At 39.9% G+C, this 144179-nt stretch overlaps 2 protein-coding genes across 4 annotated transcripts; one reads left to right on the top strand and one right to left on the bottom strand.

The window, feature by feature from the left end:
• Positions 1-30792: 30792 nt before the first annotated feature.
• Positions 30793-35254, top strand: LOC149287499 (E3 ubiquitin-protein ligase RNF12-A-like). Of its 3 annotated transcripts, none has more exons than XM_089492846.1 (4): positions 30793-30961; positions 32474-32557; positions 33654-34144; positions 34208-35254. In XM_089492846.1, exons 1-4 carry the CDS (start codon positions 30793-30795, stop codon positions 35252-35254), a joined length of 1791 nt encoding a protein of 596 aa, XP_089348972.1. The 3 variants fall into 3 exon arrangements, with proteins under 3 accessions (XP_089348972.1, XP_089348970.1, XP_089348971.1); XM_089492844.1 differs by having other exon boundaries at positions 33654-34150; XM_089492845.1 differs by having other exon boundaries at positions 33651-34144.
• A 33099-nt stretch (positions 35255-68353) lies between these two features.
• On the bottom strand, positions 68354-127831 carry LOC149287498 (monocarboxylate transporter 8-like). The gene is made up of 6 exons (XM_089492836.1): positions 127528-127831; positions 76269-76413; positions 74552-75011; positions 74244-74387; positions 69860-70088; positions 68354-68643 (listed from the first exon to the last, which is right to left on the bottom strand). The coding sequence occupies exons 1-6, from the start codon at positions 127829-127831 to the stop codon at positions 68354-68356; spliced, it is 1572 nt and encodes a 523-aa protein (XP_089348962.1).
• Between the last annotated feature and the right edge of the window lie 16348 nt (positions 127832-144179).

Here is a 144179-nt window from a genome sequence, read left to right as displayed (position 1 = left end):
TTACTCCACGTAGTTTAGGTATAGATCAAATAAACAACACATGGAAACAGCATGTGCGGGTATACATAAATAATGTATGGAAACATAGCAGATACAGATCAACAGAATAACAAACAAACCCAGCTTTGCAGGTATGAATCAACTGGGATTCACATAAAAACTCAGCATTAAAGGTATAGATAAAACCCCCTAAATTACAGGCATGGTTCACAGGTTGCACACCCCAAAACCAGCCCTGGCATCCACATTCCCCACATAAAACCTGACCAGCCCCCAGATTACACAAACAGATTGCAGCCCAGCGTGAGCCATCTTTGTCCCCAAACAGCCTGCCCTGTGCCATCTTTGTCCCATAAACACCCTGTGTGTGCAGTCTTGGTTCCCAAGGCTCAAACAACCTGCTTGAGCCATTTTTGCCTTTCCCTAAATCACATCCATAATACACATATCGATAAACGCATTCCCACAAATCATTAAAGCAATTCATCCACACATTAATTCATTCTCTCACTCATTCACACAATTCATCCACACGTGGATTCATTCTCTCACCCATTCACACAATTCATCCACACATTAATTCTCTCACTCATTCACACAATTCATCCATACATTACTTAATTCATTCTCTTACTCAATTACACAATTCATCCACATATTAATTCATTCTCTCTAATTCTCACTCTTTATTTCAATATTCTTACTACCCCCTTTCTTACTTTCTATCGGTAATATGCTCCCTAAGTTCTACCCCATAACTTTTTGAACTTCATTGAGCCCAATCTTTCTCACTATCTACCCCCTCTCACTCCTTCTCACTATGTACCCCATCTCACTATCTACCTTCTCTCCCCTTCTCACTATCTACCCCATCTCACTACCCCCTCTCCCTCCCTTCTCACACTATCTAGCCCCTCCTCACTATCTATCCTCTCCCTACCCCCCCTTTGTAGTTCACTTATCGTGCCGAAGTCCTGTGGTGGGAGTGCGAGGCCTTTGTCTCGCTGCTGTGCCACGGTGCTCTCAGCTTCACTGCTGAACGCCGGCATGACTTCATATTCCGGCACTCAGCATGAGGTTCCGCCACCAGGACAGATGCCTCGAGGCCTCCCACCACTGCAGTCAGGGCAGCGCTGAGGCGGGTGGCGGCAGGGAGCAAAGGGACACCGAGTGGTTGCTGAAAACTCTTTCATGAGCGACCAATCGGCGCCTCTCTCTCTCCTCTACCTGGGTGCCGTACGGTGTTTCGATTGGGGGAGTCTTATGGCGCTGGGGGGGATTTTGTCATTATTGGTCCCCCCTGCATGATTTACTGGGGGGGGGATCTGTCCCCCCTGCCCACCCGGTTCCTATGTCCATGGTTATAAGCCTAATGAATGTTGCTTCTACAGGGATAACCCGCCTTAAGGACTTTCAATTTAAGGACACTCACGAGTAAGGACATAGTTACATCACAATCATTACTCTGTTTATGTAAGCTCACTTTGCGAGAACTGACATATAGCAGCACGATGCCAGCACGTCTGTTTGCCTTTTGCGTGTCTTTTGAGCGTTGTGCATTTTGTAGTGGAAATGTCCTGATGAATGCAGTGCAGTACATGTATTGATAAGTGGAAAAAAGGTAGTGCTTCACTCTACATACATCCATGCTCTGGACCCATTATGTTAATGTGGGGTATTCCTGTATTGCTTTTAATGAATTAGACCCAAACGATTGGGAAAAACAACCATTTGGACTGAAATCAGTGCACGGAAAGTTAATACTTGGTGTGCATAAAATTTTAAAAAATGTATGCAAAATGGATATTTTCCTAAATATCTTTGTACCCAATATTTCAATACACTTTTGGGCTTGTCATAACTGTTGTACATGGTTCTGGCTCTAAATAGGCAACACAAAGTTACCTGCTTACTAATTAAACAAGTAGACCTTTTATTCACTCTGCTGCACTCATACTTAATAAGCCTTACTGTTCTGGAAGGAACATGAGCTTATGATGAAATGTGCATCAGCTGGATAGCTTGTTAGGTATTAAGCTGTCATCATAAACTACAATAAGATATAATGAAAAACTAAGCCCTGATTCTCAATATGTGCTGATTAAATGTCACGCAAATTAAAAATAAAATCTGCACATGATTGGCAAACCAGAGAAATGAAACTGATAGAAAAGCATTGTGGAACGGGGAGCTAGAACAGATGTGCCTTAACGACACAGCTTATCTAACTACTGTGCATTTGCTTTGGTAATGCCCTGTTTGACCACTCCGATTGCTGTGAATGATGTCAGTTCATTCAATTCTCAAGAGAAATGTGAAGTTAGTGAATGTCTGAATTATGTGTTGGAACTTTACATACTTGTATCAGGGATAAGCACAGAATTACAATTCTGTGCTTCTATATCAATAAAAATAATTTTGCTGATATACTTTGAATATTAAAGCAAATGTTTCCTTTAGAAGAAGTCCAAAATCATTAAGGTGTTGCAGGACCTGACCAGAAAATAAAAAACCCCTGGATACACATGGCTACACAAGCGGCACGTTAAGGAGTACATTGCTGTGTAAGCGTTTTGAAAGGTGGAGGTGTTGCTGGCCTGTGATCCAAAAGTCATTCTAGTTGCCTCTGCACAAAACTACACAGGTTTACATAAAAGGTGAACGCGTGTCTTGTCACTGCAAGTTCCAACAATTAGACCGTATACATTACATTATATTTATTACCTTACATTGAATTTATCTATAGAACACCAGTAGATTGCGTAGCACTATTACAATTGGGGGGGGGGATGACAGTGAAAATTAACAATAACATTGAAATTCACTACATACAATTTGACAGTAAGATTAACCTATGTGAACAAACACTGGCACAAAAGGAGAAGATACCCCTGCAATCTTTCAACCTATTATATACATCATACTTAGAACCAGTGTTCCTGACAGTATGTGTACCTGCTATTACACATACATTAAATAGACAAAAGTATTGGGACACAGCTGTTAATTATTGAATTCAGGTTTTATTCAGACCCATTGCCACAAGTGTATGAAATCAAACGCCTAGCCATGCATTCTGCATTTACAAACATTTGTGAAAAAAGGGTCTTTCTGAGGGGCTCAGTGAATACGCACACGGTACTGTGATAGGATGCTTCCTTTGCAATATGTCCATTTGTGAAATGTCACCCCTGCTAAGTATACCACGGTCAACTGGAAGTGGTATTATTGGAAAGTGTTTAGGAACAGCAGCAACTCAGCCACGAAGCAGAAGACCACGTAAAGTCACAGAACATGTATGGTGTGTAAAAGTCACCAACGCTCTGCTGATTTGATAGCTGAAGAGTTCCAAACTGGCATTAATATCAGCACAAAAAAGTGTGCAGCGGGAGCTTCATGGAATGGGTTTCCATGGCCGGGCAGCTGCATGCAAGCCTCACATTACCAAGTAAAATGCAAAGTGTCGGGTCGAGTGGTGTCAAGTATGCTGCCACTGGACTCTGGAGCAGTGGAAACGTGTTCTGTGGCGTGACGCTTCTCTGGCAGTCTGATGGGCAAGTCTGGGTTTGGCGGGTGCCAGGAGAATGTTACCTGCCTGACTGCATTGTGCCAACTGTAATGTTTGGTGGTGGAGGGATAATGGTATGAGGCTGTTTTTCAGTGTTTGGGCCTGCAACTTCCAGTGAAAGGAAATCTTAATGATTCAGCATACCAAGAGACTTTGGACAATGCAATGCTTCCAACTTTCTGGGATCCGTTTGGGGAAGACCCTTTTCTATTCCAGCATGATTGTGCCCCAGTTCACAAAGCAAAGATATGGTTGGATGAGTTTGGTGTGGAAGAACTTGACTGGTCGCACAGAGCCCTGACCTCAACCTCATCGAACACATTTGGGATGAACTTGAACAGAGATTGCTAGCCAGGCCTTCTTGTCCAACATCAGTGCCTGACCTCACAAATGCTCGATGAATACCCACAGAAACAAAAAACTAAATCTTGCGGAAAGCCTTCCCAGAAGAGTGGAAGCTGTTTTAGCTGCAAAGGGGGGACCGACTAAATATGAACATCTGTGTATTTAGAATGCAATGTTGTAAAATGCCGTGTGATGTAATTATCAGTTGTCCCAATACTTTTGTCCATATAGCATAAGAGATATATACAGTATATCAAATCCAGTCTTGCAATCCACATTAGAACTTCCTTGCTTTATTTATCAGCATTATTTCTCCCCTAATTCATACACTATTGTAGATACTATGTGATGCCATCATTATATGTAAATCTATACAGTAGGTATATTTTATGTTAATTCTAAGCTCTCACTCCGCTATGTAATTAATATAATGGGACTGTAGCACACTATAACAATTGAGAAGGATAAAAGACATATGCCTATCAAACTAAACAGTTTTGTTATTGCTAAACTTAGTAAACCATTCGTTTATCTAAAAAAAATTCCAGATACAGGGGAAATAAGGAGATAAAAGCACTGCACTGATCAGTATTCGCAGACCTCAATAAAAGGTCCCAGGCATGACACATTTTCACAGATTTTAACCAAACATAAGTATCCCCATGGGCTCTGTTTACATACTTTTCTAAAGAGGAGACAGGAGAATGGATTCTCTTGAGTTCGCCCTGGTATCCAGTGGATTGAGTGGACAGTGGTCATAGTGGATAGGTCACATTATGGACATGATCATAATTATACTCCTATCGCTGTGTCACATTATGGACCTGACCACAATTATACTCCTATCGATATGTCATTGGCATTGATCATTCTTAAACAAACTATATCTCCTCACAATTTTTTATTATATATATATATATATATGTTCTAAAACATGTTTTCTCTATTAAATATTGCGTATTACCTTAGTGTAAATGGAATTTATATAAAATAGCACACCATAAGTATTTTACATATGGTTTGTACAGGTAGAACAAAAAGAAAAAAAGGAATCAACGCTGAAAGCTTCTTGGTGTATTTGTCTAGTCAGAAGACAGCTAGAAATAAAATTGTGTTCATGGAGAACAAAAGATGCAGATGTGATTAAAGTAATAACAGCCTTGTTAGAGGAAGCCATGAAGCCAACAAAGGTTGGTTGTGTGTAAGTGTAAATACGTATGTTAGTATATGTATGTTAATGTGTGTATGAATATGTTACTATATTTGAGCATCTTTGTATATGTGTGTAAATATGTTATTGAGTGTGCGTTTGTTAGGATGTTACCCTGTGTGTGTTAGTGCATGTGTAAGGCACATGCCTCATAGCCTGGCCCCCGTATGTCAATCCAGAAGGGGGGGGGGACATGGGCATGCAGCAGGGTGCCACTTCTCCCGCGGAGGGTGCCCCATTGACAAGTGTCCAGCAGGAATTTCAGGAGGGTGGGGTCTGCAGGATCATCTGGAGGTCACTCCCAGCTGCACTATATAGCCTCCAAATTCCCTGCATATAGCGTTGTTATTCTGATGCTCAGAGTGTGCTACATTGTGTCTCTAGCTCTGTGTTTCTGTCCCTTTGTTTCCTGTGCTCTTGCGTACTACTACCAGACATGTTGTAAATCCTTGCATGTATTCCACATAGTTCATAAAGATTCACACTGTCGTGACTCTTCTAGCTGAGGAATCCCCAACAGTAGCCCCATTACCTACCGTGCATCAATAGTCCACTTCTGAACTTATGGGCCTCATTTTTTAACAAGCTATGAGCATCCTGTACGATAACCCACACAGGGCAACCACAGCTTTAAATCACCCCGTGCAATCTCAGGAAAGGAAAAAGAACAGTGAAGGAATATGTTATTAAATTCAGGAAGCCGTTGAGTCCTCCCGACTCCGTTTAGGTCTGTCAGACACCTTGAAAGACACCTTGAAAGATGAACTACCCGGTGTGGAAATATCCCCCAGCCTGGAGAATCTTGTTGACCTATCCATCCAAATTGGCAGGGTAGCCGCCAGATCAGTGGTGCATTGTCCACCAAGAAGACGCCCTGTCTCTAATATCACTCCATTGGGAGGTCCATTACCTCCTCATATAACACCAACTGAGGAACCCATGCAAATAGGGTTTCAGGAGGGCACTCACTGAAACCGTACAGGCTAGGAGGTCCTTCCATATACTTTGGCAAGGCAGGTCACATACTATGTAATTGCCCTAAACGTCCCTCTAGACCGAGAGGTAAGCGCTTGTCTACTCGCCCCGCATTACGATTGGGACCCACGAATACTGCACCTCACCTATATGTCTTTCTATCACTTCAGATGAATAACCAGTTGTACACCCCTACACCTATGATCAACTCCAGAGCCCATGGTTGCTTTATGGATATGGCTCTTGCATCAAAACTCACATTATGTTGTGTTAGAGTGTGTGTATTGATGTATACATGCCTGTGTATGAGTGCATGGTGTTAGGGGGTGTTAATTACATTAGCATGTGTGCACCTGTGTATTGGAGGAGTGTCAAAGGTGAGCCTAGGGTTTTTAGCACCGGAGAAAAAGAGAGTAGGAGAAAGAATGTGTGTGTAAGTGTACTCTGTTAGAGTGTGAGAGGTTTAGAGGGAGTTTGCATGTTATTATGCATGTGTGTTAGTTATAGGTTCCCTGAAGAAATACTGCACCCAGGTGCCAATAACCCTAGGCTTGTTTCTGCTTATGTAAGGTGATTTTTGGAGGATTGTAAGGTGGAGCAAAGGGATGGACGTGGAGTGAGCTGGGGCATGGGGATCCAGGTATTAAGCTGGTACTGGGCCTTAAGCTAAATACTGGCTTGTAAGCAAGAAAAATGACAGAATAGCAGATTGTTTACCATACGCCTTTGGGTCATTCATCCAGGATTTCAACAAAAAAGTGCTCTACCTGATAACCACTAGAGGGAGAAAATATCACTTCAGTGACAAAGTCACATAGACTACACTCTATATTTTATTCTGCACTTATGTAACACAGTGAGTACAACCCTCACATTTTGTAAATATTTTATTATATCTTTTCATGTGACAACACTGAAGAAATTACAGTCTGCTACAATGTAAAGTAGTGAGTATGCAGCCTGTATAACAGTGTAAATTTGCTGTCCCCTCAAAATAACTCAACACAGCCATTAGTGTCTAAACCTTGGCAGCAAAAGTGAATACACCCCAATTATCCATTTCCCTTCCCCAGTGTCATATGACTTGTTAGTGTTACAAGGTCTCAGGTGTGAATGGGGACAAGGTGTGTTAAATTTGGTGTTATCGCTCTCACACTCTCTCATACTGGTCACTGGAAGTTCAACATGGCACCTTATTACAAATAACTCTGAGGATCTGAAAAAAAGATCTACATAAAGATGGCCTAGGCTATAAAAAGATTGCCAAGACCCTGAAACTGAGCTGCAGTACGGTGGGCAAGACCATACAGCGGTTTCACAGGACAGGTCCCACTCTGAACAGGCCTCGCCATGGTCGACCAAAGAAGTTGAGTGTACGTGCTCTGCGCCATATCCAGAGGTTGTCTTTGGGAAACAGACGTATGAGTGCTGCCAGCATTGCTGCAGAGGTTGAAGGGGTGGGGGGGAGTAAGCCTCTCAGTGCTAAGACCATACATCGCACCCTGCATCAAATTGGTCTGCATGGCTGTTGTCCCAGAAGGAAGCCTCTTCTAAAGATGATGCACAAGAAAGCCCACAGTTTGCTGAAGACAAGCAGACTAAGGACATGGATTAATGGAACCATGTCCTGTGGTCCGAGGAGACCAAGATAAACGTATTGGTTCAGATGGTGTCAAGCGTGTGTGGCGGCAACCAGGCAAGGAGTACAAAGACAAGTGTGTCTTGCCTACAGTCAAGCATGGTGGTGGGAGTGTAATGGTCTGGGCCTGCATGAGTGCTGCCAGCACTGGGGAACTACGGTTCATTGAGGGAACCATGAATGCCAACATGAGACTGGGCCGCAGGGCAGTATTGCAACATGATAACGACCCCAAACCTCTAAGACGACCACTGCCTTGCTAAAGAAGCTGAGGGTACTGGTGATGGACTGGCCAAGCATGTCTCCAGACCTAAACCCTATTGAGCATCTGTGGGGCATCCTCAAATGGAAGGTAGAGCAAGGTCTCTAACATCCACCAGCTCTGTGATGTCGCCTTGGAGGAGTGGAAGAGGACTCCAGTGGCAACCTGTGAAGCTCTGGTGAACTCCATGCCCAAGAGGGTTAAGGCAGTGCTGGAAAATAATGGTGGTCACGCAAAATATTGACACTCTGGGCCCAATTTGGACATTTCCAAAGAGGACAGCAAATTTACACTGTTAGGCTAGGTTTCCACTTGGGTTTTTTCTGCTAAAAACGCCCATAAAAACGCCAATTCAGCCACACAGCGTTTTTTTTGTGAAAAAACCCTGCGGCCAGATGTTAGCTGTTCTTCAATAGGAAATAGCACAATGCCATATCCACTTGGCGTTTTTCTGTTTGGTGTTTTTTCAGTCCTCTTCGGCGGTTTTCAGGTTTTTTTGGGCTCTGTGGCAGTTTTCCAAAATCGCAGCATGTTGACAATGGCGTTTTTGCAAGGAAATCTTGGCGTTTTTCTCCAATAGAAGTCTATGGGAGAGAAAAAACGCCAAGTGGATATGGCATTGTGCGATTTCCTATTGAAGAACAGCTAACATCTGGCCACAGCGTTTTTTCACTAAAAAAACGCTGTGTGGCTGAATTGGCGTTTTTATGGGCGTTTTTAGCAAAAAAAAACAAAACAAGTGGAAACCTAGCCTCTGTGTGTCCTACGAGAAATAGGCTGGAAACAAACAGTTTCACACAAAACAAAGTTCATATTGAATTTTACATCATTTGGAACAAACATGCCATTACAAACAAACATACCCAACTGGACCCTGCGTGCCAAAAGCAACAGAAAACAATTTGCACCATCATTTGGGGCCAATCTTCCTAGAGGAGCAGACATTTGGAATAAAGCATGCCTTACAAACCACAGAAAAGAGACAAAAGGGTCCGCCGGGGCATGTTTAAGTAGAACTCTACCAAGGAAATGACATCAGGAGGGGGCAGATACTTGCTATTTATCCGAATCCCTTTTAGCTGGGTGACAATTCTAACGTGTAAAGGCTGGAAAAACTGCCTAAAGGTCAAAAAAGCAATTTCTACATAAAGGCTAAAAAGCCAGAAAAAACTCCAGAAAAAACGCCAAAACGCAGGAAAATGCAGTGGCAGTTTTTCCATCAAGAAAATAACGCAGGACAAAAACCAGAGTGGAAACCTAGTCTTATACAGGCTGTACACTCACTACTTTACATTGTAGCTGAGTATAATTTCTTCAGTGTCATCACATGAAAATATATAATAACATTTTTACAAAAATGTGAGGGGTGTACTCACTTTTGTGAGATACTATAGCAATCAAAGTTACAGAAGAACAAATGTTTTACACAGTATTTTGGCAATATATACTGCAGCACTGCACAAAGGGGAAAATAAACATATTTTTGAAACATTTAGTTGTTGAAAGTCCTCACAAGAGGACTCTGTCGAGGCAGACACATTACAAGAGAATAATAAAAAAAATGTTTATGTAATGTAGACATATTGTTGATGTTTTTTACAAATTGTCTATAGTGTTATGCTGCCACCAAGTGGCTGCAGTTTTAGTCCTGATTAACCTAGCATGGCTTGCTGTAAAGTTAATGCCGGCTGCCTACTTATTAACAAAAACCTCTAGAGTTTTCTCTTAACGTTCTTGAGAATTTGTCAGAACATTTAGCCTATCTTATCATATTGTAAAGGCTCACACATAACACAAATCGGAACATCACCAAAAACTGTTTTATTACAGCACTTAAAATATATATGAATATATATACAACTGGACAAGCTTGCATTGGCTTAGGCTCAATGGATGAATTGGCCATGTTCATTAAGGAGAGCCGGCTAAAGCCTATTCTCCCGTTACACAGTATTTTGGTCCAGCCCCATGTGAGGATTTTGCCTCAATGAGGCATTTACAGGTTCTGGGACTGACTGAAATGTGTATATTTATATACCTAAATTAGATATTATCCATCAGGCAGACATTGAAACCAACAATAAATCTAAATAAATTAAGTTGTACAAATCAAAAAGACAACCAACACAGACTCAACATTTTGGGTAAAAGAACCATTATTTTTATCTTTCATGAACACACCCCCTGTTCGTCGTCCTCCCACCTTCCAAGTGCCCTGCAGAGTGTTTCCACAGCGCAGGTAAGACCTTTTGCACGTGATGGCACCATAGGCTTCAATGCTGATGGAACAAGGGGAGGCTGCTGGGTTCAGTCCTAAAACTAGCTGCAAGTTGGAACATGTCTGAACATACAGTATGTGCAGCCACTGTTTTAGTTCGCGCCGGGCAACTCTGATTTTGTGGCTCTTTCGTATGGTGCAGTACCAATCCTCCTCTTTGTCTTATGTACTGTGCACCTAGTAGTAATGCAGCTTGTACCCCTGGGGGCTAACCCTCTCCTCAGCATTCATCTTATCCTACTCTTAGGTCTCTACAGGTGCATTTACATGGTAAAGTCCCAAATGGACATCCTGTGTTAAGCATAGGGGAATAACAGTGGATGTTAATTTTCAGTCCTTAATGAGTACCTCTTCAGGTACATGTAAGAAGAAAAGAAAAAAGAATAGTGCAGTATATTGAGTCTACAAAAGGATTAAACCAATAAGGAGTATATGACTAGACTTTTGCCTTAAGAGAGGAGCTAATCCTGAGGTGTTCATGTCAGAGCATTCAATTAAAGCACGGTGGACGCAAAGCAGGTTGGCTTTTATTTAGTGCCACTAAGATATGCAGATTGAAATAGAGTAAATAACACAAAACCTTTACTTTTCTTCTCACTGATTTCTGGGCCTAGAAAGTTTTGTCCTCTGAATTGACTACAAATTCAGGAGGGTGTTTTATCCCTGGGTAAGTAAAAATTAAAACGTTCAATTTATCCCTAAAGTAAGTAAAGTGCCAGGAAACAGATGACCAAATACACACACCAGGACAGGCTTGACCACATCGACACCCAATACACACACCAGGATAGTGTCAGGACACGGGTGATCAGGTCAGGTAGGAGCCCATGCGCAGGGGATACTTGGGGTTCAGTATGTAACCCACGGTGCATGATTATGCAAACAAAGACACCACAAGCAGAAATCCAGGTAATGCAATATATTTTATGTATATAACAGGACCAGCAAATAAGGGTAATACAGTCAAAGCAAGAAACCAGACATATGGCAAAATAAATACCGGTAATAAGTCTTTTGGCAGGGAGCCCGCTTGGAAGGGCACGAAAGGCACACAGCCCGCTTGGAAGGGTACGAAAGGCACACAGCCCGCTTGGAAGGACACAAAGCAGGGAGTCCACTTGGAAGGACACAAAGCAGGGAGTCCACTTGGAAGGACACAAAGCAGGGAACCAGGAACAGTACAGGTGCAGAGCCACAGCAGGAAGGTCCATAGACTTCAATACAAAGGCCCTGACTGAAGGGCAGGGCAGGGCAGGGCAGGTTCATAAAGGCAGAGTACTCCAGGTAACAAGGCCCAGCTAGATGTGTTGACTAGGGCTCAACCCAGGTAACAAGGCACACCTGATCCTAGTAATAGAGTTCTGAGTGCTTCAGAGGGCAGAGGGTGGCCACTAGTGGTAGCAGATTTAAATGCCACAGGTATGAAAAAGCCATGGCTCAGGCAGCGAAAAAGTGGTTCCTGACAGATAGGCTCTGCCACACAGACACCCAAACACACATCCACCAGGATAGGCTCTGCCACACCAGCACCCAAACACACACACCAGGACAGGCACTGCCACACCAGCACCCAAACACACACACACCAGGACAGGCTCTGCCATACCGACACCCACACACACACCAGGACAGGCTCTGCCACACCCAAACACACATGCCAGGACAAGCTCTGCCACACTGACACCCAAAGACACACACCAGGACAGGCTCTTCCACACCGACACCCAAAGACACACACACAAGGACAGGCTCTGCCACACGGACACCCAAACACACACATCAGGACAGGCTCTGCTACACCGACAACCACGCACCAGGACAGGCTCTGCCACACCGACACACACACACCAGGACAGGCTCTGCCACACCGACACCCAAACACACATGCCAGGACAGGCTCTGCCACACCAACACCCAAACACAGACACACCAAGGACCGGCTCTGCCACACTGACACTTGAAATGAAAATGAAATTCTGGACCGAAACCGGAAATTCAGGATTCACTTGGCCGAAAATGACCCACCCACCTTTAACCCTTTCGCTGCTAAGCCATTTCCCACCCTGGTGCTAAGGCAATTTTGAGCATTTTGCTGCAGCTCACGTTTAAATGCATTTAGAAGTAAATTTCTTGGGAATAAACTATACAAACCATATATTGGGTTTTTTTCAGCAAACTCAGCAGATTCCAAATATACCATTTTTGTATGTGTATATCTCATTAGGTTTGCAAAATAAAGCCAAAAATGGGAAAAAAGTGTATTTTTTTCACTTCCAACTCAATAAAAACTAGTTTGTAATTTTATTTTTCTAAACTCTAATATCAAAGCCTGTGTTGCTAAATATTTGTAATAGGTAACCGGTCTAAAATAAACAGAAATTGAGAACATTAGTCTGTGTTTTTCTAATATTTTATTGCTAAAAGTTCAATTTACTAGACTATCACAAAAGACATCTTTAATTTTAATGCATGGCTGCTGTCACAGCTCTAGCTGCCTGGGATGTTAAAATATGCCAACAAAACTATATATTTTTACACCCCCAGCTGCAGCAAATGAGGTCTTATTTGTATCAGAAATCTGATGTGCACAACAAATAAGTGAATATCACACTTAAAAAAAAAATAAATGTAAAAAAAATGAAAAGCGACAGGTTCATTTATGTCTTGCGCTTCTAATACATGAAGCCCCTAATTTGATGCGCTAAGGGGTGTCGTTTCTACAAATGTATTCTTTATGTACCATAATTTAACTTCCCCACTGTCTAGAGCTGTCTACTTGCAGGCATCACCCCTAAATGTTTAAGACAATTTTTTAACAAGATTTTCAAGTCTGCCATATCTGAAGTTAAAGTGGTCTAGACATCTGGGAAGTTAAATTATGGTACATAAAGTATACATTTGCAGAAACGACACCCCTTAGCGCATCAAATTAGGGGCTACATGTATTTCTAGGACAAAAGTTGACTGCACAAATAATGATGGAATATGTCGCTTTGGCTAGAAAAAGTTTTTTCTAACCATAGCGACATGTTCATTTGTGTCTTGCGAACTCCAGGTTTGTACTAGAAACACATGCAGCCCCTCATTTGATGCGCCAAGGGGTGCAGTTTTTGCAAATGTGTATTTAATGGTACCATGTGTTCACTCGCAGAAGCACACACCATACTTTCCATACATTCACTCACAGAAGCACACACCATTTTCCCCCTTACAATCCCAAAGTAATTATGGTAAAGAGAGAAAAAAAATCACTTTTACAGGAAAAATAAGTTTTGCAGTAAAAATGCAAGGAGCTCCAGGGATGAGATGGTTACTCACCTACCACACAGGCTAAATGGCTGATTTTAATAATATTTGCAGTTCATTGGCTACCACAGTGATCATTTAGCTAGAATACTAAAACTTTTTTTTTACCTAAAGTTTAACTAGTTTATTTTTAGATAACTTAATTTGGGGGTCTCTAGGCAGCATGCCCCAAAACCTGTTTAACTGACAATTGTCAAAAAAGTTGTCAGATGATGTAATCGCGTCATTGCACGATGACGTCATCGCTGGAGAAGGCCTCCACCGAAGTAAGTCACTGCTGAGGACTTAGTGGTTACGTCCTTAGCACTTGAAGCCCACTTGTGAGGACGTAACCTTAGCAGTGAAAGGGTTAAAAAAATAACCACACTTTTATTAAAAGTAAGTAACACACCAAAATTGGACAAAAAAGATCAATAATAATATATAAATCAGGGGTGTCCAAGTTTTTTCTGCAGTGGGCCACTTCATCAGAATTGTATACGTGCGCGGGCCGCGCTCATTTTTCACTGTGAGAAAATATGGCCTTTAATAAAATATGCAGATTAAAATAAAGTAAATGACACAAAACCTTTACTTTTCCTCTCACTGATTTCTGGGCCTAGAAAGTGTTGTGACTACAAATTCAGGATAATTAAAAATGAAATAGTTCTATTTATTCTAGGGATGCACCAAAATGAAAATTCTGGAAAAACATTCACGGTCCACTTAGCCAAAACCGAAAATGACCCCCCACCTTTAAAAATAATGATAAAAACTCACATTTTTAATAAAAGTAGGTAACACACCACAATTGGACAAAAAAAAATAGCAATATGACTTGGCATGATAGGAGTGTGATTGCTAACAGCAATCACACTCCTATCATACCCAGGCAACCAGTAAATGCTGGTACCTAGGCATGATGGGACTGTGCTTGCTGTTAGCAATCACACTCCTATCATGCCAAGTCAGCCAGTACATGCTGGTACAGGGTGGCTGTAAGTGATGTGCAGACCCCATACTGCTGGCAGCATCAATACACAAGGGGGGCAGCTAGCTAGGTTTCAGCATGTACTCGCTGACTTGGCATGATACAGTCCCATCATGCCTAGGTTCCAGCACTTACACATCCAACCAGTAAATGCTAGAACCTAGGCATGATGGGACTGTGATTGCTGTTAGCAATCACACTCCTATCATGCCAAGTCAGCCAGTACATGCTGAAACATAGCTAGCTGCCCCCCTTGTGTATTGATGCAGTATGAGGTCTGCACATCACTTACAGCCACCCTGTACCAGCATGTACTGGCTGACTTGGCATGATAGGAGTGTGATTGCTAACAGCAGCCAGTGCATGCTGGTACAGGGTGGCTGTAAGTGATGTGCAGACCCCATACTGCTGGCAGCATCAATACACAAGGGGGGCAGCTAGCTATGTTTCAGCATGTACTGGCTGACTTGGCATGATAGCAGTGTGATTGCTAACAGCAATCACAGTCCCATCATGCCTAGGTTCCAGCACTTACAGATCCATGCTATCACACACACACTCATTCATTCATATACTGATTCATTCAGATTCATTCCCTCAATCACACATACTCATTCAAACACCCTCACCACCCACTTACCTGCACTGCATCTCCTCGATGCCGCTCACAGACTTCAGCAGGGGGCGTGGCCTCCCTCTGCGTTCTCTGGTACTGAACAGACTGGAGCAGAGTAATGTGATGTCACGTGAACTCTGCTGGGTTCCGCTTCCTCTGTGCAGTACAAAAGACCCTCCCACTGATAAGTAGCAGGGCTCTTGTTGTAGCAGGGCTCGAGGTGCGGCCCGCATAAGATCGGTTGCCTTGGCTGCCAATCTTACGCATGTTGGACGCTCCTGATATAAATGATCGTTAACAGTAACCACACTCCTATCATGCCAGGTCAGCCAGTACATGCTGGAATCTGGCTACGCCTGAGCATGATAGGAGTGTGATTGCTGTTAACAATCATATATACCGTATTTCCCCATGTATAAGACGCACCTTTTTTCAAAAAATGTGTGGTCTAAAAACTGGGTGTATCTTATACAGTGGTTATAGATTGTAGATTGCAGTTACTACGGTACTTCCCAGTAGCTCCCTGCTGTCACACTGCCGATTGGGCCCGCTCCTTTCTTCATAGCATCCACACTGCTCAGACAGCAACTCGTCTAACAGTAAGTATAAAATTAATATTTGGGCTGCTGAAAGTTATGGGAGGTGGGGGTTAATTTAGGGGCAGTTATGGTTGATGGGGCCTTTAGGGTTAATTTAGGGGCAGATATAGGTGGATTGGGCCTTTAAGGTTAATTTAGGGGCAGTTATGGTTGATGGGGTATTTAGGTTTAATTTAGGGGCAGTTAATGGATGGGAGTGATGAGGATGAGTATGAATTTTATGCTAATAAATTTTTTTAAAATTTCAGGGGCCAAAAATGAAGGTGCGTCTCATACATGGGGAAATACGTATGTATACGTATGTATTTAATACAGCAATCACACTCCTTTCATGCACAAGCAGCCAGTACATGCACATCATTTACAGCCTCCCTGTGCCATGCCCCCTCCCCGCTTACACATCCAAGCTATAACACACTCATTCATTTATTCAGATACTAATCATTCAGATGCATTCATACATCATTCATTCCCTCAATCACGCATACTCGTTCATACGCCCTCCCCTACCCCATTACCAGAACTGCAGATCCTCCCAGGGAAAGCAGGACCACAGCGGAGTCATGTGACGTAAAGTCATGTGACTTTGCTGGGTTCCTGCTTCCCATGAGGTAAGGTACAGGGCCCCTGCGGAAGTGAACATTAATCCTGCCCTGCATCTGGGGACATGTCCGGGACATAATTTGTCCTGGGACAGTGTCATCAATCTGGTCACCCTATTATAGTGGGAAAGTAGGAAACAAGCGCTGAATATTTAATTTGAAAGATTCATATTTAATAGTGATTAAATGGAAACGCATAACTATGAGAAAATAAAAATAAGAAATAAAATAAGATGGGATAATACAATTAGCAGTCCGACTAGAATGGAGTGGGCCACCTTATTAGAAATGTATATGTGCGTGGGCCAAACTAATTTTTCACTGCAAAAATGCTACAGTAAGACACTTGTGAGAAGAGGTTTACCAACTCCACACAACACAGGAGAACCTTGACAATAGGTCCCAAAGGTGTACCCTCCAAATCTGCAGTGTACCAGAGACAGTGAGGGACCTCCAGGCCTTCATAACAGGCCTTTTCCATACCATGGTATTGAAGTTACTGCCAGACCAGTTACTATGTGACAAGATACACAAAGCACTCCGCACCAAATGACCTGCCTAGAGACACATTACTTTAGAGCTAAGGAGGCCATCCTAAGATCTACCAGAAACAGGCTCCCTGACTAGGACAAGATTTCCCCACTAACTTCCACAGACCTCTCTCCAGTCATGCTGCAAAGAAACGTTATCCAGATATTCTCATCTCTATGAAGAAAAAATATAGATGGGTCCTCCCCTTTAAGCTTCACTTCTTATACGATGGCATAACCCCGAAAATGCACCAAACATCTTAAAAGGGGCTCGGGGACCAGGCCTACTCCTCCACAAGGTGCATCAGCATCCCCCAAAAGAATCATGGACAACAGATCTGAAGACATGAACACTTGACAGACAATCCAAACTCACTGCTCATAAGTTACGTTTATTTGTTATTTAACAGAGATATGGGAGACTTGGTTGGGAGGTTGATAATAGTTCGAAATGGGTGTCCTCTTGTGAGCAGATGAAACACTACGACGAACCCTATTGTTATCTGATGGGTGGCCGGGCCCCACTCTGTAATGGGTTCTTTCCTGTGCCGTATCATTTAAGCCAGGTGCCTCTTTCAGTGGGGGTAGATGTGGCTAACCCGGTGATTTGCTGTTGAGAGTACAGGGATAAATATGTGACACGCTCCGAGACCCTATGCCTGCTTTGGGAGGGACCTTGTGGGGTTTCCCGAAGAGACGACCTCTGCGTAATATTCCGGTTTACTTGAATAGAAGTGCGCGATGTATAGGGGCTGGTGGACACTTCAAAGGGCCTTCCTGACTCCTGAGATCCCTGCCTTGGAAGGGAAAGTACCCTGGCACTGTCGCAAAGATTACACCTTATCCAAAGGTATAGCATGAAAGAAGTGATTCCTCCTGCATGCGACAGATGATTTCTTGATTATCTACTCTGCCTCTAAAACCCTAACTCTCGTGTGATTAATAGACAATGATGCTTTGGCGTATTTGAAGCCACTCTAAGGCACCCTTGCAAAATGGGAGCTTGGAGGGATGTAATTGGGAGACTCCAAAGACAGTGCTTTTGTTTCCCTTAGAGTGGTTTAAGCCAGACGATTTCTGTATTCCATAGCACAACTGTATAATTAACTCTACTTACGTCACTTTATAACCTACCTGGTGGTTGGACAGGGTAAACCTCTTCTTGGCTGACTTATCCTGCCCTCCAGGAGTAGCTCAGCGTTCTTTGAGAAGGGGCTTGGATCTGATTCCTTTACTTTTGCTGGATTTATAGCTCCCAGAACCTTAAACCACCCTGCTATACAGTTCCAATAAGTGGAGCATGGTTTCTTGCTTTTCTTTTGTTTCCTTGTTTTAAAATCCTGTTTATAGAAGCATACAGAGTAAAGGCAACAAGTACATACTATGCAAGATTGCTCGGACACACCATGCTGGTACTCTCTGTACATATCAAGGTCTTTTATTGCAGATATATGGTAGACATGGCTGGCGTATCCCCTGGCCGCTCCTCGTTGTTGTCCACTAAGGCTACCAAGGTAATTACCTATAATGTAAAAGGATTCAATAACCCCACTAAACATAGGAAAGTTATTCGGGATTATATTAGTGTGAGGACCAGCATAATGTTTCTACAAGAGACACGTTACAAACAATGGAGGGGATACCAGGGGTTCTGTCTGTACCTCTTGATGCATTATGACTGATAGGTAAGTACAGACAGGCACACAACAGACAGAAAAGCAGAACTGGGACTGGCAAGGCTGATGTTGAGAAAGAACCAGGCAGAGACCAAAGCCCCCAGGCAGGCCACACGGCTTGGAGGCCCCCAGGCAGGCAAATAGCTTATCAGCCAATCTGCAGCATAGCAGCAACTCAATGCATTTAGGCGTGTAGATGTAGTCAAGACAACTTGCTGAAGTTCAAACAGAGCTTCAGAATGGGGAAGAAAGGGGATTTAAGTGACTTTGAACATGGCATGTTTGTTGGTGCCAGACAGGCTGGTCTGAGTATTTCAGAAACTGCTGACCTACTGGTTTTTTCACGCATAACCATCTCTAGGGTTTACAGAAAATTGTCCGAAAAAGAGAAAATATCAAGTGAGTGGCAGTTGTGTGGACGAAAATGCCTTGTTGATGTCAGAGGTCAGAGGAGAATGGGCAGACTGGTTCAAGATAACAGAAAAGCAACAGTAACTCAAATAACCACTCGTTACCAGTATGCAGAATACCATCTCTGAACGCATAACATGTTGAACATTGAAGCAGATGGGCTACAGCAGCAGAAGACCACACTGGGTGCCACTCAGCTAAGAACAGGAAACTGAGGCTACAATTCCCACAGGTAATTGGACAATGAAAGACTGGAAGAACATTGCCTGTTCCAATGAGTCTCGATTCTAGCTGTGACATTCAGATGGCAGGGTCAGAATTTGGCGTAAGCAACACGAAAACATGGATCCATCCTGCCTTGTGTCAATGGTTCAGGCTGCTGGTGGTGATATAATCATGTGGGGGACATTTTCTTGGCACACTTTGGGCCCCTTAGTACCAATTGAATATCGTTTAAATGCGACAGCCTACCTGGGGGTTGTTGCTGTCCACGTCCATCCCTTTATGACCACAGTGTACCCATCTTCTGACAGCTACTTCGAGCAGGATAATGCACCATGTCACAAAGCTCAATTCATCTCAATCTGGTTTCTTGAAAATAACAATGAGTTCACTGTACTCCAATGGCTTCCGCAGTCACCAGATCTCAATTCAACAAAGCACCTTTGGGATGTGGTGGAACAGGAGATTCGCATCGTGGATGTGCAGCTGAAAACTCTGCTGCAACTACATGATGCCATCATGTCCATACAGACAACAATGTAATTTCTCATTTCTGAGGAATGTTTCCAGCACCTTGTTGAAAATATGCCACGAAGAAGGCAGTTCTGAAGGCAAAAGGGGTCCAACCCGGTACTAGCAAGGTGTACCTAATAAAGTGGCCAGTAATGTGCTTTACTGCTCTAAATCTATGGGGGGTCTGGTGGCACCACATGTATGGGCTAACTTAATTGCGTCAAGGTACGCACAACTCCTTCGTTGGCAGAGTGGGGTGGTTGTAGATGGATAGATCTGGAAAGAACTTTACTATCTCCCATTCCAACTGTGGGTCTCCCATGGTTAGACCTACCACCGCAGACCCCGTCTCATTGTCGTACCGATGTTTTCCCGGCCAGGCAGTCAGAGATCGGATGACACCAATATCTTTTAACCCCAGATTCCCGAGTGGGAATGCAGGGTCGGTGGGACTTTTTCAATGGTGGACTGACAGCAACTTAGTGAGAATAGAGGATTTTGTCCTAGGGGAGGGTCTTCAGGAGCCATTACCAATGCCTAAAGAAATTTAGATTTGTTGCAAAACAGTCACTTTGTGTCATGCTTACAACCCCAAGGTTCCTTCCCCCCTCACGACATTTGTGACCTTAAGTTTCAGAGGACTGCAGGGGTTCTATCTCAAGGTTATACACACAGCTCCTTGCAATATCACCCTAAGTGTCCATTTATGCTGAGATGTGAGACTGAGCTGGGGGAGGTGATCGCTATGAAACAGTGGTCAGAGATTCCCCAGAATATGCACCAATTGACGTCATGTACCTTGATCAAGGAGAACAAAACATTGTGCAGGTTGCTGTACAAGCTCTGACGCGTTTCGCTGAAAAGGTTTCTTCAGAAGGTTATGACACAATAATGAGAGTAATGAGAGTTAAAACTGGTCAAAAGATTCTATGCTATAATGAAGTCTTCTGCTATTTTGGAGTCCTTAGGGTCAGCAGTGATACACCAAGCAATCCCCTGATAGGCTGGGGTTATTTTGATAAGAGGATTCGGCAATATTAATAACTGATTAGGCAAAAAGGTAGGTCTGCAAGGGAAAGGAGATCTCTCTCATGATTCTGGGCTGCTAGTGAGGCAGTAAACACTGTCGCTAGTGGCAAATGGGCATTTTCCCAGGCTAATAGGGGTTGTGCATTAGAGGCTATATACATTCACGCTTGGTGGCAATGCCCCAGGTTGTACTTTTGCCTTTGGCCTGATTAACTCAGTTCTAGGCACACAGGTAGCTTTGGACCCCCGGACATTTACAACAAGTTGACGAGCAAACTTATATTCCACTTGTCCACCACTCAATTTTGCTTAGCTAAAACACTGTAAGCGCTGTAGTCCGCTTACAGTGGTATTATGATATTATTTCAAGGTCTGGGAACCATGGTCACCATCCTTTTCCCTTCTGCATCCTTGAGCCCTGGTTAGGGTGAACCTCCATTGGACTGCGCTTCCCAATTTACCCTCCAAAGAGTACGTTCATTAAGCCTTGTTTCTGACCATAGAGATGACTGAAAGGTATAAACTGAATTACCAGCGTCTGTAAGAAAGCCATTCTGCTACCTATTAACCAGCGCTGCTTGGGTTTGGCCAAATAACAGTGCCCCAAGTAACATGGCATCTACACATAGGGACGTCTAATGTTGCGGTGACGTCACCACGTATAGGCGGGCTGTCGCACTCCATCTCCCCGTTCCGTTTTCTTCCAACTAGTTAGAGACTCCGCCCCCTCTTCTTCTCACTTCCGGGCTGCCTTCGTAACAATGGAGAAGATGGCGGAGTGAGGAGAGGTCTGGGCGTAGAAGCCAGAATCCATCGGACACCGGAGGTAGTGGCCTCTCCCCTCGGTATGTATCCAGAGAGGAGGAAGCAGAGGTTCCCGCTAACCGTTTGCTGCTTTTCCCGTCGTAAACGATTCTTGGGCTAGAGCAGTGTGATTGCTGAAAGGTAGTTGCGGATGAAAATGTACGAGAGGTCGAGGCTGTGCGTAGAACAACAGGCCCGGTGTAATTCCTTATGGTATGAAAGCCGGATACACCTTGCCCGGGTTAGGATGGTTTATTTGGTTAGCGTTTTATGATTAATAGTAAACGCCTGTGGCACTTAAGTATATGTTCGTGTATCTCCCTATACCCCCGGGGGTCGGAATCCTTTCCGAGTGGGCATAAAACATGTTTAGTTAACATAGCACTGAATGTTCTTCCAGACCGGCAAACATCTCCAGTAACAGATGTTTATCTATATCGCTCTATTCTATTCCAGAGAACCTATACATATATATATATATATATATATATATATATATATATATATATATATATATATATATATGTGTGTGTGAATCGGGTTTATTGTGCTGTAGAATTGTGGGGAAAATCAGAACCATTGAATATTTGATCATTTGCGGTAGAGCGTCTGGTAGAGCTTTACCCGTTGTACAGAGCTGTAGAATATGATGTTGCTATATAGATCAATAAATAAGTTGACCTCTTATGGGGCAACTGCCAGGAACATCTCATTTGTTGCTATAGTTACTACACACTTAATATTTATTCCAGAATTGCTCTTGATAGATATTATGTGTGTGCTTCAAAGAATATCGGTGTTTTTTATGTAGTTATTTTATCCGCCTAAATAATTCCTCCTTTTTTTTTTCTTCTCTGATTTACCTCGAGCCCCTTACAAGGATCGTTTTATCTAAGAATCATATAGAGAAGCCTCTATTTATTGCCGTATAAGAAAAGAAAAATATCAGAAATACCACAAAAGCACAAACTGGCCCTGTTCTTTATGGACTGCCAACTGTGACCTTCCAGGAAGTGATGTCAGGATGATGCTTGCAACATTTTGCAATTCCATCTGATGCAGTATGGAACGGCTAGTGTTCATTGGCCGGTTTGTGTGTTATGTTCTTGTGGCTGAAGTATAAGGTAATGCTGACATCATCTTTGCTACCAAGCTTTGTGACTCCTTAAGTAGACCTAAGGAACGTTTCTTTAAAGCCGAGCAGCGCGGTTGTACTATAATGTACAGGAGTTCAGCTTGGTTTAAAGGTAATGTTACCCCAATTCCAGACAAAATAAGGCTGTGGGAGGGCTCTCTGGAGTAAGAGCCGGGGTGATTTCGCAGTTCACCACTAATGCTAAAATCTGCCTTCCAGCTGAATCCACAGAATTATTTTCTGACATTCAGAACAGGTAGATTGCCCGCTTGCTGGTGGGCTTTTGCCAAAAGCCCCTCTCTTCTGAAGATCGAAGGATATCAATTTGTATCTGTTTCTTGTAGAATAGCAGGAAGCAGAAATAATATATAATCCGCAAACATGCTTATATACTGCAATATTTCAATTGCGCTGCTATATATTTTTCGATTTTCTTTTTTTCTTTTTATTTTTTAGGTTATTGAAACCTTAAACAGAAGCTCCAGTAGCCATGTTTTCATGGTTCTGAACTCTGCTAGCACCAAATGTTTTATACATTTAACATTTTTAATTATGATCTTTTCTTTAAATAGCAGCCTCAGATTATGCCGTGTTTCATACAATGTATACATTCAAACGGGTACAGCAAACCGATACCTTAGGTAAAGAGGGCCCTCCGCTCAAGTTTACACCCTACACAAATCTTCAGGGTTTTTAAAAATTCAAGTCATTCAGTGTAAATTTGTTCAGGACTGCAGTGCAAAGGAATAAAAATGGCCGTTGGCCGTTTCCTAAGCAACAGTCTGTGTTGTCGAATCACGCAAGGCTATGACACTATAGACGATCTACTGGTGTCGGTTGTGATGGAATGCAGGAAACAGGCGCGAGTAAATGGTGTGCAGTGCTTTTATGGAAGGTTAGTTCAAATCGAGAAGATTTAAGATGGAGAAATTGTTACACGATTGATAGGTTTGCAGGATTGCATGCAGTTAGGGGCTTGGGCTGTATATATACGTACGTGGATGCATCACGATTCAGGTGTGATTCCTATATCCTGTTTGTTTCGGGATAGCGTGCGTAAGACCCGGATTCGAATCTATTTGGGCTTTTGGTGTATTCTACAAACATGCCCTTCGTTAATGCCGCGGAGTGTAATTACGTTTTTACAAGCAAGCGTCTGCTGAAATTCATCAGTTTTGCTGAGCAATCATTGAGGTGTATAGTAAGCTTTAAGCAGATAATTGATACTTCTAGGTTTGTAGCACTACCAGATTTGCAAGATTGAACTATTCTTATTTTATAGCATATTCGCATTCTCCTGCCTTAAACCATGTGTTATATAAGATCTGACAGCAACGTGTGCATGCATGAATGTCATATGATATGTTTACATGGCGTCATGTCCTAATGTTTCCCCTCCCACTCGGCTTATCATTCCTCTCCATCTTCTCCGAATGAATGCACGCTGCCCTCACGCAGCCTCTTAGAAAATGTCCAGCCGATTGCTCTCTGTTGCATCGGAAGCTGTGGTATAACACTCTGATCTGGCACATCCACCCCACTTGTTCTCATCAAAGATCCCCGTTCCTCGTGTGCAGTGTTTTTTTTGTTTTTTTTTTATTCGTGTTTTGCGTATTCAAATAGTATGTGAGCATCTAACCTACAAACAATCTCCAAGGCCGTTCCTTGTTTTTATATGCACATCATTTCACATTCTTAGTCTGAAAGCTGTTTTGTTTTTTTTTCTCTCTCCAGTGTTTTTTTTTTTTTTTTTTTTATATAGCGCCATCAGATTCCGTAGCACTGTACAATGGGTAGACAGGACATAAGTAGTATATGACATACAGGAACCGGTGAGGATGGTCCTGCTTACAATCTAGAGAGGTATAATTCACACACAATTGCGTTTTGTGCTTGCATTGGACAGCCCTATGCATTTTTGCACTCTGTGCTTTAGAAATATTGCATGCAGCGCAGGACTCCTGGCTGTGTGTACGGATCTGGAGGGTGTGTTGCATTTGCAAAAATAGAATCTTCCTTTCCCCCTTACTTTAAATGCATAATAAATCCTTTCCATAAACCGATCTTTACACAATGTCTGCTGTTCATACTGGGCAACTGTGGCCTCTTTCTACATAGTTTGGCACCTTTCAGCTTTGACGAAATATGAACTCTTACGTAGTATTTCAGGCAAATTAACCGTAGCGGGTCTGTTCTCTAAAGAGAGAGTTGTGGTTTCAGCTTTCGCATTTTGAAAGTCCGACCCTGGTGGGTTTTTTCCCTGTGAGATGGGGCCGGTGGCCACTTGGCTTTGGCTTTTGCCTGCTCCCTGGGGTGGAATGTGCCAATTCTTCCCGTATGCCAGCATTTTGCTCTTCTGGTGCACCTGCTTTTGTGGACTGCAGCGTCCATCACATTCACCGGCCTGGCTGGTGTTACAACTGTCATCAGCCCATTTTCTAAACTAAAAAAAAAAGTTTAGAAAATGTAAGTTCAGGGTATTTTTTATTTTTAGCTGTTTGTGATTCGTCTGTGACATAGTATGCGTGACGGCAGGGGTCAAACGGTTTTCCCGGCGTGACGGCCATCTGATTTAACTACAGCTACTTTTTGGCTAGAGGGGGTACAGATACTTCAATCAGGACTTTTGATTCTATCGTTTTCATAACAACATGGAACGTCTTGAATGTTTTAAGCCGTTAAAATGCCTTTTTATTCCATGATCAGACTATTCCTGCCACTGTTTGTCTGTTTCAAGCAAAGATCAGAAGGAGACCCTTTAACACATGGAGACCCTCGGTCTGGAGGTGAGTATATTGTGCAGGGACAGGCACTCGGCCGAACACATCCCCTGCTGGCCGTTTAGCTGGGCGGTGGGGAAAGGAGCTAATGCATATTCTGCAGAATTCCACCACGCGCTTGAAAAAAGGACAGCGCGATAATAGACATAGGTATCGTATGTGTTATAGTGAATATGATTGGGCTATAATGAAGCATGACTTTGTAATGGTGTACATTACAGCTAGTGTAGATGGGCGTAAGGAGTTAAAAGAATGTCTTATTTATTTTTTTTATACTTGCATCAGAAATCTCTATAAACTATTTGTATTGATGTTGTGCCTTTTCATTTCTAACTTCGGATTCAGATACTATATTTAGTGCTTCCCTTTTACAAGTTAGATGTGAGGTACAGGTTTGCTCATCCAGTGGCTAGTATGCTTTGGGTAACCACATGAGTCTGTCCGATGATAACCGTTCTACAGTATCATTGATGGCATCTGTTGTATATGTACTGTAAAATCTGGGGGTTTTCCCCCAGGAAGCTAAGGGAATGTTTGTACATTTTTGTATGTGCACAAAATAGCCTGACATGCAATTATTTTTCCTGGAAAAACTACTTTTTAGTGTCATTATATTCATAGGGCATGTAGTAGACGCATAGGCTTCCTAAATCGTCTTATTTATATAGCATGAAAAGTTATACAAAGCAATGTCATTATGTGGCACTAGCTGCTTGCTAGAGCTACAAATTCTTCAGAGGAAAGCTTGTGACATTACGTCTGGCGTCTGATTCTGTGAAAATGTTGGACCCCGGACTTCCAAGAAACATATATTTCTTGAAACGGAGTGGCGTTTTCATATAAAGACCGTTGACTGTTTTCCGGGTTGTACAAAGGGTTACGTGTTTTGCCTGCTCCTCCCCGCTGGCTCTCAGCATCTCTAGACAGAGGCAAGACTCTACAAGGAGATGCATTCCTAGTTTGTTTACATGCGACTTTGTCAAATATTGACAGAATTAAACAGTGTAAGTCACACTTTTGTGCCATGTTTGTAAGGAGAAGCTCTGGTGCAAAAAGTGAAACTGACAATTCTTTGGAAAATCCATTGATTTCCATGCTAATTGCGGCAGGAGTATGCACTTCTACGTATTCTGCCACAGAAATTAACGGTTTAAACATAGTATTAGAAACCTTGTTCCTAGTACTTAAAACGCTCAAACCTTGCCCAGAAATGTTTTTTCACGTGAAATTGTGCCTCATGTTTCAGGGAATAATAAATTGATACAGAAGCAGGTGGCGCTACCTGAATACATTCCTCAGGACATTGGCATTTTATGTAATTAACCCCTTAACGTCCAGTGATGGGCCAGGCACGTCACACAAGCGGTCAGGTAACGACCAATTTCATTAAACAAGCTACGATCACTTTCTTTGCATAAACGCTGTTGCTGTAATGCCTCAATGTCAAGGTATTCAGCAACACAGAGATTAGCATCAAGGGGGAATTTCTGGCCCCTCCCCCGGGGCTTCGCTGTTCGCGATACGCCCATTTTAAAAAAACGCTTAGGAGGCAATCAGTGATCGCCTCCTCAACTTCAATGGTGTCGCTGAAATGCTCTGGAGAGCGGTCAGTGCCGCTGTGAGTGATTTTGCCACTCGCAAGATGGCGGCGTGTCCTTTCAAAAAAAATAAAGGAGTTGCGAACTCTGGCAGGTTGAATACAGGTACTTTATTCAACCATGCAAGTCAATGGATTCCAGCATTCTAATCATAATGTGATTAGTAAAATATAAAAAAAAAATAAAAAGTAAAAAAAAATAAAAATGTGGAAACATTAAAAAATATGCAGTTATGTCACCATTAGGGGAACCATCCAGTTCCAGCATTTAAAAAAATATATATATATATTTCATTAAGAGCAAGTGCTAAAATTAGCACTGCATCTTCCCAAAAATCTTGACATGGAAAGAGCATTTCAAATACCCAAGGGGTGTTTTAAAAAAAAAAAAAAAAAGGGGGGGTTTGATGAGGTAAATTAGTGGCCGGGTTCAAAGATGGAGCATAGGCACAAACTGACCAAAATAGAGAAAAAGTTCCCTTCCCAGATGTGGCCTCTTTGCCCCCGAACACCAGGCAAACCCATGCATGGGGGGCATCACTGTAATCAAAAGATGTTGCCGAACACATATTGGGATGTTTGACAACGACGTAGACCAGGAGCTTTAACCCCTTAATGACAATTGCCGGTCCTGGCACGGCACGGAAAAGCATGTGCTTTACGACAATTGACGTGCCAGGACCGGCACGTCTTTAAACGGGTGCAGAAAGCGATCTACTATCGCTTTCTGCACCCAAAAAGCATTGCTGAATGCCTCGACCTCGAGGCATTCAGCAACGCCGCGATCGGCACGAAGGGGCCATCTCTGGCCCCTCCACGGGGCGTCAACATCCGCCATACTTTGTATGGCGGCAGACGCCCGTTTTAAAAGCGTTTAGGAGGCGATCGACGATCGCCTCCTAAACTTAAATGGTGTCGCTGGAATGCCTCGATCAGGAGGCATCCAGCGACACCAAACACTAACCTTTTGATGGGCTGTGACCGCTCCGGCAATCTTCGCCATCAAGGAAGATGTAACAGGAACCACAAATTTTAAAAGTTCGCTAGATAGTCCAGACCATCTAGAGAACTTTGGCTCCACTTGCAGGTTGAATACAGGTACTGCATTCACCATGCAAGTCAATGGAGCCCAGCTTTCTAATCACAGTGTGATTAGTAAAAATAAATTAAAAAATAAAATAAAATTAATAATAATTAGAAAAAAATAGTAAAAAAACAGTAAAATGTTAAAAAAAAATAAAAAAAAAATATATATATATATAAAAAATATATTTTTGTGAGCAAGTCCTAAAATTAGCATATTAGCTTAAAACAATTCTCGCATGGAAAGAGTTAAAATACTGGCATATTAAATGCCCGTGGGGTGTCTACTTTTAAAAAATGTATGATTTGATGGGGTAAATTGAATGGGCCAGGTTCAACAACGTCCCAATTAACACGGGGGGAAGGATGGCCACACATCTAATTTCCAATTAGAAAAATGCACACGTACCAAATGTGGCCTTTTAGTTCCCCCAAAAAATGACACACCCATGCATGTGGGGTATCACTGTACTCAGGAGATGTTGCTGAACACATTATGGGGTGTCGTGTGACAGCGGCATATACCAGGAGCTGTAAATTCATACATAAAGTAGGTGTGTGTGGGAAAAATACACACACAAAAATATTACTGCAAACTTTGAAAAAATGCTGGTGGTAAAATATGTGCATGCAAAGAGTTAAAATACCAGCATTTAAAATACCCTGTGGTGTCTAGTTTTGAAAAATATATGGTTTTGTTGGGCACACTGAAATGGCCTGGCTCAAAGATGTACCAAATAGGGCATGGGCAGTGGATCCCAAATGCCAAAGTTCAACATTGAAAAAAGCGCATGCCCCAAATGTGGCCCTTGTGCCCCAAAACAGCCAGGCAAAATCATTCATGTGAGGTATCGCTGTACTCAGGAGATGTTGCTGAACACATATTGGGGTGTTTTGTGATAGTGACATATATGAGAACATTTTAATTCATACCTGAATTAAAATGTGTGTGGAAAACCAAATGCAAAAAAATGACTACCACAAAGTTTGACAAAGACTGGTGGTAGATATGGTGCATGGAAAGAGTTAAAATACTAGCATTTGAAATACCCTGGGGTGTCTAGTTTTCAAAAATATATGGGTTTATTGGGCACACTGAAATGGCCCGGCTCAAAGATGTACCAAATAGGGCATGGGCAGTGGATCCCCAAATGCCAAAGTTCAACATTGAAAAATGCGCATGCCCCAAATGTGGCCCTTTTGCCCCCAAACAGCCAGGCAAAATCATTCATGTGGGGTATCGCTGCGCTCAGGAGATGTTGCTGAACACATATTGGGGTGTTTTGTGATAGTGACATAAACTAGAACATTTTAATTCATACCTGAAGTAAAATGTGTATGACAAAACAAATGCAAAAAAATGACTACCATAAAGTTTGACAAAGACTGGTGGTGGATATGGTGCATGGAAAGAGTTAAAATACTAGCATTTGGAATACCCTGGGCTGTCTAGTTTTCAAAAATATATGACTTGATGGGGTAAATTGCATTGGCCGGGTTCAAAGATACCCGAAATGGCACATGGGGGGAAGAATTACCAGATTTGGAAAAAATGGCTTTGAAATAGCAAAACGCTACCTGTACTTATTGCCCCATAATGGGTAGAAAAAAGCAAAAAAACATAAAAACATTGGGTATTTCTAAACTCAGGACAAATAGTAGAATCTATTTAGCAGGTTTTTTCATTACCTTTTTATAGATGAGTAAAAGATTTTTCAACTAAAAGTTAGAAACAGTCATTTTTTTTCTAAATTTTTCACCATATTTTATAATTTTTTTAATAGTAAATAATATGATACAATCAAAACAATGTCATCTAAAGAAAGCCCTTCTTGTCCTGAAAAAAACAATATCTAATGTGTGTGGGTTCAGTAAACGGGAAAGAAGAAAATTACAGCTAAACACAAGCAGCGCAGAAATGTTAAAAAGGCCATTGTCACAAAGGGTACAAAAAGTAAAATCAGCCTTTGTCTCGAAGGGGTTAAATTCATACCTGAAGTACAATTTGTGTGATAAAATGTCTACCACACATTTTGACAAAGGCTAGTGGTAAAATTATTGCATGGAAATGGTTAAAATACCCCCATTTAAAATACTCTGGCGTGTCTAGTTTGCAAAAAAACAAACAAAAAATAAACCACATAAACGTTGGGTATTTCTAAACTCAGGGCAAATAGTAGAATTTTTAGCAATTTTTTTAATTAGCATTTCCTGATAAGTAAAAGATTTTTGAAATAAGAGGTGTTTTTTTTTTTTTTTGTAAGAAATTAGATATGATCATTGTATCTGAAGAAACCCCTTTTTTTTCTCCTGGGGAAAAAAAACTTGTGGGTACACTAAAATGGGTGCCTTGGGTACAAACATTTAAAAAACAGCCTGGTCCTGGGCAATAATGAAATGGGTTATCTACAATGTTCTGTATAAATGGAACGGCACTCTAACAACTTTTTCTTTTTAGATATTGCCCCAGATAGCCCTTTTCGGTCCTACTTGGCATGCCCTCATTTCCAGTATGATCGCTGTTTCCCGGCACAGTCTTAGTAGTATGTTGCAGTGCCAGTAGCAATTAACCAGGCTTCTCAATATTAACTGAGCACGTTTCTACAACCCCCTAGAAACAGTCATCTTCCCATTCACTCAAGATGGAGAGTGCCGATTCATCAGGGAAAGGAAGCAGTGAGCAATCCGAATCTCAACGCCAGAGCCAAATGGACAGGTTGGACAGGGAGGAAGCATTCTACCAGTTTGTCAATGACCTGAATGAGGATGACTACAGGTTAATGAGAGATAATAACCTACTAGGAACACCAGGTAGGAGTAAAATCTTGCTGCTTGCCTGTGATGAATAATGTGATGTGAATTGTTTGTGTCGATATATTATTCTTAGTTGATAAGCCCAGGCACCCATGTTTCCTAACAATAGTACTGCTACCTAACATTGCTTTATAAGAAAGACCAACCATACGTACAATAAATAAAAAATCTTTTCACATGCCCTAAATACATTTACACAATAAAGCTAGTGGAGTCCTCTCACCAGAGAAAATAAATACCGTGTCCGTGGCTTAAAGCACACCTGGAGTTGAAAAAAAGCCATATGAGAACTTTATAGAGATTAAAATACCACCTATACATGGTGCTAGGCTATATTCTAGCAGATGCATAAATTAAGTTTTCGAATGCAAAGAATCTTGGTTTCTCAGTGTTTGTATGGGCATACAGATAGTTAAAACATGGCCATAACATGAACCATTGACACCCAAAAATGTGATAACTCAATGATTGCGTTGTCCTCTAATAAAACCAGCTTTTCAAAAATAAGTCAGAAACCCATCTGTAGTAGACCTGTGTATGTGCATGCTGCATTTTCAAGAAAATGTCGGATTTATCTTCACCAGCATAATGCGCATGAATGAATTTTTTTATATTTCTGCTTGGGAAATCATTTTATCTGCACAATATTAAAATGACAGTTTAATTCTAGATTTGTTTGTGGAACTGAGTAAATGTAGCCCAGTTCTGTGTACTTTATTTTAAGGTGAACTTCAATACTGATATACCAACGTTCTTTTGGTAACTTGTAAGAACTTTAATGTGTATGATAGCTGATTGTCACCTTAAGTTTAGCTGCGTTGTGACGGAATGTATCAGAATCCTCATACCAACTTCCAGCCAGCTCCATTGCTGGTTGATGTGAGATTTCTGAGGGGTCTTATTAGACTCCCAAGTGAATGCAGAGAAAGTACTCTTTACTTCAGTGAGGGTACCTTCTTGTCAGTGATTGGCTTCTTCTAGAAGCCAAAACTGGCCCGTATCATGGAATGCAGAAGGGGGCTTTGTGCGGTAGCTGTGGAGCTGTGATATGCCTTTGGTAGCTTCAGGATTTCTTGGTTCAAGAATGTACCCGTTAGGGCACTTTGTCAGTTACATGAAAGTCTGTAAAACAGGACGTCGGTCAAGTCTACGTTGTGTTTGTTAAAACTGTAAGCTTGATAGAAGTAATGCTATCCCTAAAGTCAGACGAGACCAAGGTCCACAATGATCTTTTTACAGCAGGCAGGTAAAAAGGTTTGACTAGAACTAAAATTGTTCTTTCCTACCACTTATTTGTAATGCACGTTGGACTGTATTTTAGCATTGACTCAAGTGCATTTTATCCTAATTTTCTGTATGAGTGCGCTGAAGTCTATGCAAAAATGAAAGGGCTTCATTTGCTTTGCACTTTTTGAATTCACAATCTACTATATCTACAACCAACTTGGTAAACAAATCTTATATCTACTATGCTCCCTTAATGTTTTCACATTCTTTTGTTTTGTAAAGGGGAAATTACTAAAGAAGAATTGTTGAGAAGGCTTCAGCAAATCAAAGAGGGACCTCCCCAGCCAAACACCGAAGAAAACAGAGGTATATATATATATATATGTGTGCATCTTAAAGAGATTTACCAATAAATCATCTTAACTTACCCAGAAGCAACAGAAGAGTTGCTTCTACTAGGTTGGTAAAGGGCAATCACTCAGTTCCGCTTAATCCTTTTTGTGTGCTTAAGTATATAACACTCTTCCCTGTCACCAGGAGCTTACTCAGCATCTCTAGAATCAACTTATGAAATATGATGGTTATAATTAAGATAAATATTAACCGATCAACCTATGTAGAGGCACCTTGTCATTGCTGTTCAGAGCAATTACATTCGCCTACCGAAACACTGTCTTTTAATGTGGCGGAGCCCTGCCGCTGGAAAGGGCGTTTAGTAAACACTTCCTTCCCTCAGGTGGTGTTGCTGAAATGCCTTCATAAAACGTAAATCGGTAAATACCAGCTTACCCAAAGAAATGATTGTTTATCGGTTCCCATAAGCTCTTTCCAGCAGCAGGGCACCGCCATATTTAAAAGAGATGCATATTCATATACATGGGCGCAGGATGACCAGATTTGAAAAAAAAAATGGTTTTGAAATAGGAATACGCTACTTGTACTTATTGCCTTACAACTTGCAAAAAAATGTTTATATCTAATTTTGTGACAAATATTAGAATCTAGCAGGTCTTGTAAATGGGTAAAAAAACAAACACATTTATAGTAAGTTAGATGATTTGGTCAAAATGACATCTAAAGAGCCCTTGTCCTGAAAAAAAATTATAGAATTTGTGGTGGTACAGTTAATGAGAAGAAAATTGCAGCTAAACACACACATCAGAAATGTTAAAACAGCGATTCTCACAAAGGGGCTAAAATGAGGTTTAAAAAATATTTAGTTCTACAACAGTTATTTTTACGTTTTTGTTTTTAGGCAGTTGTATGTTTAGCGCATTCTAGTAACCTAGCCAATTACACTCCTTCTCACACTGCCTGTTTTCATGACACTCCCCCTTTAATTTCTACATTTAAGCTCTGAGTGGGTTAAGTCTTTTTGTTTTAATTTGTACTCCTACCAGAGACACGTTTTGAGAATGGGTTTAGTAAATAGTGTAATTTACTCTGGGTTCTTTCTCAGCAGGTGGAGATTCTGGAGAGGACTCTTCCAACGGCGATTCTATAATAGACTGGTTGAACTCTGTTCGGCAAACTGGAAACACCACAAGAAGTGGACAAAGAGGAAACCAATCGTGGAGAGCAGTTAGCAGAACAAATCCAAACAGTGGTGATTTCAGGTTCAGTTTGGAAATAAACGTGAATCGGAATACTGCTCAACAGAACCCCACCCCAAGTGACCAGTCAGCAGAAACCCCTGGAACAGAGGATATGGAGGTTACCAATCAGAGTGAGACTGAACCTGTGCCTGAAACCCCAGGTACAGCCCAAAGTCATGTCCCAGATGAAGTACCTGCAGAGGAGCCCGTCTCCCAGAGAGGGCAAAGGAGGGCAAGAAGCAGAAGTCCTGATCAAAGAAGGACAAGACCAAGAACTGATAGAAGCAGGTCACCTCTGAATCCTCCTGTTGAGCCGTCTCCAAGGAGGCCCCCCCATGTTTCGTCACAGACTATTGATGCTTCTGTAGTGGAAGAAGTAGAGGGTAGCTCCAGAACGAGACAGATTTCAGGTCTGGTCCAGAACAACCCTTTGTCTCATGAAACAGAGGGAAGCTCTAGAACTAGACAGCATGTTACGTCAAGGCAACAAGCACTTAGTGCAGAAGCTCAGAGTCCAAGTGCAGTGCAATTTTCAAATCCAGAGACAAGAAGCTCAACTCAGTCACCTCCTACAGAGGCTCCAGTTTCTGGAGAATCTACTGGTCCCAGTCAGAGGCCTCCTACCATAGTCCTGGATCTTCAGGTACGACGGGTACGTCCAGGAGAGTACCGTCAAAGAGACAGTATTGCAAACAGAACACGGTCTCGCTCTCAAACCCCTAACAACACAGTCACTTATGAAAGCGAGAGGGGAGGGTTCCGGCGCACTTTCTCGCGTTCTGAACGTGCTGGAGTAAGAACATACGTCAGCACTATCAGAATTCCTATCCGCAGGATCCTTAACACTGGCCTTAGTGAGACCACATCGGTTGCCATTCAGACAATGCTGAGGCAGATAATGACCGGTTTTGGAGAGCTTAGCTACTTTATGTATAGTGATAATGATGCAGAGCAAGGCAGTCCTGGAGCAGCCTCTCCTCCAACTGCAGTGAGTGAGGAACAAGCAGACAGTGTTAGTGCTGGTGTCACAACTCCTCCTGTAGAAGTCCCAGAACCTCCAAACCCAGTGGAAAGTGGTGAAGGAAACAATGAAGGTGTTTCCACTTCTGGGGCTCGAAGGGAGGGTCGTAATAACAGAGGGCCGGTCACCTTTGAAGAAAGTGGATCACTACCATTCCTTAGTCTGGCCCAGTTCTTCCTCCTCAATGAGGAGGATGATGATCAGCCAAGGGGACTCACTAAAGAACAAATTGATAACCTTTCCACGCGAAATTTCGGTGAAAATGATGCCCTGAAAACATGTAGTGTGTGCATAACCGAATATACAGAGGGTAACAAGCTACGAAAATTACCTTGTTCGCACGAGTACCATGTCCACTGTATTGACCGCTGGCTGTCCGAAAATTCAACATGTCCCATTTGTCGCCGAGCAGTCTTGGTGTCTGGCAACAGAGAAAGCGTGGTGTGACTCATTTAATACAAACTGTCAACTAAGTAGCTGGTGTTTCTAGTGCCGGGCAAAGGAAAGGAGGAAGGGGGTGTATGGCCACTTTTTGAGTGGTGCTTAAATTAAGGCCATGGCTTGGAGTGAGTTCTCCTATAAAAATCCTATGTTTCCCCTGCCAAAATTAAGTAGTTTAAAATAAACAAAACTAGTTAAAGTACGTTTTGTTGTGTGAGGTTGCTAATTGGACAGCAAAAAAATGTTCCTCGTCTTTATTCTAGTAAACACAGTTCTTTTTATATTTTAAATAAACTTTCAGTGCTGGAATGGTTCAAACAAAAGGCCCCTTTGTCACTAGTTTGTGCAAGATGTATAATTTTGGACATCACTTACCGTTTTTTAAATAAATGTGTATTAAGTTACATGAGTAGCCTTCAACATAAATGGTTATGCTTTCTGAAATTTTGAATGGATTTCGTTCTATGCCCAATCAGAACCGTTTCTTGGCCATGTTTCACAAGAGGTATAGCACAGAATTGTAAATACGCACCACGTAACCACACATATAGTGCTTCCCTGAGTTCCGAGTATGTTTTTCATGAGATATGGGAAACCTATTCATACTTAATCCAGAAAAAAAAATTTTTGTGACAAAAATGAAGCATGCACCTTCAAGCATTTTAACATTCTTTAAGAAAATTATAATTCAAAGGCAGACTTTTATATAGGTATATTATTGCCTGCTGTCTTGTATAAGGCCCATAATATGACAATCTCTTAAAGAAAAAGATTGTATCCTAGCCAAGCTGTCGAGTGCTTTGCAGTATATGTTAGACAGGTTTAGGAAATGTACTTTCCTTGTTCATAGCTTTGGGCCTTTATTTCTTTTGAATGCTTGATCCTGTATATAGCAGGCCTGCTACATGTGTATTTTTTTTTTTCTCTCTTCCTATTACTAATTTGGCAGTGACAGCCTTTCCGAAAGTATCAGGATGTTTAAGCACTTCTAGGTTTAACCTTCTTAAGTCCTGTTTAAGAGCCGTATTGCACGGTGAACCAGGCATAGTCACTTGACGCTTTGGCTTTAGTCTCTGACACGTCACCATATTTTTTTTTTAATGTTGGGCTAGTAAACACATCCCAAACTCTAACATGTCCCTCTGCGCAATTTTTCTAACAGTTACTTAAAACATTAAATTGAAGTTGAATGATCTGTAACTGGCCATGTTCGTTTTTTTAGAGGATGGGTATTTTACGGTCTTCCTGTACAGCAGCTTGCGCTCGCTTTGTAACTTGTATTTTAAGCATATCTTGCTTTGACTTTGAAACCTTAATACAGAAAGATGTTCATGCAAATTTTATATTTTATTTTTTGTGAAACGTTTAACCCACCCCCCCACTTATTTTCTGGTGCAAATATATTGATTTCCACTAAACACTTGCCATATGGGAGATGAGCTTCCAAACCAGCACTGAATGAGGGCAACACAAAAGTAAATGTAAAAAAAAAAAAAGAGAGAATTTGGCAAAACCCAAGGACAAATAAGTAGATCTACAAAATTAAGACTTTTAGGTGTTTTATGCAAATAAAACACTTTTTTTTCTCGTTCTGTATGCCCAAGGCCCGTTTATTGACATACTGTAGAAATTGCTGATTTAGTTAAATTTGGGATATTTATCTTGTTGTGAAATATAACAAATGTTTATGCTTGTTGAAACAATAAAACACTTTCAAATGTATAGCGTTTTGTAGCAGCTTCCATATAAAGCAAAGCACCAGCTGTTATGAACCAGGGGCCACCTGTCCTCCGGATGTTGGTTATCTGTCCCTGGCTTGTAGATGGTCTGTGGGAGTTTTTATTTAACGCAACTGCCCCCCCCAAGTTCTCAGATTTTGAGATGTAGCAAACAAAAAGCATAAACTTCAAACATGGAATGGGTTTTGAGAAGGTGTTTACTCCTATTTTACTTTGACATGTAGCTACCAGCTTAAAACTGCGTTTGTATTTGCCTGACTGTGAAACAGGGGCTAGTACTTGTTTTAATATATGTGAGAAATGAGGCTGCTAATCTGAAATGGGAATAAAACTTTTAAAAGTGGTTAATAAGACAGAATGATGTATTTATTTCTTGTCATTAGTGTCAGTTTCCAACATTGTGTACATTGGTGTATCGAATATCAATCAGTTACTACATATGCTATGCTGTATAATATATTTATCTTAATATACGCCAGGTGCAGAGTGTGCTTTGAAACTGCGACATGGTTCAACAGTGTAGCTTTAAACAAAATGAATGTATTTTGAAAAAAAGACCTTGTAAATAAATGACGGCTGGTGAATGTTGACTACTGCATATGAGATCCATAAATACTGCAAGTATCACAATAAACCATCTACACTTTTTTTTTTTTTTTTATCCAAGTCTTTAAACTATGATTTTTCCACCGTGGGAGAGAACACTTAAAATTCTTTCTCTGTACGCCTTTCTGGCAATGGGTAGAGTGCTAATAAATAAAACTTGTGCTGCTTTTATAATGGCCTTCCCCTTTGAGCTCTGGATAAAATAACCAATGACTGTGTGATATACCTCCAATGTAGTTGTGTTATTATTCCCCTGATCCAGTCAAGAGTTCTTGGTGAAATCAATATCGGGTATACCACTTTATTTATTGTTCTCCAAACTCATGTAGTCCGTGAGATAGGAATGAATTAATTGGAAGAATCACATACACCTCATTCAGACTGTTAGAACCTCCATGACTTAGTGGAGGCGTATGAATCAGGGCTATATCATTCATACCTGGCTGTACCAATCTATCGAAATCAATGCAGTTTTTGCAGATACAGGGTTTGTGTGAAGTAGATGGAACCTTAACTGCAGGGAATGTTTTCAAGAATTGTACATTTCATTCATGCCTACATGCAGGGTTAAAGAATTAAGCGGTTTAGCTCTCTGGTATCCATGACTGAACGGAGAGTTATAAATATTAATAAATGCCTCCAATGTAAGTCAGTTTATTTTGGACATTAATTTCCTGTTAGGGGGAAAGGTACCATTCTGCAATCAGTATGTGGGGTTTTCAGTGTTATGTTGGAGCCTTTCTGTGTTGGGTGTATGTCTATAACTGACAAACCACTTTAAATGGATGTGATTCAGAAGTCGAACGCCTGATGCTCAAAATGTATCCTGCAAGTGTTAATACGTAGTAAAGTACTTCCAAAGTATTTTAACATGTATTGTTTCAAAATAATAAAATTCAGCTATTGAGGAATGCCCGCTGGCTTTTTTGTTCTGGTAGCAGGAACCAATAGACGATGCAAGTTTGCTGTACTGGCAGGGCCCCCACTCTACACGATCATGAAAAGTTCCATATCGAGTGCTGCTTTCTGCTCCAGACCCACTGCAGCCACATTGGAGGTTGAAGCAGGAAATGACCACTGGGGAGGACTTGTACAATATAACATTAAGCGACACTTAATGTGGTATCACTGTACTCGGGAGATGTTGCTGAACACATAAACGGGTGTTGTGTGACCTTGACATATACCAGGAGCTGTAAATTCAAAGTTTGACAAAGACTGGTGGTAGAATTAGTGCATGGCAAGAGTTAAAATACTAGCATTTGAATTACCCTGGGGTGTCTAGTCTTCAAAAATATATGGTTTGATGGGGTAAATTGCATTGGCAATAAAATAGCAAAATGCTACCTGTACTTATTGTACCATAACATTCAGAAAAAAAACATAAAAACATTGGGTATTTCTAAACTCAGGACAAATAGTAGAATCTATTTTGCAGGTTTTTTTTATCATTAGCTTTTATAGATGAGAGATTTTACAAGTAAAAGCCAAAAACTTTTTTTTTTTCTTCCCTAACTTTTTCACGGTATTTTATACTTTTATTTTTATAGTAAATTATACGATTCAATTAAAATTACATCTAAAGAAAAATCTTCTTGTCCTAAGAAAAACCAATAAATAACTTGTGTGGCTTCGGTAAATGGGAAAGAAGAAAGTTACAGCTAAACGCGAGCACCGCAGAAATGTTAAAACAGCCAAACGGTACAAAAAATGAGTGGTAATGGGTTAAATTAACACTCCGGCCTAAATTACATGTAATCCACAGGGCACAATTTCTGCATTATTGGTTTTGATTAAAACTACTTTGTGCAAATCTAAAAAAAAAAGTGTGTGTGTGTGTTGGGTAACTGGGCTAACTTGGCCTGAGTTGCCTTGCATTTTCTTTTCTAAACACCAGATGGCTCTGCTATACTAGCGCGGTGAAACATGTAAAAAAAATAATGCCTTTGTGACTGTGCTGCATGCAGACGCATCTTCAATCACCTGGGAATGAAAGTGATTCCAGCTGTAATTGGTGGCTTGTTTACATGGAGAGGGCACCCTTTCTTTTCTCTGCTGTACACACTGTGTGGCCTGAGAATGACAGCTATGTAGTAAAGTGCTGCAAAGTGTACTGAAGAAACTTTAAGGTTGTACATATTCTATAGAATAATTTCAAGATGGTCTAAATGGCTGCATAATCTAATGCACGTATAAATCTGGGTTTAACGCTGTAATTCTGTCTAGCTCGTCCTATAACGTCACCTTTGATCACACAGTGTTTTGTTATAATGATAAACCAGCTATAGGGAAATCCGACTGCTCAAAAGCTTGCCTATACCTAGGGATACCTTGTGTTGGTTTCAGTCAATAGGACCATTCTGAACTCCATTGTTGAAATATCAGGTTGTATTCTCACCAACCGTTAGTCATCTGCCTGAACTAAATGGGAAATAATAAAGAATGCACTTACAGAAACTAATGCCTTAAAAGTAAGAGAGCTCTGCATGATTAGTGGGGCAGACAGAGGCTAACCCTGTTATAATTTATTAAACAACTGAATTGTTGATTGTGTTTTCTATCAATATCTATCTTAATTCTTTTGTATGTTTTTGTTTGTCTTTTGCAACACAGACCATTCTCATATCTCCCATGCTGCTACATGGGAACCTATTGAAGTGAACCGCTAGGATAGGACATGTATTTATTTATTTCAGTTTTAAGACATGCCTTGGGCCATACCCTAAGCAAAGGTGTGCTGCTTTGGAGACATGAAAGATTGGGAAGGGGTATGCTAAACTGTCTGTTAGCATCATTTGCAGAAAATTGTTACTCCATTTTTACAGACAGTTTATCCTCCTCCCCAACAAATATATCACTACTTGACCCCATGTAACATCCTCTTGACGCCTTTCACTCCCACCATCTCTGCAATAATGCGTTGCCTTCCACTTGCCGTATTCAGCTGTCTTTGATTTTTTTTTCCTAAGTCATTTTAATACTTTTGCATAACCCAGAGCAATTTGTTGAACAACACATGTGCATGTAGGGCTAAATCAGAAACTAATCATAGATGGAAAATGCATGGAAGACAGGACCGGACTGGCGATGACAGGGCAGCACTGGCACTTTAAGGCCAGTGGCTGACTCATGACATAAGTGCGGCCAACAGGTGGATATGGGCTGCGGCACCCGATCTGCTGCTGGAGCAGCAGATTGGTGAGTGTGTGGAGCTGTCGACCAGCAGCCCACCGGGCATTTGCCCAGTGTGCAAGATGGCCAGTCCACGCCTGATGAAAGTGAGTGGCAAATATCTTACAAGTAGACTTGTGCATTTGTATTCGGGCGAACATAAGAACAAACACGAAGGGTGCGTTTTCGTTGTTCAGCCCAAATACCGAAGAAATAAACATGGCGCCCGCAAAACGTATACGAAGACATACAACACAAAGAATCTTCATGTTCGTCTTCGTTTACTAATCTCCCTGGTCCCTTACCCATCTCGCCTACCTTATCTACACAGCATCGCAGGGGTTAACGGGAGCGGAAATTTGTTGGTTCGCCATCAGGAGGAGAAGGGGTTAATACGGGGCTAACGCGGTACGCACTATGCAGCAGCTTTGGCGCCAAGATTTTAAAGGTCCGTAAGAGTGACTGTATTGGTCACCGGCAGGGGCCTCCTCTAGCATCAACCAATGGGTTGTTGCCAGAGGAGGCCCCTGCAGGCAACCAATAGAGTTGCTTCTATGGACTTTTAAAATCTTGGCACCAAAGCTGCTGTGTAGTGCATACTGCGTTAACCCCGTATTAACCCCTTCTACAAAAAACAGCAAGAAAGGAAGAAAAAAACTAACACGAAGAATGTACACGAATATTCGCCCGAACCGAGCACAGGGACGGGCGAATATTCATGGAATACGAAGATTTTTTCCCCAAGAAGATGGACACGAAGAGTTTGCCGGCGCCCAAGTCTGCTTACAAGCATTAAAGTGGTTTATTTACTATAGAAAGAATTAGTAGCAGAGTTGTGATTTTTAACTCTCTTGCTCAGCTTTTCATTATGACTACTGGCAAGTTTCTCTATGGTGAAGGGCTGTGCTGACCCTGTATAATTCAATGGATAAAGAGACTGAAGAACTGAATCTAACTGCTTTAACTATACTTTATACAGGGCAAGCTAAGCTCTTCTTGCAGTGGAAGTGGTTGGCCCTCCATAATGCATATTAAAGCAAATGTGCTGAAACACCACAACTTCTAATACCAAATCTCCCTTTTAGTGAATAAACCCCCAAATCTGCTCACATAGATCCCTTTGTTTAGACATGCAAATTGTATTATACTAAAATGTATACATATATATATATATATAATGTATCACAGGGTCTTATTTAAATGTTTATGATCTTAAATCCCTTATTTAAAATGTTGTCAAATATACAAAATAAAAAAAATGTCTGATGTGTGTAGGCCTTCTATATAGACGATCTTCTGTTTGTGTTCAAGAGAAAAATAAGGCTGCCCGGAACAGGGTTTGGTTGGTGACAGCTTTGTGGTTCTAGGAGTTTAAGATTCATTGGTAAAGGAGAGATGCACTGAATTAGCACCTTAATACATTAAAGAAACAGGGAACATCATAGGAAAAACATGAATTACTCTAATGAGGAGTATTCTTATTAATCAGCAGAACCTTAGAGATGAAATAGTACTTGGCAGCACATTCTGTCTGAAGCTGTCAGGAACATCTAAACTCACACGGGGAACGAGTTACTGTGTGAACAATTAACCGTTTTGTTCCAGACTGGCTAGGAACACAATGTGCAGCCTCAGCGGAGGTAGATCAGGGCACTGATCAGGGGGGACCTTTTCTGTTGATGTCCCGAGAGCAAAGGCCTTAATTGCCTACTGGGTATAGCAGCCCAGTCGATTTCCGATGTTTTAATTTAATCTATAGGGTATTTCAGGATAACGCCAGTGACATCGCGTAGCAGGAGACAACTATGTGTACACAGAGATGGTGTTCATTAGTATAATGATCAGAGGGTTAAGCGTTACTCTGTAAAGATAAATGCTCTTGATTTGCCTATTCTAGAACACAAGCTACATCTTGCATTTTTATTCTTACATCTTGGACTCCCTCCAAGGCCTGTTACCATGTATCCAGTTTGTTCCTTTTCACAGTAATCCCCAAACTCTCCCATTTGTTAGTAGAATAAATACAATTTATTATGTGGTACCACAGCTGTTTAAGATTAGAGCGGAAGAGTGAGTTGGGGCTAAGGACATCTTTACAAATTCTTAAGTGCCTTTTTCTGGCTTTGAAAAAAAAACAACTTTAACCCATTTGAATCTGTATCTCTGGCTACTGATTTATTAATGGATAGGGAAGATGCCTGTGAATTATTATACTATGTCTTATTCATTATTCAGGACATCACCACTGCACACATTACACAAATTATCTGAATGTACTTTGCCAAATGACTTCTTTCTATGCATCAGCCGCGTGCTGAAGCCACGGAGCCGTATATTCTGAATAAGTTATTTACAACAGTGTTTCCCTCATTACTTACCTGGAATAATCTGTATATTTACAAGGTTAGGAAAGACCTCGTAACATATGGCAGCTGAGAATAGATTCCTCTGTCGATGTGTGCTATGTAATCAGAGCTTCTAGGTAATAGGCAGGTGTATTATACTCGGTTGCATTTTATGTCTTGTTTTTAAACCACCATTTGTTTTTATTCATTATGCTCATGGCTGCATGTGTAATACGGATGGGTTTTCATATTCGCTGCCCGAGGGCCATAGTTTTCATTATGAAAATCTTTATTAATTTAGTATTTTTATTTCTCTCATCTTCACTTAATTCTTTCTAATCGCTTTGTCTCCCAAAGATTATGATCATCTCCTTGTTTGCAGCCTTTCTTTTCTACTTTGCCCATGTGCTTTCCTTTCCCAGTACAGCCAGCAAAATAGGATACACTTATGTCAATATGGGCATGTCTAAAAACCAATTCATTGTAAATGTGCTCAGTTTCAATTTAAGGCAGTGGTGTTCAGGAAAGGATACAAGATACATCACTGGTTGAGGCACTGTTCTGTGTAGCTGACCCTTTCGAGTAAAATATGGATCATGGGTCAGCTAGGGTATCCTCCGATCTCCCCAGGTGGTTCCATTGAGTTGTAAAAATAAATGGAGTTCTGCAGGGTTGCACCACACATCTCCATTGCCGCTCCTACATGGCCACGTAGCGATGCTCTCAGGGACATATTTAGAGTATTTGGCACCCGGGGCAGATCCTGTATGTGGCACACTCCCACACAATAAATAAACATTGGCAAGAATATTTATGTAAGGGTACAAGTTGGGAGCACTAGGCGGGGAGATGGCATTCACCAACGACACGGTACAGCAAGGGATAAGGCAGGTATTGTATTCATAAACTGTCACGGCTAGAGGACCAGCAGTGCAGGAACCTGGTATCATCCACCGGTACGGGAGCAGGGCAGTAAATTGGTTGCAACAGGCAAAAGAGTAGTCGTTACACGGAGCCGAGGACAGGATAAACAGAAACAAGCCGGGTCAAACACAGGAGATAGACAGGAACGTCAAAAACAAGCCAGGGTCAGAAGCCAAAATCACGAAGTAAGGTATTTAACAAGCACAGCCAACATGCACAAGGCACTATCACAGGCAATGAGCTAGTGCAACAGCCAGGTTTAAATAGACATACTAATTGCATTTCCCGCCCAGCATGAAACGGAGGCTTGGAACGCACAAGGGTAGTGCCTATAAGAGGCCACACGGTGGCGCGCGAGTACACAGGGCCAGAGTCCATGCAGTCTGTGTTCAGGAAACCTGCCAGCGGCTACAGGCGTCGAGGGGTTTCAGAAGATCGGCGGTTCGGGCAGACGGAAGGTAAGTACCCCGCAGTTACATAAACAGTCAAAAAGGGTCGAGGCAGGCAGCAGACAAATGGAGAGTAATGGACAAGCTGAGGTCAGGACAATAGACGAGCAGGAGAAATCAGGAGTATAGATGAGGGTCAACAGCCGGGGAATCCTATACGAGATACAAAGGAGCAGGGGTAAACAGTAGAGCACTCAGGGAGAACACTCTGTAGCTTGTAGAACATTCAACCAATGAGAGTGGAGAGAGGAGGGCTTTAAATAGTCTGTTTGTCAGTGGGAGCCTCTCACTTGGATACCAGCTTTGGTTCCTTAGTATAGGCAGAGAGGGAGAAAGCCTTTCCCCCTCTCTGACGTGGCCAGCCCCCTTCTGAGCTTCTGGCCCTGCCTCCCAGGGAAAAAAAAATTGTGAAAAAAATAATTAACTTAATAAATAGTATTTACTGAGCAGATATGGTACAGCATAACTCCTATCACTATATACTGAGCCAGACATTGATGGTGGTACAGCGTAACTCCAATCACTATACACTGAGCCAGACATTCATGTGGTAGGCCTCTGCCCCTAAAACAACCTGCCTGTGTCACCTCTGCCCCCCTAAACAGCCTGCCCGTCCCATTTCTGACCCTAAACATTCACTCAGTCATCCATTCACTGTCCCTTACCACTCTTGTAAATTTCACAGGTCCGTTGGCTGGCCAAGCGTCACCGGGGCAAGGCAGACATCTATGCGGCCTGACGGCCACCTTACACAGTCCCACAGCTTACTGCTGTGGCATCCGCTCACTGTGTGAGGAAACTCTTTACCCGAGGTAAGCTGCGGGCCTGTGTTAAATGGCTGTTGGGCCACCGGGCACCCTCTGACATCTGGGGCAGATCGCCCCCTTTAGGTACACTACTGGATGCTCTGCTGCTGGTCTCTGCAAGGTGGCTTTTCCCATAAAGGGGGGTGTGGGTGGTCTTTGCCCAGTCTCCACATCTAGCCATGCACCCCAACATAGGTGTCATAATTTGGACACCTGAAATGTTGAGAGATGTGCCTTAGTAAAGTTACAGTAGACCATCAGGTTCCAAATCATCCTCTACTGTGACTGCACTCCCCTCATGGATATATGTAAGGTTTGTGCAGTCTGTCAACAAAAACCCTCTGAGTCTTGTATGGATATGACCATTTTATAAGACTGATTTTGACAAGAGCAGTAAGAACAAAGCAAACTATACAATGCTTCACTAAATTTATTGACATCCAGGAGTAAGCAGATTGTCAGTGAAGCCAGGCTTTATCAGAGTGACTGTGATAACGTATCTGTTCTGCAAAAGTATATGCTGCAGAGAGATTCAAAATCAGCTATATGTTGCAGGAGCAGGACACTTCTTCTAATGGATATAGGCCAAGAGATCACGGTCACATTAAAAACATATAACTTATAATTTACATTGGCATTGATATTAAACAATGGCGCTGAAACGAAAATGAAAACCTTTGCCAATACAGTATACAGAAGATATAACAGTGTGCGACACAAAATAATGTAAGGTATAGAGTTTCTTTTAAACTGTTGAAAACACCAGCATTTGAAACGCATTCAAACCTATCGTGTGACATTTCCATTGTCTTAATTCTATGTGCAGTTTGTAAAAACTAGACCTAGTTCAGTTTCCATTTCAATTCTACCATAAAGGGGCCACAATGTCCCTAATCTATTTATCAGTAAGTGCTTTGCAATTGTAGTCCCCATATAACTTCAGTACTATTTGAAACACTAGGAACAACGCCATTTTTTTATCTAAAAAAAATGGACTAATGGTAATCTGATAACAAATATTCAATAACTGTTAAGCAGCATCGTTTTATTATAACCCCTGCTCGTTTTTCTTCTGTATGTCTCAAGGTTTTTCCTTTTACTCATAAGAAAGCATTCTAATTATGTTAAATTCTTCTTGATACAGTACATTCTGTCTGTGCTTAGTCATATCAATAAGCTTGAACTCACAGGCTAATCATTTTGCGGACTACATCTACATAGTGGAGCCCAGATCCCATTTTGCCTTCAAAATCCCCTTGTTTCATTGGAGTATCAGTTCTACTACATGCTACAATGGAAGCTGGACCATTCGGACTCCACCTTGGTAATGCAGATTACTTAACAGCATCTTTTTTTTCCACTCAAGGTCAGAGATCAAGCAACAAAGAAGGGAGCTTAGAGGAACCCTACATACATGATATGCACTTTAATGCATAACTGTGTAATCCCTTTTAATTTTCATAGTGTGAGGACATTCTGCAGTATCCCCCATATGCATTTGCCCCTTTCCTCACCGCCTAGCTATTTTCCATGCAGGGGATGTGTTTGGCTGTACACATCTCCATGCGTGTGATATACTTGCTTCCAGTGAGCTTCTGTGCTGGCTCAGGATACACTGGGGAGCCTGTTCAGACCCCCATGCACACGAGGAGAGCGGTTTCCCATTGATTTCTATGGGAATGATTTCCTGCCACTGGTTGACTGCTTTGTGCCAGTGGGACTGCTTCCCCATGGACCTAATCACCCTAGGCCAGAATATGTTGCTAGGCTAAGTGGAGCAGCTAGCCTTCAATTAACCCTTTCAGTCCTTTTAGGACATACCTGTAGGTCCTTAAAACTTGTGGTAAGAAACTCATTAGGACGTATAGGTATGTCCTGTCTTTGTTGTAGTGGCAGGGACATCGCCCTTGCGCTGCAAAGGAGATCAGGCTGTCTATCGCCATCCTGGACTCTCCCCTGTCTGAGTGATCCAACACTGTTATTCATTCATGTGATTGGGTATTCACTTCAGGCAGGTATCACCTCTGACACCCATCGGAAGTACACTCGAGGACAGGAAAGACTCAGCAGAGCTATTGAGGGCTATCAATTTACTGTGCAATCTTGCTTACCTTTCTAAATGGCCAAAAGAGGAATAAGCGTAAATGGAAGTGAGCAGATGTATCATTAAGGTCATTCCTTTTGCCTCCTTAAAAGCCCCCAAAAATGTCACAGACAAACTTTTTTGTTTCTGTAGTATTCAACTTCTAAAGACGATCGATGATTATTGAGAAACCCAGTGCACTGCAGGGTTGTTCCAAAGGGCAGGACATTCTCATACAAGCTTGCAGCTTTCACAGTTGGCTTGAAGAGTCAACATTGTCATGTCAAGCTGAACAAGGTCGACTTGGTCACATGGAATTCTTTTTTGAGTCATTCCAATGACAGATCAGTTTATTCTGACTGAGTCATACACAGATGCAGCAAGAGTTTGTGGTTTTGGTATCTTTTGGAACGATTGCTATTATAGGGGATTCCGGCCAAAAAACAGATCATTTGTTCAAAAACATGATACTTTTAAAATTTATTGCTATTGTTGCTGTTGGCTTGTTAAAGAATGCCTTGTCTAATCATAAAATTATAAATTAACACTTGAATCACGTAAGACTTGGAGCCTAACTTTCTAGAGAAACCCTATCATAAAAGCTCTAAGGGAGCATATGTATGATTTATTATGTTTATTAACTAAAAAGTCACATAGGAAGCCTTAGGTGCATCTTGTCACAAATTCTTCTTACGGTGCAAAAAAGAGCTATATACTCTCAACGAGTCCTAAGTGTATTACATAGGTACAATCATGGATCCTACTTTCATACACTTTTAATGCATGCTAGTACATTTTGCAGTAACACCTTACTGTAACACTATAAGGAAAAAACAGCGGTGAGGGTGCGCAAAAACAAATTCACTTATCATCCCCAGGATTGATCAATCTCCAAAGATACATATGCAACAAAACATAGAAAGCAACATAGTATAGACACGTTGGTAAAATTAATGATGTATCACTATTGTATCCCTCTTGGAGTAACACTCACATTTAGCACTCAGTATATGTGTTTCCAGAAAAACCTTAAGGTCTGGTGGATGTCAGACAGATTCTCAGATGTAGGCAGGAGAAATGTGCAGAGAGCAGGGGGAGCCAAATAATAATAATAATAATAATAATAAAAAACTTTAATATAAAAATTTAATTTAAAAACAGCAAAATTTCCCATACAGTGAAAAAAGTTGAGAGTTGGTGACGTCGACACGTTGCGCTGTGTGCAGCTTCCTCCAAGGTTGTCCTTTCGATGCTTTTCGCTGCGTGCAGCTTCCTCAAAAAAATTGTGCACCCTTATAGTTTTACTTTTAGTGGTGGATTTGAAGGTGTACACTATTTTTGGGTTGCAGCAACATTATATAATAAGAGTGCCTATATTCACAATATATACACAGTTTCTGTTCACCTTACTGTAATACACACACACAGTGGATATAAAAAGTCTGCACACCCCTGTAAAAATGCCAGGTTCTTGTGATTTTGAAGAATGAGACAAAGATAAATCAAGTCAGAACTTTTTCCACCATTAATGTGACCTATAACATGAACAATTCAATTGCAAAACAAGCTTAAATCTTCAAGGGGAGAAAAAAACACAATAATCTGGTTGCATATGTGTGCACACCCTTAAACTAATACTTTGTTGAAGCTCCTTTTGATTTTATTACAGCAATCAGTCTTTTTTGGGTAGGAGTCTATTAGCACGGCACATCTTGACGTGGCAATATTTGCCCACTCTTCTTTCCAAAAGCGCTCCAAATCTGTCAGGTTGGGAGGACATCTCCTGTGCACAGCCCTCTTCACATCACCCCACAGATGTTCAATTGGATTCAGGTCTGGGCTCTGGCTGGGCCATTCCAAAACTTTAATCTTCTTGTGGGGAAGCCATGCCTTTGTGGATTTGGATGTGTGCTTTGTGTTGTTGTCGTGCAGAAAGGTGAACTTCCTCCTCATCTCCAGCTTCCTAATGAACGCCTGAAGATTTTGTGCCAAAATTGCCTTGTATTTGGAACCATTCATAATTCCCTCCACCCTGATGAAGGCCCCGGTTCCAGCTAAAAAAAACAACCCCAATTCATGATGCTGCCACCACCATGCTTCACTGTGGGTATGGTGTTCTTTGGGTGATGTGCAGTGTTGTTTTTGCGCCAAACACATCTCGACATAGCTCGACAGCCATGCATCCACCTAGGTGCAAATGTGCGGACAAGCTTATACCCCCTTTAATGACTGTTTGTTAGCCTTAGCAGCTATCACTCAACTTTGCATATGGTTTCTGGATCTGGTTTCATCCAATACCCCAATTCTTTTCCAAATGATGATTTTGCCGAATCTTACTCAGATTAGCTCTTCATTAGCTCGTGTTTTTACTATTCAGAACGGTTGCTTTGCATTTATCAATGTTGACTTTCATCTGCCATTCCTTTGACCATACTTATACTTTAATGAAATTGTTCTGCAACACATATTATAAGATGGATTTCTAAGCCTAAACAGTTTGGTATCATTTACACTTCTGGGTCATTATTATACAAATTAAACAGCAAATGACCTAATAGATAGAGCCTTGTGCTGAAGTACATTTTACTGCAGCAGCATCAGAAGAAATTCTGTTAATACAAACGTCCTGCTACCTAACTCTTAACTGGTTATCAGTCCAGATACAAATACCATCCCAAGCCTAGCTCCCTTAACTTAAGGGTCATCCATTTGAAAGGTTGTGGCAATATCTGAATAGATTATAGCCACAGCCCTACTCATCTGTAATTTTCTATTTACTTCATCTAGCAGCCCGGGAGGTCTGTTTGGCAGCATATATTCTTCATAAAATCATGTTGTTTAATACTAATTACCTACCAATTGCACCCCGAACTTATTTGTTCAGGTTATTTACCCACTTCTGATGTTTATGTTCCCCATTATATAAGCTTGCAGCTCCTAAAGACCCTTTGGGTGCATACCAACGGTGCCTTGTTGAACTTAACTTTTTTCCAGCTTTCTTTTTTAGTGAGAATGAGCATATGTGTAGGTTTTTCTGTGGATGGTCCAATATTAGCACTTCATAAAAATAGGAGAAGGAATCATTCAGTATGTTCTCTTTGTCACAACTGATACAATGTCCCAACTGATGCCTCAAAGGGGTCCACACACATCTCTTTTTATGAATGTATTGGAATTAAAGTTGGGCTTACTTACTGGAAATTATTGTATTTAATTTTCTGTTTAAATTGACTAGACTGCCTATTGTGTCATATCTCTTATTTCTCCAATACATTGATTGCTCCTATCATTTAACATTTGCATTATATATATTACCAAAGTACAGTTTGTTGTCAAGCCTCGAGAACATGTGTGAAATGTAAGCAACATGACAATTCCTGTATCCTCTTGAGCCCAAACCTCAAAATACCCTTGTAACACCTACCAACCTTGTAACACCTACCTTATATCACTGTATTTGTGAACAAAAGAGTTATGCTATAATATAGACAGGTGTGTTTATTCCAGATGAGCAACCTTCATAGAGGGGAAACATTCCACTTTTTGGTCTCTTGTTTCCTGTGACCGTTGAGTCAGTTGTAGGACCAGGTTTCTGTGCCAAACTCTGTGAGCTTACTGGGCTCTCCTACTCAATGACCTCACATGGGCCTGTCTGCTCTAGGTGCTTGAGGTCCAATGAGTCTCCTTTTCATTGTTTGGCAGCCGGGACTTTTCCTGAGGCTTTTTATGACACTGGGAAGCCATCCTGGATCTCTCAATGTCTTTGATCAAGCCTTGCCCCCTCCCCTTTTAAGAGTTTTAAAACAATTTTTTCAGAGATTCACTTGGGGGTCTTTGTAAGCATACAGTGAACATAAGTATCTGACCAGATTTCCCGTTGAACATGGAAAATGTATACTGTACGGCTACATTAAGGTATTGTCTGAAGTTAAATGGGATATTTTATCACCCCAACATATAATATTTTAATACTGTGATGAAAACTTCACTACTCAGTAGGTTATACAGCTACATGAGAATTAGACTAAATATTTGTCAACTTTAGCTAGTTTGGTGTTTTTTTACAAACTGTGTTTAACCTGCACCACACCTAGGTGGTGCTGCCGTATAAGCAGATTAAATAGCTGTTCAGGACCCTCAACCGAAAATAAATGGGAGAGATCTCTACGAATGTGATACATCATTTTCATACTCACATTACTATATTGCATGGGTGTCTTCAAAGGAGGTGGTGAGAAATGGATAGGGTGAAAATGAAAATGCTTTAATTCTGGCTTTGTGTCCCCCCCTGGAACAAATTCTGCAGATAACGAAGCTATTTGATACTAAAAAGTATATGCATATAAGAATTGTGCTCCTTGGCCTATGTTTAATTAAATCCATTGGTTTTGTTCAAACTGACTGAGCTATTTCAGGCTCTTTGCTTAGATCTGTAATGATTGATGATATATACATTAATCAGTATGTTTTTAGCTTCAGCCAATTTAGTGCACCATTACTGAACTTTATTCAGGGGTCCTTTAGTGCCCTTTACAGCCCTACTAACGATGAATGCATATTAAAGTGCTCAAAGTGCTTTACTGTACATTCTTCAGACAGAAAAGAAAAGAAAACCACTTGCCTGAGGCAGATGCTGCAGTTCTGCCCACCTTGTCTGTAGTCCGACGATTCTTTCTTCAAGCAGCCAATCAGTGGCAGGAAATCTGTCCCGCCTATTATCAATTGGTGCACTTTCCACGCACAAGGATCTACCCACAGTGTTCCAAGAGCTAATGCTAGGACCAACAAGAGGTAAGTATAACAAGTATATGGAGATGTGTTTGGCTGAACACGTCTCCCGTACAGCAAATAACTGGGGGTGAGGAAAGGGGCAAATGCATATGCAGAATCCTCCAATGCATTTACACAGCAATCATATGAATTAAGGTGCATATGATGGCTGGGGTGTCTTTGTAAGTAATGCTTTGCAGAGCAAGCACAACACCTATGCTGGATGATGCCTAGTGGCAAACACATGCCTCTGTGCCCATGCCATCATGTTGGAGGCTGCCAGAACCTTTCTGTACCTACTGGATAAAGTAAGAGGCAATTAGTAGGGTTTTCCTTCTATTCTGATACAATAGACAGGGTTTCGTAATTCCCAGGTGTATCACTTTACGAGGGACGGGCTGGTGGTTATGAGCGTACAGCAATTATAAAACAATTGGTGCCGAATGAACATTTGATAGTGTATTGTGAAAAAAAAACTTAAAAAAATGTAAATCTTCCCTTGTTTTGCAGCCACTCTCTTACAAATCCTCCAAAATTAAATTGAAGTGTTTTTCTGTTTGTATTTCACTCCAGCACAGAACCCCCGGAATGCGATATGAAGAGCTTTTTTGTAAGTGTGACCTATAGATAGAAGGTTCCCTTTTATTTTAAGTAACATTGCCTTATATTTTATGTTTTCCTGGATTTGGAGTTTGGGGCATGAATGCATCCAACTGTTCTACATCCCTAAAGGTTACAATAACGTGAATAGAAACATCAGAAAATGTGTTTAAAAATTACATTTTGGAAATAAAATACATTCTTCTCAATCACATGTTAATATCTAGAGGTTACAAAGTGACGTTAGACAGTCTTGTGAAGTCACACACTCCTAAAACTATGGTGTCCCACTTTGACCATTTGAAATGTTGGGCAGTATGTTGGTGTGTGTTTAACTGCATCAACACAAGGGTTTGTGCGCTTTTCTCTGTTTTAAGCCCATTACCTGATTAAGCAATTCTGCCTTTTTTTTTTACGTCTACCTAATCTGTATAATGTGAATGGTCTCAGCTCATTAATATTAATCAGGATAAACAGGCAGTCCATAGTCATCAATCGTCTAACCACCTTAAAGAAGCAACTTCATAAATATGGATAACAATTAGGAAATGAGCATGCTGTATAAACATTAATGCATATATATTTACATTTAAAGGGCACACATTTAACAGGCAGCTAAAGGAAACCCTTCTAATCCCAGTGTGTTTGTCATCTGACGCACGTATACTACTCTGTGACTCAAAGGGTTAATTGGCAGCGCAACGAGAAATGTATTTTTAAGGAGTTTTTTGTAATTATGTAACAAATAATAAGGCTATTTCCTTCCGGCGCGTCTTTGTAGAAGCGATACTCTGTCCGCTCTGTCCAGCGGAGCGGCCCCTTCCTGTGTTTTGATGTGCTCTGTTGTGTAGCGTCTGTAACTCAATGAGTGACTTCCATGGCTTCCTGGACAAACAACAAACACTCAATGAGCTTCTTGCTTTGATAAATGGACAGTCTCCTGAATAAGGGCTTTTTTCCGCTTCATCAAAGGAAAACTATCAAATCATTCGAAATGTTAATTAGCGGTGGTATATTGGTGTCTGGAAAGGGTTATAAGGCTGTTTCTCATCCATCTGTTGGTCGTTGTGGCATCCATTAGAACACAGGGACGTGTTAGTGGAACTTGCGCAACCTCTTCTCAAACCAGGCTGGGGTCTGGCTCTGCTTTTGTAGAAATGGCACATTGGTCTACTTGGTCTGAAGCAAGCTGTGTAAAGCTATATATTGTTAAGGAACTGACCCCTCAACACCCCAAGCACATATAGCCATACATTACTGATGTGTGTGGCTATATACTACCAATATAAATATATATGTAAACGCTGTATAAAACATACCTACATCGGATAACTAGTAAAATGAAAAACTACATTTCTTTTAAAACATTTAATAATACACTTTTACAGGCTGTTCTACCCACTGCTGTAAATAAATGTGGCCTTGGAATCGTTTTTCCTAGAACATTTGAACGCACAAACCATTCCCAGAAACAGTTCTTTAATCAATAAAAAGTACATCCCGGCAGAAATCATGTCGTGAGAACACTTAATTGTCATGCGACACAAATGTAGCCCGTGATGGCTTCCTAAACGGTGTTGTTTTCATGTGATTGAAGAATGCAATGGCAAACCTGGACACCAAAGCATACAATTAATGTTTTGTTGCCACCTTTAGCCTTGAACTTTAATTAAGACAAACTATGTTTCCCGACACTAATTATTACTGTTGCAAGATTAAAACACGATCAGAATCTACAAACCCAGTGACTGTATTTTCAAGGTTCTTATTCTCTTCTGAACGTCTGGATGACGTATAAACCGTTACTTGTGGAGCGCGGGTGGCTAACCGGCTCATAGTGAGCTTGACCTTAAACCAATATGTATTTAGTATTAAATCTTCGGTCACACCTACACATTGGCTTTGTATAGGCAACAAAAAATAGAAAGCGAAACACTTAATCTAACCTAGATCCCATCTACACCTAGGGTACCATTTTCCCCAGGTCACTTTTGCTAATTCTTACCATATTTCACCTATTTGTGAGCAGATTTTATGTAAACCTACGCCGTGTCTATTAGCTGTGTATACAGGCCAGTGGTGGACATTACTGATCCCTGATTCCGCTGTGGCATAAAGAATGGATGTATAATATATCAGAGACCTCTGCTTACATAACTTGGACTGATTTACTCGGCAGCTTGGCACAGGCTCCATAATGGAACATGTCACCGATCGTGCAGGCAAGTTACCTTTAGGCAGCGGATAGTATACGCATACACATACTATGCATCCATAAAAAAAGCTTTCATATTATATTTTATGCTCATCTAAATAAACATATGCATTTCTCAGATCAGGGTTCACCACCCCGAATTAACTGAGAGCATCCTAATTCTTTATAAACATTACTCCTTTGACAATGACTTTTCTGGGTTGTTAAAACCTGCCATCCAAGATGCCTTGTCATGATCGCAATGCAAAGTAATTTTTTTAAAATCATAGGAGATATTAAGCTTTATTTTGTTGTATTTTTCTTGATTCTTCTGCATGGGAACTAGAGTCTTTCCATCATTATCCTTCTGGTGTCCAGAAGATCACTTGGAGAGCTCTTTACGAGTGATACTTGTGAGTACACCACTCTGTTCATGTGCTGTTAGTTCACAAGACAATAGTCACAGGGGGGTGGGCAACTCGTAGAAAACACCCGGATATTGTTGCAGTACTGCCTGTCCTGTCTGACATGTAGGCACAGAGGTATCTAATGTAACATGTAAATTTCACGTAACAAAATGCAAAAAATCCTGGTGCTTTTGGGCCACAGTCTTCAAACCGCAGCAGCTTAAGGAGGAATTGCCCATTTCCCTCTTTTCCTGGTCCCCAAACTCCATGTGTCTGATTTTGGTAAATATATCAAAAGTTGTAAGTTTGGATGCTTGATATATCCATTCAGTCACACATAGTCAATGTCATCAGTAGTCAAGCCAACCGTTGACATTAGTACCGATAATCATTTTTCCATGATGAGTTAGTTTAAGCAATGTCATAAAACCCCACTGAAAATTAGAATGAGCGTGTGGAAAAATTAGTTGGCAAAAACTGTAATTATAGTGCATATAATTACAATGTTTTTGCCAACTAATTTTTCCACACGCTCATTCTAATTTTCAATGCGGTTTTATGGCATTGCTTAAACGAACTCTTTTTTTCAGGTCTGGTTTCCTGATGCATTTGAGATATTATGACGTAGCACACGTTATGTATATTATGCAAATAAAAATATAGTATGGGATGTACATGTCTTTCTTTTAATGTATATCCTAGTTACTGGCAACGTGAGTCATTTAACTTACACATCATAATAAAATGATGCTATTCCTTAAAGAAAAAAGCGGAGGCTCATGTAACAATGGGTAAGGAATCAAAAGTGATGAACCGTTTTGTGTGCATTTCTTAGGCATGTCCATGTTGCATAAGTATCATTTATTTTGTTTGCTAACCTAAAGTGTTATAAAAAGAAATCATTCTGCCAATTGAATATATTTGTGTTAAATGGGAACTCCAGTGCCCAATGTAGCGCCACCAGCAAAGAATGCAAATGAAAGTACTTTGTCAGTCACACTTTAAAGTACTTTCAAATGTATTCTTTACCTGAGAAAGACAAGAAGAAGCACTTATCATGTTGTGCTGCAACTCCAGAATTGCTTGTTATACTGATTCTCTGAGCTCCTCTGATCTCCGGAAAATCTATGGATGGCTGTACTGTTACATAGTTACATAGTTATATAGACTGATAAAAGAAATGCGTCCATCAAGTTCAGCCTTTCCCATATCTGTTAATTGATGTTGATCCAAAAGAAGGCAAAAAAAAAAAACAACAACAAAAAAACCCAGTTTGTGGCTCTCCAATTTTGCAACAAACTATATGGTCAACATAATATGTTGCAAAAACAATATTCAAGGATATCATTTTAAGGAAACAGCTTATTGATCCAAGGAGGTCAAGAAGGATTTTTTTTCCCTGGTTAGTGCAAAATTGGAAGGAGCCACAGCTGGGGTTTTTTGCCTTCTTTTGGATCAACAGCAAGAAATTAACAGATATAGGAAAGGCTGAACTTGATGGACTTTTTTCAGCCTATGTAGCTATGTAACTATGACTGCGCACAGAACTTGTGTTCTGCAAATAAAGGCACATGAAAGGATAACTTCTCGGACTGACCTACCTTCTACACATCAGCCTCTCTTGCCTCTCTCCTCAGGTTAAATAAGAAAATCCTTAAAAATATGAAACAGATTGAAATCATATCACACACGACACCTAATAACAGTTTCATGTGAATCTTGGGACGAGTCTAGACACTTTCCTTGGACCATATTGCTGGGTCCCCCACGATTTGGGTGCCATTTTACACTAATCTTTACGGATGTGTCTCATCCTGCTTCCTAAAAAAAATCAAAAAGGCCTGTAACGTTTTATATATATGCTTTTTACTTATATTCACTGCAGTAAATATTCTCATCATGCATCGTGGCACACGCCTTAAATATATATTAATCAATGCCACCTTTACAGTTCAATGCTTGGTGTACCATTTTGTGGCCTCCTTGCATGTTTTTGAAGGGCAAAGCAAAACCCTTATGAAAACCCTTTTACATAACTTTTCTTTAAAATGCAATGTTTCTATCTAAAAATTTATTTTAATATTTTGTTTTTTTCTTATATTAAGAGATAGAAACTTGCTTGTAAACACCTTATCATCCTATTTGTTCCAAAGAAAAGAAACGTCCATCATGCTCAGCCTGGAAGAGAGAATTGTGTGCCAAACCGCCTCTTTGGCTTGTAGTTATGCCAATTTTGGGGAAAGTTCTTAAAAATGAAACCAAGTTAAGCAACCTTCCCAATGTACTTTACAAAATGCCAAATGGGCAATGCAATTTTTTTCTTTTTAAAACCTACGTTTATCCAGATCTCTCAAGATCATATATTTGCTGCTTGGATCATTACATTAACAGCAAAGGCAAAATCTGCCTGCAGGCTGCCTCCTGGTTTTGATGTTTGCTCGTAACCTTTTTTTCACCCCACCGCCCTTGCCCCTTTTGTCCAATTAACAATAACTTAATATAAACTATACAACAGGGTAGTGGGAGAGATTTACACTCAACCTGAATTTAACCTTTCAGGAGCAGGGAGCCCTTTAATTGCCCTTTTAAAATGGTCCTTTCCCCACAAGAGGGAAATCCATTAGCTTGCTCAATTTGTCCAAAATGGTTTATCATTCATGATGTCATGAAGGGGACTAAAGGAACGAGAATAAAAGAAACTGCATAATTGGGATGGAGACCCAGCTTGAAGGGTCAAATATATCTAGTTCCTAAAACATATCTGACATACAGGCTTTAGAAATGGATCAACATACATCGGCATTAACCGAAAGGAACATTGAAAAGCACAAAAAGCCACTGAAAGTGGTCATTTGGGAAACAATAGTGACTTTCCAGGATGCGTCATGTTTTAGATGAATGAAGAGAATTGCTTTAAAGTGACTACCCTGCTTGTAAGTGTACTGCAAATTGATATTGAAATGTTGGGAGCACTCACTTTCACGAATGAATACTACCGTATTTGCTCGATTATAAGACGAGGTTTTTTCCAGAAAAAAACTTCTGAAAAACCGACCTCGTCTTATAATCGAGGTCGTCTTGTAATCAGGCCTCAAATCATCCCCCACGATACCTCACAATTCCATCGGCAGCCGCCGCCGCCGTATCAGCTGCAGCCACCGCCGCCGCTTCTGTATTCGCGGCAGCCGCCGCCGCCGCCGCCGCTTCTGTATTCACGGCAGCCGCCGCCGCTTCTGTATTCGCGGCAGCCGTCGCCGTTTCTGTATTCGCGGGAGCCGCCGACTCCGTATCCGCGGCAGCCGCCGCCTCCGCCTCCGTAATCCGCGGCAGCAGCCGCCGCCTCCGTAATCCGCGGCTTCAGCATCCTCCGATGCGGCCGAATCGGAAGCTGTGACCATAACAGATGCGCGGGTCACGTGGGTCGCGCTGTTCTCACCTGACCCAGCTTCGTTTTTTACGTTTTGTGCCTATGATTCTATGCAAATCAGTCCTACCTGACAGTCTGTGCTCCTGTTCACAATTTGTGAAGAGGAGCATAGACTGTCAGGTAGGAATGATTTGCATAGCTGGTTCAATTAGGGGCACAACCTAGTGAACTACATTTCCCATGATTCCCAGACCCCTTTAAGCGTGACTGAGGAGCATGGGACATGTTGATGGGACATGTTGATGGGACAAGTTGATGGGACATGTTGATGGGACATATAGATCTGCTATTCCCACTGACAGGTGAGAAAGAAAAAAGAAAAAAACACAAAAACAGTGGTTTTGATTTTTTTCCCATTAGGGTCGTCTTATATTCAGGCCTTTTCTTTTTTTCCCCAATAAGATCCAAAATTTGAGGGGTCGTCTTATAATCGGGGTCGTCTTATAATCGAGCAAATACGGTATTTGGGACTACTTCATGTGAATAATATAACCCCAAAGCACTTCTCCAGTGTTAGCCGTATGCCAAGGGCTAATGTGATCTATGATTAATCTCTTCTCAAAAATGTAAGGTTGTGGGCACTAATTCAAGCCCTGTTTGGACATTTGTTAATGATGTGATAACATTTCACTTTGAATTTTACAACCACAGCGCTGTTCTCTTTTTACACAGATTTTACATATTCTGCTGCCTGGGGCAGTGATCCCCCACACTGGAATGTAATATCGTATAATGTAATGTTGTGTAACGTATATATATTTTTTTATTTATTTAGTGCCAACAGATGTATTTAGTGCTTTACAGGTTATCGTATATATTTTTTGAACTTGTGTTCTATTTGATAGGAAGCCAAGGTGTTAGTGTGGAAGTAAGCAGTGTTTTGGAGGAAAAAATCTTAAGCTGAGAATGGATTGTAGAGAAGAGATATGGGAAATGATAAGCTCATGCATCAGTGACGTAGTTACCTTTTGTGCTGCCCTTAGCCCGAACTACAGCAACATCCCAGGACGACCCCTTCTGCAGTCTGCGTTTTCAGCTTATTAAAAGGCACGCTGTGCCTTTAAGAAACAGGGAGCCAGGATATGGCGTCATGTGATGGTACTGTGTCTTAAAGGCTCGCAGTGCCTTCTAATGTAGTCTGTAAAGAGTGTGCCGAGATGGCACAGTCTCCATAGTGTAAATAGGCCAGTTGAGGGTGATCTGCTAACCACGGTTTTGCAGCACCGTTATAGGCATAATGTCACAACATTTAACATAACCAAATTAGGTGCATTCGGCTTGTCGTTGAGCTTAAGTCCATTTCTATATCACAATTGGAAAGAACTCATTTGTGAGAAGCCTTTTAGCATAAGTGTAGAATATGACCGCTGCCAACAGGTCCCCTGTATCTTGTACTGTAGACAGGATGCTATTTTAGTATTAAGTGTCTGTGGAAAAAGAGTCAGCTGTTTAGTAGTCAGGAATTTCATGTTTTTGGGTTTGCCTCCCCTCTGACTGAATATATTCAGTATTGCCCCTCTGTAATAAGGCATAGAGAACAATCCCTACTACGTTATTGTTAAGCCACTCTTTTCACCTGAACCACCCACTTCGCTGGAAAGGACTGTTGCACTAGCAATGCCATATAATTGCCATAAAACAACTTGAAGAAATATCTCCTCTCCCTTAATAAATTCATCTAATCATTTATGTGGAAATGAAAGAGGGGAAAAAAATTACTCCAAAAGACCTTATCCCCAGAGCTGTGCAGCGAGGAACAATACAAAACCTTAAATAAGAATGAAAGAATCTACAATGTTTGGGATGTTTCCCATGAATGAATAATTTGTGGAATGCAGGAGCTCTGTCAGTCCGGGGAGGGAAACCTCTCCGGCCCTCTTGGTACGTTGTAGAGCATATTCCATACTTGTGTATATTAGCACAGAATAAACTCTAAATCCTTCATTTATTAGCAGTGGGAAGACTTGTAATAGCCACTCGAGTGTCCGGGAAAACTGACTTGCAGGACCAAAACTAAGGAGCTCATTTTGTACATTAAGCACTTGACAACGGTTTGTACTACATGAGTAACAACAATAGTGCAAAGAAATATTATTTATTGAATAGACAGCAATGATTTAAATACCCCGTTCCAGCTATAAACATAGTCGCCTCATTAGTTTCTCTTTTATTTTAGTACAATACTACTACAAACTGTCCTAATTATTAACCCCCATCCACAAACCATTTAAAACAAGTTTAGCCAAATAAAACCACACAAGGCTGGAGCACACTGTGGGTACAAGCTGGATTTAAGCTGTTTGACGCACACTGGAGGCATGGCCGGATTAAAAGCATCACAGGCCTGGTGCTGAGGATTTTGATGGCCATTTTATGAAAATAAATAAAATAGAAAGAATCTTAACTCCTTGGCATCCATACTGGATAAAGATGACATCAGTGTGAGGCAGATTTTATTTATTCCTGCAGTAAGTAAAGTGCCAGGAAACAGACAACCAAATATACACACCAGGACAGGTTCTGCCACGCCAACACCCAAACACACACACACCAGGACAGGGTTTGCAACACTGACACCCAAACACACACACCAGGACAGGCTCTGCCACACTGACACCCAAACGCCAGTACAGGCTCTGCCACTCTGCTTTTCCCTTGTCCAACAATATTCCAAAGAGAAGAAATGTACCACACATGCCATTAGTGCCACCAATATTTATTCAATAGCACACACAAGTAAAATGCACATAAACATGCCCACCCTACGTCCCATAAGATATCCTATGTTGCATTTAGGGTTACCATTGGAAGCATGACGGAATGTTTCACCTAAACTTTTTGTCACAAATAATATTCATGTAAAAACCAAAATGATAAGATTATTCCATTTATTTGGTTGCTTAGACTATAAATTATGTAACTAAATCCTCAATTTGACTATAGAAATAGATTTCTTGAATGATGTGTTTGGCATCTGTGGTCCTTTTATATCTCTTACTTGGAAAAAAATATATACACACAATTACTTGTTTAATGTAATTTATTTATAAAGATCCAACATATTATACAAGTGCTGGAACTCACAATATCTTAATTCAATAATAATCAAAACAATAATTATACTACAAAATAGTTTTTATTCCACACGTCAAAAAAGCACAGAGACCAAGGTTTCAATTTCAAAACGCAGAACATTCTTTTCTTTATTCTTTTTATTTATCTTTTTTTTATTTAAAACACTGGCAGTTTGGTCACTTAAAATCAAGTCAAATTACTGACTAGTCAGCGTACAAAGAGAATAAAAGCAGATCTAGATAAAAGTTTGTTATATACAAAGTCGCCTCCAGTTAAATTAGACATAACATCATTAAACAAAGACAACAGATATATATGTGGCAGCAGGAAATATAATTTCTAGACACAGATAACTAAATCATTCAGCAGTATTTTAGAAAGCGTAAAAATAACTTGAATCCCAGCTTTCAATTAAATATTACAGTTACACCGTACTTTGATCTTCACAGTAAATCCATCTTTTATGCCGTATGCCCAGAAACACTTCAAATGTGGAATTCAACCACAAAATACCAGTGCTTTGTGCTGGAATTTCATAATTTACACTCGATAGCACAAACATACTGCCCTTGTGTTCTTAATACTTTTACTTCAATTGATCAAATATAAAATTAGGTGAATGGATCGTGGCTTGCCTGGCATTTTAATTGTGCCTTCAAGGTGGATATATAACTGATTTCTCAATTATCAAGGTGGAAATATAACAGATTTCTCAATTATCAAGTAATTAAGGGTAATGGCATGATTAATATTTTTTAGAATGGTTAAGTACTGTGTAGCTTACTTGGGATTTGATAGGCCTGCCTTTTTTAACATTGATTTGGACTGTGGTTGACCATTTACTGGTTGTAACTCTCATCACTCTAAGCTAAACGGTACAAGAGAGCTAGAACATTGACCATGCCATAGCCATAGGACAGAAATAAAAAAACAGCAAGGAATAGATGCCAAGTACATCCAGAGAACAGAGTAACTAGAAAAGAGGTGTCTAACGCACAAACACTCTTTGGACTTGGTCATTCACCAGGTCATTCCTCAAGGAAAGTAAAAGTTTACTTTTATCAACATAAAGGTGCTTTGCAGTAAGAACACTAAACATATGTAATTCACTAAATACAGATGGCGTGCTATTTTGGTTGCTCTCTTACCGTGTAATATATTCAAAGTTATGTATAAAGCAGCAGGCAATAGACGGAGACGTGTAACACAGGGCTAGAAATGAAAAAGTGACAAATTTGGTGTCAGCCTTCTATCGCCCTCCTGTAGAGTGCATTTTGACCTGTTAACTATTTTGCTTTAGAAAAAGAATCGACAGACTGATTATTTCGGTATAGATGGGCATAATCTAATATCACACACTAACGAGAACAAGAAAACCAATGTAAAACTAGCCTTATATAAAGGGATGCAGTCATTTTAAAGGTGCTGTTCCAGACAAAGCACTCTCTTGTATGTTACGCAAATAACCTATAGCAGATCTGCAGATTAAGGTTTAATCACTTAAGGTTTAATCACAGAAATACAAAAAAACCCACAAACATTAAAAGATATTGTCTTTGTATGGCAACAACCACCTGCTTTTGTCCCACACGGCACTGAAGAGTTCCTGGCAAAATCTTGAATGAGGCCAAATTGTGCTTCATTTATTTTTTTTAGTCTTAGTTCGGGCATAGAATAGTCCTAAGAATTATATTTGTAGTGGTGAATTTTGAGAAAAAAAACAAAAACCCAAACAACTTACATTTGACGGAACAGCACCTTTAATGCAGCAATGCAATATATTTTCCATACATCCATAGTTAAAGGAAAATATCTGTTTATGGAATTTATTACTATTAAGAGGAATACCATATGCTATTCATAAACGTCTATCCAGGTCACAACAGCAGTACAATGCATTCTGTTCTAAACATATTAGATTTAAGTGCCCTGCCAAATAAACACTACTATTTACAATTTACCAAAAAGATCTTTTGCAGGTTTTTTTTATTGTTATTTTCTATTAGCCTTCTCATTCAAACCGGCCGTATGCATAATATTTTTGGCTTTTATTTACTTGCCATAATACAATAGACACAACAACACAATACGTGTTCATCAGCAGACTCGCTGCTGCCTGCTTGGTTGATGGGGATAATGTAATCTATATTAATCCAGTTACAAATAACAAAACACACCCAAAACCCCAGCCTTCATTTTATGGGAACTGGATGCACATGGAACCCAAAAATATTATAAAGCAAAATAATCCTTGCTGTGGAGACATCACAAGTTGGAATACAATTCGTTACCGACAGTAGGATTTTGGAAGGCACTTTGATAATACAATTTGCCATCTGATGGCTGAATGTACATCAGAAATCTCAATTATTGTATTAGCGAAAGGACTGGAACTGAGAAACAGACCACATTGTAAAAGTGGTCCTAGCAGGGAGGAACCGTAAGTCAGAGTTGGTACTTTCACTGGTGAATCAAGTGCAAAGTGCTGGGGCTCACCCCCGGGTTACAGTAAACTTAGCCAACATATATCATACATAACTTCCTATACGGTTCCTCCACTACCAGTATATAGTGGATTAAGAAGATGTGAGCACGGCGATGCTTGACACATTTGTAGTGTACTGACATTAAAGGGCACGCCGTATCTAAACATGCGCGCAGAGGCACTACAAAGGACTTTCCTGGCGCACACAGGAATCATCATTAAGGCAATACATAAAACGTTTATGTCAAACTGCATTTCAGCGATGAATCATTGACTTTTCAATGATCCAGCCCTTCTTCGGCACAGGTGTAGCACTCCTCTTCCTATACACCGTTTGCCAAGGGCCTATAGACAGGTAATCATCCTTAAAGCTTATCCCATTTTAAAAAGCAGCTGGACAGTCCCAGGGATAAATCATAAAGAAGGGACTCTACTAGCTCTTTTGGTGAAAATAAAACCCCGCTACACAATCTACCCATACAAGGGATAGTATACGCCAGCCACGCTGCCAAAAATATTGCAAGTTCACAATGCTAAAAATGGCACTTTTTTTTTTTTTACCGAATTCTCCTAATGCAGCCTATTTGGTAATAAGTCTAGCAGCACAGATAATACGGCGTGGGAAGGCACACATGCATTTTCTACCTTTTTAATATGATCATGCTACAGGCAAAGGACATGATTTGCTCATGCTTATATGGTATTGAGAATTGTTATTCTCAATTAAGTCCATTAATTGAACTTTTGTAAAAAAAAAACAAAAAAACCCCAAAACTACTTGTGTTGAATTCTCTGCAGGATCTGGCTATATGAGAGACAGTCCCTACTGTCTGTATAGGACACAAACACCAAACTAATTTTGGTCTAAAAATCCATAGGCTACACCTATGACGAATCGTACATTGAAGAATAAAGCTAATTCCCCCAGGATGATTCTCATTAATCCCTTGGCTTATACCATCCCAGACAGGGACCGTTCTAAGGCAATGCTTCCGTCTATGATTGTCATTGCTTTTATATACAAGGAGCAGCTGCTAAAATACCGCCACACCGGTTTCTTTCGTGTGCCTCTCTATCCAGTTCCTTTAGTATGCTGAAGGCTTAACCCTTTTGTTGCCAAAAAGGACCCGTCCTTTCCTCGCTTGCTTTTCTACCAGAAAAAGCATAAACAGCTTTAAAATCATTAAAACTGATCATTTAGAAAAATAAGTGCTATCAAAAAACAAAACACTAACATTTATGTTGCCAGAAGCAAAATCCATAAAGTCTGTGGATTTTGGTCTACGGCAAAATGAACAATAATGAAATCAGTTTCCTCTCACATGGGTGAAGCCGACAATCCTATTACAAAGGTCTTTTTTTTTTTTTTTTTTAAACTTTTAAATTTTTTTTTTTTTAAACATTACTAAAAGTCACAGTACCACATTGGAGATCCTGTGATAAAGTAGGGGAGACTCCAGTGTCACGGCAGAAATGTGCTTACATTTCAAAAGACAATACATTCTTAAGATGGAATGGGTACAAAATATTTTGTACGCCATTCATTAAAAGTCAAATTCACAAAAGATGCAAATGACTTTTTTGGACACTATCAATAATTCTTGGGCATTTAGTTGTATAAGAGTAATTTTCTTTACTTTGTGCTCATGTCACTTTCACAAACGCCAAATAGTAAGAAACTTGAGGTCTTCTTCATACGCTTGCTTCCCTTTCAGGATCACGCAGAAATGTGATTTTGTGTGATGCAGTCCAAACAACACGTCACCATTCCATGTCTTTTCATCGTGAAACCTTTTCGATCAATGCAGAATGTGAATATCATAAAAAGCATTTGTGAACAATACTATCATAATGCTGACCTGCCACCTGAAGACCAATTTACAATTAATCAATGTAGCTTAAAGAGGTTTATCATGCGAGACATCTCTCTGCAGGAGTTCAGAATGGTTTGTCTGGACTACCTTTGGAAATAGATTTTTTTTTTTAAAGTTTAGCCATGATATCTGGGAAGATATTATCTCTCGGACCTCTTGCCTTGCTGTGTTTGGCCGAACGCTTCTCCTGCAAACTAAGAAGTCAGAGGACGAGGAAAGAGAGCAAATGTATAGGGGGGATTCGGAGCATTTGCACAGAGGGGGGGGTAATTTAAAGGGGACACTCAGCTATCTAATACATTAAAGTGCATTTCATGGGTAGAGTGTGCCTTTAATTCCCTACAGAATAGAGAGACAAGAAAAATAAAAACTCCTAAAACACGATAGCTATTAGTTATGGCGTGAATCTAGCATAGATCATGAAGATGGTAGGATGGATGATCGGATTTGTTTTGGGTATGTGAATAGGTGATACACATATTGCCTTTCTAAGAGCACAGTGTCCGAGCAGGATGGGTCAGTGTCCCAGAACAGTTTAGAGAAGAACAGAGAATCAAAATATTTGATTAAAATTAGCAAATCAAATCCATGACTACAATCTAGAAACACAAAAGTGGGGGCCCACTAAAGATAGCAATGCCTCGTCATTCTAGAGCGTGAAATATCTCCGCATTAAGCAAGGCACTGGTGATCTGAGCATTAAGTGGGAGCAAGTGGTGGGATTGATTTAAGTTAGAGGGCACTTATAGGACCAGTCCGTATGGGCCACACAGGGACGCATTACGATTTATTTTTAGGAATTTAATTTTGAAAATTCTCTCTTTTAAAGTAAACCAATCTTATTATCTAAATGGTCTTAATCTAAGGGTTTCAGACCTATACCCTCAAAGTACTCCTAAAGTATGAACATGGGGCGCCTCACCTGCATAAATGTAGAATGCGTAATAAATGTGCCCCATTACATTTCCAAATAATCAATTCAAGGCATACAGTTCCAATTTTTGGGATCAATGTCCACCTATGGATTATTTTGCAAAGTAGTCTGCCTGTTTCATAAGCATGTGAGCCTTTACCGTTAGAGGCACGTGCAGTTACAAATGAGATTCACCGAAAGGAAAATGTATTTAAAGTAAACACATTCTGGTTCAGCTCTTTTGATTAATGGCAAATTCAGGTGGCAGGTCGTTATAAGTAGTGATGTCATCCAAGTAGTTCCCGGCGAGGGAAAATACCCACAGGCTATGTACAGATGGTTACAAAGATTTAAAGCTGAACTTATCTATGTAATACATTCTAATGGATATACATGTTGTATGATGATATATATATGCATACAGAGATAAGTAAGCTATTTTAAATGTTCACAGCCTGTAATGGCAGATCAGTTCTTGTGAGTCAAAATTATTAAAACCATAATCAACGTCTCAATTTTGAAGAAGTTAGTGCAGATTTCTTTCTTTTTTTTTTATAGATTAACAATTTGGTTGCTCTTTCAGGTTGCTAAATTTGATAAACTTTAACATGAATACACAGTGATGACTAACCGTGCATCACTGCTAAACAGCAACGTTTTACAATAATATGAATGCAACACTACAGTGCCACACGCAGACCCCACCATGTTACAGCACTTACCTTATGACGCGCGTGCACCGTGGCAAGCACAAGATGTGTTCGGCCGAACGCATCTGCTGAAACCCAAAAAAGGGGGAAAAAAGAGGCTAATCTGTGTGGGGGTGATTCTTCCCCATGTATTTACAAGGGGAGAAAACATCAATTCAAATGGGGCACTGCTGGAGTGCACCTTTCATTGTATAGTTGGCAGCCAGGGCTAGTAAGGAGTAAATAAGGCTAAATCACCCTACCGAGCCCGGTTTACAATCCTGTTGGAAAATTTCATGGGGAGGAAGACAAGTAGTCCCCATAATAAAACTGTTTACTTACAGAATATAGTTGGTATCTAATCACATCCACACCTAAGCCTATGCACTTATATGAAAACCATTTGGCTGTGTTAAATGCACTGTTTGAACCGGTGTCCCTGTGGGTCTGACAGCCAAGCAGACCTGAATTGCAAAACTGGGACAAGAAATGGATCAAAACAGAAATACAACCAACAGTAACAATTAAGAACCGTTGTCTTGCTCAGGCTACATATTGCTGTTCGGTGCCGACTCAAGCTGCAGTTTGTGCCCTGCTGGTACAGGATCTTGTGCAGCAGACAACACACAAGCATCTGTTACAGGGCTGCCGGGTAGAAGCTCTCCGTTCACCACACTATCCTGTGCCTTCTCTTTATCTTCCTCTACCCGCTGCGCCTTCTTCAGATCTTTCTCATGGATCAAAGGAACAGACAAAAGAATCAGTGCTCCAACCAGAGGTGGAATGCCAGCCAGGTAAAAGGCCAAGTCATAGCTTCCTCGGTAATCCCGCAGGAGACCTGTAATAAGACAGACGTATTATTTTGGTGGACCGTGCAGTCCTCTGCCTTTTGCTTACCTACACATAACAGGCAGTAGCAGGTAAAGCATTGTATTGCTAGATCCCAGTAATTCACTAATCCCCATCTGCATCTAGCGGTAACTCACGCATGTCACGACTACTCAGAGGATTTACCATCTGCCTAACTTCTCCCAGATTGAGATTCAAGTCACTATTACTTTGTCAGCTGGAGAAAACTTGTTGAAGTTGAGCATTGAGTTTATGTGACACTGACTGTAGTAAAGCAGAAGGTGATCCTGGCGAGTTGACCCTTATGTGAAGAATTACTGTGAAGCAATCCACCTGGGCCTATTTTTATGCCATTTCAGCTCTTTGTGAATAAACAAATGACCTTTTATCTCCTGGCCTACTCATCCCTCAAAAAAAGACCCTCAGGTGTTAAGATCTCCCAACTCAAATGGGAAAAAAAAACCCTCAACCTTCCGCAGTTATTCCTCTTCGTGAGTGCAAAGTGCTGCTGTTTAATAAAAAATAAAAAAAAATAAAAAAAACTTAATTCCATCTGAATATTTGGATGGGAGAAAACTATTAAAATGGGCGATTAGCTCATGGCTTTGTTAAAAGTAATGCTACATCAAGTAAGCGAGCATCATTTAAAAACCCTGGTTAATGAACACATTGTTGTTTGTATTCATAGTATCAGCTTGTACCCAGTAATATTTATTAGTACTCTTACTTCCTCGAGATAACATAATCAGAATGCAACATTTCATTTTTATGATCAGAAAGCTGAAATGTAAGGAGAAAATAAGTGGAATTGCACACATTGTTGAGTTTGTAATTACAACAATATGCTCTATACAGCCAGTGTGTTACTGACAACATCTAGTAAAGGTTCGGAAATCTGAGGCACTACACAGCACACAGTGAAGTTGCAGTAGGCATCTCGTTCCTGCTTTGTAAGTGGCTCAAGTTAAAATTCTATATAACCAGCCTTTTGCTTACCGCGAGGCATGTTTATCCAGGCAAATGCCGCCCTGGGATACAGTGCTAAACCCCGAAGCGGTCAACCTTAGAACTTTTACTCCAGAGTTACACACCAGCTTGCTTTGATAAATCAACGTGCTCCAGCTTGCTTCTTATGTATTGCAAGCAAACTCACCAAAAGTGTTATGATACGCTCCCCACCCCCATTCACTTGCTCTGCTCCTAACCTGCTATAGGGGGTCCAGCTGTCATCGGGATGGCCATAAGCCCAAGGACATAACCAATTGCTTGAGAGGCCTGCATTGGCCCCACCAGCTCAAAGACGATAGGACTCATTAAGCTGATCAAGAAACCATCACACAAGCCCAGGAAGAGGCACACCACAATGACACTCTCAAACACTTGGCACAACGGCAGCATCATGCTCATGATTCCCAGCAGCAGGAAGGAGGCCACCTGAAATACATAAGAGAAGTAGCAAGGTATCTGTACAACCAATTAAATACAGACAGAAGAGAATAGTAACACCACTCCATGTGTTTGTGAATATTCACCATGCTTCGTTAATGCAGCACAACAGCAACTTGGTAAGCAATCGTTTTTATCAATGCATCCACCCAGGATATACATTATTGCGACATTGGCGAGTCCTGATTTTGGTATAGATACAATTACATGTTTTGGGGGGTATTTGGAGTAAAAGCTACTTATAAGGAAAGGGCAGAAACAGCATATTTAACCATTTCCTGCAAGTCTTCTCCTCTGTACCTTCCACCGAAGACAAGCAATAATAGATTAATTAGGGGAGGGATAAATCATATAAAACCTGACAATATGAGCTTATATATATATACCGTATTGGCTCGGATATAGGCCGCACTTTTTCCCCCCACTTTAAGTCTTTAAAGTGGGGGTGCGGCCTATATTCGGGGTCTAGCGCCCGACGCCCGGGACATGCAGTCCCGGGCGCCGGGCAGGCAGCGGGGTTAGGATACAGATCCCCCGCAGCGGTGCAGGGGACCTGCATCCTACTCCCCGATACGCTCAGACAGCCTCCCCTGCCAGCACTTCCCACGGGGGGGGGTGCCGGCACGGGAGGTTGTCTAAGCGCGTTTTACCTCTGGCCCCCCGCCTGACTTACCGGAGCGGACTCCCGGGTGTCTTGCAGGGCCGGCGGGGGACATCTACGCAATACGCGTATACAACTTCCGGTGCCGGCACATCCGGCACCGGAAGTTGTATACGCGTATTGCGTAGATGTCCCCCGCCGGCCTCGCAAGACACCCGGGAGTCAGCTCCGGTAAGTCGGGGGGCAGAGGAAGACAGTGGCAGCATATCTCGGGGGGCAGAGGAGGACAGTGGCAGCATATCTCGGGGGGGGGGGGACGGACAGTGGTAGCATATCTCGGGGAGGGAGGACAGTGACAGCATATCTCGGGGGGGGGCAGAGTGGCAGCATGTTTTTTTGGTGCTTTTTTAAAGAAAAAAACTTTTTCTTTAAAAAAGCACCAAACTTTTAGGGTGCGGCCTATATACGGGGGCGGCCTATATCCGAGCCAATACGGTATATATATATATATATATATATATATATATATATACACACACACACACACACCTATAAAACTACCTGCAACATGTGTTTTTGTAAATCGGCGAGCATTTTTGGTGTGGAGAGGAACCATAATTAATAATAATTTATTAGGGACGAACAATGCCTTAAAATATTAAGATGGCTGCTCAAATAACATCCATCGGCACTTCACAGAGTAGGGTACTAGGCGCTCTATCTGTAAACACAACTATGTGATTTGTTTTGTACAGAACAATAAGATATAGTTTGGGAAAAGTGCCAGAGAAGCTTCAGTAACACGTAGTAGTATACTACTCAATTATTCTGAAGTATTTTGCTGTAATATAATTAAGTTTAACATACGATCTAATGGTGATCTCCAGACCAGCAGATAAGTTAATAAATTATCTTTCACAAATGTAATATCCTCCCTAAGGAATAAATACCTAGGCATTATTAGCTTTATTTAGCAGATCAAGATATGGTCTGGTAAAGATAAAACAAGTATGCAGCACTTAATCATCAGTAAAATATGTATTTATGGTTTTACCAGTCCCTCATGTTTGTGGAAAAAGAAATAAATGATAAAAAAAAGGAACAGTATGTATCCTTTAATTTATCATAGGTGCCACCAATAACATGCCTGAGTTATGCCATGTCTATTAATAATTGTGTTGGAATACATTATATGATATATAGCTAATCTTCTCCACAGAGATGGTGGTCTTACAGTTTATTAGGATAAAAAGTTATTATCCTCTGCCTACTGCACGTAACATTTATAAGCTGCTTCGTTTATTTTGGATTGGAATCCCTCAACCCAGAGTCTTATGTTTGTCATATAAATAGATTAGGTCCACGAGTATATGAAAGTGCATTCTTATCTGGACTTCAATTACACAGCAGCCATGAAAGAGACTTAATTAAAAGCTGAAGCAGGATGCAGTTATCAAATTAATTAGTAAAATTCAGCTTTATAGGACTTTACATTTTTCATGTTTCAGGTAAGTGCATGCAAAACCAAAAGACATAAGGCTCCCTAGCAACAAGTCGGCGCCTTTTCAGAAAACACCGAGTTGTCTAGCGTTTGCCTGCACAAATATACATTGACTTACCTCCGTGATTCCCTGCACAACATGCGTTAATGATTTTGTACGGACCATGGACCGCAATAAAGCTATAACACTTGTTTCTATTTGTACTTGGATTGTGCCTCATTTGCTTAAAAAAGTCCCAATGTTCATGATGATTCATTCTACACTTGCTGCGGAGTAAGCTCATATTGTCTGAGCACCTTGTGTGGCTGATTGTATTTTGCATATACTATGTTGCATCTATCCCTAGCACAATGTACTGTATATTAAAATAAAATAGTTCTTAAAACAAATGAAACGGGTGCCCAGGAACCCCTTACAATCAAAGAAGGGTGCAATAAGACTTATTTTATTACCTCCGTCACTTTGTGCACCTGGTGAAGGAAGGGAAGATATTGGTCCCTTTCTTGGTTAATAAGGGATTTTGGGTCCCTCTCTTTACATATATGTGTCAAATATGAAGGCGGGGCATACAAATGTGCAAGTTGGAGCCTACTTCTGACTCGCATTTGCTGCTTGCAAGCACTCCACAAGTTGCTTACTTTTTCAACTCAATGGTCTTGCAGTTGATTTGTGAACAGATTTTGAGTTGACATTTCTGAATCCATGAGTTGTTCTTTTGTTCAACTCATGCAACTTTTTCGCTGCAAACTCACATTTTTTTGCAACTTGCAAACGCTGTACATGCTCCTTTAACTCTCTGATATATGTGACTGTAATGACCCTTAGATCACTTTGTTACTTTGCAGACTTGCCCACATGCGGTACTGGTTTAAGTTATACACGGCAATGATTTATTTTCACTCGCGTTCATTTTTTCTGAACTTTTAATGAACACTCATTTCAGGGGAATAGAAAACCAATAAAACCTTCTCCTCTCTGTACCCACATGTCATGATTTAATGGCCTTGTTATATAGGCTCTGGACTCAGAACCTGTTACACGTCAGCAGTATAAAATTTCCTGCAACATATATAGCTCTTATAAAAACCTCAGACTTGTGGCTGGCCAAGAAACTTGCTAAACCTAGCACTTCATTTCCACAATCCTGCAGGGACATTCTATATGTTGTAACCCTGGATAAAGAAATGAATGTTACCTTATAAATTTCAGTGGAGCAGCTGCATCACATAAAAACTAAAATATCCTCAATCTTACTAGGTTAAGGAAAAATATCTACCATATTGCATATTTTGAATTTCTTATATCTATATAGACACACTTACACTTACTTTGTATTTTATATATACATACACAGATAAAAGGGTAAATACTTATTTATATTTACAATGTAAAAAACTGTCCCAAAAGGTAAAGTCTCCAGGGCTAGAAAACTGACTGATAAAACTGTAACGTGCAGATTAATATGATTGCTCTTAATGCATCTTGGATTGGTAAATTTCAAAGCTCTGATCTGTCACTTTTCCTAAACCCGATTTTTTCAGTTTTACATTTTATTTGTTTACAGATCAAATGAAGCGATAAATACATTTATGAAACCCACCTTATGTTTATAGGAGCAGCCGTTTTAACTTCTTATATAATCTACATGATTATTCTTCCCTATTGAGTTATCTCCCCCTACTGCTAAATTGCTGATTGTTGCTGACCGGTCCAAGCAGCTTTCACAAGGGTGGTTGGTAAAAAGGTGAGAACTCAAGCATAGGAAATCGATCGGATAATGCTACTGATCTTGGCTTCCCTAAGTAAGCTATTAAAGTAAATACAATATATATGCGTGTGTGTGTGTGCGTCATTTTTTTAGTTATTGCCCCAATGCCTAAATTACCCTGCAGAGTATTCAGCCCATTGACTTGTCCATTTAGTGTTCAATACCCTACAAACCTGCAAAGACCTTATCAAAAACAACAAGAACCCGCAAATTGGTCTGAAGTGCAGACAGCGTTGCTTACAATCGAGTAACTGGCTTATAGACTATAGTACCTGCAAATAGATCTTCTTCAGACCCGGGATGCAGTCACCAATTTTGCCAGATGCAAGACGTCCAATGCCAGATGTGGCTCCAATACAGAGTAAGAGGACCCATTCTTGTGTATTCTCTTTGAATCTCTGCTCCACAAACTTTATCTATGAGAGAGGCAGAAAGCAACCAGAAACAAAAATTTCAAAAAAAGCAGGAATCTCTACTGTTGCAATTACTTTGCATGATTAGACAAAACAGTGAAATCTATGAAACGTGTGATTTCAATAACAGTAGATAAAATCGACTGGGCTTTAGAATAGACACGTACCAGATGAACATAGGGAACAAAGTATCCAAGAACTGTGATTGCAATGCCACATGCCCAAATTGTGTAAGTCTTCTTCCGAAAAACCCGCATATTAAAATACTTCCGAGTGTGCGCCAGGCACTGATGAGCCTTGCTTCTTCCAGGCACTTTTTCCATCTCTTTGCTGTATTCAATGGGAGGGGGCAAGAGAGGTTTGAAGGTGAGCGACAAGAATATCTGGATAAACATGAATGCACTCAGCACTTGAAAGGTGTGTGCCAGCCCGATAGCTTTACCCATGGTCTTCAGTAAGAAAGGAAGGCACATCGAGAACACGCAACTACCACCAGCCACAATGCCATTAGCCAGTCCAAGCCGCTTCTTGAAGTAGTGACCAAGAATGACCAAAGAAGGCTGGAAAGCAAAGGAGCTTCCGCAGCCAAAGAGGATGCCGTAGGTGAAATATCGCACGCCAAGAGAGCTGGAAAAGAACAAAAGAAAATAAACTGCTATCAAAGAATTCCAGAGCACTCTATTATGAGATTGACATATGAATCAAACTCCACATTGTACAAAACATCCAGGGCAATTAACTATAATCTTATAAAGTTGTGTTTAAGCTGTATATGCTAACAAAGTACACAAAGTCCCTTGAGTGATTCAGAAAAAAACTGCATTTAATGAGGTAAGTGTGAAACATTACAAATCACTGGAAAATAAGAAAGGGACGTTTGCTGAGAAAGTTCACACAAACTCTGGAACAATAAGATGATGTCTGCTCATCTCCAGCATCAACCTCACTAAGAAAGCCGCCGTTGTGGTGAAATAAGGAGATGACTGGGTACAGTGCTAAAAGAAATATCACTAACTGGGACAGAAGCAGAAAAAAGTGCTGTGCAAACTACAATTCATATCGTTCTTGGTCAGTCAACGGTGATAGAAGTTGGAATGCAACCACAGAAATAGTTGCTTAAAGCTACAGCTGGAAGCTTGATATTAGGCTTGGAGTTTGTATAGAAATACGTGTCAGGGGAGATGGTAGGTTTTAAACCTTTTGCAAAATGTTTAGCAAAGAAAACAGAAGAAATGAGTTAGAAGGGAGGAGACGGAATTAATGTCTTCCTTATTAAAGCAGCAAATAAATCGCTGTATGCGCAGTGGTAGTAAGTATGGTTTTGTCCATTTAGCTGTTTGATTGTGCCTGTTGTGGCGGCATCACTCTGAAGGATTCACTAGGTGAGCTTTTTTGTTGGACTGGTAAAAAATGTGATCATGGCAATAGGCTTAAAAAACCAAAAATGTATCTTTTTGCACTCTCTTTCTTTCATTCAGAAAAGAGGTTGTTTTAGTAGCTGGTCTGACAAAGCTTAATGAAAAATATTTCAGTAACATCACTAACACTAAATACACATGCTAGACATGTTCTTCAGTCAAAATATTTACCCTGTGTAAAACAAATGGAAATACTGATGAGGAATTCTTGGCACATATGATGTAATAAGTGTACTGCTTACATATCGTATTACAGACTTCATAAATTGTTCTCCGTGGCTGTAACTGGTAATAGAAAGATAACTAACAGGTTTAATTTGGCATTTCCTACACACACAAACTGACCTCAGCTGTACACAGAAACTAGCAAACCACAGAAACTGCCCCAGACAAGTAAACCAAACCCAGCGGGGAAACAGTAGCATGGTTCTCTGGACAGGAGAGAAAATGTATGTGATATTCGTACTTTGTGAATGAACTGGACAGCAATCCAATGCAAGCCACCGCAGCTCCTCCAGATGAGGTTATTCTGCAGCCCAGCCTATCTGTGAAGATGCTCACAACCGGAGAGCAGAAGAAGATCATCCCCATGGCCAGCGAACCGACCCAAGCTGCAAAGAAAAGGCAGAATTTGGTTATCCAACATATTGAGACATATCAGGTGACCTTGAAATGGTGACCTATCAGATGTAGCAAGTATACTGTGGCAGAAGAGTTGGCAGAAGAGTCAAATACTTCAAATACTCAACTTTACTATGCATTATAAAGACCAGAGTAAGATTTTACTTTAAGAAGGACTGAGCTGGTCCTGCTTAGTTCACAGATAAATCTGGGAGCCCACGTTAAACAGATCTTTACACGTTGACTATGCATTATACAGGGCCAACTCAGCCCTGTTTGGAAGGAGAACCTCGCTGATGTTAGACCCTTTATAGAGTAGTTGGAGAGGTAATATTAACCTGCAAACTCTAGTGAAACTTAAGTGAATGCTGCATGTCGCCCTAAATTTTGCTTAACTCACCTGAAGAATACAGCTAGCTAAAAATAAGTTGCTGACAGCACAGATTCCTATCATTTCCAAACTGATTTGTGTAAGCTTTTACAATTCACCATGGAAATGCTTCATCTCAGACCGTATGCCCATATTGATTAGGAAATACTGACAAAACTAGAGGAATCAAAGCAGTCCCCAAACTTATTAGTGAGTGATTGTGTTAACTGCAATTTGCCTTTGTTAGACCCCATTTTTGTTTTCTAACTGCAAGACCTGTCTGTTTCTGTAAATCTCCATCCTTTCCTAAAAACCGGCCTAAATCTTAAAATATAGAAAATAGCAAAAAAATTATTTACGTGTTAAAGAGCCAGAAAATTATTAGTAGAGGTTAATGTAATTGATTTGAGGGGAACGGGGGTACACCTGATAAAGAATCCATCACACTGTTGCTCCAAGAGGAGGTAAAAACTCACATTTTGGTTCGAAAGGCCAAAAAATTAATTAATCCAAAATAAAGTTTGCCATTATACAAACGAAAATGTTAAAAGAACCAAAAACACAGAAATGCTTGGACATGATCTTGTTGCTTTCTTGTTCAGAGACTCTAATTTGATTTAGTTGACTTTTAGATTTAACAATATAGAAGATAAAGATATTTAGCAGGACAATCAGATCCTATTCCTTCTCATTCAGAGAAGCAAAGTGTCATTTGCTGTCCTTCACCTCTCAGCAGTGTTTGTAATCTGTAATGTAATTTAGTTACTGCTCATGCCCTCTGATGGCATGGGTTCATACATAGTATTCAGGTATTTAGTGGTGGCATGCACACCAAGCACATTTGTACCATGTTGTTTGGTTTGGCAAAGGATCCTGCAACAACCGTTGTGATGTCAGCGAAGAGAAAGGGCTTAGACATTCAAGGCATAGTGCACTTTTTTTTAATCATTAAAAGAGTAAACGTGAGATTTTCTGTTGTATTCAGAAATACTAATAGCCAGAGTTCTGACAAAATTCCACTTACTCTATAATCAACGTATGAAATGTTTAAATTACTTTTACTACTTCTATGAAGGCTACAACGTTAAGACTCCCTTGTCATTATCGCAGTGATCTGCTGGACCTGTCGGAAACTTTGTTAACTTGTTCCTGAATTTTACAAGCAGAAAATTGAAAACAAATTTTCCAAGAATCAAAGCAAATGCACCCTTGCTTTGATACACAGACTCCCAAGCGATTACACGCCCTGTTGATTTCAATAGCCGCAAATGTTTATTTTTTTTTCTTACCAACCATGAAATTGCCCAGACTGAAGGCATTCTTCAATGAAGTAAAGTGTTGATAACCTACATATGGTTTGTATACACTGTGCTTAGTGCAGAGAGTTAATTGGCCTTCTTTCGCACACAGTCTCCCTACAGATACTACACTAGGGGATATAGAAAACGGGAATACAAGCAACACAGAGAAATAAGTGCAGTTTACCTAAAAGTTGTTCAGTTATTTCAGAAAGCATGTTTGTGCGGAGGTAGCCTGGCGCATTATTAGAAGATATGAGCATCCCGTTGCATGAAGATTATTATATACCAATTCAGAACTAACATTGAGTGACCTGCAGTAGAGGTTGGAAATTGCACCAAATGTATGTTTATACAAAGAAATTGGTAACAAAAAAGATAAACTTTTATAATATATTATATAATACACACAGCCACTATGTATGTGTTATATTAGACTTGTGAATTATCAACGTCCTTTTCCCCATATCCGCTTCTCATCTAGCCTCTTATTGTATTTATGGGGGGCAGAGTGGCATATCAGGGTGCACAGTGGCATATAGGGAGGTATAAGGCATAAATGGGGGCGAGTGGCATATTGGAAGTTATAAGGCATATAGGGGGTATAAGGCATATCGATATTAGGCATATCAGGGGGGCATAAGACATATCTGGGGGTAAAAGGTATATCAGGGAGCTCAGTTGCATATCACTGGCATATAAAGAGTATAAGGCATATCGGGGGCACAGTGGCATATGAGGGGGCACAGTGGAATCTCTGGGGGTCAGATGTGCATAACTGGGGGCAGTTTGGTAAATAAAAGAAAATATAAACAAGGCTTTTTTCTCAGTTTGAATTAATATTTACTAATAACTTTGTATTAAAACCTAGTTTGAGAAACACTGTGTTTGGGTTCTTGTAGCTTTTATTAGTATGTCGGTAAAATAAGAAGGTGAATAGAGAGAGATCATTGCAATAAAGAGATGAAAGTGTAAATAGTGAGTTTTTTATTACATTATTTTTAATGAAAAAAAATTGCATTTTTTATCCGATTAATCAAAAAATTAATCGGCCAACTAATCGATTATTAAAATAATCTTTAGTTGCAGCCCTAGTCTTAGCTGTTGATTTGTTTTCTGGAGCTTGAAGTATATACCGATACAAGCATTTAAATGGAGCACACAATGCTAACATACTTCCCCTCGGTGCTGGCAGGTGAATGGTCAAATAACTAACTCTATAATACATAATATCATTCAAAATGTATAAGCCAATAGCGGAGAACAAAAAACTTTAAATTCACCAGTGAAACCAATATAAGACAAAGCCAAAACACAGAGAAATATTTTGACAGACCCATAAAGCACATATTCATTCTGTGTTTGTTCAGGGTGCAGGTTCACATTCTACATCCCAAGTAATAAAGTAAATATGCCTGAAGCCATGCGAATTCCATATTTCTACAGGTCCACTTCAGGACTCTGAATGATTATTCAAGACCGGAGACTGCCACCTTTGGCCATACAATCTCAGCTTCCTCAAGCAGAATACTTCCTTATTTTAAGATAGATATCACCCAAAAATCGTGCTGACTAAAAACTCATAAAGTCACATTCAATATCTCACTATAAAAAAAAAAAAAAATCGCTAACAATCCACCTGTTAAATGCCACAAAGTCCCTTATCCCATTAAACTGGAAAAAAGGGAAGCACCCCCATCTCAAAGTGGTCCATACAGTAGAATTCATTAAAAACATGGAGGGCATGGTGCTCATCGTGGGGCTCAACATAACACAAGATGGATTTACTGGTCTAATCATATGTTCAGCTGATATACAGCAAGATGTCTTGCCACAAAGGCTTGATATTCAATATTATCAATACTCCTCATCCTTCCCTTCCCTTTCGCACTCTTCCTTCTTCTCTTTCTCTGATACGTTTCTTGGAGTACCCATTGTTGCACATTGGTTAATTGTATAACATTACGCTGTGCATTACTTGTTGTAACATGGTAACTTCAACTGCTCAATAAAATAAACATAAGAATATTAAAAAAGCTATAAAAGTCGCAATTCTCCTGTAGGACAAGGTCTGAACAATCCTAATGATCATGGGGGGTGGGGGACGGTGTTGCACCCCAAACCCTTGCCAAGCCAAACTCAAAAAACAACTCATGTCCATCACCACACATTTTTACAGTGTTTACAATATGTTTAATGAATTCCACCTAATCATAGTGATACACTGTACCAGGATACTAATACATTTTATTATGTTCAAATGTTTTTATGAGCTTGAAAAAAAATATAGCATCCCGTGGTTTAAATCCTGCTGCCTTAAAGGATTTTGTAATCCAATGCAATGAAACCAGCCATTGTACTTGACCCACTTGCACCATAAATCACTGGCACATGGAGCTCATGTTGCACAATTATGTGTAATATACAGGAGCCAGCGCCCTTGACTTAAGCCCTTGGCTCAACAGGTATTAGCTATTAATGTTGAAAATATAAATGGTAACATGGTAAAAAAAAATAAATCATTATGGGCACACAGAAGAAGCAATACATTAATATTAATTACACGTTTTAGCTTCCTTGTGTGCCTGGGAAGGGTGTGATTTATTGTGCAATCATTATAAAAGGCTGCATGCAGCTTGGTAGAGACCCAACCCTGACACTCACACCTTCAAAAGGCTCTTGTTTCAATCCCTATGCCCCGGGCACTTAATGCCAAGTGAATTTTTCTGGGCATTACCCAAAGAGTTATGGTTAATGTTGAAACACGCAGGATATTATAAGTTAAGAATACTATACTAGGGCTGCAACTATTATTTTTAAAATCAATTAGTTTGCCGATTATTTTTTCGATTAATCGTATAAAAAGAACAATATGCAAATTTTTTGTTTATTTAAAATTATTTTATGAACAAACTGGGTGTTGAAAACAAACAACAGAATAAAAAAATATGTGAAAATGTGTCATTGTACTCTGTGCACACAACACTTATCTCTTTATCACAATCACCTTCTTATTTTACTGACATTATAATTAAGGCTATTAAGCCCAAACACAATATTTATCAAACTAGGTTTTAATACCTAAACAAGTTTTACCAGTAAATATTAATTCACATGTACACTATTTTTTCATATTTAATTAAAACTATGATTTGTTTTTATTTTCTCTTATTTGCCAACCTGCCCCCCCAGTTATGCACATCTGCCCACAGGCTTGCCACTCTGCCCCCCAGATATGCCTTATACGCTCTATATGCCACTCTGCCCCCTTGTACACTCGTGGAGTATTAGTCAATTAACTTGCAACAATATTTTGTTGTAAAAACATGTGTCGTTCCTGGATAAAGCATAGTAAGACTGCATTAAAGAAATTCCTTCTAATAAACTAGCGACCCTTCTTACAAGAAACTCACAATGGTTGGTCCTTGGATGATAAAGGAATTCCTTATCCAAGGCACATGTTATAATTCCACCCTAATTGTGGAAGCCAGTGCAGCAGTTAAATGCCTGACCACAGAAAAAACGTACCTAAAGGTATAAACATGGCTGGACCTTGATTTAAAAGAAATAAACCGAAAATAGCATTTTGAGCAGTGGTATAAATTTTGATAATTAAGAATTGAAGATAAAGAGAAAGGATAATCGAAAACCTTTACACTCAGGACAGTGAGCTATAGCTGGATCCTCACTTCTCACTACAATCCATATCCCAAGAGGAATCCAAGGTGGGGCAGAGTAACCTAGATGTGCATTAGAAATCGTAGACACAAGGTGTCCTATATCGTAGGTGGGAACACGGAGAATGCTCACAAGGCATTTTGTGCAAGAGTGCTTAATCATAGGTTTTGCATATAAAGAATGTTATCCCTTGATGAAGACTCATTAAAGGTGAAGCACGTGTACGGCTATACGGATAGTTCATGCGTATCTGTTACCCTTGAGCAATATGCAAAGGCAGATAGTTTGAGAAACATGTGAGGCAGGGATAATATGCACTAATATTTTTTTTTTAGGCCAGAAAGTCAGTTTTAAGTTATAGTCATCCAATTTTTTTTTAAAGGGATATCAGGAACTTGGGTGGGACAAGAGGAGTTTCCTCACAGAGCATGTGGGCTCCACAGCAGGCCGCATAGAAATCAGTGGGGCCCCGGCCCACTGGGAAATCCATGATTCGAAATTTCTTGCCACTGATTGACAGTTTAAGCACCCAATCAGTAGCAGCAAATACTTCCAATGAAATCAATGGAAGTATGTCCTGTCATTGACAGCTTAAGTAGCCAGTTGATGGCAGGTAAAAGCTCCCATTAAAATCAATGGGAAGTCTTTACACAAAGGTGCAATGGGAATGGCATAACTCTCTTTACTAAATAAAAGACATAAGAATTAAAATTATTAACTTTTCCCTTTAATTTAATATTAGGTTTTGATTGGAAATCTAAGCCTATTCAATGCCTAATGTATACAACAAAGCAGACAATCAGACAGGGGCAAATGTTTTTTTTTTTCACACAACTATATTTGGATACAAAGATCTCTCCATATGCACAACATCTGGTTTTAAGCAGATGCAAAGGCTTCACAAAACAGTCTGATTTGCATTTTCACTGCAAAGTTTATTCATATACCCTTAAGGCTCCAATCCATTTGTCTAAATGCTACGGCCTGCGTAGTACTAGTCGAATAGGCTCCTTCCCTGCACGATTGTCGGACTCCCATTCTTGTATAATGAAAAGTATGAAGTTGTACAGCTCATGCATTGGAATATTCATTCAAAAGATGCTGAACTTAAAGTGCTTGAACAAATCAGAGGGTTCCTCCAGTTGTGTATTTACTGAAACCAATGGTAGCACTACTACTTAGTTGCCCTCCTGATGTCTCCTACATCTTTTGACCTACCTTTCAACTAACAACAATCCAGACCCACAATCTAAGTCTCCATAGACTATAAACTGCACATAACTTGAAGAAGCTCTTCCACCTAAACTAAGTGCTATATGCAACACAGATCTAAAAGCGGGACAAATGCACTACACAAAAGGTAAGGGAAAACATCATCATAATGGTTACCATACAAGAAATAGTACGTCAAAATTCAAAGGCAAAAACATAAGATCTTACGAGTAGAGTGTACATTTAAAACTAAAATACACTTTAGAAGAGTTGTCCTCTTAGTAAACAAATAGAGAAAAAAAGCATCCGGGTGGAACCTCTATTTGACCTTTACAAAGTCTACATTTCTGTTTCTCTAAAGAATCCACAAGTATTCTGATCGCAAAAAGAAAACAGTTAAAGGGCTGAAATTAAGACAGAATGTGGTTTAACTTGGGCACAATGTCTTTGGTACATATTTTCCATTAATGGAATAAAGATTCTAAAGCCAAGGCTGTTCGGTAACAATATGAATATGGTTCCTGGCCAACAGTGGGCCATCCAAAAATTTGAAACCCTTTTTTCTGCTACCCGAGAAGAGCTGTGAGGTAAACGAACACCAATGTCAACTTCAAGCCCCTGTGTCTTTGGGTCTGTAAATATATTTTTATTAAAATTGATGTCAGGAACATTGTAAGGACAGTGGGCTGTACAATAATGTTTATGCAAGTTTTCTATGGACTATTGCCTTGATCAGGCACTCACCGCACAGGCTTGATTATAGACCAGGTTAGTTAAATAAAACCTGATTCTGAGCACACACAGTCTGTCAATATATGTCTGTACTCTGATAAGGCTGCGTGATGTAACATTTCTAGGAACACAGCCCGGTGTCAAATACACAGCTTATATCAGGTATGTCATCATGGATTATTTCATCTCCAATTCTGGTTTTTCTCTCCTCTCCCTGCCAGGAGGCATGATTGAGAACAGAGAGTCTCGAGACACCAGGAACTGGTAGTCAGTTAAGATCTTGCGGTATATGTAGGCAATCGTTTATGGGCCTTCACAGAGTGTTTGAAGACCTTCATTTAACGGTACTATTGGTATTTAGAGGGAAATATGTTCTATTAATAATAACAAAAGCTATTGAACGTCTGATTGCTTTTAATTCCATGAACTGATTTATCTGGAAACCCGAGACAAATTGAGGTATGGGAACGTGATTTTGATATAACCATTTCGAAGGTGAAGTGGCGACTATTAACAATGTTTGGCCATCAAGCAACTGGACAAAAAATGTTTTTCTTTTGTACGTTTCCTTTTTAATGTTGAAGTTCTGCACGCTTCCAAATCTCATGTAAACCACAAACAATGAAAACAATAACTGTTTCTGGCAGCTTTTCAGAAATTCCAGCAGCCAGCATACAGAGAGAATTTCATGGTTGCATAACATGTTTTGCGATGGTTTGCTTAATTGTACAGACCTTAAGAATCTGGGATCTGTTGAAAAATGTAGGATAAGCCTCCTGCAGCCAGCTATACTTCCTGGTGATAAGTTAAGCCGTGGCTGTTGTGGTCTACTGTAGGTCACTGAGGATTTAATATTTTTCGGTAAACAAGGAAACCAAGCTGCATTCACAGTTCTTACGGAATCTTAAGACGTTGTTGTTCCATAAGCCATCTACTGACAAGTTAAAACATTGCCATTGGGCCAAGTGTGGTGTCAAATTTTTCTGGCCACTGATTTTTCATTGGTCATCCTCTGCATGACAAACCGGTCAGGCAAATGTACCAAATACACATATATATGTTATTGTTACATGTTATCATGCTGTATTTTGGGGTACTTTGCGCCGATTCCCGCTTTAGCCAGTTTCTCTCTTGGGAGCAGCACAATGTCAAAATGTGAAAGTAATAGCCTGCTGAAAAGGCATATATATATATATATGAAGAAGAGCGCAGAAAACCTCTTTAACAGTCAATAGATCGAATGATCCAACAATCTCCATGTTAAGAGCTTCCCAAACGGTGATGTGTACGCCAACATTGGTATTCACAAATATAGGGATGTTACTTGCAATACTTGACAGGAAAAAAGTTGCTTTACTTGGATAGCCACTTAACAAGTCCTACAGCTCAAAGACAAGTACTCAATAGGGCTCCATTAAATTCAGGTTCCATAACATCCTTTTTTGATATGGAAAGCAGACAAATGTATGCTCCAGAAGGGTTTAAAAACTAGATATAAATACAGTGACTGGACATGTTTTTGTAATTAGTATCTTTTTTTTTTAAAAGAACCCACACAAATATTTTTAATTTTTATTTTTTTTACAGGAAGACCTCACTGTTGCCCAATTTTCCCCCTCGTTAAATTCTGGTGGTTTCCTACAACAGCGCTATGAGCTTCATTCTTGAACATTGACATCCGTGCAGGAGTGAAGTTAATCACTGTACATCCTCCGACTTACAAAAGGACAGTGTTTTATAGGAGGCAGCATGGAAAGCTACTTTGCACGCAAACCTGTATTCGGACCCTTGTAGGGATCCCCATGCCGTGAGAAATTTAAACGATTTGTCCTGGCAAGGGAAGTGCCCCTTAGAGCAATCAGACCCTTTCCATTGTTACTGCTCTTAGAACAAAACAATTATTCCCACACATTACCCATAGAAGAATGCTCTTCTCCTTGGCTGCTAATTACAGAGATGCACTCATACACTTTGGTCAAGCTCTCCAATATCCTGCGGTTTTTGGGATGTTTGCTATTAAGGGTTTTAGCAGAGACCACCTTGTTACAGCACAAGTTAATTAGCCAGAGAAGGGGAAGAAAAAAAACCACAGCAAAGTGATTGAGAAAGATTTCTCCAGTTAGAGCTTCTAAAAAAGGATTTCCAAATAAAAAGACCTGAAAAGGGCCAGCAGACTGAGAACTTGTACTCGTTAACAGATTACAATTAAATGAAAAGAGAATGTGTACTAATATTGTATTCAGCAGACACAAAGGGCAAACAGTAGGACTGAAAGATCTCTTTGTTAGAGCTGCTTTCACTCTTCCATATAATTAACCTGGAAACACAAAAAAGAATTTGCCAACAATGAGGAGAAAGGAGCATGGCATATACCATCTTGAATGAAAAAAATCCAGAGATTTACACAGTAAAAAAGCCAATACCTACATCTGCTTCTGTAAATCGTCTTTCTGGGGTACCTTAACAGGTAGAGCTAGCAGTTCCAAAGTCAAACCATCACCAGCAGAGCATGTCATTGGGATCTCCTCATATCCAAACAGTTCTGGTCGTCTCCATCTGTAACTAGACAACAAAAGCCATGTCTCCCAGCCAGGGTCTGCCTAGTCACTGCATGAAAGAGAGCCACGGTTCAGCAGCTGAGATCTAACAAACTGGAAGCATTACAGTCCATATCATCCTCATTTGGACCTTGGTCTTCAAGTTTATACGATGCAAGCTTTACACAGAACCAATCAAAACTACAGTTCAGGGCTATTATAGGAGTACTGGGAGCTCACACCTAATCAAACTCTGACAACTGTTACAACACAAAGCTAAGTTACAATGTAAGCTCATTCTAACGAGCCATTTTGGTAACAAATATTCCCTACAAATCAAAGAAATTAGGAAACCACGACCAAAGCTCTATTCCACTTTATTTGTGTACACACCAGGAGTTACATCTACATTTGAAGCAGGAGGTAGTAGGATGGTTTATATATATATATATATATATATATATATATATTACACAGAGTCTGTATTTGCAGGTCTAGTAACTGATGCTATTGTGTTTGTTGTGCGATAGGAATCACTCACATGTCACAGTGTGTAGATTAGCTGTATGTACCATTACTGAATCTATTTGAAGCAATATGAGGCCACTTACTAGACTAAACTACAACAGAGTGTTTGCGAAAAATCTTCCATTGTAAGACCAGCGAACGTCTTTAGACCAAACTCTCTGAGATGGTCTTTTGATCACACAGCCTGAAGCAGACTTCTTCAAATATTCAGAAATCTGATGACCCTTTTGACTGAGATTCTGAGTATGATATGGCTGAGATCCTTATTTCTCCAGGTGATGGAAATATATGTTCTTACATTATAACACGTTGGTGTTATAACTTGTACTTGGTCACCACTGTTGTAATTAAACAGAATGTTGTTACATACAAGAATAACAGTGGATCCAATACACTAGTCAGGATAATGATTTAATTATGAAAATTTACAAAAAAACAACCAACAAAAGAACACCCTTCAGGTAGGCATTAATCATAAATCTATAAACATGCACGATATATATAATATATTCACATACAGTACTGTGGAAAGGCTTTAAGTAGGTGTGAAAAAATGGTGTAAAGTAAGAATGCTTTCAAAAATGGACATGCCAATAGCTTATTTTTATCATTTAACAAAATTCAAAGTGAGTGAACAGAAGAAAAACCTAAATCAAATCAATATGTGGTGTGATCACCCTCTGCCTTCAAAAAAGCATTAATTCTTCCAGGTACACTCGCACAAAGTCAGGGATTTTGTAGATCTCTCTAGCATCTTGTCTAATAGTTTGGTGTTGTTTGTGTAGTCCTTATTGTAATGAACTGCCAGAAGTAATGGAGTCTGATTAACCCTGTAAATGTTTGGCCAGACTCTGGTTCACTTTATTTTAATGTATGTGTGTTTTTATCGCTCATTCACAGAACCTCCTGCTTAAGTAATACATGATCAAATCTCCCTCTTCTTTGCACATAGGGTTCATAAGTTAATTAGAAAGGCGGCCATGTGGGCTTCTAAAGCTGTAACTACTTCTACATCAGCACCACTTGAAGAAAAGCTTTGTAATGCGGTCAATTTGGGGCCAAGTGGGTTCAAAAACTTATATTACAAGCCATTCACTGCATCAAAAAGAGTCTACGTGTTGCCTAGCAACATCAAAGAAGCCATGCAGGAAAAACAATCGGCAGTACGCACACTCGGAAATAAACAACACACAAAAGGCTACTCTTGCCGCATGAACACTAAAAGTTAAATGTAGGACAGAAAGTAGCTGCATAACAACAGCTGCTACAAAAGTCATATATGATACAACTGTTATACATTGTCCAGGCATATCAATAAAAAATATGACATTGGGTGGCAACAGTGTTTTTCAACAACTAAAATAAACTGTACTTTCAGTGACTCAGATCGAAAAAGGGGCTTATTTTGGCAAAGGCTCAACGGAGGAGGCAGAACCTCTGTGTTTCTACCATTTAGAATCAATAACAATGAGGCCTCTTATAAATTCTCAGTTGTCTTGCTGGTTTGGGAGATCGGAGAGGAAAATGAGATGGAACGACTGTACTAATATTTCAAGTATGACAACAACGTAGAATGAAGCATTTAAGAAAAATGCCACTTCAATGTGTCCCACACTGTTCTGTAATGCTACCGCCTTACAGTGTGACAGATTCACCTTAAAGCCTATGATCTAGTTTCTAGGATTATCCAGGATCACCATTTAGATTATCACAGTATAATTCAAACAGAGAGCCCGTGGAATCTCAAATTAAATCATATATTAAGATTTCCATTCATTTTTCTTCTTGTTTATCTATCATACATTAGGAGTAGAATTTAATGCAGTGATAATACTTATTCATTCTTTGTTCATCTTTATAATCAAGGAATGCAAGGTGTAAGCGATATTTACTGCCTTTGCCTTGAAGCATTATCTTTATGTTAGCGAAACATACTAAATGCTTCTTTAAAGGTAGGATTTCTAGGCTAGTGAAAATATTAAAGGATCCATACATACCGGTTTGTCGTAATATCAAACTACAGAACAATGTACATTAAAAAGAAAGCAAGGGCAACAGTATATGCCCCTTTAATCTTAAAGAGAACATAAAATCTCTATTGTCTACTGAATGTTACTGGTTTTTTTTCCTGATGGCAGCTGCACTGAAAAACTGCCTGGAATCCTGTCTTACATACCACAAGAATCCACCCACATGTGCAGAAGAAAAATTACCATACTCTCAAAATCAGCGGGACAACTGGATTATCAGCGACCTTGCTACAGAGAAAACAAGTGTGATTGCCAAGAAGGACAGCTTTGGCGCAGATGGCGCAACAGCGTAAAGAGAAATATGCCACTTCAAACTTTATGGACATCCAGAAGAGCAGCTTGGATAGGTGGATTATACTCATTGTAGTAAACCTGGCCTTCATACGAACAAGGTAAAGTACTGTCTGAGTTTGAGTGAAGTGCCCTACTAAGTAATCTTGAAGACGGTTCAACAGAAATCGGATGAAGGGTCATGTAAGGGTAAAAAAGAAACCTGGAACATTGTTTAGGGGTAACTTGTAGTCCAGGTGATCTATCACTAACATTCTTTGCTGTGGCTGGTTGTTGCTGAAAGTTATTTTTCAACCACCAGATTTTTCTGAGAATGTGACGTTTCTACAGCCGCCAACGTACATCTGATTAGTGGAAGAAGCAGGGCCGGCTCTAGGGTTTCCAGCCCTCTAGGTTAACCAGGTTTCTTTGGGGTCCCCGTAGAGGACCTGCTGGTGGATACCAATCTAGCTCAAACTCCAGTAGCAGTGAGCGACAACAAAAAGAAAGCAACTTCTAAAGACCCCTTCGGAAAATACCCAATACATTTTAAAAGTACATTTTTTTCCTTAAAATAACTTTAAAATTATTTTATTATGTTTCTCGTTACTTTAAGGAAAATGCTCAAAAATCATGAAAACAGCCACTCATAAAATGTTTTTCTGAAAATGGGCACCTAGAAAGATGTATTTTTGTTTTTTTTACTTCTTCGTCTAAAGGTATATTAAATAAAATCGCATGGTGGCTCGACTCAACAAAACCTGAAGCTAAATAATACAAATACAATAATTATCTAAAAATAATTATAGCCAAACAAACAGTAACTGAATCCAAAAAAATATAAACAAACCTCACAAGTGCATTGGAATAAAAAAGTAACAAAAGCCAAACATTATTAAAATGTGCACAAAGTGAGTCACAATAAATTAAGCAGAAATGAAATGATATAATAATAGAGGCAAAAACAACACCAATTGAGTTGTAAATGCCCTTGTGGTATAGTATGTTATTATTGGGAATGTAAACACAGTTGCTGTCCTGAAATACAAGCTTTCACATATTACTTTGCGAGCGAGGTGATGGCAGCTGGAGAGCAGAAAAATGACGCTTTGCTGCGCATGTGCAAAAGCTAACTTGGGGTTAAAACGTTTCCTTAACATATCACCCAAAATTATCAACGTAGCGCAACTACTATGTCTTATAGTTGTGCAGTTTTAGTTAAAATTGTAAAATAAATATACAAATTACCCTTAGAGAATTATTCTTACAAAATAAGTGAATTATGGTTTGTTGTATTTTGGAGTCTGAACCAAAACACGTTTTTTTTTTTAATTTAAAAACCTAATGTTTAGCAGATATTATGCATGAAACGGGACAGTAAGTATATCGTACAGAAAATAGAGTGTATGCTTACTTGAGAAAAGGGGTAAAACCCAGTAGCAAGCAACAAATTCATTTTAAAAGCTCAGCATCGGTAATAAGGTACATTTTGGTGTTTGCAGCTTTATAGTACCTGCCAGTATACACAATGATGTGCACAATCATTTTGTGTGCAACATCTTAGCAGTTTGTACTTTTCACAATCATCTAATGTTTTACGTGTAAAGTATTTAAATGTCAAATAACTGGCATTTTTTTCTAAATAGTCACAATTTAAGCGTGTGCATAAAAGCTTTATTAGCACAAGTGCAAACATGTATGCCACGTAAAAAAAAAAAATAAATAAAAAAAAAAAAATTGCTAACTTATACAACACAAGATTTTTTTTCCTCTCCATTTTTGGAAAGTGTCTTTTTCCACTGTGGTCATTCAGTAAAACACTCCCTAAGAATGAAATAACTACATTTTACCAAACTTTGCTTAAACACATATTACTTTCCATAATGAATATTGCCATTATATATGAAAAAGAGACCTCGGAGGTCAGAGTATGCTGCACAAATGAATAATATGAGGACATATGATTTTTGAATTGAAATGTTTAATATATATATATATATATATATATATATATATATATATATATATATATATATATATATATATATATATTACACACACACACACACACACATTATATATACACACACGTATATGTGTGTGTGTAGATTGTTGCAGAGGGGTAGGGTCATTACATGTATACTATTATAATAAAACGTTCAGGGGTGATGTCTGCAAATTCTGCAATGGGTAATACATAATAAACACTGGGAATAACAAAATAATATATCCCACAATGTTTCAATTATATACTTAATATATACATTTAGTTATAAGGAAACTTAAAAAAACCTCAAATACATAAATAAAAAAAATATCAAAAGAATGATTAAATTATTTCAAGCATTGGGAGCAATGAGGTTATTCCCAGCTCTGGGGAAATAATGGTTACTAAAACACAGGGATTCGTCGCCCAGTGCTACCAGCATGTTTATGCTTCCGAAGGTGGCCCAAATCCCGTGCGCGTCTTCATTTTAAGGGGTATGGTTAAGTAAAAACATATGTTCTAAACACATAGTAAAACTGCTAAGGGACTTTTATAAATCAAACTGTGATCTGCACGGTGCATTCTAGGGGGATGGAGACACCCCCTCCATTTCCCTCCATGTACCTCTCCTGCCAATACAATATTTTGGTTGTTCCAGAGCTTCCCGTACATGCAGCAAAGCTTCTGCTTCTAGTCAGTAGCCAATACCGTATATCGCAGAACATCAGGTGGACCTCCATATAAAATGTTACAGCATGCAACAAAACTGGAGAAAAAAAACCAAAGAAACACACACATATATTTTTCAAGCAAAGAATACATATTAAAAGTACTTTGAAATGTACCGTTCCTTGGTGAGGCTAAGTATGCCATTAAATTACCCCTTTAATTTGGAACTGAGCTCCAAGACAAGTATTTGTAGAAAGAATACAACAAGAGCAGCATTTTCCTTGAGATATGCTGGTGATTTTTCTACACACAGTGGCTTCAAAATGATGAATGAATGAATGAATGAATAAAAAAAAAAACAGAGCTTCAAAGAAATCCAACCCAAGATTACAGGCCAAACAGGAGGATTTTGAAAAGATTGGTTAACTCATCAGAACACACTAAATTATGGAGTAAGTTTTTGTTTGGCAAAACTATGTAAGATTGATGGATCTGCCAAGGAAAGAACAATCCAATGAGTAAAGAATGACATCCATTTTAAAACATTGGACATGGATTAGATATGATGAAGACTTTATAACCAAAAAGGGAAAAAAGGATTTCTTAAAAAAAAATTTAAAATGCAATCCTCCTCGCCAGGTTAGGAAAATATGTCTGCTAGCACCGCTGATCTATAGCTGCATTTTCCTCTAACAGACTGTCGCATAAAGAGGTATAGAGGAATTAATGCTTGCTGGAGAAACATTACTCGTTACTTCTTTAAAAACGAAGCAAGTCCCAAATGCTTGCTGGAGAAACATTACTCGTTACTTCGTTAAAAACGAAGCAAGTCCCAAATGCTGATCTAAGGCACTCATGCTTTATCATTTGGCGGCCCTTGGATGGGGGCCAGGTGTTCACACCTTAGCATCTACCCAGTGAAAGGGTGTGTTAAAAAAAAGGCATCTAAATTATAACTTTCAATCAGATGAAAGAATACACCGGACTATTCCCTTTCATACAATGCCAACTTATGTTTAAGAAGAAGGTCACAATGATGTCATACACAGCTACATGGGTATTACCCACAACTTAATCTGGAATCACGGAAATCCTCAGTTATGTCAAAAGTAGACACTCACATTTTATTAACATCTTCTTTTTTTCTAAATATCATCATAATCAGAAAGCCTGAGGTCCTGTGACCTTGGGCTTCAGAAAGCACTTTTAGAGATTGGCCATGAGAAATACAAGATATTTTGTATGGAGACCCCCGATATCTCTGTATTCATAACTAGCACAAGAATTGCTTCACAATGAACTCTTATTTATTTAAATAAAAGGTATGCTTAAATTTTGGGCAAAAATGCAGGAAAAACAGTCTACTTTTAACAAGACCATATAAACATAGAAAAGATAGTGACGGCAGGAAAGAACAGTCTGTCTTTTTTAAATATATATATTTTTCACATCCCAAGCTTTCTTTGTGCGTCCATTCTAGGTATCTACAACCCTTTCAATAGAGATTTCTTGCCCTACTTATCAGTTTTCTCTTGGTGTATATGTGTGTGTGTGTGTGTTGTATACATATATACCTACTATTATAAAACCCATTATATTACAACTAGTCACTGTTGATTTTCAAACGAGGTGTGTGTGACGCAAGTACAGATATTCAATTTCTACAAGGCAGAGTGATGACCCACGCATGGGTGACCAGGTACCTTTTTAGAAAATCAGCCTTGCATTCATAATGCGAGTGCTACAGTATGTACTTCTATTCCACGCAGGGTGCAAACTCTGAAACTTCAAGATTCATCGAAAGCCTGCAGAGCTATGTTCTCAACAAATCAACAAAGTTAATCAGATCATACCATACTGTACTTGCTGAATTATTAACCATTAAAGTTAGCTAAGAGTTTAAAATACATTGAAGTATGTCCAGTTTTGTATGTCAACTTTGTCCTGATTTAACTAGACTTGGGCAATATTAAGTTTGTCCATTACCAGACACTACGCAAACATGTTTTTCATCCATGTTGACCTCATCCATTCAGACTCTTGTCTGCTGTATTACCGAAGGTCAGGTACTGAATATTCAATGTAAGTCCCTCTTTAACCCTTATCAGCGCTGGTAATATTCCCCTGGCCCTAGCAAGTAGACACGGAGCTAATGAAAATAAAAAATAAAAGTGTTTTTTCTCCCCCCCATTTAAAGAAATTAAATGTCACACATCAATCTACACGCACTAACCTTTTGGTGTTAGTGCGCAAAGAAAAATACTCCTCCTCATCAAGCAATCAGAGTGTCAGCAGCGATTTCTCTTTACCCCTTTTCTTCCATAAGCCTAACATCCTAATGTAGCTATAAATAAAATTAATGATGTGTCTTGTTGTTGTTTTAACCATTACTTTTGGTCTTAAAGGATGTAAAGGACAGGGATGAGTACCGTTTAGCGCACATACCCTAATGCAGTTCTCAGACGGTCATTGAACTCATCCATTTTCAGAGAACACCAATTCACAGAAATGTCTCGTATAGACAAAGTGAAGAATGGCTCACTGTGTTGCACACGATCGCGAGGATACATAACGTTCGTGGTAGTGGTCATATGGATCAGCTTCCCAGAAGGAGCAACCGCCGCAAAACCAGAAAAACAAAACAAGGTGCAGGCGTTTAAGTCAAATCTACAACATGATGTTGGTTAAAAGGGGGCAAAGGGACCCTGTAGCACAGGTCGTAGAGGGGTATATTCATCAGATGACCAGGGCACAGCTATAAAAGTATCAAAATGAATTGATCGGAAGTATAGGTTGATTCTTCTGCACTTCCCTGAATACGAACCTATATATTTATTTTTGTAAAGCAGAATTCTTCTGCGGTTTTGCAAAGACACAAAGGAGGTGTTTTTCCTCCCCGCGTACGTGTATTTACCTTCCCAATGAAATGTGCAATCTATACATTTCCTGCTCGCATACGTGAAGAGGAAAACATACAAAATGTCTATTGGCGTGCTCTGCGGGGGTAGGAAATAGGGTACAGCGCTCCCGTCGCTTCGCACCTCAACATATTTTAGCAGGCATTCCCACAGAGACTTAAAAGGTTATGTTTCTCGCTTTTCTCCAGTGAAGAGCTTTGAAATATTTCAAAAATAACACACAGAGGGAAGTGCAAAAAATATAATTTAAGATCCAAGCAAAACAATCCAGCAAAAAAAAAAAAAAAAAAAAAAAGGCCGCAGGAATATGGATTTAGTGAAGTGCGTGTTTTTAGGGTTCGCGCTGGTCATATGGAAGTAATTCGGATTTTTATGAACATCTTGCTCTCTTAGGAAACACGCCATAAATCAGGATTTCCATTAAGGGGATACATTTTTACCAAGAACCACGGACATTACAACAAGAGGCACAAGAAGGGGAAGATTCCGGGTCGCGGTTTCCACCCAAGGATCTTTGGGCCTATAAAATAATCCTGTCCTTTATAATTCATTAAAGCGCTCCGTTCACTGGAACATAAAAGCCGCTATGGCGAGGCAGTCACGCCTGCGGCCTAGAAAAGCTTATAATAAATAAAATGGAAACAAAATGAAACAACATTATTAGGGTTAGCTCCCCAGCTGTAACCCGACGATACGTTCCACACTATTTCAGTGTAGAAATAATACATACACCATAACGCGTGAGAAAACTACATCAGATTTGGCACACTGGAACTGCTAACTGGCCTTTGTGGAAACAGAAACCCCTAAAATAGATAAATTGATTATTTTTTGTAGGCTGTGGGGTAGAGGAAATAAAGTATTTTATTTAAGCAATGCCCATGGCGGCCGCCTCAGTTGTTGAAAGGCAAAAAAAAAAAAAAAAAAAAAAGAACCATACTGGATGTATTAACAAATATGGAATTTCTAGAAGAAAATATCAAAACTCAGATAAGATTAAAGGAACGCGTATGCCATTCTCTGCAGGTTCTGAAATATATTTAGAATGTGTTTTAAGCATATGAGGGGGAGCAAATGGTTCATAATATTTGTCGTTGCCTTCAAAAGGATTTAATGTATGAAATATTAATATATATATATATTTCTTGGTTGACACGTGTTCTTTGCAGTTTTTACAAAAAGCATCCCGCTCAGAAGTTTTTCAACCGATTAATTCAGAGAAATTTGGCTTCCTCAATGCTGCTAAAAGTAGCACAACTCATTTTACCTTTCTTGAAAGGCTTTTGTATGGGAGCCGGACAAAAAAAGGCAGAGAAGGGGATTAATCCGCTTGTTCTGCCACCTTTTGCCACAGATCTGTTAACCAGTTTTAAGTCAAAGATCTTCAAAACACATGCTTTGGGTTGTCTTACCAAACATGTTATGTTCCGATAATTTCCTTTGATTCTTTCAAGAAGTAAATTCTGATCTGCATCACAACTACTATACCCACTCAAGTCGTGGAAGAGATTAAAAAAGTCCAAGAACTTGATGGTGGAGTATGGAAAATCTTACTGAAGCCGGCCGGCCGGCCAGCCACAGTAGTGATCTTGGCAAGACCCTAGTAGAAATTCTAGCTGTGTGTGCATTTGGAGGACTCGTCGTATATAGCACATCACAATGTAACATTTCAACTTCTCAGCACCTTCTGCGAGAATTATTTTTTATACATTGGCTAAAGACATAAACCACAGATGCTCGGTGTTAAGATGGTCTATTAAACTGACATTAGAAAAGACTTTAACAACGTTAACAAACGATTCAAACAACTGCAGAACTTCTGCATCAATTTATTCTTCACGGGGGGAAATTGATGAGTCCATCTTCATACCCCACATTTGTTATGGGTATGTCACAGTTAGAAATGAGTTGCAACGTAAGTGTTATTGTAACCCCTTTCACCGTCAGACACAAACAATTCTTTGCATACTTCATTACAAGAAAAATGGTTCAAGAGGAGGTTGCTTAGAGCTTTGTCTTTCTTTCATGATGTTTCCATAGCCGTTCTTATGCAGCATTCTCTTGAAGCAAGTATTTTATAGCAGCATCAAGAGATGATGATTGACATTTAATCAATCCAGCAAACTGCAAATGTTTCTGAATCTTCTACAAGTTTCATGATACTAAAATATCATCAAATCTGACTTAAGGATCAGGCTATGTCAACAGGCCAATTGGTAAATGTTATAAAAATGTAGGAGGTAGCCCGAAAAGCAGCATGTGAAAACAGAAGTACAAGCGGGATGGGATTGCGATACTTTACATATGTCTTACTCCCAATGCTGGAGACCCCACTCCAAAACAATATGGCTACTAAAATGTTGCATGGAGAGGACATTCCCATTTTATATATATATATATATATATATATATATATATATATATATATATATATATAAAGGGAAATAGTAAACCATCTGAACACATAGCATAGAAAGATAAGGGAGAAATTGAAATATATATAAATAATATATATATATATATATATATATATATATATATATATATATATATATAAAATGGGAAAGAGTAAACCATCTGAACACAACGCATAGAAAGATAAGGGAGAAATTTAAATACTGAAAAATTACAGGAGGAAAGCATATTTTAAAAGGAGAAAAAACACTCCAACAAAAGGCCATAGTCTAAAAGTAGAGGGTCAGAGGTTTAGATGTAAGTTAACTATTAATTCACAGTGAAACAGCCCTTCCGCAGCTCTTGCAGAGGTCAATACAATAAAAGAAGTTGATCATACAAGGTTTAGCCGTGAAGGACCATGTCTGAGGTCCTAAACCAGGTAGAAACAAAAATGGGCCAAATGGCTCTTATCTGCAGTCAAATTCTAATACGAAAGCTTTACTTGATGGTTTTACTCGGTTTGATCATAAATACACAGATAAATGGACTGCGAACAATCCCAATAAAGTAATGAAACAGAAAACTATAGATAGCTGGCCTGATAGCGCTCCTCACTGCATTAACTTTTATCGGTATAAAAAAAATTGGAAATTAATATTAACTTTCTTCCGACAGAGGAATCAGTTATTCATAAAACATTTCCTTGATTTTGTACGGTTTTCATTATAAAATCAGGGGTCACAGTGAGTATGCAAAAACCCTAAATAAATGTTGAAATTTGATGCAAAAAAAAAAAGTTCCATTCTGAATATGTGTGGGATTTCAAGTCCCTGGAGATGCAGATTTTAGTATTGTTATGAGCAAAAGCTATAAACGGACAGGAAATTCTTTATTAAACGAAACAACGAAAGAGTACACAGAGTACCAGCGAGTGCTGATCAGAGAACGGAATATCACTTACCTACTAGGGCTACACAAGGAACAGGCTTATCTCTGCTTTAAATATACATCTTACATGGTTTTTAACATTAACTCCTGTGCAGAAACACATTAGCGAGCTCCCTACAGACTGCTCATTGTTACAGACAGGATAGATCTGGCCCCAAAGATACTAAATCAATTGTACCCAGGTTTTCCCTGCTCCAATTCCCACTTGCCTTCTTTATGACGCTGGTTAAGGTTTGTGAGTCTTACATGTGCCAACACACATCAAAGTGCCATCTGCTAACGTCAGTAACATAATAAGGCGGACAATTTATCCGCAACGTCACTTCCTACGGCTTTAATAACGCGATGGCGTAACCTTTAGGGTTTTTCAAAATAAGCATAGATGAGGACTTTACTAATTAGGCAACACCTAGGCCCCGTCATTCACAATTATTTTGAGATTTATCGTTCATTGTTATTACGAGTGATCCTCCTCTGGATATACATGTACAAGATATGGTTTATCAGAGGAAATCTTCAAGGCTATGATCACCTAAGCATGGAGCAACACCTAAGCATGGAACCTCATCATCCTCTCTACAGGTACCAAGTCCGGTTCACTAAACGTGTAAAAGTCACTTTTTAACCATGCTGGGGTTTTTTTTTTGCTTTGAGCGGCTGCTATACATTCCGATGGCAAACACCAAATACAGCAAAACATGCTTTTGTGATGAATTGCCTTTAAGCCCTCATTGCACCAGCGCTTCCCTTTGGTTTTACTGGAAGGCTCGGCTAAATCCCTCTCCTTTCTGGAGCAGGATGAAATTTCAGATGGGAGCTGTCAGAGATTATTCCGCTGTAAGAAGGTGAAGCAATCCTTAAGCCTGAGCAGATGTAAGCAAGCCTGGACAGTACATGCCAGCAGCGTGCCTAACCAAGCTAAAACAACTACAGAATCTAACATAATTGTATGTACTGCAGGCTGGATGAGGACCATATGAGTTGCAGTTCAACCTCAACTGGACAAGTAGGTTTTAGCTAATCCTCGTTTAAAAGGCAGTGTTTTTTCTTTCCTGGGCATTAAATGCCTGCCTGGGCTGTGGGGTCACTTATGGCGCCTCGGAACGAGCAGATGAAAGCGTGTCATGTACCTACATAAAAAGATAATTTGTTTCCAAACATTGCAGTTACTTTAAAAAAAAACTTAACTTTTGTGAATATGCTAAAATACATCAGACTGCTAAATATGTACACTGCATTGCATTCGCGCCTTTCACTTTTTCTGCACACCAAGGAAACGCGTCTGAGATGGAGATTAGGCCGCGCCGTGGGAATATCACTGCGACTTGTTCTAAGGGGCAGACACTGCCAAATTTCATTTACCTTCATGCCTCCTAGACAACGCTAGGCAACATGCATGAATGACCCAATTTTGCACACTGTGCTGATCCTGCAGTCCCTTCTATCCACATTGTTTGTGCGCCTGTATCGAAATCATCATACAATCCTGGGCTTTGCTGCCTGAAATGTTGGATATAGGACAGAAGACAGGTACATCTGCACCGAGTTTTCCGTCTCCTCCTCTGCACATTCAGCAACAGAGGATTTATTCACTATGTGAGATCTGGCTCCTTTACTTCACTATAGATTGCGCCGGTCCAACCCCAGTGAACCCAGGGAATCCTCTGTCAGAATATACATTAAACAAGCTGCACTGCCCACAAATGGAAAAAATGGCCACCGTGGCCACTCTACTTCACATACAATGCAAGGCAACAATATTTAACTTATGCAAACCCAGTGTCCTAGTTTTCCAGGAACAGCGCTGACGTAGGAGAGCTCTCTGTCCAGGTCCCCAAGATCACTCATGAACACGAGACCAGATGCAGCAGCTCAACTAACCTCAAGTATGCCCCCAAACATTAGGTTTCTTCACCCTTGACACAGCTAAGCATTTGTCCCAGATGTTAAACTCGCCCATTAACCCATTATGTTGATTGGCCAGATACCAAAGTAAATTCTCAATTACAAAAATGTACCAATTTGTATTTTTTTATGCAAAATGTAGGCGATAATATTGGTTGTGGGTGGTCATCTGTTGGCGCTATTCTGTAGTTCACCCATGACAGTATAGTGGCAAAAGGTTTAGTTTCACTGATACAAAGCTAACATATTTAGAGTAAAATCATAATAATTATAGAGCTATTTGGTAAATACAGTAGTGAGTTTTAGGTGCAGAGAGTGTTATGGGATAGAGACGCATAAAAATGTCCTAAAATCCTCTTGTCCACAATATAAATATATACATACATAGACAGATCTCATTTCTTATATACAAAATAAAATTACCTGTATGTAAAGTTTTTTGCAACTTTACTAAATTTAGCATGGAACACGAGTGTGTATGATACTGATGTTCTACATTATACAGAAGTAAGTCAGCCTCAGGTCTTGACTTAAAAAAAAATAAAAAAATATGTGCTTTGAAAAGCATCAGGATCTTTTTCCCTTTTTCTGTTGTTTCCCTGGTAACTAAATTTTGGGAAGATTGGCAACATTCCAACATCTAATCGCTGAAATCATGTCACTTCTTGGGAATATGCAAATTTAACACACACGCTTTCTTTACCGAATAACCGCTACTGTTAATAAGCACAGTTTTCAGACAGACAGTGATCATAAAAAAGCCGCGAAATAAGAAAACATTTAACAGCTTTTTTTTCTACACAAAAAACTAATAAAATAATCCCGTGAGGTCTAATGTTATAGAAATTGTGCCAGTGTTGGGACTAATCAATAAGAGATTGGGTGGACACTGGAGTGTAGGGTTGACCCAACTGATCAGACTTGACTTGAGTCTCATGAACACACAAAAAAACTATGAGATTTGGTAGTATAAGAGTTGTCTGCATGGCCATGGAGGCGCTCATCTGGGTCAGTGTTCAATGTGAAAATGCCATTAGCTCAGAATGGGGTGAGCGGGTAAAGGTTGGGGGCCTATAAGCTCCCAAGACCACATTTCTTACCCCCTAAACACTCTGCACACAGGGTGATGAAAGAGGGAGCATGCACACCTTGATAATTAAATCTTAAAAATAATTTTTTAAGTTGTTTTGATTTTGTGTGTTTTGGCAGGAAGGTGGCACTCTGATGCCACCACTCTTTCCCCTGGGGAACTAGCAAGCAACTTGAAGGCTCCAGAATCTTCAAGTTGCATGCTCTTTATTAACTCGCATCAAACTTTCTTGAAAGTAATCGCAAGCTTTCTTTAGCGGATTGCACTCTTGTCCAACTCTCGCAAGTTTGTTCCTTAAAAATCAAAGTTTTAACTATCTCACAAGTACTCACAGCTTAGTGAATAAACCTCTGTTTTTCAACCCTATAACTCTCCAAGATACTAAAGAGGGTGTATATGCTACATTGTGGCAGAAAGAACTTTGACAAATACAGGCAACAAGTCTCTAGCTCAAAAATGTGAAATATGATTAGCAAATAAATACTTTTAATGGAGTATATGGAAACCACTTTAATGGGAAACATAGGCTTGATGTGTCCCCAATATCCAGGGGGCATTTATTTGGGGGTACAATTCCCCATACTCTACAATTCTAAGTGGGATATACCGTATATATATATATATATATATATATATATATATATCTATAAATTATAGATTCGATTTTCACATGTAAGACTTATAGAATCCAATGTTTTTTTCCTAAAGATAACTTTTCCAAACATAAAAGAAAGTAAAACAGGAAATAACTGCGCAATATGAAAATAAAACTCTTGCCAGCAAAAATATGAACAATATCTATGCTACAATCGAGTACTTTCTTTGAAGAACAGAGGATAAGGGAAGTGTAGAGGCAGAAACCGAAAAAGAGGCGTGATATTATGAATTTCTCCAGGATGTTTTGGGTTAACGTTTTGCAAGATACAAATACACTAAAATCTAAAGAGGCTCTAAATTTGGATGGGCGTGAAGGGGAAAATAACATAAAAGATTAGTCACGTCAATTTTCTGGCATGTATACTCCTTTTCAGTAAAGACTGAAGCCCCTCCAGCCTCATTGTGCCCTGTATAATGAGCCGGGCTGCCGTTTGGCTAGTATCATGGAGAGGGACAGGGTCACGCCACAGACAAATCCATGGTACTTTTGTCTACATTTCTAGGCCATTAGCATGGATGTATAAATATCTACATTGCCCTCCAGCAATCAACGTTCACACATACCCACAGATCACCATTTGTGATCCCGCAATACATGGTTCATTACAGTCGCGGGCAAAGGTTTTGATCAGTACATATGCTAGCACTTAGAACAACGTACAGGTCAAACTACATTCTTCATTCAAAATAGTTATTACCTAAGGAACTAAGAAGCATATGGCCATAAAAAGAAAACCAACAGCAATAAATTCTGATGATCTAATAAAAAAGAAGTAGTTACCATTACAATGGTGACAATTTGGCTCATTGAAGGCTCACTTTTTGTACTTGGATTTATTTATATTAAAAAGATGTGAAGTCTATTAAAGGGCCCTTATACAAATTTGCAGATTTGGCCATATAGGATATTTATCTACTTTGGAAAGTATACTCACTAGGTGGACTTCTTCAACTGTTGACTAAAGATACATGCTCCCTCTTCACTGTCTGGAGTACATGGAAGAGGCGGCTGAGGGGGTATCTCAAACCTCCAACGCAGAACTTTTTCCTGTTTTTTACTCATCATTTACCAAACCAAACGTCTTTGCAGACACAATGCAACAGATGTTTGCTTTATTAATGAGAAGCGCCAACGCAGCTTTTACTACAAAGCTTAATATAAGGGCCTACCGTTTAAAAAACAAACAAAAATAATTCTATGTTTACCCTTGAAGATGAAACATCGTTCTCCGAGATTAAAATTCTTGTAAAATATGTTGTTCTTATCACCTGATCGATGTAAATAGCTGGTTATGACATGACATTATAGTCACAGATAATACAGTTGCACAAAATGTTAAAATGTATTATTATTATTAAAGTCATTTACAATACCTTCAAAAATTATTTTATGTATTGATAATTATTGTTTACTTCTATTATTTTCATGCTGATTATCGCTTTGGATTACTGTATCCCCCAGAGGGCCCTGATTAATTCAGTTTGCTAAAATAATGTTGTGTCAAATGACCCAGTGTTACAGACAGGATCGTCTGTAAGGCTCGAGTGAGGTCCAACAAATGAACCCCTTACACACACATGCAACATTACACAGTTTGTTGATGTTCTAAGTGAAAAGAAGGCAACACAACCTGTTTAGCAGATTCTGATTAAACACGATATTCTTCTGCGAGTTTCAACGTACAGTTACTGTTTAATTATTTATTTACAATTTAATAACTTCAGCAAACAGAAAACGTGGTGCGCGTTCTAGGAAACTCAGCACGACGTTTGCACTATTTGCCTATTCAGTTTACAAGCAGTGTACATTAGGTTGGTAGTCGCAGGGAGATAGGAAGCACGTTCTTCAGACGTTAGCACCAAATTCATGGAGATCTCACGGCAAGAGGGTCTATAAGTCCCAGTTGTCCTGCACACCAAGTCCACTGGGTGAGCAAATAAATAATTAATTGGCCTGTGGCTCTTGATATGATATCTGCAGACTAAAATGGAAGCCAAATGGCATTTTGTTCTATCAGAGGCTCTACAATATAACACATAGAGCAGAGGGGAAACCCAGTCATAACAGGATCTTCATAGAAGGTCCTTCTTTACCCTACCTATTGGTTTATTTTAGTCCATCAATTCTAGTTTTGCCATGCCTTTCGAACATATGCACTGCAAACCAACATTTTTGCCATGCCAAAAAGGGGGGTAATGCTTGCACCTTTAAATCCTTTTAAGTCCATTGCGGCAGTGTCTTAACAGCAGCTTTTAAATGATGTTATTTATAGAAACCTCTTGTTTGTTTACTTGTCTTGCTTGTTCCTGCTTTTATGTCCTTCTAAAGAGAAGGTTCTATGGGCTTTGCATGAAAACTTGCTATTTCCTAAATTGTCATTCATGACATTTCTTTTACCTATTGTTCAGTCGTTATTTATTAAAATCCTTTATTGTGTTACTGGATCAATTGGCCAGGTGGTGTGGTATGATACCTGGTCAGTCTCACCCATGGCCTGGCTTTTATGCTATTACTCAGTCAGTATAAAATCAGCGCTGTATGGAGTCTGTTGTAGGTCAGAAGAAATCACATGTAAAATGACAGGCGGCTTTGATCATTACTGGATGTTATCCTTTTAATGGCTGTGCAAATCCATAGCTAAGAAATACTTAAGTGCTGAAGTCATTCCAATTACAAAGTCTAACAAGAAAAAGAATTATTGTAGGCCTGTACGTATTATGTGACACAAGTTCTGTGATCTTACTAGTAAAAGCTGAATACGTCAGCACTGGTGGTCTGGTGCAGGTGGTCAAGGCAATCACATCTTGAGCCATCAAAACATGATGATACATCAAACATTCATACAAAAAAAAAACTAGGTGGTAGGGCTAAATAAATACTAATGCCGGAAGATATGGACCGAAATACAGAGTTGGTATTGCATTTCCCTTCAAAGATGCTCAACTACAACATTCCCTAGTTCTGCTGCATACCCAAACCAGAAAAAAAAAGTTAAATCTTGTAAAATGTTGTTTCCCTCTAGATTGTAAACTCATTTGAGCTCACCTGTTGAACAGCGACAGAATATGATGGCATTATATAAAAACATTAATAACCTTATTCATCATTTTTGACAGGAACACTTACAGTTGTGAGAAGAAAAAAAAAAAAGTATACCCTCTTTTAATTCTATGGTTTTAAATATCAGGACGTAATAACAATCTGTTCCTTAGCAGGTCTAAAAATTAGGTAAATACAACATCAGATGAACAACAACACATGACATATTACACCATGTCATGATTTATTTAACAAAAATAAAAAGGCAAAATGGAGAAGCCATGTGTGAAAACCTAAGAACATCTTTACTGCTTCTATAAGAATTAAGATTCTAAGTAGCAGACGGGGGCTGCTAATCAAATGCCCTTTTTGAATGATCATCAGCAAGTGTGACTACCTCCAAGTTTTAGCAGCTTGCTTGTCTGAAGCATTCAGGTGTGTGTTAACACAATGTCATGGAGGAAATACATCAGCAATGATCATCATTGCAAAGTCCATCATTCTACAGTGAGAAAGATTATTCAAAAGTGGAAAACACTCAAGACAGTTATTCTCCCAGGAGCGGACTTCCAAGCAGATTCACACCAAGGTCAGACTGAGCAATTCTCAGAGAAATTGCAATCTCAGATTCTATAGGCTTCAGTTTGCATGTTAAAGTTCATGACAGTACAATTAGAAACAGACTGAACAAGTATGGTTTGTTTGGAAGGGTTGAATGGAGAAAGACTCTTCTCTCTAAAAATAACATGGCAGCATGGTTTAGGTTTGCAAATTTACATCTGAACAAAGCGTAAGACTTCTGGAACAATGGCCTTTGGGCTGACGAGACCAAAGTGAAAATGTTTGGCCATAAAGCTCAGCCCCACCCTTGCGAAAACCAAAAACAGCATATCAGCACAAACATCAAATCAAGCACTGTGGGGTGGTGATTTGGGCTTCTTTTGCAGCCACAGGACATGGGAACCTTGCTGTCATTGAGTTGACTATGAATTCCTCTGTATACCAAAGTATTCTAGAGTCAAATGTAAGGCCATTTGTCCGACAACTAAAACTTGACCGAAATACAACAGGACAACGATCCCAAGTACGCCGGTAAATCTACAACAGAATGGCTAAAAAGAAACTAATCAATGCCCCCTTATGAATAAAGGTTTATGTCCCTTAAATGCTATGCAATACAGTGACAAACAAACCAATGTCTGGTGACAATAATCTAAATAAAAAGTTAAAAGGCACTACAAAAATGCTTACAGGCTAGACTACATTATTTTCAGTGTGTGTTTGTGTATATAGTGGGCATTTCATTTTGTTACCCTTGGTTTTTACACCTCAGTACCTCTTCACATGGAAGGTACGTTATTGAATCAAATAATCTCCAAAAGACTTTGTTATAAGAAACTCCTCAAAAATGTGGATCGCTTATTTGAGCAGATCACAGGAAAACACTGATTGGAGCCAAGCAGCCTGCATAGGATCCATAGGAAATATAAAGGTTAAATGCACAGGATATTAGAATCTCTTATAAGAACAAACATCCACAGGCAACTGGGAACTAACGTCAGGTTCAAATAGAGACATGGAAATACTGAATACAAGAATAATAAATACAGAATACAGTCCCCATTCTTTTACCATGATGGGTGGCAGGAGATAGCATTTCACCGGGTGCTATTAACACAACACCTCCAGTTATAAAATGATGGAGGGTCATAGCTAAAGCCAGTTAGTATATAGAGATTCAGAAGATGGGGCTTATATAGATCAATCATTAGCACAACTAGCGCACAACACTGGCATTAAGTGGCCACAATTAGCCCCATAAGGCAGTCAACAAACTCAAGCCCTAGGGACAAGCCTCCAAAACACACATGTATAGTGCTGAGGAATACAACTGAACTGTGTAAATCAATAAGTAATATTAATATACATATGGAAAATCTTTAGTCCATTTTAACACTTTTTGTTCTCAAATAATGCTTTGCAGTCTCTGACATCATTCTGTAGATGATTATCACTGCTTAGATTCACTACATTATTATGCAAAGACATGATGCAATTTCTCTTTCAAGTAGATTTAGCAGACTGCACTCGGGCCACGGGCAGGGCTCTATATTCCACCACTTTAGTCCTGTGGGCTTATAACACCCTAAGTTATGCAAAAAAAAGTTATCAAGGTTTGTGAACCGAGATCTTCATGTTGAATTTACAATTACCCCACCGCAAGTAACCCCATGGGTATCTAGCTCCAATAACTTACTTTAATTACTGTTATTTCCATGGCTGGAAAAATAATAAATACTATACGTCTTATTAGCTTCCTCGTAATCACTACTTAAAACAAACTGCTAGCTGCCACTCTCTATCCCATGCTTACAGTGATTAATAAGCTACAGATCCAGGGGTTTCTTCATGTTGGTGTTTAACCCTTTGTGGGCCGCCGAGTGCACTTATACCATGCTGGAAGTTTCTCATGCCTTTCCTCTCCCCTGTGGTACAGGGAACTGTTAACGCCTCTGCACTCACCCATTACTCATGCAGCTCATGTCAAGCTTCAATCCTCTAATTGGATCATGATGGCGGAATGCACTTCTCATTTTTTTTTATTAGCAATGGAGAACTGAATCAGTACCAGATACTGTCTATAGTGCGTCAGTTTTCCACGTTTTCAAGTATTTTTTAACTTTTCAATTTTGTGAAAGGGATCGTCAGTACAAACGGCCCTATCGTAAACAGGACTTTATTATGTGAGAGAGATACACCAAGGGTAGTAAAGACTAAAACTCTCCATTTTACTTTACACTCTGGTATAGGAGTAAGCAAACACTAGCCTTAATCTAATGGTTTCCCTGAGCCACCACAGTTTTGGTTCACCAGCTGCTGGGTGGTCACCATTTTATCAGTTCAGCTATTCTGCAATTTCTATCTTTAATATATATACAATATGCAATACAAAGGAATGGCGGAGGGTTTCCTCATTGAGTAAAAAAAAACCTAACAAACCCTTTGTTATTCTTTGAGGCCTGCAGTAACCTAGCAAAAATAAGTAATCATATTCTGGACCCAGAATGTGTAAGTTTCTGTAAAATGGAACTGTAAAATGAGTTCCTCATTTAAAATGAGAGATAAATTGAGCCTCTTGAGTTCCATTTTCACAGTTTCCCCTCCGCAGAAACTAAACCAAAAATATGGTTCAATTACATAGTGCATTTCAATGGAGACCATATCTAATAGAGTTAGAAAAAAGAAAAAAAGGAGGAAAAATAATATTCAAGGCATGAGCTTGCACACATGGCATAAACGTGCAGCTTAAACAGTAACAGACCCCTGTATCCAGGACTGCATAACAAGGCCGGACTGGCCTACCGGGGAAATTCCCCCGTAAGCCAGCCCTAAGAAATCTGCAGCTGAGGTAACAGGGGGCAAAATGGTGAATGAATGAGTGAGTGAATGTACAAATGTTTAGGGGCAGAGGTAGAACAGGCAGGCTAATTAGGGGAAAAGGGGGCACTGTGAGACATAATGCTTGTGAAGTTGGGGTGCCCTGAAGCAATTTTTGCACCGGGCCCTGTGGTTTCTAGTTACACCCCTAGTGTGGCATGTGGGCACATGAGTATCACCACGCAAAAAAATATATGGGGGCTGGTGTCCAAATAGTTCCAGGTCTGCTTTTTATTCCCACTCCAGCTCTGCTGCATAGGCACTACAGTGCTTGCACTTTCGTTCTTTAAAAGCAGACAGGTCCCCATAACGTTGGTGAAAATGTGGAAGACATCAGCCGATACTGAGTAATCAGTGCCGGAGTGTTAGAAAAAAACAGTGCCAAAGCTGTAGTATACATCTGCTAGCAATGGCATGAGCCAGAAGATTTTGATAAATAATGCCACAAGACTATTGCCAAATATCAATATAATATACAACACAACTGGAAGTATGTATACAGGGCAGATGTGATTGTTATTGTGATTTGTCTACTTTTACCAGTTTGCACAAACTGCCCTTTATTTATAAGCTCCCAGCGCACCTGAAAGCATAGAATTAGTAGAGCAATACGTTATTGGCAATTATAGCTGTAACTGCTTAGTGCTGTAATACATAGAACCCAAGGTAATAGCCGTTTCCACTTCATAAGTGGTAAACTGGAATAAAGCTGCCTACTTCATCAATGGCAACTGTGGCCACATGCTCGAAGGTAAAATCCATACCTAGACGGGGAGACGTGACGCGGTTTGCTTCTATGAGAACTATAAAATATTTATACTTTCCAGTCACATCTGTAAGTGTCATGCAAGAGAAATGTCATAGATATACCCAAGATGCATGGCTTAAATGGATTGGAAGGCTAGGCATTAACAATGGACTGTGCTAAAGAGTTTAAACTAGTTTTATTTTAGGGAGTCAGTGAAAAATAAAAACATTAAAAAGGTTTCTCCTTTTCTTCTGCTTACTACGGTGCCAAGAAAGAAAAAGGGAGAAGAAGAGCAACGTTATTAAACCAAATACCTACAAACCAACTACAGCTCTAAATGCCAATACCCAGGTGATAAGTAGCTGAAAGACCGATGTGTTGGCCGTACGAGCACCAAAACAAAGCAGCAATACAACATCCCCTGTCACGTATTATTAAAATAAAAATAAAAATGACTGCAATACTTTCTAAAACAAGCCTTTCCTTTCTGTAAATAGAAGCATCGGAGTACAAGTCTTATTAATGATTAGATCTGCACTCATTTCTCACACAGATCTGTCAAAACAGTTTGCATATAACAGTTTGTTATATTAACACTTTAGTCTACTTTAGTCTTTGAGTTATGTGGAGTGGCTGGGTAGTGGGAATCAGGTAAGTGAGTTGGTATTCTGCATTTCTGATGATGGGTGTAGGCGCCTATAACAATGAATTCATCTAGCTACAAATATTGTTCACTTTTCTGCCGGCTGCCTACTGACGTTAGTTATGCAGCACTTCCAGAAATGCACGCATGCGCAGATATTGTACCTTCTCATTCATATTCTTTCCTAGCAATGCTTATGTTCTTAAACAGGTCGTTTTCATTTCCTTTCGATTTTTAAATAACCCATTAAACATGGCGGATTCCACAAAAAGCCACATTTCAGGGTAATCTGATACCGGGGATTACAGCAACACATAAAACCTCAAACAGTTAATATATTTGTTGTAGCAACTGTACTTTATAGCTACTCTGCTTGTTAAACCGGATTACAATCTCCTGCCACATTCCACCAAGGGACAAACTACATTTTGTATTGTAGCTAATGTCATTTTTTTGTGTGCTACAACGTAACTAATCTTACTTAGCAAGCTTTATGGACGGTACACAAGAAGTTTAGCGTCTAGTCGCTGAGTGAGGTATAAGGGGAGTTAACGTCTTTTTTTTTTATAAAAACAACTACCAACATGTCTCCTTATTTTGGAAGCTCAGAGGCATTGCTCTGTTGGGTGCCAGACACTGGGCGTCCATTGTTTATATGCAAAGCTTGGGAAACGAACGTCTTTAAACTAAAACACAAGGATTAGCAGTTGGCATCGGATCAAGAACATTAGGGATGTTCAGTTCCATCTTGCAAACATCCAGATATATATTCTGGGATTGTGGTATGCAATGACTTAAGAGTCCCTACATAAGAAGAAGCCATCAAGCTCATTCCAACACTTAATGCTTTTAGCCAATAACAAAGACTGACCTTTGTTGTCCTTGTTTAACCCCTGAAAAGGTTCACCAAGGAACCTAGAGGCACTTGTATTCAAGCCAGTAATGTAACCATTATAGTATTTTCTGGTCATTTAATTTGATATTAAAATGGTCTAATAGACGACTACCGTAAACAAATTTGTTTACATAGTTACTTCAAACTACCAATTAAATATAAATCTTAATGAATCATTAATAAACAACAAATCCTCACCACCGATTTAAAGCATTTCTAGAAACTCTTGACTTGTCTACATACCATAAACAATAAGATGATGTATCGTTAAAAGTCCAGAGATCATTTTGATCATCATGTGCTCTTAATTCAGGCTTTATTACAGTTATATCCAATAATCCAGTAATCCAACATGATTTATCACAATGGGGCCACCTTTACAAAACGTAGTGCAGAGAATTACTTCAACTGAATCAACTGCACTCACAGTGGAGGATCACTAAATGGTGAAACTGCTCTGTAACAAGGGTGACGCTAGGGGTGGGGTAAGGGGGCTGAAGCCCCGAGTGTTCTGGTGGGAAGCTCCATGGGGATACCTTGGCACTTTTGCCCCCGTAGGGCGCATACTACAAGTGGTACCACTTTGATACAAGGAGGGATGCTCCAAGCACAAAAGTAAGCGGAAATCTGGGTGAAGGTATATAGCATCTATCCAAGTAAAATGTTTAAATGTTTTTTTTTTGCTTTTATACATTTTAAAGAAATAATACATTGTTATTCATGATACACGTGGTACTCTTGTGTAGGGATGTTCAAGTTTCCCCAAATTACAAAACTAACTATATCCTGAACATAATCCTGCAAAACTAATCATTGATGTGCATTATGTTGTTGGAACATTCCTAGGAAGCATATGGAACTGTACAGAATGTTTAGAAAGACATCTGTTTGCATGTAGCAGGAGGATGCACAGGTGCTGGAGATTCCTATAGCAGAACCTATTATCTGGGGAAGAAATCAATTTCAGAAAAGCTACATCTAGACAGGGCCATCTCTGCTGTTTGAAGGACCCCAGCTAAAGTACCAACTGGAGAACATCCTAGTCAATAGTTTGCCATGTCATTGCATCACATTAGCTGTTAGAAGGAACGACCTTAAAATTCAGAGACAGATGAACACTGTAAATAGACTTATTTCTCATTGAGGTTTTTCTTTGTCTACTTAAAAAGGTCAAACCGGCAGAGAAATAAAACGACTTGCCAGGCAGAGATATTAATTTTTCACCATTCACCATTAAGTATTTAATTGAATAAGTCTGTTTTTGCAGTGCTTTGAACACTGTAATCACATTAGTAGTTTAGTACATATCTCTTGTCCTAATAGGAAGGCGGATGACATCTTGGTTCAATAGCCAGGAAAGAAGTTAAATCCCATATGATGCTACTTATGAAATCATAGATCACCGATAACTGCGGAAATATATTTGCTCCCCTTTTTTACTGAAATACAAATCTGCTCTTCTGCACTAGGAACTGAAAGAAAAAAAGTGTTCCGTAAATGTTTTACGTTAAAGAAAGGGAGTTTACAGCGGAATATGTTATCATAGCACGCCGACAAACATATACAGGCCTTGCTCCAAAAGTCTTTGAGTTAAACATAACATTAGCAATCCAAAATGCCAGCTAATATATGAGCTATGGTGAATCAGATGGGGTGGAGATAGGATATCATTGTCCAGAACAAAAGAGGGGAAAATCTGGATGACAATTACTCATGGTCTCTAGAGGATTGAATGCAAAATGGGAGTTTCACAATCTGTTTATGCTTCAAATGAATTGTTTACGGGCAGAATTGTTCACCACATCTTCCATGAAGTTCGACTTTGATGTATGCATGCTTTCTTATTCTGCGTAAGGATGTGTATTTCTGGCACAATACCTTTCAGACAATTTGTTTTGCAATATACAAAGGAAATCCTTTGGATATTTGTACTGTATTCGCTCTAGGTCTCTTTGATTTGTAATACAAAGTAGCCTTATCAGTGTAAAGAAAAAGAGTACGTTATATTGCAGAATAGAGAATAAAAAGAATAGAACAAAAGGGAAATATATATATATACAACTTCACAAGAATTAAACACCACACCAGTCAGCTGTTAGTACTAATTGGTTATTAAATATATTTTGAAACTGTGGAAAAATTCAGAAACGTCAATATGGGCAGTAGACAGCTTTTATACTCTACTTATTGATTTAGTTGTCTGATTTGTGGCACTTTCATAGTAATAAAAACTATGTCTGTCAATATTAAACTTCAACGTCAAAATGCATATGTTTACAATAAATTTATACATAAAAAAACAAATATAATTATTTTAACCAATGAAAAAGGCTAAAGGTTCTGAAACTGTCATGCTCTCGTCTCCTATGTGACAGTTATAAGTGTCATTAATGCACTGGTGCAAAGATTATGGTTATGAAATACAGCAAATTATTTTGCAATTTGATTTGTGACAACTGGATTCAAATATTTTTCCTAAAGATTTGTGACCTTAATGACAAAAACTATTGAAAAATGAAATGTATTACAAACCTGTCTTTTGTGTATATCATTGGAGCAAACGTCTTAACTTTTTGTTCTTGGGTGATTTTTCATGCTAAGTCAAGACCCACCTTTGGTGGATGTTGCTTGGTTCTAGTAGCCAGTATAGGAAAGGAGTATGAGCAGGAGAGCACTAATTGCAATTATACTAGTTCTGGTCCCAAAATGTAAAAAGCCTCCTTAACAGATAACTACAAAACAATTACACTTATTGGCAAAAACACACAAGTTACAGATATTTTTATAAATGAAATTTTGTTACGCCAAAACCTCAAAATGGATGTTTCCATATGTTTTGGAACAAAAACACATTAAAAAACAGCTTTTCTGGCACTTTCTAGCCAAACAATGGTAGAACATGATTTTTTAGATCAGCAGCAGTGCTAAGAGTGGGTGGTTGTAATGAGATGACCCCGCCACCACCTCTCTATCCCAATAACTGAGAAAGTAACAAATAACAAGCCAAAATGAAATGGGTCTTCAATACTCTCTGCTTATTATAATAATCCTCTAGTTCTCTGGAGAAGATATAAATCACATTTTAGCCTTATTTCTTTCTAAAGTATGAATACCCCATGATATTGCGTAGGATTTAATGTCTAAGACTCCATTTAATATCCAGATTATTTATTGCCCCTTTTCATGAATGCAGCTTTTAATTTCACAAAAAGTAATTTTACCCTAGGAGGACCACACAGATTTCTTTGTTTGAGGTTCTATAGCAACATTTTTCATGTTCGAGGCGCCTACGGTATCCGGAAAAGGCGCTAATTTCAACAGCAGCTGTGTCCAAGCTCCTTCCCTCTGCGCAGAATAGACCCCTAACAGCGGATGTCCTGTCTCTGTGAGCCATTTAATAGCCAAGGCTGATACCCCATATTAATATAAAAAAAAACAACATATATATATCAATATATATATCTATATATCCAAACACTCAGATTTTAATGTTTCATCATGTTGTAAGAATCACAGAACAAAAAAACAAACTAAAAAGAACATTTTCCTCAGGTCATGAGCCTCAAACAATTCCCAACTCAATGCAATATCTGAACCATAACCAACCTCCATTACCCTCAAAAGGTTTAGAGTGAAAGGTTAGTTTACTTTTGCTTTAAACCTTTACGTTCTTTAAAATAGTTAAAGATTTTTTTTAAAAAACCTCTCCCAACATCAATATTTTGAAACAGAAAAAAATAGAGGCAAATGAAACATTAAACATAACCTTTATATTGGCTGTTTTTGTATTCTGTTGTTCCCAGTTGTTTTCCTTACTATATTTTTGTAATGCACGGGAAAAAGATAATCATTTTTGCTCTGAAAAGACCTAGTTGTCAACGGTTATTTTTAATATTTCTTCCTAAAATTAGTTTCTAAACAAACCAGTATTCATTAAGCCACACATTTGCGGAACTGAGTACTTCACGGCGTTGACTTTACATTGGATTTTAAAAGGTCCCCAGTGCGTCTCTCCTACAGCTGGACCTACATTATGCATGTTTATTGTGATCACCATCTCCTAGAATGTATTAATCATTTTGTAAATCCAGCTCATCTCTTCTTCCAGAATAGTTCGCTAGCTTTAGCACATTGCCCAGTAAAAGCAGGGAGTCGAAATGTTCAAATGTTTTTGCGGTTCATGAAAACATTATTTTGTTAAAAGTATATCCCAGACCAGAATTTATGTGTATCGATCCTTTTTTTTGTATTGTGTTTCGATGCTGTGTGTTCATATATGTTACAAAACAGATCCCAATGATGCAATGCATTCAGCATGCATGTTACAGATATTACATAAGAGGTAACATGATGCAATTGATAGAACATGTGAATGGTTTTAAGTGTGTTGCCAGCCAGGAAACATAAAACCGGTTACTATGGTTCACAAATGATTATAGTCCTTTTGTAAAGTACCGGTTACGTACCACAATGAGTACAGTCTAACTTTATTATTCGTTCCGTAGGCATCCCACTGCAGCGCCTCGGCTAACATGTTATTTACTGTTATTTTTATAAAAAGGTCATATTAGTTTTGGAAATCATGACTTTACATGCTACACTGGTATCCCCTTCTGCTTTCTTGGCTGCAGCCGAGAAGACCAGACATCAGGGAGAGGACACCTTAAAGATCATGAAACATTTGTGGATATAAAATTTTGACTGTTTTCTGGGCTGTTCACTACATACAAATATTCCACAGGCGTCTGAAATCTGCGTTTTGGAATGTTTTCACTTTTTGGGCTATGCATTGACATTATTTACATTACACCACCAAATTTACTTTATTTATTTTACTACTTACTACGATTATCAGATCTAGAGTGGTTCCTAGAGTTGGTGTATAGTATTCTAGGTTATGTACAGTTTAAAAGGTTGTAAAATCAGGAAGAGTTACCAAGACCAGGAGTAGCTGCACATACTGTCTACACAACACTCACAGCCTTGTGCTACTAAACACTCAAATGACACAATTTGTTTTCATTTCTTAAAAATACATCCCATCCGTGTGCTGATCTCCCGTGTTTACAAGCACTTGAATTAAAAACTCCACATGCAATAAAATTTCTGGTCCCCAACAATGTGCGTAAAAAAGAAAAGAAACTCCCTTCATACAAAAACACAACGGAACTCAACTTTTACTATTAAATCCTGGTCCAAAGTATCAATGTAAAGTACAAGAATGTTTTGACAATGCAGATTGACAGAATTCTGTGTTTGCGATGAGGGATTTCTGAGTTACATTTTATGTCTCATTAGTCTCAGTATAGTATTAGCATCAGCTTGTGGAAGGTGTTTGAAGACGCTGTTCCGCTTAGGCAACACATTGAGCTCACAAGTATGTTAAAACAAACATTAGATCTCTCACATTATTCTTTCCACAAAATGTTTACTCTTATAAAAATTTAGAAGCTTTTAAGAAACCCTTTCAGTTGCCTTGATAACAACCTTTCAGCGCACGCTTTTGCGCCACATGACAAATAAGGGTTCTGGGCAAAAATATGGATCAAGCTAAATTTGAATAATTAAATGAAATTTCTGGGAAGGGTTTTGACATTTAACTAATTGTTAAATTGTGCCTTTTCACTTCTTGCAGGATTTCTTTGCTTTCCCTTTGACTTACTGTGTGCCCATCACAAAGCAGACTTCGAATAGGATGTCCCAGTCCTCCTTGTCAAAGTTATACAGCCAAAGCGGATGCGGGATGAGCCTGGATCAACAATCTTTACTGCCAAAGAGAGGGGCTAAGAAAAACCGAGGCCATAGAAAAGGAGATTTAACAGCCTTTTTGGAACACGATTGTGTTTGTATTTGGTAAAACGTGGTAGCCGCGTCTTTAGTTAAATAAAAAATCATTTAACAGAAGCATTAGTTACTCACACAAGCACACCTTACTCCAAGAGGCTCTTGACCTAGACGCAAGTTTTTTTTACCCCTGGCAAAACCCATGAACTACAGCTCAATAAAAGAAATGTTTATATAGTAAAAATAGCTTGTATTACATAACTACACACAGACACACACCGTTCTAATCCATTATTAGCAGCTGGCTGAAGGGTTTATTTATCCAACAGAGAGTTCTGCAAAATGTGGTAAGGTTGCCTTGGGGAAAGCGTCCCGTTCTGGCTCTTGAAGTTACTCCACTGCTAAAAGTGCTTCCGCCTTATGCGGCAAGGACCTTTGGGCAGGGCTTCATATCAAGTTGTTAAGCGCAAAAAAACTATCCAACAGTGACACCTAAAAAAAACAACATTGATGACATCATATCCCAGTGCCAGGGAGGTAAGCAACACACTTGTTCAAATACCGTCACTGTCTAAAATAGATCTGTCACAAGAGTATACCGAAACACTTACTGAAATTACAGTGTTTGGAGGGAAGAATTATCTGCACGTTTTGCTTACAATGCAGTTGTTGTCTTATCAAGGTCATGTCTGTAGAGTTCTCCATATCCCTTGTTCTAGCATGACCAGGTTTCATCTTCTGCAAAATGTGTTTCATGTAATAGTTTCAACTGCAGCATTCCAAGGCAAGGAAGTGGTTAATCAGATGCATGTTACAGATGCTACAAAAAACCATGGCGTCCCAAATTAAGTAGCGTTAATGTATTACTGGGGGGGGGGGGTCCTAAACTGCTGAAAAGTTTAGAAAATATTATAGGGACTCTGACACCAAAAATAAACAGTACATTAATCAACAGAACATGAAAAATGCCTATATGCAGTGTTAACATTTTACGCAGACCATATGGCACTTTTAAAGTTAGCTGCAACAATTGATTTGTATTCGCACTTCCATTTCTTGCCTCTTCTTGCCTGTGGGAAATGTATCTCAGCATTGAAATGACATCCTCGTTGCTCACTGACTGGCAACACAACGACTCCATAAAGCTTGTTATTTGATTTATAGTCAGTAAAGGTCCTTAAGCACATGTTGGGAACTGCTGAACTAGTAGAAGATGGACATGTGTGTCACGAGTGCCCATCTCCTTGTATACAATAGCCTAGACAGTGCGACCAGAGGCTGGATTAGCAACTAAAGCACTGGTAGCCCAGAACCTGAGGCCCCTAGGCACATGCTTAGTGTGCATGATGGATAATCTGGCTGTTTGTAGCGTAGAAAACAGAAAACAGGAAGAGACTTTTATGAGTAGCTAAAGGAAACTGACTTTCAGGTGGGTTAAAATAATTTGTTCAAATTGTATTATAAAATAATAATAATAATTAAAACATGGTGTGAATTTTACAAATAAAAACAAAAGCAAATTTGCCAAAAAAGATAAAACTGTGCAGCCATAAAAATACATGTAGACCCAACACAGACAGTATTTGTTAAACAAATAAAAAAGCAAAAAAGTACAGTGCAATATTTAGGATTTTTTTTTAAAATATAATCTAGCACCAAAGGTAAGCTGTTTTACGCGACCTGTTTATTGTTTATAACAATACTTAGCAAATGCATGGTCAGCGTTTCTATCTAAAAGTCAACTATGGCTTTCGCACGGACATAATATTCAAAGCCACCGTATCCCACGGCACAGAGTTTGGATGCATGGAAAACAGAAGGGCTCCTTCTGCAGATGCACTACAGAGGTTGTGACAGCCTGAAAAGCAATCGGGGCCTGGGAAATGTTTTCATAAAAAGCCATATATTTAGGAGGGTCGGATTAGTAGGTACTAAGTGGTTCATATAAAATATTTAAAAACTTTAAAACCAGAAGCTCATATGCGCTGAATGTAGAGTGTGAACCAGAATAAATACTACATTTTTAATACTGAGCACAGGACATTACTCTTCCCTGATTACATAACCAGCACCTGTTTTGGAAGTAGGAAGCCACACCGTGCAGAAGTGCCCAATGTTACGGCACCCCTAGGCATGATCTCAAATGGAAAAATCCTGCCTGTTGACATGGAAACAAATGAACAGTCTGCTGTTAAGACTCAGTCCTTAACCAGTCCATTAGCCTCTACCATTTCTATTGGAAGGCTGTTCCATTTATTAACCACTATCTAGGTAAAGTAAAACTTCCTTATATCTCAGCTCTGATCCCTCGTTCTGACATTTCTCCTTCTTTTAACTAAAGTCTCCTTCTGTACGGTAAGAATGTCAATGTTTCTATGACATTAGCCCTCTTGAACAAGAACAGCCTGCAGCTGGAATACCTTCTCTCCACCTGTTATTAGACTCAAATAATATTCATCATGGTAGCAGACATTATTTCCTTTTTATCAGAGTAACCCTTTGCTGATAAAATAGAACCAGATATTCTTATGCAAGATTAAAAAAAAAAAAAAAAACACACGTCTGCCCCCCCCAAAAAAACCACAGCGAAAAATAAAATTTTTTGAAAAACAAAAAAAACAGAAATGCTGAAAACACACACACACACACACACATATATATATATATAATATTAAAGAGTTTTAAGAATAATTAAACAATGTGTTAATCTTTAAATGATTAATATTATTCCCTTTAGAACATCTAATCTTGTAATGTAAAACTAGCTCGAAGCCATGGCAGGAGGCAAGTCCAGTCCTGCTTTTCTACATTTTAATCTATAACAATCACTATATTCTAGATCTCCTGAAAAATAAACACCATAGCAAACTAGAACCAGATCCAGAGAGCTTAGCAGCACTTAAACACACTAACTAGGTGGCAAAACAGTGGTCATTGAAAAATTCCCTGAAAACACAGATGGAATTCTAATAAACAGAAATTACAAACTATTTAGGGAAAACATTTGAAGTGTTTTCCATCAGAAGCGGTACACATTTTAATTTCCTCAAACCTGCATGCAAAATGATCTATATATTAATTAAAAAAATACTCCCGTTCAAGACAGGTTATAAAAGAAAATAGAAAAATAGAAAAACTTTTGTGACACCATCATGACACGCAGGGTGTTTGTCATATTTTACATTCCTCTCAATTATTTTTTTTAACCTATGTAGGCAAGTGTACCATTATATTCCATAGAAGCAGCAATTTGCGTAAAATTCTACGTATCGCTCAGCTTTATTCTGGGAATCCACATCTCTTTGCCGCCAAGCAGGCAGGTTTTATGTCCCCAGAGGTCCTTCATAAACACCAAGTCATTTTTGCCCTACCTTGAGTTGAAAACCAGTTAATGTGGAATTAAAATGTATTCGATTGCAAAGAGAATCCCCCAATTGACAGATCTACAGCTACTACAACACAACATTTATAAAATAAGCAATAAACAGTTACTGAATTACTGTTATCAGCAGGTAGTTGGGGCATATTTTAAATAACTGGGATACAAGCCACTTCACACCAGTTTAAAACCAGATGTGACATCAAAATCATGCTTTACATACAATACGACACAAAATGAAAGATATTGTTTATAATAATAATAACTAAAAGTTAAAAGGAAAATAAAACCTAATCGCTGTGTTGTGTGTAGGTGTAAGGATGTGGATAATACTGGAATGTGATAGTTCTCCCTTTAAAATATTTTCATTTTGGTAGATAAAACAAACATTAGCAAACGCAGCCACAGTGGACTCACACGGAGTGAGACTCGGCTACATTTCACCCCCTCTAAAATGTAGCCCTAGCGTTTAGAGTTCATGCAAGACTGGCTCCATTATGTATTAAAATATTTTACTCTGGGACGTCCTTTAAATACACTTTAACCTTCCTCCAAAGCCTTTACAAAGACGGCAGAGGACGTGTGAAGTTGGGAAAATGTTCTTCATAAAGTCAAACCAGCTGTCCGAGACCCCCGCAACGACTGTTAAGAAAACAAAACCTGTGTGGGAACACACTTAGAAGACCACATTCATGTGCAGATCAAGCAAATACTGAAAAGAAGAACAGACTCCAGAAGCAGCTTGTAGATGCCCCCTCTTTAATCATAACATTGTATTTTAACAAACGGGTCGTTTATTGTATGATTCCATCCAAATTAACAGAAAGTTTTGCAGCATTTTGATGCCTCTCCACCTTTTCATCATCTAAAGCATTGGACTCCTAAGAGAAACCTTACTATTTTTAACTAACTATGCACGGGTACCCTTACCAGTCTGACAGGCCAACCTACTTTCTATTCTGAATAGGTGCCATTGGGCTTGTTGCCGGATCTAACAACAAAGGATAAATTCTTAAACACACTTTCCCAAAGCCTGGGCATCACAGCGGAAAAAATGGCGCACTGTATTGTTACAAACAGGAAGCTGCCATGGTGTACTTTGTCCAAAGAAGGTAACAAATATTTATGAGCTCACGGTCATTGTCACCCGAAACAACCTGAAAAATCTCTTCTACCATGTTTAGCACAACCATTACATTGGCACCACTGTTAGCACATACCACAGATTTTACCCCGGAGTATCCAGGCTTGTTGCAGATGAAGAGTTCACCAGATCGCCCACCAAACTACTACTTGAGTACAATGCATGTCATGAGCCTCCTGTATACACAAACCCAAGTTGAAGCTCTCCTCGTGCCATACATTTCAAACATTTTTTCACTGGTCTGTAAGTGCAGATTTTCTAGATTTGCTATGTATACAGGAAGTGAAAACACCCAGAATCCTTGGTCATTAAGTAGATCTTAAAGGAACAGCTATGTCATTTTATAAGCCTCAACAGCATTTGTGAGGTTGACTCCGCACCTTCAAAACCCCCTTGATCCCCAGCTTGTCGAGTAGATGGCACAGATACGCTGTCCTTCAATACTTAACCCAACCAGTGTGAAAAATCACTGGAAATGCGCAAGCAAACAGGTAAAGCACATATTTTTCAATGACTGCAAAACCTGGGTATATCTGCGCCTTTAAGATCAAGATCCCGTCTGCAAACCTGTGGTCTGGGAACCTAATACCTTGAAAATTTGTTACAACTTTCATCAGCCTCAATCGACCTCTGGCATTTGGGCATCAACCATTTATAGCATCTCACAAAAGTAAGTACACCCCTCACATTTTTGTAAATATTTTATTATATCTTTTCATGTGACAACACCGAAGAAATGACACTCTGCTACAATGTAAAGTAGTGAGTGTACAGCCTGTATAACAGTGTAAATTTGCTGTCCCCTCTTTGGTTTGTGCCAATGTCTAAACCTTGGCAACAAAAGTGAGTACACCTTAAGTGGAAATGTCCAAATTGGGCTCAAAGTGCCAATATTCTGTGTGGTCACCATTATTTTACCTGCACTGCCTTAATCCTCTTGGGCATGGAGTTCACCAGAGCTTCACAGGTTGCCACTAGAGTCCTCTTTCACTCCTCCATGACAACATCACAGAGCTGGTGGATGTTAGAGACCTAGCGCTCCCCCACCTTTTGTTTGAGGATGCCCCACAGATGCTCAATAGGGTTTAGGTCTGGAGACATGCTTGGCCAGTCCATCACCTTTACCCTCAGCCTCTTTAGCAAGGTTGTGGTCATCTTGGGGGTGTGTTTGGGGTCGTTATCATGTTGCAATACTGCCCTGTGGCCCAGTCTCCAAAGGAAGGGGGATCATGCTCTGCTTCAGTATGTCACAGTACATGTTGGCATTCATGGTTTCCTCAATGAACTTTAGCCCCCCCAGTGCCAGCAGCACTCATGCAGGCCGACCATGACACTCCCACCACCATGCTTGACTGTAGGCAAGACACACTTGTCTTTGTAGTCCTCACCTGGTTGCCACCACACACGCTTGACACCATCTGAATCAAATACGTTTTTCTTGGTCTCCTCGGACCACAGGACATGGTTCCAGTAATCCATGTCCTTAGTCTGCTTGTCTTCAGAAAACTGCAGGCTTTCTTGTGCATCATCTTTAGAAGAGGCTTCCTTCTGGGACGACAGCCATGCAGACCAATTTGATGCAGGGTGCGGCGTATGGTCTGAGCACTGACAGGCTGACCCCCCACCCCTTCAACCTCTGCAGCAATGCTGGCAGCACTCATACGTCTAATTCCCAAAGACAACCTCTGGATATGAGGCTGAGCACGTGCACTTCTTTGGTCGACCATGGCGAGGCCTGCTCTGAGTGGAACCTGTCCTGTGAAACCGCTGTATGGTCTTGCCCACCGTACTGCAACTCAGTTTCAGGGTCTTGGCAATCTTCTTATAGCCTAGGCCAGGGGCGTCCAACCTGCGGCCCTCCAGGGGGGGTGTACTCACTTTTGTTGCCAAGGTGTTGAGTTATTTTGAGGGGACAGCAAAGTTACACTGTTATACAGGCTGTACACTCACTACTTGACATTGTAGCAGAGTGTCATTTCTTCAGTGTTGTCACATGAAAAGAAATAAAAAAATATTTACAAAAATGTGAGGGGTGTACTCACTTTTGTGAGATACTGTATATCCACTAGCAAATTCAGTGACCTCATCTCAACAATTACTTGCAACTTTTAATATTATTAAACCTGCAGATACAGGCGTTACAGTGTGCCGGCTGTTTAACGCCAGAAATAAATATACTTATATTGAAAACACAGAAAGTACAGCTTGGGTGGCACGGACCTGTATGGTTAGTTATCGTTAAAGCTGAAAATGATTGTGCAATTGCTCAACTTTCTCATTGAGCGTTAGATCACTAGGAGAATGAGCTCAGTTCTTGGCACCCAGCTGTATTGTTTTTATTTTTACACTAGCGATTTCTGAATGACCATCTGTTGATGTTTTTTAGGCTAAATGTCAGGCTCTTACGGTGTTTATGACCTGAATACTTCTCAATGGCAAAAACACGGATGAAGGCTTGCTCCTCCATTAATATAATATACAAACAGTACACCCTGCCATTCTTCCTGAACGTGCATTGGATTTCTTTGATGTATATGAAGAGTGTAAGCTTGCGCTCTATACCTAATGTGTCGGTTAGTAAACTGCTGCAGTCTGCTGAATTTATTATTATCGTTTATTTATACAGTGCTGTTAAGCGGGCATGAGCACAATTACAAGTGAAAGTAGCCTATGCAATAAACTTTATAAATTACACGCTATTATTAATTATTATTTTTACGCGGAATCATAGAATGTGTTAGAAGAAGAAATGGCTCACTGTAGCCTTTTCTGGTAAACAAGCACCGTGACTAATTGCTCCAATCCCTGGTTTACTAAAAACAGCAGCACAAAATAGCTTACATTAGCCTAAAACAGAAGCACCGTGCCACTTTTCTATGTATTATAGTTAGTGGAGCAAATGGAGACGTGTGGAGTGGAATATACGCTTATTGCTCCAGATTTATTGTTTTCTTTGTTCCATTTATGAGCCAGTCTTTCAGCACTGCACCTCCGTACTATACTTTGCAATCACATAGCCAACAGATTAGGCCCTATAGCCCCGAGCAGAGCTAGCCGGTCCGTATCCTGTGTCTGACAAGCCTGGGAATACTAGTTTAACAAAAGCTCGTGAGCCGGAGCCTGGATAATCCTGGCTTAAAGTCGGCCCGGCCAGAATGCTTTCAGTCCTGCAGAACGGCAGCGCGGACACAAAGCATGCAAGCGCTTCATACGCCCAACGCAATAGAACGAGCAAAAAAAAAAATAAAATATTCTGTTCCACCGACGCAGAAAATGCAGCTTTAAACAAATTAATTTATGGATAGGCAGGTAATCACTAAATGTCTCTGAAGATTATAGGCGCTATACACAGGTATACACGCCGGCTCCCGGCACATGAATAGTGAGAAGCAGCTCGGGTTTCGCCTGATACTATAGCATGACGGAGGTGTGGGCCGCCCCACGGACGACGCATTCTTAGCTAATACCAGAAAAACATCTGCCTCCCCGATAGCAGATGGCATCATGTCGCATTCATAAGTGTATTCTTATTTATTGGTGCATTCGCTGTCACCTATCTGATCCAGCCCGCCGAGTGCCATGGGAGGGAGTCACGCTCTGGTCCATGACACCCACCGAACTTAATGAACATATATGTAATACGAAGCATAACATGTAAAGGGATTGCAGGATAACTATCACCAGGAAAGGCTAAGAGATCTGAATTTGTGTATATGTGATAGAAATGTTTAAATACATACAGGATGGCACTTTATTTCAGAGGAGAAGTGTTAGAACAAGAGGGTCAGTGGTTCAGATTGAACGTAAAGAAGCAGAAGTGGTAAAGGCTAATACGGTGAGGGAATTTAAAAATGCGTGGGACAGGCATAAAGCTATCCTGAATCCAAGGACCGATTAAGGTCTGACTCTTCTTTCAGGAAAAATGGGCACACTGCTGTTTTATTCTACGTTTCTAGAATAAACGCATGTTGGAAGAAAGCGAGCGATTAACTGCCCCCCCCCCAAGGCACAGCTGCACATACTTACGTAAAAGTTAATAGTTTTTTGTTTTTTTTAAATAAAATATTTGTAGAGGTTAATAAAAAATGGCTTAAGATGAGAAGTGACAAGGCGTCAGTCAACAATTTCTATTAACATTAGGAAAGCAAGAGCTTGATGACCAGCTCCTCCTAATACACCCAGCTACATGCCAACTACCCCAAGGAGCGGACGCTTAACCCTGACATTATCCTAGCGCAGCTCTCAGTAAGATCAAGATTTTTGGGATCCTAATACCAAAGAGTGGGCTAGTTTAAAAAACGTCGCTACAAGGAAGGGACACACAGGGGCTTATTTACTAACGGCACAGTTGACTTTGAGACTTTGCAGGACATTTGTGCCCTCTGCTCCTTATTTCGCTATTATGAAGGGCCAAAACTAGCATTCTCCAAGATGAAGGGCTAAACTAGCCCCGTATAATGCATAATTCAGAAGGTAATGAGACTTGGATGAAGCCTTGCCGATTTAACTATACATAATACCGGGCCAGCCGAGATTTTTCTGCAGCAGAAGCTCACTTTAGTCAGCCATTCATAATGCACATCTACGGGGCTACGGACTCATACAATAAAAACACAACGCCTTTTAATGCAACACGTAGAAGGATAGAAGAACCATTACAGGCACACAGCCCTCATTTCACGACTTAGAAAAGGGAGCTAGAAACATAGCACAAGGTCACTTTTAATGCGACAAATCATATCGAGATTGACGGGCAGGTATTAGGTGTTAGAAGGTGAGACACATACTATCAGCATACATGAAAGCGGCACCGACGTCAACCAGATGCTGCCAGCAGTAGAAGGCTTCAGACAATATATTATTATTACTATTATTATTAAGAGAGGAGTAGGGCATTCCCCATTAATGTCTGCTTTTGTGTCAAAAGAATTCAAGAATGAGACATTTTTCGATGATTAAAGAGTTATTTCTTTGAAGGGCATTGATTCAGCACTACTAGGAATAATAGAGTAGGTGGAACAGCAGCTTTAATTCAGGACATAAGTGGTGCTTGAGTTTCATTTTCTATTTATTATGTTAAGGATGTTCCTTTCTATGCTGGTCCTAGAGGTAAATGTATACTAGCTGTGGGCACGCACCCCACCTCCTGTATTAAAGATGCGGATATACATGTAACCCATGCGTTATTATGACAGGGGGCTGATGACCGGTATATACGTGTGTGCATACATCAGATGAGCAGTATTCGCGTGTGTATAAGGCAGTGTAAACATCCATACTATTAGTGATGGGGATACCTTACTGTAACTCTACATATCCATTGTGTATGTTAGGAAGAAGCACTGCATGTGTCGGGGGGTGTAAGCATGTGTCTGCCTGGGGGTAAAAACATGCACTGGGGTGTAAGCATGTGTCTGTCAGGGGGTATAAACATGCACTGGGGTGTAAGCATGTGTCTGCCTGGGGGTAAAAACATGCACTGGGGTGTAAGCATGTGTCGGGGGAGTAAGCATGTGTCTGTCAGGGGGTATAAACATGCACTGGGGTGTAAGCATGTGTCGGGGGAGTAAGCATGTGTCTGTCCGGGGGTATAAACATGCACTGGGGTGTAAGCATGTGTAGGGGGTGTAAGCATGTGTCTGTCTGGGGGTGTAAGCATGCGCTGGAGTGTAAGCATGTGTCTGTCAGGGGGGGTATAAACATGCACTGGGGTGTAAGCATGTGTCGGGGGAGTAAGCATGTGTCTGTCAGGGGGTATAAACATGCACTGGGGTGTAAGCATGTGTCGGGGGAGTAAGCATGTGTCTGTCCGGGGGTATAAACATGCACTGGGGTGTAAGCATGTGTAGGGGGTGTAAGCATGTGTCTGTCTGGGGGTGTAAGCATGCGCTGGAGTGTAAGCATGTGTCTGTCAGGGGGGTATAAACATGCACTGGGGTGTAAGCATGTGTCGGGGGAGTAAGAATGTGTCTGTCCGGGGGTATAAACATGCACTAGGGTGTAAGCATGTGTAGGGGGTGTAAGCATGTGTCTGTCTGGGGGTGTAAGCATGCGCTGGAGTGTAAGCATGTGTCTGTCAGGGGGGTATAAACATGCACTGGGGTGTAAGCATGTGTCGGGGGAGTAAGCATGTGTCTGTCCGGGGGTTTAAACATGCACTGGGGTGTAAGCATGTGTCGGGGGTGTAAGCATGTGTCTGTCCGGGGGTATAAACATGCACTGGGGTGTAAGCATGTGTCTGTCTGGGGGTGTAAGCATGTGCGGGAGTGTAAGCATGTGTCTGTCTGGGGGTGTAAGCATGTGCGGGAGTGTAAGCATGTGTCTGTCTGGGGGTGTAAGCATGTGCGGGAGTGTAAGCATGTGTCTGTCTGGGGGTGTAAGCATGTGCTGGAGTGTAAGCATGTGTCTGTCTGGGGGTGTAAGCATGATAATTAGTTTGTAACATTTTGGGTATTAGGGAACACGTGAAATGCGCCATAAGTCTGTGCAGTGATGAAAGGGGTCCTGCGAGAACCGGAGTATGAGGATGATGTGAAGGATTTGGGCGATTTATAAAGCTGGATCCAGAGCATTGTACCGTGTGATGCAGACAGACTGAGTGACGTGTGTCCGAAGTATGTGCGCAGGAGGCGAGATGTACCAAGCGCCAAGTACCAGGAAGAGGTGAGCGCGATGTCTGCGCACACACCGGGGAAGAGAGCGCTTTGTAACTCCCGGACACCCCGCGCCGACACGTGCACAACTCTCCGAAGGGAGAGGGGCTGAGAAGTGAACTAGAGGAAGTACCGGGACAGGTGGGGAGATTACCTGTCTTGAAGTCCATGCCCTGTCCTTTGTTGCCCTCCATCTCCTCCTGAAGAATCACATAGAGGATCCCGAATGAGTTCTGGATGCCGAAGATGGAGCCGCTGCACCAGGTGGCCGCCAGCACCACCACCCAGCCGAAGCCTCCCTCGGGCGGCCTGCTTCGGACCTCCTTCTCCCGGTTGCCCGGTCCGGGTGCCTCAGCGGGTACCGCCACCCCTTCCGGGGTTCCCCCAAGCAGGCTGTCCCGCATCCCCTGCTCTTCCCCCGGTGGCAGGTTCTCGTCCTCCTCCGCTTCTTCTTCCATCGCCTGGCTCTCCTCCTCTAGCAGCTCCCTCCCCGCTCTCCTCCCCTGTCCCTCCTCTCCGCTCCCTCCCCTGGTCTACCTGCTTGTGAAAGCGGGAGACAGACACTGCACCCTTTGCTGAACCGAGCTGTCTGGCAGGCTGTCTGCATCCGCTGCACGTTAAATACTCGGTTACCGAGTTTATCCCGAGCTGCCAGCCGCGCAGTTTTACTCTGCTGCCCACAGTGCTGTTACCCTGCTGCCCCTCCACTCTGTTACTCCACTGCTCCTCCACTCTGTTACCCTACTGCTCCTCCACTCTATGTTACCCTACTGCTCCTCCACTCTATGTTACCCTACTGCTCCTCCACTCTGTTACCCTACTGCCCCTCCACTCTATGTTACCCTACTGCCCCTCCACTCTATGTTACCCTACTGCCCCTCCACTCTATGTTACCCTACTGCCCCTCCACTCTGTTACCCTACTGCCCCTCCACTCTGTTACCCTACTGCCCCTCCACTCTATGTTACCCTACTGCCCCTCCACTCTATGTTACTCTGCTGCCCAAAAAACTGTGTTACTCTGCTGCCCACAGTGCTGTAACCCTACTGCCCCTGCACTCTGTTACTCTACTGCCCAAAAAAGGTGTTACTTGGCTGCCCACAGTGTTGTTACCCTGCTGCCCCTGCACTCTGTTACTCTGCTGCCCCGCAGCGCTGTTACGCTCCTGTCCAAAACACTTTGTTACTCTATTGCCTTGCTGTGCTGTTACTCTACTGGCTCTGTGTTACTCTACTGCCCACATGGCAATAGTATTACTGTTCACACACATACTCTAGGTAATAATGTCTGGGCTTACTCACTACCTGGTAATAACACTAATACCTGCCAATCACACTAATACCATCCGTCTACCTACTGCCTGCCAATAACACTAATACCCTCCGTCTACCTACTGCCTGCCAATAACACTAATACCCTCCGTCTACCTACTGCCTGCCAATAACACTAATACCCTCCGTCTACCTACTGCCTGCCAATAACACTAATACCCTCCGTCTACCTACTGCCTGCCAATAACACTAATACCCTCCGTCTACCTACTGCCTGCCAATAACACTAATACCCTCCGTCTACCTACTGCCTGCCAATAACACTAATACCCTCCGTCTACCTACTGCCTGCCAATAACACTAATACCCTCCGTCTACCTACTGCCTGCCAATAACACTAATACCCTCCGTCTACCTACTGCCTGCCAATAACACTAATACCCTCCGTCTACCTACTGCCTGCCAATAACACTAATACCCTCCGTCTACCTACTGCCTGCCAATAACACTAATACCCTCCGTCTACCTACTGCCTGCCAACCATCTGAAGATAAGCATTAGGAATGCATTCACAAGTGGGATCAAGTATTGCTGTGCCCATCACCCGCAAAGTGTTCACTGAACCCTCTCACTGCCTGGCCCATGGCATGCCCAACACACTGCATTGCAGATGAATCTCTGTACACTGCAGGCATGTACATGACCCTTTATCCCTGTACTGATGGGAGCACATAATGCGTGTCATCCAAAAGGCACGTGGGAGATGTCAGAGGTTACTGCAAATGCACCCTGAGGCATTCATGTCTCCTGTGCACGTAGCATGGCTGCTTCCTTTACACTGTCGGTTTATCGATGTTCGGGTTTATCTCTATATGCTGATATGCACACCGTGTAGCTATACATGGCACACACTACACGGGCTGCATTCCCCGTGAAAAGGCTGGACTGTGCATACGAAGCACATGTGAAGCAGACCCAGACTGTACACGTGGGTAGGAGGGAGGGGCTGTTATTGTGTGTGGATCAGCATGGAGAGTAATGCTGAGCAATGGCTCTTCCACGGCGTGCACGCAGCCTGCAATAACAATCGCCCACCATGCCTTAACCCTTACAGAATGCATGCTAGTATCTATAGGCGAGACTGTGATAGAATGTAGCAGAGTGCTTACAAGTTTGAAACAATGCTCGTTTCAGTATTGATGCCTCGCTACTGAAATGTGAAAGAGTCTCTACTATATGTGTGTATGTATATATATATATATATATATAATCTGTAGCAGGGCTGGCTGGATGTCAGAGCCTGGCTCCTATTTGTGTGTAACCATATCCCCAATTCTGTAAAATATATTGTATTGCACTATGATCTCTGACCTACTTGTCGAGGGCAAGATGGATATGGGGGAGACCAGCGAAGACTTTATTTGCAGGAGTTAAGATGGGAGATATCTGGTGCATGAACAAGAGCATTCGTTGCATTGTGTGTTAGGAAAAGACAAACACAAGCAACGTTCTTTAAGATGTAGGCAGAAGTGTTTGGAATTAGAATGAACGTGAGGGGTGATTGAGAGGTTGGAGTCAGTGGAGATACAGTGACGAGTGTGTGCAGTAGGGATAATTATTGCACCATTGACGTCCAGGTAGAAGGAATGTTAGCATCGGAGTGAGAGAAGATAAGTTTTAAGAATCATGCAGACATCCAGCCGGAAACCAAAGCAAGCCAATTACTGCCATGACAAAAACAGGCAAGGAGAGAGATTTGGGGTAGAAAGGTAGAGCAGGGTGTTTCAGCATTCAGGACAAAATTAGTTTGCCAGAGGAGACAATGTAAATTCAGAAGAGCGAGTGTCCCAGAACTAAGCCGTTGGTAGACCAATCGAGAAGAGAGTCCCACTATATCACAGAAAGTTGTGTGTACAGTAGTTAATATGCTCAATTTAAATCTATTTTTCGCACAGAAACTCAGGTTCATCTCACTGTTTAGTGAATAAATCCCATGTGGGATTATTTCAAACTGTTGAATGAATGATCTAATTCAGCAGAACTGATGACTCTTCTGGACAGGCTGAGACTCATACCAGGCTTTGCTTGGCATTTCGATTCCTGGCTGGCAGACTCTAAACAGTTCTCAACTCTGTGAAAGAGGATTTATCCAGTTGTAGGGAATGGATGAAAGCTTTATTTTCTACATAGACATCAACACGTCTGTGTTTTTAATTATTTTAATCATTTGAGATATTACTACATTTATTCTTACTCTGTACTGAAATTACAGGCCAAAGGGTAGACCAAAAAGTCAGCCCAAGAAAGTTTAGTATTAAAGAATATGATGGCGTGAACAGTCATTCCAAGGGTAATATGAACTAACATATTACGAATCTCACAAACCATACGAGGCAGAAACTTTTGAGAAGTATTTCGATATTCTTCAGGAAGCTCAATGCTTATACACAAGATCAACCATTATTGGTTTGAGGCATGACATCGGCAAACTTGAACATCCGGTAAAGTGCCAAGTACTTCTGGCCCTCCATTGTCTATCAATGAGATAATCCATACATATCAAGTATCTCTAGGCCAGAATACATCGCTGGTGCTGCCCTCACCTATGGCAGTATCCCGAGCACTTACCTCCACAACCACCATACTTTGTACTGAATGCTGGTATAGGATGTCCCAGCGCTCTGCTCAGAAGGCTGTGTGGTACTGGGTACAGCATGCTATGGCTTATTGGCCACTTAAATCTTCTTTAGGTACTAGGTTATCAAACTTTTACTCATATAATTGACCCTCACACCGAAGAAGATCCAAGTGGATATAGTTGCGCAGACACACGGATCCATTCTCTCAAAAATTCCCTAACCAAATGTTCTTGACATCAGCCTTTTCCCCACCTCAGTCTTTAAAGGGGGACTTCCACCATCATAACTTAAGCTTAACCAAGTTAATGTATCAAAACTACCTATACCCCATGCTTTTTAATTAGTCTACTTGTTGTCCAGACATTTAACAGGTAAATTATACTTTATGGAAGTGGTAATCTACAAAAGGTGACATAACTAGCATATAATTAATTTCTCATGCCATCCTCAATGACCCATTTTTTTTTCACAAAATTAGAGGAATTCCTGTATGTATGAGTATATATATATATATATATATATATATATATATATATATATATATATATATATCTTTCTTTCTTAAATCTGTTAACTTGATAACATAAATTTGCTTAGGTTTGCTTTTTCTTAGTGAAATAGAGACTGAGCGTGCAGGGTATGGATTTGCTTAGGACATGAAAAATGTTCATGCCAAGTGAAGACAATGTAAGAGGTTTGTATTTAGTTGTCTGCTGCTCTTTAATTTTCTCACTCTGAGATCCTACACAACTTTATTTATAATCACTCCGGGATATATTAATTAGCTTAATAAAATAATGTAAAGAAAATGCTCATGTCTCAGACGATTTGAGATGGATAGTCCACCAAAACGTGTTCAATGTATGTTACCAAAACACTTCAGGTGTTTTATTTTCAATAGCGATACAAGTTGAGTGGAACTCACCTGATCTTTTAACCGGCAAATCTAATTAATTATAATATTAGGACAGAGAATTAAGTGGGAATGTCCCTTGAATTATGGCAGCATTTAAAAGGCGGTTAGAGAGATTGCTTATTTAGTTTGGATGAGTGCAAAACGGGTTCATAAAAGTAATTTCTAATATTGACACATTTCTATTTTTTGTTCAACTGAATTTTTGTCTTCCCCTGGAGTTTTGGGTTTGTCAGGGGATCTGATACTTCAGTCCATGTGCTTCCCACAAAAAAAGAGTAAGAAGTGTTTTTCTTCACATATTGTCTTAAGAAGGGAGTCTTAACTTGTTACCCCGTGTCTAAATATCAAATATCAAACTGAACTTCTGATCATTGATCAAGCTTTTTGTCACATTCCTTCGGAAAGGAAGCCGCATGGGTTTAATGTTTAAAATAACACACTGCTCTTCCATGGAGCAGGGAAAGGGTTTTGTTATTGTGTCCATTAGGCGGATCCAACGCTGGTTTCAATGTTGATTGAGTCAGGACCTGAGCCTTTATGTGAGTGAAATAGCCAGTGGAGAAATTATAGAGGACGAAGTATTGCAACAAGAGTAACGGCTGGGTGTACTGAACTTCTCAGGGCGCCGGATGGCTGGAGACCACTACAAGCATACATATAACCATACACATACATACACACCTAAAACATTCTGTAGCTACAGGTACCCCCCTCACATCACTGGCACAGCACATTCATATTTCCTTAGCATACGTTGTATATTTTTATAGTCATTGGCTTTCAGACTTGAGGCTTCCTCTAATACAACCTGGGGTCCTGCACTTGTTTCCATCCTCTAACAACAAATCTGCTTCTGCAACTCAAGTTTCTCGACTTTTCTCATGAGTTGAATGCCTGCCTTAAAATCAGTTTCAAGCGAACGTGTCTCAGCTTGTAGAAACCAAGAGATGCTTGGCAAATGGCGAATTAGTGAGCTCAGCATAAGCTAAACTTTGAGTTTAGTGAATAGACCCCACAGGCACAAGTTGGGTGTGTAAGTTTCCTTCTGGAACGCATGCTATTGGGAACATATACTACTTAAATGGCTGCACTATGTGGCAACCTTATTATTCAGTTCCCTGCGTCAGTAAGACATTACTTATTTAGAATGAAATCACACCTATACTGGGATGACTTTTGATTTGGGACTCTGTACACGGGCACCATGTCTAATCTAAACACTGCTTATGATCAGTTGGTTATTGATAATTACTGTCTTAGATCCATAGTATCAGCTAAGCTGAGCATTTAGCAAATACCACTGCGCAAGAGGCCAACTGCTGTGGACTTCATATATCTTTTGCATCAGCTATTAAACAAATTCCAGATGTTTAAAGTCGGATGCGTGCAGGGAATTAAAACGCTACAAGCACAGGTAGGGTTACCGCCAATCTGTGATCAAAACTTCTGAAAATTGTAAACCTGAAAAGAACACACAAATAATTTTAAAGCCAGCGTTCGTAAACATTTTATTTTGGGGGGGTTTTCTATTAACGTTGTATATATTATTGTTACAGGAAAAAAATAATAAGAGAAAAATGTGGATTTCTTTTCTTAATAAATGCAAACATTCTTCTGTGTCGGGATGAGATACTTGTCAGCAAATATTTATAATAGTGCTTATTGTACCCATCTTATCTGCCTGTACTTGCTGATGTATACATTTTTTGTTCTTCTGTACTTAATAAAGGACATTTGGGGAAAATAATTTTAAATCATCTGTTGATTTAAGAGCAAGTAAATTTTAAAAACTTTGTGTCTCCTTTTGATTAAGTCATTTATTTTTTTTACCTTGAGTCTTGAGAAAGCAGCTTTAGAACTTACAAGGGACTGGCTCTGCCCAGCATCTGGAGTCACTTTATTGGTTTTACCACCGATCAATAACAAGGGATCTTATCTACATCAATAGAAAAGATTGTTCTAGCCGCTTCCTGTGTCAGATGATTGGTAAAAAAATATGATACTTTATCTAAGATCCACTACATTGTTAAAAAATTCTGCAAGCATCCTAGAACTTCTGTGTATTGCAGAGAAACCAGTTATGATGCAACTTAGCATTGTAAGTTATGGACAACACCTCTTTTCAGTTTTATAATATGTTTCGACTAAGAATAAATTTAAAATCTCATCATACAATGATAGGGGTAACCTGGATGGTTCAGCTGCAATGGGAGTTCATGAATTTCTTTAACACTGTGTTATGAATTCCCCAAACAAATGATGATCATACTCTTTTTGCTTTCACACCTTGGATTGGATCCAATCCCAATATTGACCCGACCTGTGATGGAATCCTGATCTGCGTGTGTCCCTGCAGAGCTCATGGATAATTGTGGCCTTTGTATCCTCACCAGCAAATGTTATAACATTGTACTCATGTGTGTAAAGGTATTGCTGCTCCTGTTAACAATTACAGAGAATAAAAAGAATTATTTCAAATACATTTGATATGTTTGAAATATGACAATGGGGAGATATGGTAAAATATGCCTGGAATGCGCACATTCATGTACATATTGTAGTTAAGGAAGATATATATAGGCAAGAACAACCTCACGCTTTTGTTTTTAAACATCTCTATTTGGATACCTGGCAAAAGGAATTCCCACTGATCCCTTCTTACAGCGTCTTAGGTCTGTAGACTAACAGGCAGCATGTGGTACTTGGAGCTTTGCTATGTTCTTCATACCTCTTAATAAGTTCATGTACTTTAGGTCATTATTATAACCAGATTCTGTTTATAGGGAACATCCAAGTACACCTTCATAACAAACTGACCCCAACGCCACATGGCATTAAATCTTAGGGGCCCCATAAAAGGTCATGTGGTGTGGTCCTAGTTGCACCCCATGACTTACATTGCTGGGCCAGTATTTTATTTGTTTTGTTTTTAATAATTTGCTTCATTACCTAACGTGGAAGCAGTTATATACTTCACTTGGTGTCACTTATGGGTCTGCTCACATGCTGATGTCACAACATCCCCTCAATTACAGTATGACTAAGAATAACATTAGCAGTTGGCAACCTGTATGGTAATTATGTACACAGGTAAATAAATTATGTTCTGTCACTGTCTGATTCCACCCTTGCTTTCTTTTCATGTCTCTACTAACTAACTGCTGGCAGACAGGCTTCTTATCTATAGGAGTTTGAAAAATATGTAAAATATTACAGAGACTCTACAATCTCTTATACCATATTTGCTCAATTATAAGACAACCCGATTATAAGATGACCCCCCAGGTATGCACATCTGAATCCAGTTTTGCATATCTGCCCCCAGGCCTGCCACTCTGCCCCCCAGATATGTCACTCTGCCCCCCAAATATGCCTTATACCCCCTATATGCCACTCTGTCCCCTGATATGCCATATACCTCCCTGGTATGCCACTCTGCCCCAAGATATGCCTAATATCCCCTAATATGCCACTCTGCCCCCTAGATATGCCTTATAACCCCTAATATGCCACTCTGCCCCCTAGACTTGCCAACGCATCCTTAGACTTGTCTCCAAGCTCCAGACTCCCTGGTGTCTAGTGGGGCAGCCGATGGATATTTGCACGATGCATGTAGCCAACCTCTGCTGCTGCCCGGCACTTCCATTGGGGCTTTTATAACGGAAGCACCGGGAGGTCATGTCACACCGGCGCTCCGTCATAGAAGTCCTGGCAGAAGTGCCGGCAGCAGAGAGGTTGTGTGCGCGCATCACACAGACATTCACTGGCTGCCAGAGAGGGGGATCCAGGTCCCCTGCAGTGCTGCGGGGGATCTGGATATTCGAGCAAATATGGTAGTTTTTTTGCTTTATATTCCCTTCATAATGAGCACACACACAAAAAACTAATAATATACAACAGAACAAACAGAAATGCTGTACATATAGAGAAAGCATAATTTTATGTAAGTAGTTCACACCAGCAACTCACTTCTATTTAATCACATGCACTGCCAGTCTTGTAAGAGCACATCAAAGCATTCTTTGGACTTGGAATTTCTGTGCTGTACATCTAACTATGCCTTTGTAGAAAATGTAAGAAAATGTTCCTGAGAGTGATTTTAAATAATAATGCATATTTTTAAGTACTTTCTGAGTACTTTAAAATGCAATATTGAACCTAATATTGTGCAGCACTTCACCTTCTCTGTGGTCTAGCGATTTTTGTCTCAGACTAGCTGCTTCTAGAAGCCAATCAGTGGCTGGAAAGCAATTCCATTCATTTCAATATTTCAATATGTTTTCTATGCATACACACGGGAGTCACTTTAGTCCTTCCCCTTAACGGTCTCCAAGCCGGCACAAATGCATTTCCGGAGGTTCTGCAGAATCCCCCCCCCCATGCATTTGCAAGGTGCACACCATGAAAATTTAAGGGACTTCTTAGCTATAAAAGTACATATGATGTTTGGAGTGTCCATTTAAAGAAACTCTGCCATACAAGCTTGTAACAGGATCTATATATGCACCAGACTACACTGTCTTGGTCCTGGGTTGTGATGCATTAGGCGCCATATAGAGATACTCTCAGCATGTTTACACAGCACACACACCAAAAAGCGCAATGAAACATGCCTGTAGTGTGCACCAGGCTGCTCGTGTAGACAACTTTATGACAACTGCACCTGAAAAGAGGAAGGGTAAGTGAACAAGCAACATTTCTGTGGGAAGCACTGAAACAGGGAACAGTTCAAAGGTATGAAAGTGGAGTTGTGATAAATGGGGGAAAATGGCTAGTACCCTAAGTAATACTAATCATTTTATTTATAATACAAATGGGCAATAGCATTCTCATCACCATAAGAACCAATTAAATATTCATGTTGGCTGCGCCACTTGCGCCAGAATTGCCTTTATGCGTATGTGTGTGTTTGTATTGTGCCTTGTTCTCTGGTAACACGTTGTTACCTGTATTCAGTGATTACTGGTTTGGCAGCTATAGGCATCTCCAAAATGTCTACCTGGGCATCGAAACAAGATCGTGGTTAGTGAGTCACAGAACAATTACCTGAAAACTTTAGGTCCCTCACACCCAGAAACCATCTTAAAAGAATATGTGTCTTTGGCTAGCTGTGCATTATTGGAGTTGAATTTTCACAAAAATTTGAGAGATTACTGTTGAACTCCACACAAGAATGTTTACGCGTAAAGCAAAGACGTTAGTATTAGGTGGCATTTACTATAAGTGTATAAATACACATGATATTTCAAGTTTAACGCAAAACATAATATGGTCACATAGCTGTTTCTATAAAAACATCAGTACATATTAACTTGACATGCACAGTAGAAATACAGCCCGTGGATCGTAAGAATCTTTCAATTTGGAGGATATGCCATTTAAATTTGGCTTTACTAACGTGTAACAGGAAAAGTGCCAATTAGCCATTTACTGCTGTAATCCATTTTAAAGTCCAATAATAACAGAACAGGAAGTTTGACCGTTTTTAGTGTTGGGGCAAAGAAAGCTGAATTGATTAAATCATCATTGATTAAAATGTTAACATGAACAGAGCACTTTTTCAATGCAGTTATGCTGAGTCATGTATTTTTAGAGGTGTCTTACATTGATTTAAGAATTTTGGGCCTAATAAGTATACAACAGAATGATTCGCCTTACTGGAAATGTAAAACGTGTAAGGGTGACCTCTCCTGTTTGACTTGTCACGTCCAAATCCTTATTAGAATTATAATCCCAACTACACCAATAAACACAACTGGGCCTGTCAATTAAGATCAGACTTGCTGTCTTCCAGGTAATTTCAACGAGTCATACAAAGATTGCTGTTCTCCTCACTTGTCATTGTGGATTTCTGTCTCAAGTATTTAATACATGGCTGTGCTTAGAGTGCTCTGGAAATGCTGGCTCCTGACTATCTCCTGATTTAGTAGACACTGCATCCCTCTTATTGTCTTGTACACGACTGGTGATCAATCACCCTTGGCTTATTAACCTGTTTGAATGTACTTGGCCATAGTAATGTTCTAAAAGATGGACCTTGTCCTTTTCCACCAAACGCATAGAGGGAGTTGCTTCTGACAGTGGAGACAACGGCTAAATCGATTTTTAGAAAGGCCCATGTTGACTGTATTTATCCAGTGCCCCACTATTTATATGACATATCCCCCTTACAAAATAAAAATAAAAACAACAAATCTTGCAAGTGCATATCTCTCACGCATTGTACCTATAGGGCTTAACATTTTGTGAGTGGAATAAAACATTGGATTTTATTAAATCTCTATCTGAAGCAGCAGAAATTGGTTAACGTAGGGTACTGGAGCATGAATTGGAAAGGCATACAGTAATAGGCCTCTTCAGACAGTAATATCGGGATCAATATATATATATATATATATATATATATATATATATATATATATACATATATATTATTCTCATAACTGGGGTAGAAGTCTGCTGCTCTCCAGCTGTTGATGAGTTGCTATACTTTTATTAAAGCCATGGACTGCTTACCCCTGACATAGTTCTCCCAGGCCTAAAGGAATTTAGTCTGAGGGATTTGATCTTGTGGAACATGAATTATAAATTGCGTTGTGGATGAGGCAATCCTGCCCTCTAGTGTTTGATGCTTCCTCTTATATCACAAAACGTGTAAACAAAAATCATTGTTTTAATCTAAAAAAAATAATACAAACACGGTGCAAGATTGGGGATAAACAAGAAACAAGTTTACGTTCGCAGATATTCATAATTTTAAGCACAACTGTAAAACTGATAAATTAATTTGTGTTTGAGTATAAGGATGTTTAAGCTGGCACCGTCTTTATGCTCCTGTGATTTTCACAGACCTGCTTTTTTGTGTAATGCATTCATCTGTTCACAAAAGAAAGGATGGTGTGCGCTGTAAACACATTTTGTGCTGTGTGAACCACCTGACCCCTCCATTGTGAACAGATACAAGTTACTGCTGCCGTACTGACACTTAGCCGCGTGCCATTTATTATTCCGCTGATCAGAGAGAGAACGGTTGGGATGAGGAAAAGGGTCGGGCAGTTATATAACATCTCGCCATTCCCTAAAGGAATATTCTGCTGCAACTTTAATAAGATAATTTTACTCATTCATATTTATACATTTTTTTAACTCAAATTTGCGATTTCTTTGTTTGACTCTATTTCATGGTATCATCAAGAGAAAAATATAGTTAAGATGATACCATTTATTGGCTGAGAGTTTAATTGCAAGCTTTCAAGACCAAGTTGTAAGGTCTCTTCCTCAAGCATTGATGAAGCTAAAATAGAATTTCCTAAATACAAAAGCACAGTTCACAGGATAACAAAGAGGTAAAATAAACAAAGAGTTAGCTGGACTAACAGAGCTCTAATAGATTAATGCCTCAGTAAGGGACCTAACTACTTGGTCTTGAACGCTTGCAATTAAACTCTCAGTTAGCCACCGAATGGTATCATCGTAACTATACTTTTCTACTGTTTTTCCACAGCTAACACAGTACAAACCTTTTGATCATGGTATCATCCAGAACAGACGTTCCCAGAAAAATATTTTCTGTGGATGCCCAAACTCATTTTGTACTGGCCACAGACGTACCATGGTGGCCATGCATAAATACATAGTATGGTATGTGGTGGTACGTCGTATTTAAAAACCGTATGCAAAGATAGACATATTGATAAGGTATCGCAGTCTTCAGGGGAGGGCTGGGGACAGGTAAAGCCAAGTGGCCCCTTGCCCCCTGGTAACTCACACACAATGGCACACATATTTACACACACTATCACGCTTACGCAAACTTACACACTCATGCTAACACACATACACACATACTCACTAACACACACTCTAACACATGCTTCCACACACTCACTCTCACATACACGCTACCACAAAAACACACATTCATGCTCGCTCCCACACTGATATACACACTTGTGTTCACACATTCACACTTACACGTTCATGCTAACACACACTTACACACACATTCATGCTAACACACACTTACACATTCATACTAACACACTTACACATGCACATCCATGCCCACTTACTCTTACTCACAAATACACATGCACATTGATACTAATACACTCTCCCCCTCACACTTACACCTACATGCACTCCCACTCATATCTATTACCTTTGCAATACTTAAGTGGTCAAACTTAACTTGGGCTTATCAGCCAAATTTCTTACACCTAATAAATATTGTAAATCCAGCTTATTATCTGTCCTTTTCTTTATTTTTATGACATCAGGACTGGCCTTCCAGACCACAGAGTCTTCCTACTTCATGGGTTTCCCCTCTATCAGTGCATGGCCAGTGATTATTCTGAGTGTTTTTTTGTTAGGGTCCATCTGTCCATCAGGTTCTTTGTCATTTTAATGGTTAATTACTAAACAATTATTACAACAACCATAGAAACTATACGATTGTTTTTTAGATTGTATTTTACATGGTGCATATGACAGGTGTCATTTTTCTTTACTCTTGTCACATATTAGCATGGAACTGCAGTTATCACAGAACATGAAACAACCATACTCTACTGAGAAGGAATCTACTATAATAGAAGCATAGAATCTGATGGCAGATAATAAGCAATTACTCAATCTAGTCCGCCCATTGATTTCTTTTGTTAAAACTTTAAATCCTATTTGGTTTGCTCTGTTAAACCCCTTATGGACAAAGACTTATTGTACTTGAAGATGAAAGCATTTTTACCATTTTTGCAGGCTTTTCTCATCCCTAATTTCTTTTTCTCATTAATTTCATCCAGACATGTTATATATATATGTATATATATTGTTTTTTCAGTAGGGCTTCCTTTTGAGACCATAATTGTATATATAAACTATCATTAACTATCAAATAAAAAAAGTAAAAAATTGAAAGTTATACCCATTCTGCATTGTGCACAGCTAATGCAAATAGAATACAGTATATACTCATTTACTTGTCTTGGGTTTGGAAACAACTCATATGCCTAGGATTTTAATATATTTTATAAACGACTACAAATCAAATCAAAAGAAGTTTTAAAAATTTGGTATGCAGTGACTAGAACTTATATACTCATATAATACAAACCTGCCCAGCGAAAGTGTATATTTCTGAAAGCCATTCCCAAGATAATTTCCCCCCTTTTTGCTGCCATTTGATTAATTATTTAGATAATTACTAAAATTGATTAAGGAAACATACTAAAACTAACTTTTCCAGAATTACTAAAAGTTCCTAAAGGTGCTTAAAACGTACAAATTTTTACTAAGTACCGTATTCAACTATTAACCAACTTTTTTCTAAAATCAACCCTAAAGCCTAAATATAGCTAATAATCCATCCGATACTACCAACTAATATGCACTAAACTAAAACTTGATAAAACCGAGTAAAAGTCAAAGAAAAAAACAACTTTATGAATACTGAACAAACTTTCTGACTGATTACCTGGTCAAGACTGCGAGGGGTCTGTCTTCCTGGGTTTCTAGAAAGCCATCAACAGTGGCTTTCCAGAAACCCAATCACAAGGGTGGTGTCACGATCACCAAGAGATGCCACCTGCTGAATGAAGTATATACTCATCATTCAGCACAAAAAGGTTTAATTTCCTCACGTTATTAGCTTCTGCCATTTTCAGACAGACCAAAAGCTGTCCTTCAGTAAGGCAATCTCCACCCTTGTGTAATATGTTCACTTTTCTGTTTGGCTTTTTTTATTAAGGGTTTAAAGCAAACTTCCAAGGGAGCAGTCAAATCATAAAATTACTAGGATTAATGTTTATGGAGGCTTCATGATGCCATAGTATATAAGAGTACTATAGTAAATAAACCTCTGTAAAGGGTTTGTGTTCTACACATAATCAAAGAAGACATTGTTTCTCTGGACACCATCATAATCACTATATGAAATCTCTTCATGACGTGGTTACGTGGTACCTAAGTTCTTTTTGAGATTTGTATTGCAACTACTTATTTAGTTAATATTTATAGAAAAAAACTGTCAGATTCTCGGAAATCAGCATAGCCCTTATCCCCATAGAAGTGAGTTTAATAATACTTTTTTAAGCATTATTTTCGACAATGGTGTATCTTTTTTTTATCAGGAGAAAAGAGATGTGTCTGTAGAATAAGGGAGAAAAATGGGGTTAAGATGATGAAGCATTAGGAAAATATAGACTAAGAAGGGACGGGTTTTTTTTTTTTAAAAGCACAAGTTAGAAAGATACAGTGTTCAAATGTTATAGATAGTTGGAGATTGGTCTCTGACCAAAGCCATCGATCTGTTCATGGTTAGTGCCTGGAGGAAGTTCTTTTGACTTAAGCTAAATTGAGAACATCACGCTATGTCCATGTCTCAAGCAGAGCCCTCCAGGACTTGTTTTGATATTTGTCACTAATGGTCAAGAAAGGATGATGTCTCATGTGGGATCCTCTCATCAAACACCAATATATAGGTTGAACTCTCACGTTTGTAAAATAGATTTAAAACTTCATCTTGCAATGCGCAGATGCAAACCAGCTCAGAATACACACATATATACATATATAAGTATTTGTAAACTGTATATGTTTGTGTTATAAATGAGAGTAGAGTATTTAACCCCTTTGTGACAATGGCTGATTTTATTTTTTGTACCCTTCATGACAATGACTGTTTTAACATTTCTGTGGTGCTCGTGTTTAGCTTTAATTTTCTATCTTTTTTTTTCAGAACTGTATCTTGAGATATCTTGAAACTATTTTTTGTCGAACACCCCAATATGTGTTCAGCAATATTTGTCCATGACATACCTAGTACGTCGATTTTTGTCAAGGGGTTAAAGGTACACACTAGCCATCATTGCAATTTCATTTTACCTTTTTTTATCCAAATGCATAGAGGGATCCCTCAGAATCCTCTGTACAAATGGTGCCTCTCCAGCTCCTTGCCTTACAGGAGATGCTGTTGACAAAATGTGCAAGCAAGGATGCTGGGCCTCGGCACTGGCTCACACAATATTTCCAGGGCTCCTAAGAAGATTCTCTGTAGGCATGGGCATTAGGAGTAACGCTGCAGCCTTTTTCAGAGTAAGAGTATTTAATAAAAAATAATGCATATTAAAGTATTTTCAGCATATTGGTGAGGCTGTTTGGGGAAGTAGTTCCTTTAAGTGCTGGGAGTACAGATAAAGTGTCTTTCAAGAGTAAAAATGCACCATATATATAATTAAAATTCCTTGGAACCAGTAATTTGTGATTCCTGCTCTATTCTTGGCAAATTCACTATGCGTGAATTCACTAGTGGGTGACATGTCTTCCCTGGGTTGAGCTGTGGGGAACTAATTAATACTTTGTGCGCTTAGCCTGGCAGGGTATGAAGTGCCACTTCAGCCTGCTGAGTTGCCATTCAGGCTGACCCCAGCTGGGCCTCAGAAAACTTAATTGCATTATAAATCTAATAAATCTAATTTGAATTTAATTAACCTGTACATTTTTCCTAAAATGCTACTTTACTATCATACACATTGTTTAAATATTAATGGGAAACATTGTTCTTTTGATCATGTCTTTTCAGATTGGGCAGTGAAACTGCAGATTTAGAGAATGAACTCTGAAATATATTAATTTGATTTTAAAAATAAGACCTACAGCTTTAACACAGTATGAAATGTCCGTTACAGATCACCAAGTGTGTATCCACGTCCCGGGTACCAGTAATACAAGTATATGGCTTAAAGTCTATTAGATAGCAATAAATCATTTAAACTCCACGCAGAGATATTCATGCCTGCTGCTGTTTGGTGAAGAAACAAAAACAGCACAATTCATAATACCTCGACAATATCACAATATTTAAATTAAAAATAAAACATCAGAAATTCCCAATTCACCTGATTAACTGTTCGATTAAGAAATTCTCACCCACTAAGAAAGACACAGTCCCTGATCGAACATTTTCTTTCCAACCGCACATTTT

This window comes from Sceloporus occidentalis, unplaced genomic scaffold (assembly GCF_023333645.1).
Source record: "Sceloporus occidentalis isolate IW3139 unplaced genomic scaffold, rSceOcc1.0.p SCAF_60, whole genome shotgun sequence".
NCBI lineage: Eukaryota > Metazoa > Chordata > Lepidosauria > Squamata > Phrynosomatidae > Sceloporus > Sceloporus occidentalis.
The sequence above is the reverse complement of the archived record's forward strand: the minus strand, read 5'-3'. Positions and strand labels throughout refer to the sequence as shown.

Excerpts from the sequence above, each read along its gene's own strand:
- LOC149287499 (XM_089492844.1), top strand. The coding sequence starts at position 30,793 with ATGGAGAGTGCCGATTCATCAGGGAAAGGAAGCAGTGAGCAATCCGAA. Across the intron at positions 32,558-33,653 it reads AAACACCGAAGAAAACAGAG|GTGGAGATTCTGGAGAGGAC; the intron begins GTATATATATAT and ends CTTTCTCAGCAG. Across the intron at positions 34,151-34,207 it reads CACAGACTATTGATGCTTCT|AACAACCCTTTGTCTCATGA; the intron begins GTAGTGGAAGAA and ends GGTCTGGTCCAG.
- LOC149287498 (XM_089492836.1), bottom strand. The coding sequence starts at position 127,831 with ATGGAAGAAGAAGCGGAGGAGGACGAGAACCTGCCACCGGGGGAAGAG. Across the intron at positions 76,414-127,527 it reads GGGCATGGACTTCAAGACAG|CTTGGGTCGGTTCGCTGGCC; the intron begins GTAATCTCCCCA and ends TTTTCTTTGCAG. Across the intron at positions 75,012-76,268 it reads CTGTCCAGTTCATTCACAAA|CTCTCTTGGCGTGCGATATT; the intron begins GTACGAATATCA and ends GTTCTTTTCCAG.